At 39.2% G+C, this 128,405-nt stretch overlaps 11 protein-coding genes and 1 long non-coding RNA gene across 20 annotated transcripts in view; 7 read left to right on the forward strand and 5 right to left on the reverse strand.

The window, feature by feature from the left end:
* The window catches only part of LOC111587877 (trypsin-like), a 7,280-nt gene extending 4,346 nt beyond the window's left edge, over positions 1–2,934 (reverse strand). The window contains exons 1-2 of one of the 2 annotated variants that reach the window (XM_035942801.2): positions 2,583–2,934; positions 721–880 (exon numbers count right to left, since the gene is read on the reverse strand). In XM_035942801.2, coding sequence (XP_035798694.2) covers positions 721–880; positions 2,583–2,640 — 218 coding nt within the window. In that variant the 5' untranslated portion in view covers positions 2,641–2,934. The remainder of the gene's footprint in view (positions 1–720; positions 881–2,582) is intronic. The other variant, XM_023297998.3, reaches the window with a different exon arrangement.
* A 2,308-nt stretch (positions 2,935–5,242) lies between these two features.
* LOC111587887 (trypsin-like) lies at positions 5,243–13,025 on the forward strand. 2 transcript variants are annotated; one of them, XM_023298014.3, is made up of 6 exons: positions 5,243–5,346; positions 7,938–8,006; positions 8,166–8,316; positions 8,505–8,646; positions 10,710–10,967; positions 12,596–13,025. In XM_023298014.3, exons 2-6 carry the CDS (start codon positions 7,946–7,948, stop codon positions 12,743–12,745), a joined length of 762 nt encoding a protein of 253 aa, XP_023153782.1. In that variant the 5' UTR covers positions 5,243–5,346; positions 7,938–7,945; the 3' UTR covers positions 12,746–13,025. The 2 variants fall into 2 exon arrangements, with proteins under 2 accessions (XP_023153782.1, XP_035798695.1); XM_035942802.2 differs by having other exon boundaries at positions 5,268–5,346; positions 7,935–8,006.
* A 386-nt stretch (positions 13,026–13,411) lies between these two features.
* On the forward strand, positions 13,412–15,654 carry cdab (cytidine deaminase b). Its single transcript, XM_023298012.3, has 4 exons — positions 13,412–13,664; positions 14,448–14,559; positions 14,940–14,997; positions 15,301–15,654. Exons 1-4 carry the CDS (start codon positions 13,478–13,480, stop codon positions 15,439–15,441), a joined length of 498 nt encoding a protein of 165 aa, XP_023153780.2. The 5' UTR covers positions 13,412–13,477; the 3' UTR covers positions 15,442–15,654.
* A 119-nt stretch (positions 15,655–15,773) lies between these two features.
* On the reverse strand, positions 15,774–26,057 carry LOC111587885 (dnaJ homolog subfamily C member 16-like). Its single transcript, XM_023298011.3, has 15 exons — positions 25,617–26,057; positions 25,371–25,437; positions 25,045–25,190; positions 24,406–24,581; positions 22,695–22,879; positions 22,364–22,468; positions 21,855–22,013; positions 21,585–21,715; positions 21,080–21,257; positions 20,722–20,904; positions 20,507–20,583; positions 20,161–20,241; positions 19,115–19,204; positions 17,887–18,057; positions 15,774–17,675 (listed from the first exon to the last, which is right to left on the reverse strand). The coding sequence occupies exons 1-15, from the start codon at positions 25,802–25,804 to the stop codon at positions 17,189–17,191; spliced, it is 2,424 nt and encodes an 807-aa protein (XP_023153779.2). The 5' UTR covers positions 25,805–26,057; the 3' UTR covers positions 15,774–17,188.
* A 12,859-nt stretch (positions 26,058–38,916) lies between these two features.
* b3galt6 (UDP-Gal:betaGal beta 1,3-galactosyltransferase polypeptide 6) lies at positions 38,917–42,535 on the forward strand. Of its 2 annotated transcripts, none has more exons than XM_035942798.2 (2): positions 38,917–39,119; positions 39,779–42,535. In XM_035942798.2, exon 2 carries the CDS (start codon positions 39,789–39,791, stop codon positions 40,806–40,808), a length of 1,020 nt encoding a protein of 339 aa, XP_035798691.1. In that variant the 5' UTR covers positions 38,917–39,119; positions 39,779–39,788; the 3' UTR covers positions 40,809–42,535. The 2 variants fall into 2 exon arrangements, with proteins under 2 accessions (XP_035798691.1, XP_023153774.1); XM_023298006.3 differs by having other exon boundaries at positions 38,918–39,240.
* Positions 42,536–43,731: 1,196 nt separating this feature from the next.
* Positions 43,732–46,272, reverse strand: si:ch211-160o17.6 (protein FAM107B). Its single transcript, XM_023298016.2, has 5 exons — positions 46,085–46,272; positions 45,163–45,196; positions 44,806–44,962; positions 43,961–44,105; positions 43,732–43,873 (listed from the first exon to the last, which is right to left on the reverse strand). Exons 1-5 carry the CDS (start codon positions 46,106–46,108, stop codon positions 43,775–43,777), a joined length of 459 nt encoding a protein of 152 aa, XP_023153784.1. The 5' UTR covers positions 46,109–46,272; the 3' UTR covers positions 43,732–43,774.
* A 770-nt stretch (positions 46,273–47,042) lies between these two features.
* On the forward strand, positions 47,043–50,609 carry tmem167b (transmembrane protein 167B). Its single transcript, XM_023298015.3, has 3 exons — positions 47,043–47,194; positions 48,163–48,294; positions 49,485–50,609. The coding sequence occupies exons 1-3, from the start codon at positions 47,185–47,187 to the stop codon at positions 49,565–49,567; spliced, it is 225 nt and encodes a 74-aa protein (XP_023153783.1). The 5' UTR covers positions 47,043–47,184; the 3' UTR covers positions 49,568–50,609.
* Positions 50,610–53,613: 3,004 nt separating this feature from the next.
* Positions 53,614–76,031, forward strand: mapk14b (mitogen-activated protein kinase 14b). Of its 2 annotated transcripts, none has more exons than XM_023297996.3 (12): positions 53,614–54,082; positions 62,110–62,239; positions 65,347–65,405; positions 66,476–66,587; positions 67,314–67,343; positions 67,656–67,703; positions 67,837–67,951; positions 68,993–69,064; positions 70,588–70,667; positions 71,762–71,840; positions 73,547–73,720; positions 73,832–76,031. In XM_023297996.3, exons 1-12 carry the CDS (start codon positions 53,964–53,966, stop codon positions 73,897–73,899), a joined length of 1,086 nt encoding a protein of 361 aa, XP_023153764.2. In that variant the 5' UTR covers positions 53,614–53,963; the 3' UTR covers positions 73,900–76,031. The 2 variants fall into 2 exon arrangements, with proteins under 2 accessions (XP_023153764.2, XP_023153763.1); XM_023297995.3 differs by lacking the exon at positions 70,588–70,667 and adding an exon at positions 71,178–71,257 and having other exon boundaries at positions 53,617–54,082.
* Positions 76,032–78,711: 2,680 nt separating this feature from the next.
* srpk1b (SRSF protein kinase 1b) lies at positions 78,712–103,037 on the forward strand. 3 transcript variants are annotated; one of them, XM_023298002.3, is made up of 16 exons: positions 78,712–78,796; positions 79,492–79,546; positions 92,919–93,046; positions 93,952–94,060; positions 95,380–95,467; positions 95,556–95,643; positions 96,609–96,715; positions 96,967–97,132; positions 97,758–97,783; positions 97,882–98,107; positions 98,336–98,761; positions 99,101–99,195; positions 99,311–99,418; positions 100,691–100,760; positions 101,085–101,177; positions 101,514–103,037. In XM_023298002.3, exons 1-16 carry the CDS (start codon positions 78,784–78,786, stop codon positions 101,696–101,698), a joined length of 1,983 nt encoding a protein of 660 aa, XP_023153770.2. In that variant the 5' UTR covers positions 78,712–78,783; the 3' UTR covers positions 101,699–103,037. The 3 variants fall into 3 exon arrangements, with proteins under 3 accessions (XP_023153770.2, XP_023153769.2, XP_023153771.2); XM_023298001.3 differs by lacking the exons at positions 78,712–78,796; positions 79,492–79,546 and adding an exon at positions 82,820–83,039; XM_023298003.3 differs by lacking the exons at positions 78,712–78,796; positions 79,492–79,546 and adding an exon at positions 87,850–88,247.
* lhfpl5a (LHFPL tetraspan subfamily member 5a) lies at positions 102,826–107,603 on the reverse strand. 2 transcript variants are annotated; one of them, XM_023283964.3, is made up of 3 exons: positions 107,201–107,603; positions 104,225–104,461; positions 102,826–103,810 (listed from the first exon to the last, which is right to left on the reverse strand). In XM_023283964.3, the coding sequence occupies exons 1-3, from the start codon at positions 107,601–107,603 to the stop codon at positions 103,800–103,802; spliced, it is 651 nt and encodes a 216-aa protein (XP_023139732.1). In that variant the 3' UTR covers positions 102,826–103,799. The 2 variants fall into 2 exon arrangements, with proteins under 2 accessions (XP_023139732.1, XP_035810416.2); XM_035954523.2 differs by lacking the exon at positions 102,826–103,810 and having other exon boundaries at positions 104,157–104,461.
* Positions 107,604–110,685: 3,082 nt separating this feature from the next.
* Positions 110,686–113,826, reverse strand: LOC118469475 (uncharacterized). 2 transcript variants are annotated; one of them, XM_035942513.2, is made up of 3 exons: positions 112,080–113,825; positions 111,248–111,290; positions 110,686–110,989 (listed from the first exon to the last, which is right to left on the reverse strand). In XM_035942513.2, exons 1-2 carry the CDS (start codon positions 113,706–113,708, stop codon positions 111,252–111,254), a joined length of 1,668 nt encoding a protein of 555 aa, XP_035798406.2. In that variant the 5' UTR covers positions 113,709–113,825; the 3' UTR covers positions 110,686–110,989; positions 111,248–111,251. The 2 variants fall into 2 exon arrangements, with proteins under 2 accessions (XP_035798406.2, XP_035798405.2); XM_035942512.2 differs by having other exon boundaries at positions 110,686–111,290; positions 112,080–113,826.
* LOC118469476 (uncharacterized) lies at positions 113,525–119,400 on the forward strand. The gene is made up of 2 exons (XR_008601682.1): positions 113,525–113,669; positions 115,432–119,400. It is a non-coding gene; the product is annotated as an uncharacterized LOC118469476 (long non-coding RNA).
* The last annotated feature ends 9,005 nt before the right edge of the window (positions 119,401–128,405 follow it).

Consider the following 128,405-nt stretch of genomic DNA (forward strand, 5'->3'; position numbering starts at 1 on the left):
CAAACTTGTTTTTAAGGGTTGAATCTAGAATGGTGCCCCACAGTTTCTGTAGCATTCACACCCACTTCACGCCATGACTGGAGGTGAGAAAATAAGCAGTACTTCTCTCTATAGCTCTCTTATTAAAAAAGTTACTTAACTATTTCTGTCACTTTCACCTTCCAGTGTTGTCGGACAATACATTGTACAAACCAGTTCTTTAGTAGCATAACCTAGGATATCGATTAACTGGTTTGCATGCTAACATTTACTAATTAGAGCAGAACAATCTAATATTAATGCCATCAGCTTTGCATGAATTCTGTCATCAACCAAATGCTGGACTAATAAAAATGTTGACATTGTCTGATAATTTCCCTAGGATTAGGTTTCACTACCTGCAGTACACAAAGGATTGAATGAGACTGTATTGCAATCCATGCAATAGATGTTGAAATAATTTCATTCAAAGCCAAAGGACTCAGCCTCATGGTGCCACTAAAGGAAAACACAAGTGGTCATAAAAAGCATTAGGATACACCTGGGCACCAAAAATGTCAATAATTCCAAAGACATTTCAGTCTGGACCAATGTGATGCACTGACTGACCAACCAAGACATGTGGATGTATCCTTATATAAAAGCTGAAATGTGAATAATGCATTTTAAAATGTTTCACCCAAAAACTGCAGCACAAAGGTCAAATCATCATTACTGTTGACAGCTGTTCAACACTCTTACCCGATGTTGCAGTGCGCTGCAGTCAGAACCCAGTACCTGTGAACTAGTGATCCACCACAGAAGTGTTGGCCGCTGGTGCTCTGCAGTGACACAATGTATTTGATGGAGTTTGGTGCAGCAGCGTGACCACCTACTATACGTCCCTGCATGAGCACATGGCCTGTATGGAAACACAAACACTGTTGTATGTGTGATATTTAATTTGTCTGTGAAGATTCGCAGGATATGAAGAAATTCTTTTTTCATCATCTCGTCAACTTCTTGAGCTCTGACTGACTAGTGAGAAGGAAATGACAGTTGTTTTAAGTCAGTGCTCATAAAGCTGGAGGACAGCAGACTTCAAAACTGTTTTCACCACAACAAACTTCTACTTTTGTAGAAAAAATATATCATGGTCATAAAAACGGAATTTCCATCATGCATTCGCCTGAACTGCTAATTACTCATCCTGCATGTATAGTAACAGCTCCCCAGATATGAATATCAGCCGCACTTATAAAACACTGAGAATCTTAACATAAAGACTGAGGCCCTCTAATCCTCCACTCCAACCTGATTCCCAAGCCATTGACCCAGCCTTGCAGTTAGTGGTTTTCTGTCACCTGGGAGGCCACTGCGTAATGAAGGTAATGCAATATAACCTGACCTTCAAGTGTCACCACCTCACTTTGGGCTCTGAAACATTAGAGTGGGGACTCTTCCTTCCTGCCTTATGCAACAACTCAGCTACTGTACACTGGCTTCGGGCTTCACAGTCGCAGATGTGGTGCAAATGGTGGGGACTAACACCTGCAAATACTTACCTGGAAATACATTTTAACTATGGATTAACACTGTTGAGAAGGAATCACAAACCCTAATGTTGAAGGTATAAATTGGAGGGCAACAATTTAAAGGAACAGTCCAACATTTTTTGTGGGGAACAACAGCAAACCAACATTGTAATGTTGCTTTGGTAAATATGAGGGCACAGAGAGCAGCTGGTTGGCTTAAACAGCACCTAGATGAGGAAACAAGGGAAGCAGGTAGAAACAATTCAGTTTATCTGGACTTATGATGATTTGCAAGACTGCCAGCAGAGACTCCAATTAGAAGCTTCTCTCCAATAAGGAATTATGAATTATGAGTGTCAGTAAAATGCAGAAATATTATTTTTTTGCTTTGTTTTTGCACAAATTAAAGATAATAAGATATAGCATGCTAAGTGACTTTCAGAGGTGTTGGAAATTAGGTGGGTTTTGTTACCTTTAAGCACAATCTGGCTAGCTGTTTCCCCATATTTTATTTTATTTTTTTATTTAGCCTTTATTTATACAGGTAATCTCATTGAGACACTGGGTCTCATTCTCAAGAGAGACCTGTCCTCAAATAACATAACAAGACAACATTGAGTCACTGACAAACAACACTAAGAGACCTGTACTAGACAATATAATAATACAATATAACATTGAGTTCCAGATAGACAGGTTCATGACAAAACACAACATAGACATCAAAATGGATGTGCAAAGCGCCAAGCAAAGAAGTTAAAACGTAACAACACTAAGAACAAGAAGAAGTCCTAAAAGATGATATTTCCATCGTGTTTAAAAGACAAAAGACAATAATTCCAGTCTTCACGCAAATCAGTCCTCTAATTAAAACATCAATAAATTCATTCAACAAAATGTCAAACTATACCTTTCAAAAATCTTCAAATTAAGAAATAGTGATGTTTAAATCAAAATATATGCTTGAGAAAAAGTTAACATCGAATGCTGAAAGTTGTTAACCAAAATCAAAGGACCAGAATCCAACAATTAAAAACTGGGTCAAGTGTCACATGTTTTGTTAGCAAAACTTAAAACAAATGTACTCACTGTGGACGGTCATGAGATCCAGGAGCACACAACATAAACACAAAAGCAGGTTCATCATAGCAGCCGTTATCTCACACCAGCAGCTGAACCACTGCAGCCAGAGCACCGGTTTCCTCTGCTCCTTACTGCCGGCCCAGCCTGGTCACTCATTCCTCTCTGGAAACAGTGGGAGTCGGTCACAGCAACATTTATCCTCAAGTTTCGTCTGGAAAAAAAGAAGTTCTTAATTTCATTGTTCATCGTGCAGCAGGGTCCAGCACTGTGGCATTGATTGAGAAGGAAAGAGAGCGGAGAGAGCGCAACAAAGTTCACATTGAGAAAGTATCTCCTGTTAGAACTCTTTCTTCCGACCCTGCTGACTTGTCGAAAGGCCTTACATTGTTGCCATGGCAACACGGGGTACTGTGCAGAGCAGGTTCATCTATACTGTATCAGCACGCTCCGTCTGTGTCATCATCCCAGCTTATCCCTGTTGAAATGTCTCAATGGCCTACTGTGTGTATGTTTGTGTGTGTTGCACAGCTTTGTTTTGCAGCTGTGGGGGGGGATTCACATCTGAGTCAAGGTAATACAGAAGTACTCTGTGCACAAGCGTTTCTCTGTATAAATATGAGTCATCAGTCATCACTGAATCCATGTCAGAAATGATAATAACACACTATTATCAGCCCTTTGAAGATGATTATGATAATCATCAGCAGCCTTCTGGCAAGTCAGCATCATCCACAGCATGACGGGAGAATCTCACCTGACCTCCTCTTGTCCCACATTTACAGAGTGCTGAATAATTGATGCTTCACCCAGCAGAATGGAAGAGTCGGCTTAGTGTGGCCTCCCGCTGTCAGGTGTTTCCTGGGCTGATACTAACCCTACATAGCCTACAGAAATGTCTTCTTCCATTTCAACAATATAGACAAGGAAAGGATGACTCAAACAGATATTTTGTTAATACTGCAAACATTTAACCAGATGATGGTCTTTACAATGGTAATATGAGGCCATTTTTAAAGAGTCAATTCAACTAAATGACAACAAACTCACTCACACACGTGGCATTTGGTCATGCAATGAAAGATGATGTTATTTGCACAGAATGTTTCTGCAGGATAAAATACAAATTCACTACATAGCATTGAAACATGACTTTAAAATCACAACTTTCTAGCCAATGCTGTTAGTCCCAATGGAAACTATAAATATCAAGGTGGATTATCCAAACTAATGGTAGCACATGTTGCTGGAAGCCTAAGATTCACATGATTACATTTGCATTTGAGTAGTTTTATTTACTTTATTTGGAACCTCTATTTTATTTATAACATCTGCATTGTGTGTCTGGTTCATGTCTTGCTTGTAGGTTAACTGGTATGTAAAATCATTAAAGAGATATAAAATGCAGTAAGCACATATTCACTTTCTTCAAGAGAGTTAGATGAGAAAACTGATACCACTCTCACATTCATCAGTTACCTCATGACTCCAGGGAGTCACTGTTCCCAAACGTTCTCCAGGAAGCCATAACTAGTCATTCTTATATTAACTTTTAATGAGATTTTGCTGACACGGTGCGAATATAGCTATTAAATCCATAGACAAATAGACATATTTGGGTTTTTTCTATCAACTCAATTGTCCTCATTGGGAAAACAAGTCTCTGTGTAGTGACACGTGCTGCTCTCAGACTCACCACTGAGATAACCGTGTTCTGTGCAAGACACCTGCCTCACTCTCTCTGTCCTACACACACACACACACACACACACACACACACACACACACACACACACACACACACACACACACACACACACACACACAAAGGCGTTCTGTTTGTCACATTAACTTTGCACCTGAGGGAGAGCGGAGCACGCTATCACCTTTCACCCTCACAGTTGGAATGACACCTTGGGGAGTGTGGACTTTATGGAGGCTATGACTTACAAACCAAACGCCCCCATGTGTGGGAACTCAGAAAGGAAAAAAACTGCTGGGAACCTAAATACAAATGACACCTGGGAAGATGAAAAAAGCTGGGAGGGGAGTGGAAGTGTACTGAAGACAGGAGTTAGACCACAGCGCATCCCTGCTGGATCAGACTTATCAACACAGAGCAGGCTTTGCACTAATTTAACACTGGTTTTCCCATTAAACACAACAGTTTTATGTTGACCATGAGTCTGCTTGAGGGAAAAACAGAAGTATAAGAGACACTCTGAGCCACTGTTGCTTTCTGCTCTCTGTTCTGACTCTGCTGGCTGCATCGTTTCTGACTGTACAAGTAAAAAAAATGAACGCTGTTATGTCCTGCAACATCTCAGGTTGGTGGTGTGCTAGAGGGCAAATATATATCAGACATCAAGCCTCAGACTCGTGCTTTTGTCCTGTCTCTGTAACATCACTGGATATACCAACAACATGTCTGTCAAGTATCGTTTCCACGGCTTGTTGGGTTTCATCTCCATCAGGATTCACTTTGTCTCCACTACTGGACAAAAGGCTGAAGTTGTGAGAACAAAGGCCCTAGAAAGAAAGGTGTAATAGAAGAGAAGGCTGGGTTTTTTTATGTACTAGGTCAGACTCTCCTTTCCATGTGAGAGAGACATTTAGACAAATGGGGGTTCATGGTAGGGAATAATAAGAGTGATAGGCATGGGTATGGTATAAAAGAGGCTTGACAGCCCCCAAGCTTGTCTTTGTATAGGAAGATTGTGCCAGAGTGGGAGTGTGTGGATGCTGGACTGATTCTTAACTGAGTATTGATAAGGTGAGGTGTCTTTGTATACTATGATATACATTTACATATTATAGCTCATTAGCTGTGGGAATGGAGAATAAGGGCAGACTGCCAGCTGTTAATGTAATAGAAAAATTTCTTTAGGATTCTTTTTCTTCATACTTGAATGTAGTCAGAAAACCCTTTTACATGACTGCAAAGAAGCAAGAGCTGCCAGATGTTAATACTTTTATTTCAAACTATGGACTGTAATTGTAATCCACACATCAAGCATGATCTTAGTTGTAGTAGCTCATATCTCAGTGCATAGCAAATGTTGAGATATTAAGCTTTGATATTACGATGTTAGGATGAGATGTGAAAGTTTTTGGGAGCAGCCACTATGCACTGGTTGTGAATCTTGGCTCTGTTTCTGTTCCATCCTTTTCTTGTTTTAAACCAGTATAATCAGCCAATAAAACCAAAAGTGGGTAATGCCAGAAGTTTTGTGTATCTTATATCTGAAGTCGTGTTTATAGTATAAAAACTAATTAGGGTCCGAGCACCGACGGTGCGAAGACCCTATTGGAATGCAAGGAATTATTTATTATTATTATTATTATTATTATTATTATTATTATTATTATTATTATTATTCTTTTCCGGACTTTTGAATTGCCTTTTTGGCGGCCTTATCATACCCCAAAACGCGTCAAACTTGGCATGCTCATCAGGACTGGCGAAAAATTTGATATTTTATGGGAGTTGCGCATGTGTGTAGGAAAATGGCTCCATAGCGCACCTTGGAAAATTGAAAATTTGGTCATTAGGCCAACTGGCAAAGTGTTTCACCTACAGCTACAAAATTTTGCATGCATATTCAGCACATCAGGAAACCCAAAAAAGTCAATCATGGCCACGCCCTAAACCCAACAGGAAGTCGGCCATCTTGAATTAGCTGTAAATTTTTTAAAATTAATAACTCATCGGGGATAAGTCCGAGAGATGTCAAATTTGGCCAATATATGCAAACACGCGACCTGATGAAAAGTTATCAAAATGTTCATCTCATTTCAAAGGGCGTGGCCATGGCGACTCCCAAAAAAATGGATCCTTCGCCATGAAACAGGAAGTGGTGCCTAACTCTGCTGTACATGCTCCAATCTGCCTGAAATTTTACATGTGTGATCAATGTCCAGCCCTAACAATATCCATGTGGTTATATACATTCACAGTCATAGCGCCACCTATTGGCAACAGGAAGTATTTGTCATTACATTTGCACCTACCATTGCCGGAAACTTTGTCATATCATCTTGAAAATTGGTCAGCTGAGTGGTTACGCCGAGACGATGCCACAGTGTGAAGATTTTGACGATTCATAAAACACTGTTGCCATGGCAACGCATCATTGCCGTAATAAACAAAGTACTTTTTGACAGGTTAAAAATGCTCAAATGCTCTCCAAAATTACCACACATATCTGGACCGGCAACCCATTTGATATTTTAGGGAAACTGCATATGTGTGTTGCAAAATGGCTCCATAGCGCCACCTGGAAAATTTCAAACAGTTACTACGGCCAGTACGTTTTAGCTAGAATCATGAAACTTGGTAGGCATATGTAACTCGTCAAGACACACAAAAATGTAATTGACACTCATGCCCAAAACCCAACAGGAATCCGGCCATTTTGAATTATATGTCATATGTTTTGACAATTTTGGGTCATTTTTAGACATTTTCAAAAGCTATAAACTCAAACAGGGTAACACCGAGAGAGCTGAAATTTGGCCAGGATGTATTCCAGGCATGGGTGATCAAAAGTTATCAAAATGCTCACCTTAAGTCTGAGGGTATGGCCATGGCGACCTCGTGAATTTTGATGCTTCGCCATGAAACATCAACTGCTGTGTAACTGCCCTAAACATGCTCCAATCTGCCTGAAATTTTACACGTGTGATCACAGTCCGGCCCTCACCACATCCAGAGGCCGACATGCATTCTCGGTCGCAGCGCCACCTGGTGGACGTGCGTGGATTCGACGACCAGCATGGATGCGAGGACCCGTCCAACGCTGCTTGCAGCTTTAATCTTATTATTAGAACATTCCTGGCTGCGCTAAAGAAGCTTTTTCAAGTTCTGATGTTTATTCCAGAAACCTCATATGTTCCAAGTAGCATTTTAGAGTTATAAGACATTTGGTGATAAGTGAGACTGAACTAACAGCACTGATTTGTCTAGAAGTCTCAAGAAAGCATTCAGTTACAGGGGTGAAGATAGTTTGCTATTAATTGATCTTCCATGTGAATTGATTCAGAATTTTGAAATCGTGGCTATTGCAGTTTATAACTCAGGATGTCTTTAAACCGACTGCTATTACCTTGTTAATGTTTCAATTCAATTTAATTTAATCTATTTCAGACATGCCACAGTCTCATAAAGTAAAAAATTTATTAATATTAATATTAATTCCTACCTGCTACATGTCTGCATATAATATATGCATATAAAAATAAGTACAATATAGTAGTAGAATGTGTGCATTTAATATGTCTTTCTTTCTACTATACTGGACCTTTTTACCATTCTATGACCTGCAATATTGACTATCTTGATTATTTTTTATTGTTTTTCAGCAGTTGCTAGAATGAATCTGGCTCCATCGTGTCACATCTCACTGCTCTTCCTGCTTGTTGTTATCCTGACAGGTGAGGTACAATGGCACTGACTACAGACAATACAATCACAATCTGTCTTTTGGACATTGACTTTGTAACAGAATAAAGAGCCATCTTTGTTTTTTTGAAAAGGATCATTGACCTGAGTCTTTCTATATCTGGCTGTATAACCTCCTAATCTGCCCTCAGGCGTGTGTGGGAAGAGAATCATTGGAGGTGGAGTGGTGCGACCTTACTCCATCAAGTATCAAGCCTCGCTCTGGTACAGCAACTCTCACTTCTGTGGTGGCACCCTCATCCACCCACAGTGGGTGGTGTCTGCTGCCCACTGCTGGAGGCCGTAAGTTCCTGCAGCTCTACGTCTGATCACCACATCTACTGAACACCTATTAAAGAAATGATGCATATTGCACACAAATCTCAAAGCAATATTTCAATTCTCTTAATTATTTGAACAGCAAGGCGTGATAGATTGTCTGATCAGTAGTGAATGAACACCTTAAAAATCTGGTCTCTGTGCTCTTGTAGGAGTCACATGATACAAGTGGTCCTTAGTGAGCACAATCTCGTCAAGAAGGAAGAAAATGAGCAGATATTCAACGTCTCTTTAGTCATCAAACACCACGATTACAGTTACTGGACGCTTGACAATGATATCATGCTGCTTAAGGTAAGGAAACACTGAGGAATGTGACACAGGGTTGCGTGTTGATGAAGATAATGATTTAACATACATCTCGTGATTTTGGGTGAGTGGATTTCAAGCACTAATTAGGTTCCAGACGCTGTTAAATCCTGCGATATAGTTCAGGCTCTGAAAAATGTGATGGGAAATAAGCAACAAACTGCACAAGCTGTGTACTACACTGGAAAAAATGCCCCTCTCAAAACAAGAAAAAAAAACTTACTTCAAGGAACTTTTAGTTTGAAATAAGTGAAAAAAAAATCTGCCAATAGAATAAGTGAAAAAATGGCTTGGTAAGATTTCTTGAAACAAGATACGATATTTAGAATATTGACATCTTAATATTAGCTGGGAAAACTTATGTTAAGGTATATTTTACCAGGATTGTCAAGCTTAGGTGTCTTAAAATAAGCCAGTTTAGCAGCAATTAGCAGTTTTTCTACTCAAGAATAGATTTTTGTTTTCATGTAACCTCCTAATTTGAAATGTATTAAACTTATTTTGAGTTTTCTTGTAAAATACAACTCAAAACAAGATAATTTCAAGATTGTTTGACTTAACAAGATATTTAAGATGCATTATCTTAAAACAAGTCTCTCCATCTTGCTGAAATGTCACCTGTTAAGTGAATTTATCTTAAATCGAGTGGGATGAGACATTCTGACTGAAAATAAGAGAAACAGACTTGGTAAGATTTTGAGTTTTTGCAGTGTATGGTGTGATAATATTCACAGTTGTCAATAAAGACGGGTCTGTCAAGTTTCACCTTTGACTGCTATAGTTTGAAAGTGGCACAAAAGCGAATGATCATTATGTATGTGCCTTTTATTTGGAGTCTTTCTACATAGTAATTGCACATTTCTTTCTAACTCTGTGCCCTGAGTTTCTGTTTTAAATGTGTAGTCTCAAATACCAAGCTGAAGTGACCCAGACTGACATCATCAGGGTTATTTTCTCTGCCCATCAATGGATGTTTCAGTATAAAACTACTGGAGTGTTCTTTAAACATTATTCATTTTATTAGTTGTTGTGTAGTTCTGATGTCAGTGAGCTCAGAGATTCACTGCTTTTAATGTTCAGAGAAATTTTTCCTGTGCACTGCAACAGTTTTGCCACTGAAACACAACTTCCTGGTTGGTTTACTGCCAAGTGAACTTCTGTTAGATGACATGAAATTTCTCTCATTCACTGAATAAGCTGCTATCTTGGTTTACTGATTCATCTTTGGCCTTGTGTTCTTGTTGTTGATTCACAGCTTTACATATAAACAGATGAGTAAATCATTTGGAAGAGTGATAACAATAATACTGCCAAAGATTTACTGCATAATGTGGACAGTAAACAACAAAATACTAACTGGCTCCTACTAAAATGCAGGTACAGTGGTAGAAAACAAGACTGTGAGCTGTTAGGGTAGATCAAAACTGCAGACAACTAGTGCTCAGTGGCTCCTCTGTGACTGTGTTGTTGTGCTCCATACATGACTGATGATGACTTCCTCATTATTCTGACATTTACAACCCCTTTTTTGAGTTTCCTACCCCAAAACTACACTGTTGCATCCCAGTATTAGAAAGAACTTTTTCACTAAACACTGTGAGTTTTGAGGGATTCTCCAAAAGCCTGTTCATTACCTTACTGTACCTCCATAGTTCCACATCACAATTCTGAAATGCTTTACATCATTATTACTTTAGAGGTTCTGCAGATTATCACTGTTAACATAAATGTCCCCAAAGTTCATTTTTGTTTCCCAGTAACAGAATAAAATTCTTCCTTTCGTCTAAATACTCAACTGATACTACCTCATTCCCCATAGTCTGGTTTTGATGCACTGTACCTGCATTACAAATACTTACCAGAAGGAACCAGTGAGTGTTTCATTGCTACCTGAACAATAGAACATTATTACACTGTGGACTACAGGAGGTATATTTAAGTTTTAATGAAACTTGTTTAATATTGTGAACAGAAAATGTACAATGCTACCTTCATCAGCATCAGCTTTTTATGAGGACTGACTTAAGGATATATTCTCTGTGGGACAGTTGGAGCGTCCAGCTATCATTAATGCCAACGTCGAGCCGATACCTCTGCCAGACCAGAGCTCACCCCCGCTGAAGGACTTCAGTCATTGTACAGTCAGTGGCTGGGGCGTGACCTGGGCCTATGGGCGAGTGCTGTCATCAGAGCTGAGATCTGTGGATGTGGAGCTGTACACCAGCTGCTGGAAATTCTACTACTTCAGGAGCACGAAAAACATGATTTGTGCCGGCTATCGTTACGGAGGGAAAGACTCCTGCCAGGTGAGATTTCTTTTGGCTTTCACAGATAATCAAACACTTCCAGATGATGCAATAAGATCAGAATTAAATAGAAATCTTGTACTAAAGTGGGAAGAGGCAATTCAGCTGAGTTATTCATTTATATATGTTACATTTGTTTATTTATTTTGGCCACATGGGAACAAGCTGGTTACGTATTATCAGCTTATGTAGTTGACAAATGTGAGCAAACAGAGTCAGCTGTATTTACTTGGAGTTATTTTTCTGGACACTTGACAAATAAAAGGCCAAAATTCATTCTCCCTCTAGCTCTGTTTTCAAATTCACCAAAATCCTGACAAAAAAAAATCTTTCTTTATCTATTAAGTGGTAAACTATGTTCACTAGCTTTGGCTAAATTATATAGGTATTAGGTAAACAGTATAGTAGATTTTTAGACCTTTTCTTTTTGGCTGAAAATGGCTGCCTGTTGTGGTTGAAGACTGTGTTGATAAGAGTAGATCAGAGAAGCATAAGAATGATCCAAAATGAATAATGCAGAAAGAAATGTTCCATGTAGATGTGAAAAGTAGCAGAGTTGGTAATAATTCTCTTGGTTTTCTTTTTTGCTTGAAATCACTCACCGTCTATTAATAATACAAAAATAGTGATTAGGGCTGCTTGTTTTTTTACACCAAAATTTTGGAAGTACACAAAATTCAAGTTTTGCATTATAACTTACAGATAGGTGACAAAAATAAAGGAAGGCTAGTCCAAAATCTCTTTTAAGTGATGGCCATAGCATATAATTCGCATAATGTTTTTACTCAGACGATTCAGTAGCACCAACACCCATCAGGACAGAAATGTTTCATCATGGGATGAAGGTGATCACTCAGAATAATTTTGTATTGATTTATAGCGACTCTTGCCTCTAAGGGGACAAATGAACCCAAAAAAAGTCAGCAAATTCCCCTAGAGAATAATTGATCTCCTTTCTAAGGTCAAGGAGTCCATCCTGTGACGTTCTGTTGGTGATTCATCTGACTTTATCATTTCCTGCATCTCTATAGACCTGTGTCTACATTTATTACTCCACTGAGCTGTCACATGTGTTCATCTTTTTAATGGTTAGCTTGTGCAGTGCAACCCTACCATGTGATCCTTTTCTACTGTGGAACTGCTCTTGCTCATAGTCTCATCACATCCTGCCATCACTTCCTTAGTCAACTGAGGAAGGGTAACTCTTCTTTTGTTCCTGACATATCACATGTCTTAAATGTTTGCTGTCGATGCTGCAGATGTCATTTTAGTTAATGTTCCTACCAAAACACTGGCCAGCAGTCTTAGTGACTGAAGCTCCTGCCATCTGTTCCCCAACAATGAACGGTCCTTCCAATTCATTGAGATTTTGTCCTCTTGCCCTGAAATTAAAATCAGATGGGCCTGATTTGCATTTTAAGATGTCACAGAGTATGACTAGATGCTATCTTCTTAGTTATGCTATACGGTGCACCTATGTGGTGGCATCTGCATTCATTGTGCTTCTCTCAATTATTCTGTTTTTTCCTTTATTCTATCACCCATCTATATCTTACATCTGTATATTTTACATTAAAATGTGTCCGAACAAACCCTCTGAAATTGTTTGCTTGCTTTTCACTCTTCAGGGGGATTCAGGAGGACCTCTTGTTTGTGATGGAAAATTTGAAGGCATCGTATCTTGGGGCATCAGCTGTGCGGTTTCTTACTACCCCGGCGTCTACACCAAAGTCAGAAGCTACCTTTCTTGGATCAACTGGGTTATACAGTACAGCTAATGAGACTCTTTGTGACTGGTTTATAGAAGACTCTACTATGATGAATATTTGAGTGGATCCTAATGTACCCAACAGCTTTTATGTTTTGCTCTGTCTTTTATATAGAACTTTTATCTAAACATAAATGCATTTACTAAAATTAAATTACTTGGATTTTACACCCGAGTGTAAACTTACAATCTGTGAACTTAGACCTTGTGCTCAAAATCTGATTGAATATCATTAGAAGACTCAGATTATTATAAAAAAAAATAAAGTTTGTCATATTTGTTCAACTACATTCCCTTTGTATCTTCTAGTTATTATACAGTGTTTTTTTAAAAGTGAAGTTAAATTGTCATAGATTCTGGATTACAATAACTTCTGGCTTCATTTTGTTCTTTGAAATCCTTAATTTTGCCACTGGTCAGAAAAAGCTGAACTTAAAAGCAGAGATACAGCTTTTCTCAGACTGACTCCTCTGTTTATGGACCTTAATACGCAATAGACAAGGATCAAAACCAATAAAGAAAATTATTTTTGTGTTTGTTAATGTTTAATGTCACATCCATGGACAGTGACGACAACAAAACCTCCTCCCCTTCCTTCATGACACCATGTCATCATCCTAGCAAGTGATTGGCTGTGGCAGCACCCTCTCCCCTTTCCCTCTGTCCCATTCACATTTAAAGCTGAGCCACGATAGACTCATTCACCAACTCAAAAGCAACCTTACAAAACCCAAAAGCAAGAATGGACAGAGTCAAGTCTAGCAGGGAGGTAATGCATATTAAGGACCTTGGCTCCAGCCACTTGTCCCAAGAAACAGTCCAAGAACTGATTCTTCAGTCTCAGGAGGCAAAGAAACAAGCCTACTGTCCTTATAGCAAATTCAGAGTGGGAGCTGCTCTCCTGACCCACGACAACTGTGTGTTTACAGGTGAGTTACTTGTGAAACTTTGTGTCTTGATGATTGAAAAGAGCTTCAGGAAAGCATAATCAGACTTCTTGAGAATATGTCAGTCCTTAAAAAGGATAGTTCAAATGTACTACATTGAAAGCAGAGTAGACACGAGAGCTACAGTATTATGTAACTTGCATTTGAGTCAAGTCTATTCTTGCTCCATTGCCGTTTGAAAAAAATGAGACATGTTAGAGAATTGCATTAGTATGATGAAAATTTCAAATTACAGGAAAATGTTTTCATTTTGGTACATTATGTTAATGATTACCTGACAGTTCGAATAATCAGACTCAGACTAAAGGTTTATATTTAACATGTCGCTTTACAGCTGATCATAATTAAATCATCACCACAACTTGTTATCAGTAATGCTGACTGAATCAAATCGCATCTCTCTGGATGTTAACTTGATCTTAAATTTCCCATGAGCTGAAGTGACCTTTTGTCATTGCATCAGTTGCGTCAACAACACTGTACACACTGTCAGGGATGTCAAGTCACTGTCAACAGAAAAGTAAAGACACAACTGTCCTGTCAGTGTGCTGTACAAAGCAGAGCAAGTCACGTGTCCCTCAGTAGAAATGTCTGGGGGACAAATAGCTAGCAAACAGCTGAGTGCAAAGACCTATTGAGTAACTATTTGTTTAGGCCAGAGGAAGTAAATAGGTTGCCCTTTAAAAGACCACTTTTTAAAAAATTTTTTTAGCACATATACAATTCTATGCATTTATTCCATGTCTGTACTTGTGTCTCCGGCAGGCTGCAATGTGGAGAACGCATGCAACAATCTCGGCGTGTGTGCTGAAAGGAATGCCATCTCAAAGGCAGTGTCAGAAGGCTACAGAAGTTTCAAGGCTATTGCAATTGCCAGGTAATGTGAACTTCTGACAACACACGCTGCAATCTGTAAAGTTTTCTGTATTTCTTAAGACACCAACATCCATCTTGACCTTGCACAATCAACACTTAGCAAACCATGACTCACTTCCCATTGCGTTTCTTTTTGCACGTAAACCAAAGTGATTTAGGGCAGTGTTTCTGTAAAGCAGGAATCAACACACTGCACCTGAATAAGCTTGTGATTGTATTTGTATTATCTGTGAAAACTTAGTAGAAAAGATCGCAGAGGCTAAAAGGCATTTGTTTTTAACTTAAATACATTTCCCAAGATGTAGACATGAGCACGTAACTGTTTGCCTCTACAGGTCTTTTGTTTTCTCTGCTACATTCTTCCTCATGTGTTCTTTGCAGTGACCTGATTGACCGGTTCATTTCCCCATGTGGTGGCTGCAGGCAGTTCATGAGAGAGGTATTATCTCTGCTTGTCTTGCTTTAGTGCAGTTTTTAAAGGGATTTATTACTTTCCAGTGCACACAGTCTCCAGCTCTCTGTTTAGGAGAGTGTAAGTTTATTTTAGCTGGACTTAGTCATTCTAAGAAACAGGTGCTCAGCAATATTTATACCGTTTTGTACTTGCCTGGGTAACACATTAGCAGGTGCTAGTTTCCTATTAACGAGAAGCTCCGAGTCTGACACTTCAATATCCTGTATGCTCTCAGTGTGAGAGTTTAGTTACTATAATTAATGTCTTTCTTTAACCCTCGTTTCACAGTTCGGGTCAAATTGGGATGTGTACCTGACAAAGCCTGATGGTCTGTACAAGAAGATGACTGTGGATGAGCTGCTGCCCATCTCCTTCGGCCCTGAAGACATGTCCATGAAGAAAGTGTTTGACATTCCTAATGAGTACTAAGTCTGTATACTAGTACAAAAACGCATACAAGTAGTGGTTGCTGGAGCCACCACGACATCTACTGTGTTTAATGTACATGCTGAACACGTGTTCATGATGTTTTTATTTATGGTAAACACTTGTTCTTGTATTATTTGCTAATTGTTAACAATGTCATATTTAAATTACCCCATCCACATTGAAATATAAATAAATGCAAAGTTTGAAAATTAATCTTGAAAATTCATCAGTGAGCTATGTGCTTTATTATACCCAACAATGTTCAGTTGTAGATAAAATGTATGTACTAGTTTAAAGAACCATGAGAGAAAATTACAAAACATTAACAAAGGTCAAACTTATCCACACATTTTAATAAATAAACAGCTTTAAAAAGGAGTTTCTTTTAATAGATACATTTCATTTCTTACAGTTAGATTTGGACATAAAGGAAGTTCAAAGGACACACAAGAAAAAAAAATAGTATTTTCAGTTGCAGTACACTGCAACCATTATTTGTGAAGCAGCAAATTATTAAATTACAGGGAAAAGGGATATACAAGAGAGGAGGTGAAACATAAAAAATGCCAGTGTAAATTCACTCTTCATTTATTAGTGATTTCTGGTCTACTAACTCCATGCATTAACATTTGCTGTGGTTTATGGGCACAGACTTAAAAATGGTAAGTATAATGTAATTGGATTTATTGTTTTTCCCTGATTCGGAAAACTGACAAGAAGTTAAAAGTCAAAATCTGCCCCAAATGAGAAGTTATAAACAAGGCAAAAAAGCAGATTTCAATTTCTAAGTACCACTAAGTACCCAAAATGATATTCAATGTCGTCTGATTTTGCTCGCAGCATATTTAAATCCCTAATCAGAACATAAGCAACATATGGCAACTTCAACTGAGCAGAAAAACACAAGAAAGAAAAAAAAATCAAGTAAGCGGCATTAGGTTGATTTCTGCTGTTTACTATGCCGTGCAAATTCTCTTTATCTTTATGCTTGGAAGTGTACAGAAAGAAAACATTTGTCTATAAATTCAGTGCAGCAGACTCAGTCTGCAAGCCATTATTAATCTGCTTTTAAAGAAAACTCATGTGGAGATCTGACCACGTGAAGCTGAATTCGCCATCAGTGACATATAATCCTGAACTGTATAGAGAGCTGTCAGTTGTAAAGATGTATTCAGGCTTGACACTAGATGTTTTATGTGGCTGAATGTGGTGACTGGAGCAAATAAATACAACAAGAAAGGTTTTCCTATGCTGTATGATGTCCCCTAATGAATGCATAGACAGCAGTTAAAGGAGAGGATAATCACATAGACCCAGTGTTAATCTGAAGCCCTCACACATGCATGGCACACAGAGCTAACAACAGCCAACGTCTTTGCCATGATGTATACCAACTGTATGTGGATGTTAATGTGGACAAATAAAGCAATATGAAAATTTACATTATGCAATCGCAACACTCCTTTGGAAGGTGTTGTTGCTTGCTAAGAACACCCACCAGCTGTACGTGTGCGAGGCTTGACTGTGTGTATGTGTTGACTTCTTTAAATAATCAATACCCATCTGCGCAACACTAACGGATAAAATAAGACATTCTGTAAACAGGCTGCAACAGTTCAGTGGCAACCTTAACTGCGAAAGAAAACCTAAGTAGTTATTTGAAAACTGCAATATTGCTCTGCAGTGTCGTTCTAAAGTAATTAATCAGGAGGAAAGACCACAAAGTGTACCTTTTCTTACTTTGACCTCAGCTCTCTGTGAAGGAGTTGTTGGTATCATCAAGCATTGGCCATGCTGGGACCTGTAATCTGGGCAGGGTACCCTCCATCAGCCTCTCCATCCACAGTCCCAGCCTGTCAAGCTTGTGATGGACTTCTATGTGAGTGGCCCTGCTGGAGCCTCTCTTGGATCCAGCCCTGTCCTCCCTGGAATGGGATCGGGATCGAGAGTGGGAGCTAGACCTGGACCTGGAGCGAGACTTTCTCCTGTCAGAGGAGGACGAGGTCTCAGATGACGAGTCGTTGGGATCGTCCCCTGTGAAGACAGGTCTAAAGATGCAAAAATATTTCTTATAGCCATTGAGGGCCAGGACATGGCCGGAGTAGTCTGAAGACTCCTCATCGTCATCGCAGTGGCTCTCACTCCATGCAGCTTCACTGGCTGAGCGAAGGAGTGACGGCATCCAGTGACGGTGCTTATCAGCATTTAGGAAGGAGAAGTGGAGGGTCTGAGTCCTGCAGGCAGGAGGCCAAGGGGTTTAGGATTAATATGTGGAAGTAAGTGCCATCAGGGGATCGTAGTAGACCATATAAATACTAAAGCACATAATCTTAATATTACTCCATGACTTAACTCAATGGCTATTTTACATGCAAAGAGGCCTTCTTTTAAGATATATACAAATAAACAAACAAAACGTCCAAAACACTGAATGTTAAGACTTACCCAGAGAAAGAAAAAACTTCCTTGGCAAATTTCCTGAGCAAAGCATTCTTGGAAACATTAGTGAGCACCAGTACAACGTTGATGTGGCCGGGCCTCAGCTTCACCAGGTTACTTGTGTATGTGATGTCTGTTAACTCTGTCACTTCAACAAAGTCTTTCCTCGGAGGACGGCTGCATGAACCCATTAGAAAGACAGAGAGAGACAAAGTTAACAGGGTAGCAAAGAAAGGTGTGAATTCTGTTTCTGTGGATTATGAATTTAGTCCATAACAGCTAGAGATAATATCCTATGTGAACCCAAAAAACTGTTCTGAAAACACACAGGACTCTGTGAGGTGTATCCACACAGTTTCCTTTTTTTCTTTCAAATGTCCATCTCAGGATGTGAAAAGTGCAAAAATAAAAGACCCACAAAGTTCAGCTGCTTACGAAACTACATCATGTTTTATATAAATAAGCTTATATAATATGATCTGGCTACAGTTAGATCTGTTGTACGTCAGCGGGGTTTCTAACCTGTATACCTCTGGATTGCCACTAACATAAAGAAACTGCCAAAACTTACTGTGTGTATAAACTCAGGTTAATAGCAAGAATGATATGCTTTATCTGCAGCAGATAAAGTTCATTTACTTCAGTAATTCTGGATAAAACCAGCTACATGTCCAAAAATATTGACGTACGAACTTGACTAATTTGTTAATCTGCAGGTTGGCTCAGATGTGTACTGAAAGGCAACTGAGACTTCATGAATCTGAAATATTACATAACAGAGAGACCAAATTAAAGCAAAGATGTGGTATAAAAGTCAAAATCTGTGTATCATAGCAAAGCACTGTGCAACAGCCAGTTGTATCATATCATGGTCTGTTTGATGCAAGCCTTTAATACATTTCTGTACTTTCTCTTTCTGGAAGCTTGGACTTTACTGGACTGAGAGAGGAATATTTTAAAAACACTACACTAATGGGTCCTTAGTAATTGTCACACAAATCACAATCCCCACATTGTCCTGTCAGTTCAATAAAAAGCCAGTGAACTGCTAAATGCGTTTTAAAAAACCATCATTCAGACAGCTGTTTCCAGTATCTCAAAAACAAAAAAAATGATTAGTGTCTCCCATGGAAGACAGAGTAAAATGTCCATGTGATCTGGTTGCTGATCTGTAAAAAACTTTGGTCAAAGTATTCTGTTTCCCCCTTGTGCTTGTATAATGGTACTACATTACCTTGAGGTACTGGCTCTGCTTGATGCATCATCCTCAGTCTGTGGTTGCTCCTTTGGCTTCGGTTTTCGGGGTTTACTGTCACCTGGCTCACTGAAAATACACCACAGAAAGGAAATCATCAGTGTGGCCACCAAAAGCTCTGACTCCACTTTTAGTCAATGCTATTCAGACAGTGTTTGATGTAAGTACAGTCAAAATCAAGAAAAATCAGGTAAAATTTCAAGAGACAGAAAAATGCAAAGTAACACATTTCAGTTGTAGATCTTGATGATATCAATAAGTTTAAGAAGATTTAATTAACCCTACGACTCCCAAAACCCACCAGTAGGTTTAAAGGACATATCTTTTTTTTTAATCGTCAAAACTACACAATCATAACTACAAACTGTAAAAAAAAAAAAAAAAAAAAAAAAAAAAAGAATCATTGGTTTTTCTACTCTCTGGCAGTCTCTGACTACTTATCTAAATGTGAGCAAACCTCAGCTTAAAATCACTATCTTTCATTAAAGTTACTTTATTATACATCTCTCATTTTAGAATTTTCCAAAAATAAACCATTTCATGTAACCAAATACTGCAAAAGTATAAAAACTGAAAAACAAATTAAAATAAAACTTCTGTGCTCCTCAGCACAACCATGAAGTCATTAGCGACTTAGCAGACTGACAGTCTAATGACAAAAATTCTGGGACTTTTCAGCTGAACTGAAGCAATAAAATATCTACACAACGTAAAAACACAGTCTTCCTCAGTATTGTTAACACTTTTGGACGCTTGAAAACTGTTGTAAATGTTGATTGCAACTGTGTTGTACTTCACAGAAGACATTTCTGAGTTCTCTACTTCTAGCCAAGGTTGTGCTGTTTCCATAGAGGTGCAGGTCTTCATAGTGCAGCAAAAAAATAGCCCACAGTAAGTTAAAATATGACAGTAGCAAAGAACACCCAGAAACTGCTTGAGGTTCAGAGGGTTTAAGACAGTTTAGGTCAAATGTTTAGGCATTTGATGAAAATGCCTGGGCTGGAAAGCTGTCCTGCGTCTCTCACCTGAATGCCTGAATGATGACGGTGCCAAAAAGAATGAAGAGAGCTGAGAAGATCAAGGACAGGATGGGCATCATCTCTCGCCTTGAAGAAAAAAATAACGCTCATTATTGAAAGATGCACAAGAAAATATAAAGCACAGCTTGCAGTCTTCATTTTGCCATCACACCTGTGATGGGACACATTAGTTAAGTACGTATACAGCCTCCACAAAGTACACTTTGATCTTAATGCAGAGGCATGATTCAGCTTTTGATCTGATTTTGAAAAATAACAGCAAAAAGCATTGCATGATGCTCTCTCTCTATGCATAAAATTCTGCAGGCATCCTTGGTGAATATTGTCTTACCAGTTTGAGTAGAGAAGGTCATCATAGATTTGAATGATGTAATCATAAGCAGCATTCATCCACTGAATAATAAAAATCTGGTGAGGGGGTCGAAAAAGAAAAGAAAAAACAATGTCATCAGGTCAAAAAACGTTCCAGTTAAAACAAGTTCACCCTCAGATAGATGTGTCCATATCTGTGCAGAACCAGCCTGGTATGTGTCTGCAGTGACTTACGGGAGCCATCTCGTTGTTGAGTTCTGGCAAGGTGGCATCTGAGCTCAGATAGGTGGGATCTTTCTGAAGGAGCTCCAGCTGCTCATGGAGGAGATACTTGTCTTCTTCACTGCCGTTCCAGCCTCCACTCACAGAGCGATACAGGACCTTACCAGCCTGACTCCGCCTCTCGAGAATCACCACCTGTCAGTGTTATTAAAGAGCCTTTTTACTGTAAACCGAGGCACTGCAGAATTTTAGTGCACATATCCGCAATCTGACACGGACAAAATCTGATACAACCTTCATTTCTGTGTGTTGTGGTTTAAAAATAACAATATAAATAGTCTGCTTCACTGTGTTTCACTTGGCCCCTGACCTGAGGTGAGACTACAGCCTGGTTGTAGAGCAGCGCCTGACAAAGAGGCTGCTGATGACGCTGGTAGATGTATGCAAAGCGCAGCACATCTTTTTTGTTAGTTGTTGCAAAGTCCAAGAAGGCCTTATTTCCTGGAAGGAAAGCTTGGTCCTCCCTGGTGATTAGCAGCACACAGTACCTGCAAACCATACACAGTCAGTTCACCTGCTGCAGCATTTTTGCATAAATACACAACATTTCAATTCACTGTGACAACCACTATGATGCCTGTCCAACTATTCTGTTTGGATTTCAGCTTCTTACAGTTTTCATATGTTGGTAAAAATGTAATTTAACATCTCTTAAACTGGGTTTACCATATTTTTCTTTTACATCACTTAAGCAGAAGAGAGAGCGGCAAGGAAGATGCCTCTTTTGATCAAGTCTAATTATGCAAGAGGTCAATTAAAGCAAAAATATTAAGTGCAGGAACATTGGCTACTACTCTGCTCGCAAAATGTCTCACTTTCTCCGTCGATGGAACTGCTTTACAGGACACAGCTCATCGAAAAGCTGCTGGCTGACCAATCGTGGCACCTGCAGGAACTTGTTATTGGAGACAAACTCATCCATGATCTGTCGTTTCATTCCTCTGGCCTAAGAGAGAGAGAGAGAAGGTTAAAAGGGTGTGAATCTGTTAAATCTTTTCAATATGCTCAGCTGCAACAGGAGAGAATGTTTAATTACTATCACGATAAGGCTAGAAGATTTAGGCTGCAGGCTTTGCAGGGTGTACCTGGATGATGTCAACAGGCTTCTCTGTATCCTCCTTAAACAGCAGCATGGTGGGAGCATATGTGTTTATGTTGAACATCCGCAGGAGGCGAGCGTTGTGTGTTTCACCCTGGTCCACAAAACCGAAGCGCACATAGTTTCTGAAGGCGAATGCTGTTAACTGGAGAGTAAAGCGGGAAGATGAGGGCTCTCCAAAAGTAAATACATTAAAGAGTTCAAAGCAAAAATGATAGCCGGTTTAATTATATGACTGTATATGTTGAATAGTTATAATTACCTAAGGTGCACAACAAACTGGTTGAAACTGTGCAATTAAATGCAATACAGGAGGACAAATACTAATATATTAGTAAACCAAAAAATTGTTTCTAGCCCTGTAGTTGCAGTTGGAGTCTTGTTTATTTGGTCTCATGGTTTAGGGGAAAACAAGTCCTCATCTCCATATCTCTGAATATTAACCAGATAAAAAAAGCCTGCTTAAATTCATGTGTACATCAGTACATCTCTTACCTTATAGAGTAGAGGGACGATGGGGACTTGGTCAAACAAGAGAAGGCTGGGCTTATTTTCCACATGCCAGCTATCAAGAAAAGTCTTGTAGTTGTTGTCTGTAATCTGGAAAAATGATACATGTTAGTTATATTCCTGCTAAATTAAACTATAGTCTACTATCTGAAGAGCAATTTTATTAACCACCACAAACCAGTTTGTAAATCGTCCATCATAATCAGTACATACAATATACTGTTTGGAAGCAATTACCAATTCATGACTTTTATGGAAAACATCTGCCTTGAAATCAACTAATGATAGCAAACATGAAGAGTAATATATTTGTCACCTTCTCCACCAGTTTCTGGGGCAGCAGATCTTCAACAAACTGCCGCAGGTGCTCCCGAACCACAGCCTGATGGAAGAAGGTCACTCTTCCGTTCACAAGCCCGATGATGGACGGAGCACGGTGAGCTCCCAGCTGGTTGGCAAGGCGACGCTCATAGCCCAAGTCCACAATGCCAATGCCCACACCTGGTTAAACAATAACAGAAGTCTGCTATTCGACCTAGCACATCTCTAGCAAAAAGTAAAAATATAACCTAAAACAGAATTGGTAGAACCGTGCAATTGCAGTAATTTTGGATGATGACAGTTCCAATAAACATAGAGAGCTGTATTCCAGAGATGGCAATCAGAACATGAATGTGGAAGAAAATGTGGCTAAAGCTCTCAATGCTGCTATCAGAATCAGCTTTAATGGCTCAGAGTCAACTATTTACATTAAGAACGAATTCAAGTGATAATTCTGTTTTAGGGATGGATTCTCTCTTGTACTAAATAGATACTCTTGAAGTCTGTAAGAGGAACCACACCACACTGTGGGATTTTTATTCTTTGAAATCAGTGAACGACTGCCTGATGACAGCGTTCATAAAAGATGCATAAATCTCTTTTTTGTGTCTCAAAGAATCCTGTGTATCCTCGCCACTGTAAAAACCACAGCAACAGAGAAAATAGACCAAAGCCTGGATTTGAAAATTACTAGAGAAAATGGCACTAAAACAAGTTTTGTTATTTTGATTTTGAACACTTTGCATTTGAGATGTGCACAACATACCACTAAAAGCTAAACTTATCAATATTGTATTTGAGCAATGGTTCAAATTACATTTTGAAATATGAAGGTGTTGCTTTGAATAACACACCCAGAGAAACCACCACATGACTCTGTCCTAAGCAGCTTTTCAGCATCTTTGAGTTGCTTGTTTTGTTTTTAAAGTCTGTAACTGTGGTGTATTTCCTGTCACAGCAGGCAGCTGTTTTCTATGCAAAATGCTCTAAAGCTCTAAAAATCCTGTCAGCTACTACCAAGCACTTAACTGTAGGCAAACTTCACAAATAATCAACATTGTGTACAAATTCCTTTCACAAATGAAGTGTATATATCTTTGGTGATCTGATGAAATGAAAGCTAGAATGAATGTGAATATTGGATTCAAGTTTGTCAAGTCACCAGTTCAAATTGACCATTACATAAGCCAACTCTGTAAGGCCTTAATATGTGAGAGTGCAGTTATGCCTGTTGAGGAGTTTTGCTAGAAAATTACCTAACAAGTAAATAATGTTGCTTCAGACTAAAGACATATATTCAACCATATAGTAAAGGCATAGTAAAGTGCAATAAGTTTTATAAATATGCGGGAAGTTCTACCAGCACAGGCCACTTAATTATTACAGACTAACAGTGATTTTAATTAGCAGAATTACCTTTCAACTAGTCATCTCTGGTGCCAGATAAGTATTATAGAGGGTTAAATTCCTTCCTTGGCTTTACACTTTGTTCCAAGAAACCAAGAAGAACAAATAAACCCTAATGAATAATTCAAGAAATGGCAGGCTCTCTGTAAAGCATCTCCACACTTAGAATTAGATCTGTCCTAATGACCTGCAACTGTGCAAACATCAACCTAATGTTGTGATGCTTTTAGGAAAACTACCCATACCCTGAGGGTGTGTGGTGGGTTAAACTGATGGGAATCTTGTGAAAACAGTCTTACCCAGAGGCTCCAGTTCCTGCACCGTCTCCTTCCACACAGGCTCAATATGGATGCATGCAAAGCACCACTCAGAGGTCACTTTGATTAGGTACGGTCTCTTGTGGCTGTCTGGAAGGACGTCGCTGTTAAACTGTGCATGGTGAAGCATGTACTTGCTGTCTGCAAAGTCCCTGGACCTGGAGGAGGATTGAGAACAAGATATCGAGGGTATTTTAGACCTAGTTTGCAGGCTGCAGCCAAAAAATTGTCTGAGTGAAAACTGCCAAAACTCAAATCTGTTCACTACTTTTGTTGAGGCAGAGATCCTTCTCAAATGCATCATAAAAAAAAACCCTAAGCCTAACAAGAAAATCTCCGTTTCAAAGGGGATAATGTGTTTTTATTATTTAAATATGTCAAAGAAACTAATATTTCAATGGAATGTGTTTACTTGTCTTCATGACAGTCCCACACAAAACTACAATATATGTTTTGATTTTACTGCCATTATTATCAGTGTTCAAAGGCAAACACAAGTAGGAGCCCAAATTACACCACGTTTTATGACCTACAAACAGCAAAATTCTGAGAAAAACATACTTATGACCAATCAATTTGTCAGATTAATCAGAACAAGAGGCCTGTTTGAACATAAACTACCTTGGAAAATGGAAAAATGACTCATCGAAGTAGAAGCTGTTGTGGAAGCTCCGGAAACCATGATGCTGTGACTGTCCGAAGGGTTGGTTTTCATCCATCTGTCCATAGCGGTCAAAGTTGGACCTTCGCTCCTCATTGGACAGAATCTGTGTGCAAAAGAGAATAAAAAGCATAAGGAAGAGAACTTTGACATTAATGTTAGAATGTGAGAAAGAGACTATATAGAGAAAGTGCAACTGATCATAGGGAATGGAGGATTGTTTGACATGACTGCTGTGTTTACATAAAATATAGCAAATGATCTGTTATGATGTATTTACACTGACCTCGTATGACTTGGAAATCTTGATGAACATGTCCTCAGCTTTAGGGTCCTTGTTCTTATCCGGGTGCCTAAAAAAACGCCCATGGGTGACATCATTCATTATTACTAGGTTCAGGGAGGGTTCGGGCCAGATCATCGGTGCAACATTTTGAATTAGACCAGCTTGTGATTGGCTAAGCGATAAACTATCAGCAGTTCAGGGGTCAGCTGTGTCCTGCTAACTGTTTGGTGCTGCTCAGTAACTCACCATTCCCTGGCAAGGCTCTTGTATGCCCTTTTGATCTCTGCTTGACTGGCACTCCTGCTGACACCCAGGATTTTATAGGGGTCATATTCAGAGGCTGATTTCGCCAAGTGCACACTCAAAATGAGCAGAAAGATGGCGAGTAAAGCCGGACATGTCCGAGCATCTCGGCTGCGGCTCCGAACCGTCATCGTCTGCTGCTGTCCTCGTCCAACGTTAACGTCAGTTAGCCAGCTACCGTACTGTCCGGTAAACTAATACTACACAGTTACCCGGAAACAGACGAATATACCAAGTTACGAGCTTACATGGTCGGGTCTGTCAGCTGCTACAGTACCAAGTTGGAGTACAGACGACATACTAGTATTTTAATACGACGAGGCTATTATTTTTCTAGCAAATGATGGACATTAGCAAAACGTTGGTATCATGCTAGCAATGAAACACAAAGCTTCCGGTTACAGGCTTCAAAATAAAAGCCTGAGAACCCTTTCTCAATCTCTACTGCAATTGTAAAATCAGTATACCCTAACAGAAATGTGCAGTTAATTCGTACTGCAGTAATATTTCGACCTATTGAAGGTTACAAGAGCACCGCAGAAATATACAATATTTAAAGTGCGCCTATGACAGATTTTCCAACAAGCCTATTTGTGAACATATACACTGAAAAAATATGAATGTAGCATGCATATTCTAGCTAGAATAAGGTCAAATTCGGTCAGATGTGCACATTTCTGTCGAGCCAATCAACTGGTCACAAATTCTTAACCAGTGAGTAAATCCACAAACTAGTTTGGTGTTGCTTTAAAGGACAATGATAGTGTCACCAGTATACAGAAACACTCCATCTGCCACTGGTCAGAGGAGTGTCTGCGATCATTCTCTATTCAAGTCACACCTCATAATTAGTGATGGCTGATCGAGGCTTTGTTGAAGCTTCGACACTTCATTCAAAACATGGTTCATTACTCGAGGCCTCAATGACACACAGTGCTCGAGTAGGACATCTAGTGGTCAATAATATGAAGTGCAATCAAGACGTGGTCGTTGGTTCATGGATTGTTAGGGTCCGAGCACCGAATTGTGCGAAGACCCTATTGGAATGCAAGGAATTATTAGGGTCCGAGCACCACGAAGTGGTGCGAGGAACCTATTGAAATCCTAGGAATTATTAGGGTCCGAGCACCGAATGGTGCGAAGACCCTATTGAAACCCGTGGGTTTATTAGGGTCCGAGCACCGAATGGTGCGAAGACCCTATTGAAACCCGTGGGTTTATTAGGGTCCGAGCACCGAATGGTGCGAAGACCCTATTGAAACCCGTGGGTTTATTATTAGGGTGCGAGCACCGACGGTGCGGAGGACCCTATTGGAATGCAAGGAATTATTTATTATTATTATTATTATTATTATTATTATTATTATTATTATTATTCTTTGCCCGCAGGGAAATTGCCATTTTTGGCGGCCTCATCATACCCCAAAACGCGTCAAACTTGGCATGCACATCAGGACTGGTGAAAAATTTGATATTTTATGGGAGTTGCACATGTGTGTAGGAAAATGGCTCCATAGCGCCAAATGGAAAATTGAAAATTTGGTCATTAGGCCAACTTGCACGACGTTTCATCTACAGCTACAAAATTTTGTATGCATATTCAGCACATCAGGAAACCCAAAAAAGTCAATCATGACCACGCCCTAACCCCAACAGGAAGTCGGCCATCTTGAATTAGCTGTAAATTTTTCAAAATTAATAACTCATCGGTGATAAGTCCGAGAGACGTCAAATTTGGCCAATATATGCAAACACGCGACCTGATGAAAAGTTATCAAAATGTTCATCTCATTTCAAAGGGCGGGGCCATGGCGACTCCCAAAAAAATGGATCCTTCGCCATGAAACAGGAAGTGGTGTCTAACTCTGCTGTACATGCTCCAATCTGCCTGAAATTTTACATGTGTGATCGGAGTCCGGCCCTGACAACATCCATGTGGTTATATGCATTGACAGTCATAGCGCCACCTTGTGGTATCAGGAAATTGACATTTTTTACATTTTGAGGTACTATTCTTAGCAGGTTGATCAGATTCACCTCAAATTTGGTGACATAAGCCAGAACACATTGATGATGATTCCCAGAGAAAATGGTGGCTCGTCATCAAAGGGCGTGTCTGTGGCGGCGCGGCGAATTTCGATTTCTCGCCATGAAAATTGAATTATTAATATCTCAGCTGGAAATCGTCCAATCTGGACCAAACTTGATATGGTGGACACCAGTCCGGGTCTGAACACATCCACACTCATAAATTTAGAAATACTCATAGCGCCACCTATTGGCAACAGGAAGTAATTGTCATTACATTTGCACCTACCACTGCCGGAAACTTTGTCATATCATCTTGAAAATTGGTCAGCTGACTGGCTACGCCTAGACGATGCCACAGTGTGAAGATTTTGATGATTCATAAAACACTGTTGCCGTGGCAACGCATCGTTGCCGTAATAAACAAAGTACTTTTTGACAGGTTAAAAATGCTCAAATGCTCGCCAAAATTACCACACATATCTGGACCGGCAACCCATTTGATATTTTAGGGAAACTGCACATGTGTGTGGCAAAATGGCTCCATAGCGCCACCTGGAAAATTTCAAACAGTTACTACGGCCAGTACGTGTTACCTAGAATCATGAAACTTGGTAGGCATATGTAACTCGTCAAGACACACAAAAATGTAATTGACACCCATGCCCAAAACCCAACAGGAAGTCGGCCATTTTGAATTATATGTCATATGTTTTGACGATTTTAGGTCATTTTTGTACATTTTCAAAAGCTATAAACTCAAACAGGGTAACACCGAGAGAGCTCAAATTTGGTCAGGATGGACACCAGTCATGGTTGATCAAAGGTTATCAAAATACTCTGCAACAGTCTGACGGTGTGGCCATGGTGACCAGCAGAATGCGGCCATTTTGGATGTCTCGCCATGAAACAGGAAGTGCTGTCTAACTAGCCTGGACATGCATCAATCTGCCTCAAACTGTACATGTGTGATCAGAGTCCAGCCCTAATCACATCCATAGGTCGATATAGACTCACTGTCATAGCACCACCTGGCGGCCATTTTGAATTTCTCGCCATGAAACAGGAAGTCATGTCTAACTAGCCTGTACATGCTCCAATTTGTCTGAAATTTTACATGTATGATCAGAGTCCGGCCCTAATCACATCTTTGTGGCACTTGGTGGCCATTTTGGATTCCTCGCCATTAAACAGGAAGTGCTGTCTTACTAGCCTGTACATGCTCCAATTTGTCTGAAATTTTACATGTATGATCAGAGTCCAGCCCTAATCACATCTTTGTGCCACTTGGCGGCCATTTTGGATTTCTCGCCATGAAACAGGAAGTGCTGTGTAACCAGCCTGTACATGCTCCAATCTGCCTGAAATTTTACATGTATGATCAGAGTCCGGCCCTAATCACATCTTTGCACCACTTGGCGGCCATTTTGGATTTCTCGCCATGAAACAGGAAGTGCTGTGTAAGTAGCCTGTACATGCTCCAATCTGCCTGAAACTTTACTCTCTCAGTTGCAGCGCCTCCTGGTGGATATGCGTGGGCCAGTCGGGCCGCTCGGATGCGAGGACCCGTCCAACGCTGCTTGCAGCTTTTATTGGTTTAGTGGTTGGAAGTCAATAAAACATTAGCGTCAGTCAAATTGAATGCGTCAGTGGATGGAAGTGGTGGTTGCCTTGTGCTGCTCTTCACTTCACTGCAGCTCCATGGCTCCATCTGCTGGACGGACAGAAGTGCAGCAGCTGATGGCAGCTTCTTTGACCTCACGCTGCTGTCAGACCCCAGATTAGGGTTTATTTCAGATATATATAATAGAAAATAGTAATTAAAAAATAAGCTGATGTTGTATTTTTGCAGCAGTGAGTTTTACAGGGTTAAGAGCAACCAGTCAAAGGTTATTACTGAGGATTTTAAACAAAAACATTCAGGCAAACAGTTAACATCATAGGGTGCCTGACATGTTTGTTTTTTTTCCGGGTCGATACAGATTTTTTTTGTAATCAAGGAGATCAATAACCAAGATTTGGAATCACTACACATTTGCAGAAAAAATAAAGTTTTTGAACAGCACTTAAAGTTAAGTTAAAATTAAAATAATCACGAGTTGCAGCCTTTGCTTATTTATGTTTTACATGCTGAAGTTGTCCTTCAGTGTTTCACTGATCAGATTGTGCTGTGGGCAGGAACAAGATCAGAGGGAGGCAGCTGCAGCAGACCCAAAGTAGTTTCACATTCATTTATCTGATCAGATTTCAGGGGGCTTTTTTTTTTTTTTTTTTTTTTTTTTAAGAAATGGGACCAATAATTGAAAACATGCTAAATATCAGATGGGATCATTGGTGTCACAGGACATCTGCAGACACAGGTCAAAGATTACAAGGAGTTTATTTAACGAATGAAACTAAAACCAACACAGAAAGGATAACTAAACCAAGGTGAAAACAAAAAGGGGAAACCAGACTAATTGTAGGAGAAAGGTTCTGGTTTCAAAGTCTCTGGTCTGGCAGAGAGCGGAAGAATGAAGAACCGGGCCTTCGTGGATTAAGGTGATTGAGAACAGGTGAATCAACCCCCACACCCGTGAGAGAGATGGATGGATGGATGGATGGATGGATGGATAGATAGGTAGGGAGGTAGATGGACCATAGATAGATGGATGGATAGGTAGATTCTGCAGTGGGGAAATTTTCAGTGTGGCAGTAGCAGATAGGAAAAAAAGTAAAAAGAAAAGCAGCACTCAGTGCACAGATATAAATAGATGCTTTCTCCTTAGAGAAGAAATAGAAATGCTTGTAAAAAAAAAAAAAACCTTGTGAAATTGCACATATTGACTTATTTACATTTTATTGCAGTTACTTCATGGGTGATCTGAACTACTGGGAGCAGGCTTGATTGAACACAGTCTGACTGCTGCAGGAAGGAAGGACCTCCTTCAAACATCGTGGGTGAAGCAGTCTGTCCCTGAAGGAGCTGCCGGTGATGGTCCTGTTTCCTGCAGGGGGTGGGAGATGTCCTCCATGATAGACAACAGCTTTGTCATCATCCTCCTGTCTACCACCAGCCCAGGACAGAGCTTGCTTTCTTAACCAGTTTCTTTAGTGTCTTTCTGTCTGCAGCTGTGATGCTGCTGCTCCAGCAGACCACTCCATACAGGATGGCTGATACCACCACACAACCATAAAAGGTCCTCAGAATTGCTCCCTGCACCCCGAAGGACCTCAGTTTCCTGAGCAGGTGAAGTCTGTTCTGACCTTTCTTACACCGTGCGTTGGTGTTCTATCTCTAGACATGTTTGAATGTCTTTATCAATAAACGGTCAAACACATGTTGAGTGTCGGCTCAGCTCTTTGTTCCACACATGTATATGTTCCTATGTGATTGGTGTCTTGCAGTCAGAGTGTAAAGAATTGAAGCTGTCAGAGGCTTTCTGTGGTGAAGAGGCTGCAGGACATCAGCTGCTCCAACAGGTGACGCCTTTGTTCTTTGGCTCCAACCAGAACCAGCAATAAATCAGCATGAGCTGCAGCTTATCCACCTCATAGGGTGTATAATAAAGAAATCAAGAGGTTTTAGTTGATAGCTGTCTCTAGTGAATGACCAGCAGTGTCTTGTTCAGGTTGTGATGAGAAGTAAAAAGCTTACAGCAGCTGGTATTTCCAGGTAGTCTCCCATCCAAATACTAACCAGGCCCAACCCTGCTTAGCTTTGTAGATCAGATGAGATTGGGTGTATTCAGTCTCAGAAACAAACCTACAATGTAAGTTCTGTATCTCACATGATTCAAATCTCCACTCACACCTTTTATTTGTCCTTTGATTGCTCCAGTACTGGTTGATGCCATCATTTAAGCCAATTTACAACGACACCTTGTAGGAAATGTGGTGCAGAGGTAAGTTCTGTGCCTCACATGTTGAAGGTCCATGGTTCAAATCTCCACTCACACTTTTTATGTGTCCTTTGGATGCTCCAATACTAATTGCTAGCATCATTTAAGCAAAGTTAGAGTAACATCTTGTAGGACAGGTGGTGTAGAGGTAAGTTTTTTGTCTGGCATGTTGAAGGTCCCCGGTTGAAATCCACCTTAGTATCTTTATTATCTTCACCTCCTTAATAGTTTTGTGTACCATCATTTACGAAAACTAACAGTTACACCCAGCAGGAAGGATAGTGCAGTGGTAAGTTATCTGCCTCTCATCCAGGAGGTTTTTGGTTCGAATCCAGCCCAGGGCTCTTTTGACACTTTTTAAGATAAGATAAGATAAAGATAAGATAAAGTTCTTTATTTCTCCCCACTCCAGGGGAAAGCTTTATTTAGAATATATACATACTTTGGCTGTATGACAACCTTTTTCAACCATCATTACAACAAAGTCCACGAAGGACCTTGTGTGAAAGATAGCTCACACGTAGGTTGTGTGTCTGTCATGTGGAGGGTCACGGTTCGAATCCCCACTGGGAACCTTGCGGAGGATGATATCAGAGTGGAAAGGTTGTGGTCTGTGGTGTGGAGTGTCAGTGGATTGGAGTTGAAGGGTGGTTCCAGCAAAACCCAGAAGTTGCCCGAAAAAGGTAAAGAGCGTAAAGAGCGTAAAGAGCGTAAAGAGCGTAAAGAGCGTAAAGAGCGTAAAGAGCGTAAAGAGCGTAAAGAGCGTAAAGAGCGTAAAGAGCGTAAAGAGCGTAAAGAGCGTAAAGAGCGTAAAGAGCGTAAAGAGCGTAAAGAGCGTAAAGAGCGTAAAGAGCGTAAAGAGCGTAAAGAGCGTAAAGAGCGTAAAGTTTTTATTCTTAATTCTTATTCTTAACTGTCTTTCAAGAAGATTTTTGGTGAATTTTGCCCAAATGTGAAAAAAAAGCTTGAGCAGAGTGGGGGATTGAACCTGCACTCTCCAGGTTCCAAACCACCATCACTACCTCTGGACTACCGGTCCTACATACCCAAATACAGGCTTTTCTTCTATTCGTCAAGGCGGTGACATCAACACTGAAAGAAAAAAAAAACAATCCACAAAATCAAAAAAAGAACATAATCTACCTACAACTTTTAAAGAACACGCTAAAAAACACAATACTAAAAAGTCACACTCTTCTCCTCATCACTCATTTTTACATTTTAACACAATTTCAAAGCCACACAAATCACATTCTTCATGTCAAATCACTTCTCTTCACTACAAATGGGAGAGAACAGCAAACAAATAAAATACAACTTATGGCTTAAATATCTTCAAAATCTCTTTGCTATTCCTCTACATTCAAATTCCTCAACACCACTCAACAATCACCTGCAGGATCTCTTACTTCTTTCTTAGCTCTGACAAAACATCTTCAAGACTCTGAGAAGACAACTCATTTTCAACACATTTGCTGCTTCGTCTAAGTGTCCACAAACATCTCCAGTCATCCACAGGCCTCACCACTGATCAGCTGCACAAACTTACATGTTAAACTTCTCCAAAGATAAAATACAGGCCCTTCTGTCTGATCACAACTTTTACTGGTGGCTCATATTTCAAGTTCATTTCCTTGCAAAGTCTTTATTTTGGATTAAAGTGGGATCTGTGACCAGGCAGATCACTTGTTTATTCTTAGCATTTGGATTTCACTGACATTCCTGTCATGTAGAAAAATAGAAATATCTTTGCATTGATTCAGCTAAACTAACTGCAGACACTGAGAGGCGTAAAGTTCAACAAATGCTGTTTTTATTTACTTCACTGGTGACATCAGTAGATGCTTGCAGTGAAACCACCACTGCAAATATTTATGCATTAAAGTATCACAACTGAAAACTCCCTACAAACGTCCACTTCTAACACCACAAACATTGTCCAGAGGAAATGATATTAGCTGAACATAAAAACATGTAAAACAGCTCTGATGCTTTCATCCTGAGCTCCACTCAAACATTTCACTGTGCAGCAGCTCAGCAGTTTGTTTAAGAAAAGCATTTAGGTTCAATCTGTGAAGCCCAAAACCCACCAGCTTTGAAAAATGACACCATTTACCAGAGTCACAAACTGTAAAAACAGAAGGAATTGTTGGATTTTCTATGTGAATGTGTCGCCTCTCTAGTTAACTCACCCGGTTACGTCTCCATCCTGACGCTGCTCTGCTGGACCGGAGCTTCTGGACCAGCCGGGTGGAGCTTCCTTCACAGATCTTCCCGGTGGGAGTTAAACATTAAATTACATTACATTACATTCTATTAAACAGACAAAATATGGAATGAGATAATTCAACAACATACAATACATGTCATTATGAAATTAAACAAAATTTTTAAAATACAAATATTAGAAATTACAGATAAAGTATTTTCCATCATTAAACATTTAAAAAATACAATTAAACAAGAAGAATGTTAAACATTTTTAAAAATGCAAAACATTTAATCAGATTATTAAACCCTTAAAAAGACAAAACATTGAATTAAAAAATTAAATGTTTAATTACAAAATTACATCATAAAGACAATAAAACTTCAAATAGGAATTAAACAGAAAATACAATGAAGCATTTAAAAAGAAAACTAAACATTAAAAAGTGATATATGTACATATAATTTAATTGTATTTAATGTTTAACTCTATTAAACAGACAAAATATTGAATTAGATAATTCAACAACATACATGTCATTATGAAATTAAACAAAATTTTTAAAATACAAATATTAAAAATTACAGATAAAATATTTTCCATAATTAAACATTTAAAAGAATGCAAAACATTTAATTAGATTATTAAACCTTTAAAAAGACAAAACATTTAATTAAAAAATTAAATGTTTAATTAGAAAATTACATCTTAAATTTCTTAAATCTTTTTAACAATAAAACTTTTTAAAAGTTTTATTATAATATTTTTTTTTGTTTGATTTAATTGCTTTTTCTTATGTAGTTTATTTCTTTAATCTTCTTTTTCTGTCAAGATTTTAACCCCAACCTTAAAAATGAAATAAACCCTTAAATCACAATGAAAATACTTCTGTTGTCACAATCATGAGTTAGTCAGTTATTCAGTTTATCAATTCAACTTTATTTGTTTAGCACCTTTTACACAGATGACAAAACTAAACAAGCAAAGTGAAAAAACTATGATTAAAACTCAAAAACATTTAAAAAAAAACATTTAACATGGTAATAAAATATGTTGTGTTCAGGGGATGGAGGGAGTTTATTGAAGTCTTCTTGGGCTCACATGGGAAATCATTTAAAATATAAACTTGATATTCAGTCTAAGGAAACTGCAGAGTGACAGAAGAACCAACAATATCTCCTGTTTTCTCCTTTAATGAGTCGACTCTTCTTGTGCTTTCAGACCAAAGAACTACAGACTCTTCACAACCTGCTCAAACTCTTGGTACAGGACCTCACCACACGGGTCAAGAAGGTTTCCGTCTCATTTCTACTCTGAAGCTCACCTTCTCCTGCTCAAAGTGCTGACAAATGTTTCTGCTGCTCTAAAGTCTGGTCTCCAGAACTTCCTAAAAACTCTCAAAGGCTCTTCTGCTGCAGGTTGCTTTGTAGAACTGTTGCAGAAAACCTCACTAAACCACATGGAGGGGCCTCAAGATAGTCGTCCAAATGAAACCGTACAAAAACCAAACTAGCACAACCCAAACACTCAAGTCTCCTGCAGCCTACCAGAGAACCTCTGAGAACAGAGAATCAGGACAGGAACTCTTACCTTCTGGACAATCAACATCGGTTCTCAAAAAAGAACACAGAATGTGTCTGACCAAAAACCTCTAAAGACTCACTACAGCCAAGATAAAGACACAACTCAGCTGTACCAAATCCACTAATCACTGCACACATTAACACCATGTGCTAACTGTGGCTAAAGAACCTCATTTACCAAGACAACTATCCAGTACAAAGCCCTAAAACACAGCAAGAAACACATTAAAGCCTATTTTACTGCTGGAAGCTGCAAGCCAACGCCTAAAGAACAAACTAAAGCAACAGAGCCAAACCCGGTTCTGTGGTGAAGAGAAGCAGAGGAAATGTTTGTCTGCAGCTAAATAAAGCAGGAAGACACTGAGCTGCTCAGGTGTTCCTGATAACACCAATCAGCCACCTGGACAGCCAATAGGAACACAGCTTACTGGGAGTCCAGAGGGCTGGATTAGTGAAGGAAATTTAATTTAAAGTTGAAGCAGAAAGTTAATAAAGAAAGTTGAAAACCACCTTCTGATCCCTGAAATCTCTGAGTTTTCACACAAAGAACACCTGAACATGTCAAACTGGTTCCATAGTAGAACTATCATTGTAAAAACGTAATAGTATGGTGTGTTGCTCAAAAAACATTAGGACCCGGCTGTCAGGGGACAAACATGTAAGAAACATGAGAACAGAGAGAACCCAACCAGTAGGTCACAGTTTATCATCCCCCAGTCATCTCCTGAAGTCCATATGGTGAGAGACATCAGTATCTGGTTGTTCATTTACCAGAGGATGCTTATAATCATGCTGATGTGGTCTGTACTCTACAGTATTTTAGTGACTCAATAAATGCCTAAGTTGTTTTTTTTTAATGCTTTTCAGTTTTTAATAAACATTTAACAGCCTATATGTAATCAATAAATGGCCTTTGCCTATCTTAAGAAAAATTCACTCAGAACTCTATGTTAACAGTACTAAATAAATCAATAAATACATGCATACACACAAAAATAAGTTAATACATTAACTGTGTTAAGATAAGATTTAGATTTTTTTTTTTAAAAAGTTGTTTATGTTTTTGCAGAATCCAGTATTACTCACTGGTTGGTCATTACATTTTGTTAGTTTGATTTCACTGTTTAAAATGATGCCACCTCTTTTCAGACAGAACCTGTGATAATAAAACAATACAAAATTTTTAGTTCTGTGTTAATAAAGCACTTAAAGCTGTAAGTATGGCTAAATGCTTTTTTCAGAATTAAATATATCACTCCTTAGGTGGTAGTGGCCCCAAGTTCAGTAAAGTTGGAAAGATATTCACAGATTCGGACTTCCAGCATCAATAACTCATTAGATATAGGTTGTCAAAACATAAACGGTGCCTCTTTCCCATTGTTGCAAGGCAGACAATGTGCTACAAGCCCAGTTTTATCAAAAGTAGCTGTCTTTCAAGCTACAGGAATAACATTGGTGTCTATGGAGTGAACAGGGTCCATCTGCAATTTGCAAAACCACTGCAACAGTAAAGAGAGACAAATATTCAATAACTTCACTCTTATAAATTGTAGTGTCACTAAAATCACTGCAGCCTTCAACTGGCTCCTGTTGACAAAGTGTTTTAACAGAAATGTAAATGCTGTAATTTGATTCTTTTAATGAACCATGTAACTTGAATGGATGTGATGCTGGTGTGACCACAGTGCACACGTCTGATGTTGCTCACAGTGGTCCAAGGGACGCTCAGGGAGTTTGTGTGTTTGCTCAGACTCATGAAAAATTACAGGGAACATTGTTTGGGACTCAAGCAGTTCCTTCTTTTACTCACTATCTCCCCAGCCTTAGAAAAAAAAAACCTGTTCACACGGCACAGATGAGGCTGAGGTACACAGGAAATGTTTGGCTCCATTGTACAAGTTTGGGTAAACGGTTTTGTGGGTTGCCCAGTAAGCCAGTGGGTCTGCCGTTCTTTCTACAATTGCATTCCCTGTGGCGCTTTGCATTTGCCAGGCTCTACTTGCGTCTTCGTCTAATAGGCTCCACAGTTGAACTGAAAAATATTTAAGATCATCATCATCATCACCAGAAATGTCAGTCATTCCCTATTCAGAAGAGAAAAAGAATACCTGTGGAAGGTGCTGCTGGTGGTGGAGGACGAGGCTGTGGTGGTGCTTGTGACGTAGATGACTGCTGCTTGGCATTCTTTATGTTAATTGTTGTGCATTCTGTTATTAAACGTTCTTTCACACTGGCTGCCACTCTGATTGGTGAATCCAAAAGTTTTGAACTGCAGAGCCACAAGTGTAGCAACAGTCAGTGAACTGTTCTTTTCTTTGGTTTGTAGTCTGTCAGCTAAGCACCTGACAAGGTTCTGTGCCAGGTGTTGTGGCATGGGGGTGGTGAGTTGGGAATATATATATATATATATATATATATATATATATATATATATATATATATATATATATATATATATATATATATATATATATATATATATATATATATATATATGTATATATATATATATATATATATATATATATATATATATATAATCTATCTATCTATCTATCTATCTATCTATCTATCTATCTATCTATCTATTCTCTACGAAATACGAAATCTGACATACTACTAACTCTCAAAGTAAAAACAACAGCAAAAAAAACAATCTATTCTGTGAAAAACAATTCAAATGAACAACACTAAATAGGGATCTCCTATCCCGGAACACTCGATCCCGCTGAGTGATTCACATAACAAACCGAACCAATCAGGTGATTCGAAGCAGTTGAGTGCTTCAAACGTCACTGAAGTGATTCAAACGTCACGAGTCACGTGACCAAACCACGCCTCGGCACAGTGGCTCGATACGTTTGCTTCATGAGCTACAGCGCATGTGTCGAAGCCTCGGGTATCAGAGGACCATCACTACTCATAATGTGTGGATTAACTCAGTGGTTGAGAATTTCTCACCAACTGAACAGTTATAACTTGTGCACAATTGGCTAAATTGAACCATTTTCTAACCATTACAATAAGGATGAAATGTGCAACTTTTCTTTTCAGTCAGAAAAGAAAGCCACTTGCATGTTGGATATATATTTTTGCTTCGTCAAAACATAACTTCTTTGACTTGTGATTTTTGTTCCCCAAGCTACTTCAATGCTTTTATTTTGAAGCAAACAATATTACAAGAGGTATTTCTCTTAGTTATTGACAGTCTCCAAAATACCTACTGCGCATGCTCCAACCAGCAGCCGTTCTATCCATTCGTTTCATTCTCCTGCTCCACAGACTGTATGTTGTTTCGCTATCACACATGTCAAATTTACACCAATATATCATGTAGTTCTCATAGCCCTGTTATTTGATATATGTATACAATGTTGTCATATCCGTTCTTGGCAAAATGTCCAAATTGTTATGCTATGTGTAAGTTTATTGTAAAAACAATTATTAAAATGAAATAAAAAAAAAAAAAACTGTCCCCGTGAATGTGTCTTTTTTGTTTCTTCTCTTGTGTCATTTTAACTCCCTTCTGTCGGGGACTTCGTTTCCGTTTCCTCTTCGTCACCCAGAACTGAATCGGTTTACACTCGGAGGCTAAAAATGAAAACACTGATACCAGCTGAGGATCCACCAGCGAACCATTTAACCTGCTTATTATAACCTGCCTCTCTGAACCCGATAAACCTGCAGGTTTCCGCCTCCTGTGTGGACCAATATGATCCAGCTGTGTGTGTCTGCATCCAGCGGAGTGAGTTTTCAAAGTGCGCAGATGGTCTTATGTCGGTAGCTAACGCTAGCTCTGCAAAGCTGCTATCTGTGGCCCCGCTGGCTCTTTATCTCACTGGACAGGTACTTTGCAATAAGCTAAGGTAAATAACAAATCCTCTTCCATGAATGCTTACAACATTATTGTGACACGTATACACGGTGTGCAGTTCAGCTCTAAGCTTTGCTAGCAGGCGGTGCTACAAAATCACGGGTATTCAATTGAGCCGAGGTTACTTTGCTATTTTGCTTGATAGCCACCGTTGTCCAAAGCAAAAATAGGAACCTTCGGACTAAAACTGGAAACTCTTGTGCAGCCATAATTTTAATGCCATTTTTACTCGTTTGTTAGAAAATCTTTCATGCTCATAAATGTTCTTGTGTTGTGATAAAGACAAACAACACACCGAAGTAACAAAAACGTAAAAAAGTAAATATATAGTTCTGTGCATTATCAACAGCACAGTCTTTCATTTATTTAGAAACTGAGATAAACACAGTGCTTACTTGATATGTGTAAGTCAAACCGTTTCCTTGTTCCCTTTCAGCTATCTGCTGCATGCTTTCTGTAGTGTTCAAAGTGTAATTTGGGAGGTTTCATGATAAAAACTGACAGATTGACTTTTGTGTTTTTCACCCCAGACTCAGCACCATGAATCTGTTCCGCCTGGTGTGCCGTCACAAGACAGCTTTGGTCATCGGCACTGTTAGCAGTTTTGCTGTTGTCCTCGTCTTTTTGGCCAAATGTACGTCAGAAACCCTGAAACAGGGTCACCCGGATCCTCCAGGCCTGGCCCCCCGACCCAATGCTTTGCAGTCCCATCCAGAGCAGCATAATCCCCCGTCCATGTCCAAAGACCTGTCTGCCTTCCTCGTGGTCCTCGTCACAACAGGGCCTAAGTACACAGAACGCAGGAGTATTATCCGCAGCACCTGGCTTGCCAAGCGGGACTCTGATGTTTTGGCTATGTTTGTTGTAGGAACTCAGGGTCTTTCCAGCGAGGACCTTCAGAATCTTAACACAGAACAGGGGCGGCACAAGGACTTGCTCTTACTGCCTGATTTGCGAGATTCCTATGAGAACTTAACACTCAAGCTGTTGCACATGTACTCCTGGCTGGACCAGAATGTAGAGTTCAAGTTTGTCCTGAAAGCAGATGACGACACATTTGCTCGCTTGGACCTCCTGAAAGAGGAGCTGAAAGCGAAAGAGCCCAGCCGGTTGTACTGGGGCTTCTTCTCAGGGAGAGGTCGAGTGAAAGCAGCTGGGAAGTGGCGCGAAAGCTCCTGGGAGCTCTGTGACTACTACCTGCCCTATGCACTGGGTGGCGGCTACATCCTCTCAGCGGACCTAGTACAGTACGTGCATCTTAATGCAGGCTACTTCAAGACGTGGCAGAGTGAGGATGTGTCACTGGGCGCTTGGCTGGCACCAGTAGACGTTCGGCGGACACATGACCCACGCTTTGACACAGAATATAAATCGCGTGGTTGCAACAACAAATACTTGGTGACACATAAGCAGAGTTTGGAGGACATGTTGGAGAAACATCAGACGCTGCAGCGCGACGGCAGGCTCTGCAAGGAGGAAGTCAAGCTGCGATTGTCCTATGTGTATGACTGGAGTGTGCCACCCTCACAGTGCTGCCAAAGAAAAGATGGGATTCCATAATTATTTTCTTTTTCAACAAGGCTGAAGGTTGCATTCATCTTATATATTCATGTTGTCCGAGTCAGGAATGTTGTAGGATCTATTTTTTCCCACCAAATCTCCATTGTTAAAGCATTTTAAGTTGTGTAACTGGTATTAGACATTATAGAAAAAGCTTTAATATTGTCAAAAATCACATTTACATTTTTTTAAAGCCATTGTTACATTTGTGTAGACAAAAAAGGGAGCAATTTCATGTTCTTCTCGGTTAAAGCAGCAGAAGTTGCCTTATGTGCAAATTCTTTCCACATACTTTAAAATTTTAGGAAGTCTTAAAAAGTGTCATGTTCATTTAGTTGGGGTTTTGCAAGTTATAGTAGCAAATTGTGAGCTAGATGTTGTCGCATTTGGTTTGCAGGGAGAAAAAGCCATGAAATTGCCTTTTTTTAGTTTGTAAATAGAAGCCCATTTTCACATATGTGAAACAGAATGTTTGAGGTCTAGACTAAGAAGTCCAAGTACATTTTTTCCTCTTATTCTAGACCTGGCTCAATTGGGTATAAAAACATTATGGAAGATATGGTTACAAACCCAGCTTTTATTATGATGTCAAGTACCAATTTTACAACTTGAAGTTGTATAACAGAGACATGACCAAGAAATATTACCCCTCAACTCTTGAATTGCAAGTCAGCTTCAGTCCTACTTCGTTTTTGACCCATGAGCTCCGTTCGCCTTGCTATCGCTGCTCTCCTCAGTCATTGGTTTACCACTTTGGTGGCCTACTTCTCTCCTCTATACTTAATCTGCTGTACCTCCTGCTAAATGTTTTCCAACACTATGCGATATGTTTTTAGCTTATTTCAGTGTTGTAGATAGTACAGGGGAACCGCAGATGGGAGACTCTAACCCTTGCCATGATGTCTACACTATTTTTGTGAAAGTATTTTTTTTTCTATTTTATTTATTGTTAATTTATTCTGCAGCAAACACAAGACACTGGTATTAAGTGTGTACAGTATAGTGGTTGCTGCTGGTGGGTACAGTTTGTATTTATATACATGTTGGATGAAATTTGTCTAATTCACAGAATTAATGGACAAGAAATGTTGACTTTTTAAATGCAACCCTTTTGTTTACATTTAGTGGTGTGCAAGGTTTCAAATGTTTGGAGGCGCAAAGAATGTGATGGAGAAAACGGTTGAATGTGTATTATTTAACAGGCCTTCTTATTCCTTTTACTGGAACCTATGCGACGAGGCTTTATGGTTCTCGTATTTCCAATACAACAGCCACACTTTAAATTTGAGGTCAGAACATTTACTTTACAGAGATATCAAGTTAATTGTGAATGTTGCAGCACGCAACATAATGAGAAACTTGATATACACTACCAGCTGGCACTTGGTCACTTTTTTCAAGCGAGAAAACTAATTTTGAATTCCCTCAATCATTATTCATTGATGATTTGTTTTCTTTGATGTTGAGGCTCTCCAACCCAAATTCATCCCCAGCCATGTCCCAAAACTTGTGAAATTTGTGCAACAGCATTGATTAAAGGGCACGATATGGTGGAGCGCTAAATAATCGAGGATTGCTACAAAAAGAGTTTTTTTGTGGATAATGACATGAATCTTATCTCACTGTTGTCTATATCAGATTCTGGTTCAATGCAACTTAAGTTTCTGTGATTGTTTTTACATACCTGGTCTGCCACCCTGGATGTTTTATTAAATATTTTAAATGTATTCTTGTCACCTGGTAATTATTTTAAAGGATATTTCATTGCAAAATGCACATATAATGTAAAGCTATCTACAAAAGGCAGAATTACTATTACAAAATGCTACTTTCTATAACCATTATATTTACCTGAAAGTCTTTATCCAGCCCAAATTTTGGATAAAATATTGTTTGAAATTTTTGTCACAATCTGTCTTAAAGATGCCACATTATGCACATTTTCAAGTTTTAGAATTTTGTTTTCAGAATCTACAATTATAGAATTACATGCTTGAATGTTAAAAAAAAACAAAACATTATTTTCAATCACATGGCTGAACTGCTTCTACCACTGTTTAAAATGCTCTATTTTAGCTCCTTTTTTAAGGATACCTTCCTGAAAAGCCCAGTCGGCTCTGATATGGCCAGAAGCGAGGTAACTTTAGTTAGGTATCGCAACCCCAGATATGGCCCAACCACACCCAAAGGACTAAGCACCAAGTCTTCATAGGCTTAATTGGCAGCATGCAATTTGAGTGTGTGCATTTATAAGGACATTAAATTGTATAAAAAGGAGGAATGGGACACTATTACAACCGCACATTGCTTAGAAACTGCTGTTAAAAACATTTCAATTTGGGCTTACAGGTGCATAATAGGATCGGAAATCTGCATCGGAGCCCTTCAAGCACTTGATGATTTGACAGCAGGACAGCTCTAAACCTGGTGGCTAGTTTGCCGGGGCCTGGCAAACTAGCCACCAGGCTGGTGTTATGCAAATGTGCTACCTGCTGACATAGATGCATAATAGAAGAAAAGCCTGGACTTTGTTTGAAGCAGGTAGGGAGCAGTGTTTTGTGTGATAGAGAATACCTCCCTTTGATATGGACCTAGGCTTTGTAAGTTCACAGACCTTTTTCATGCATAGAAAAAGGGGAAAACCGTAAAAGCATAAAGTTTGCTCTTAAGACACTACTGATGTGCCCATATGTACGTGAAAATAGGTTTTGGTTGCTGTAATAATTCCTACTGTCTGTGCTGGCTTTAAAGCTCTTTCCCAGAAACATGGAGTAAAAAATGCACTTGGCTCCGCAGTTGTAGATTGTAAAGGACTGTACAGCTCCAAATGTCATTATACTTAGACATTATTGTCAAGATAAGACTGCTGAATTTAGATTTTCCAATCTGACTATATACAGCTGCCAGTCAAAGATGATATTCCTTTAAAATGACATTTTTTATTTGTCCCGTTGCTGTGGTCGTCATTAGGAAGAGTTTGGGTTGTGCTTCAAGGTTTGTCTCACAAAAACAAACTCTGGCACATTCTTCAGACTTTCGCTCCTCTTCTGTTCCTCCAGCTCATACTGCAAGACAGGAAACACCCAATTTAACAAGTTAGGGAATATATTGAAGCTCATAGGCTGTGTGGTTTTCTTAGCTAACATTCTTACCACTTGTAGCCTCTGCAGCCTCGTACGTAGCTTCACCTCCAAGTCGGAGGGAGGGTGGATAGCCACCTCCCTTTGTTTGCGTTGTTCTCTCTGTTTGTGTTCCAGCACACACTGCAGCTCTGGCTTTCTTCTAGGCAGTACACCTCTGAGGATACAATACAATATGGATAGAAATTTGAATCTCTACCTTAAGATTATCAGTCAAAAGTACAATAAAACTTTTTAACTCGAGTGCCACGTAATTAATGCACCAAATTTATTGTAGATTATTTCAGCACAAGAATAGACAGTAGACTGTGTATTTTATAGCAAAGCAACTGGATATCTGATGCTATCATGCCATCTTATTTGTACTGAATGTTTTCTTCTTCATGCTAACAAATGATTGTAGATCTAAACATTATTTTTGCTTTCTCAGATAGGAGAGTGACAGTACTTGCCCCCTGTTGAGAGATCAGCAGTGATCTTTAATAAGGTGCTGCACTTTTGACTCAGTCACCGTTAAACACTAAGTATATTGGTGATCCACAGCCACCGACCTGGTCAGATGGACTGAGAAAGCCTAAGAGGATTCTCTGGTGGAGGAGGGGGGCTGCTAAAATGCTCACCTGGAGAACTACATCTACTGTCTGATTGCTCTAACCTGCATTTACCACACATTAACCAAGAAACTGTCCTCAAAAAACTCAAAGTTTTGCAGTCAAACAGACGACCAAAATAGGGCAACTTCGAGTATATTTTCTTTGCTGACTGATGTCAGCTTTGTGTGTTCATGGAACAGCGTGTACCTGCTGCATATGTGACTTGATCATAGGATAACAGGTACAGGCTCAGTGTTTTCTCACCGTCTGTGGCAGAATAACAGCTCTTGATGAAGAGCTCTGTGTTGGTGAGAAGCCAGGATGGGATTTGGAAGCTTTCTAGGTTTGATGAGGTCATCATCCTCCTGTTCTTGATTTTCAATCACCTGGTGCGGTGGCAGCATCCAGCACTGATGTCTGTCTGATACACATGAATACAAGCCAGAGAGTTCAGTCCAGTGTGTCACAGTAACAGAACCGCTGTTTGGAGCAAGATGTTCAGAAACTAAAATTTAATGTTAGAATGCTTTTTTTTTGTGTTGTGCTACAATTTCTCACAACATGTGAAAATCCTGCATTTGTCTCACAGAGGCAACATAACTCGTCTTGATTGTGTCTTACCGCTTTTGTTTCGAAGGATTGTTTTTTGTGATGCCTGAAAGAAGAGCAGGAGTCAGCGAGTCGTTTCTTTTGCATAATAGGCAAAAATAAAGGTTTAAGCATGCAAATCTACACAGACAATTCTGTCATCTATCAGAATATGTGAACATTCAAAGTAAACTTTCTAAATAAATATGGGGATTATCATACAAAATGCTCACATCCTAACAGAGTGCAAAGTAATTAGTACATTCTACAGACTGACACAGTAACGGGTTTTACTCCTTGAATTTGCTGTACATTATGTTAAACAATACATCTACTGATAAATACTATCAACTGTAAATGTATTACTCAAATACATATTCAGCATGTTCTGTAATTAAAGATAGGGTTAATTTCTCTTCATCTTATCCATCTCATGGAAACTAGCATTGCAAAATAAAAGGAATGTGTGACACTTTTCCTTAGCCCAGCATACAAAAGCTCACTTTACTTCTTGGTATCGAAAATAAATTAATAAAGTAAAATGAATATGAAACTCTTCATTGTCATCTATGTGGTCTGTGGTTTGAACCAGTGACAAAATACAGCAGATTAGTTTCTCACTGAGCATGTCACAGGCACATTCAGAGTTATTTCAGTTAAAAACAATTGCTTTGCTTTTTCAGGATTTTCTTATACAATAATAAAACAAATGAATACACGTTGAGGATTTTTGCAAAGTTAGTTAAGTTCAGTGTAAGTTAAACTCTTTTTTCCAATGTGCATCTTCCATTCTGAGTCCAAAGCAGACTTTAATTTATCTGTTGTTCAAACAGACGCACAGACAATTCAAATCTATTTTCCTCTTTCTTATTAATTAAAGAAATACTTATTTTCTGCATGCAGCATAAGCATTCACAAATGCCTAATAGTACAAAAGTATTAAAAACAATCTTACCTGAGTGCTCTGGTAGAGACGCATTGCTGAAAAAAGAGTTGCTGAAGATCAAGTGTTATAGTCTGTTTCTACAGACCCCAGTGTAGAAGGAGAAGAGGCTCGGTGTTGCTGTCCGGCTGCTCAGTGAGCTGCAGTGACAGTGAGGCTGATCAGAGCAGGTGTGCCTCACTTGTCCTGATCAAATCTCATTAACTGTCTTACGACCCTTTGTTCCACCCTTGTTCCCTCTGGGAGAGAAACTCCTATTGTCTCAGAGCAGCTGTAGCAGCATATGCACAGATTAGACTAATGTGATATAACGATTAGGATAATGCAACCTGATAACAAAACAAATTTTGTAGCTTTTGTGTCTCTGCTTGTTAGAGCCGTTTGTTATCACACACACTAAGGGAAGGAAGAGTATTCCTTATCCACATTTAAGTTTATTTCATTGCTAATAACTTATCAGTTTTCATATACAAGATTGTCCATCCGTTAATGATAATGTTCATGAACACTGTCAGTTTTGAGCTTTTCTTCGTTTTGTTGCTGTTGAATCATTTCACTATATAACACATCTGAAAGAAAGCGCCTTTTCAGTGGAGCAATAAGATGTGCATTACAAATTTACTCAACAAATTTTAATATTAAAATTGAGACCCCACAATATTGGTTTATTATGTAAATTTCCAGACTCAATAAAAATATTTAGGTTAAAGTCCTGTTGCAGTATTATTAATTATGCAAATCAGTCTGAAAGATTTAAATATTGATGTCAACACTTGAAAATATTATGTAGACATAAATAAACCTAAGTTAAAATTTAGGTTAAGACCCTATAATATTGTTGATTGTGCAAATTTACTTGAAATAATTCTTACACAATCTATGGTACAAACAGGGAGCGCTGTGTCTAAAGGTCCAGTAGGTGGCAGTGACGTCAGCTGGACGACAACAAACATAAACCGTAGAAGAAGAGTGTAAGCAGGGAAACGGAAATGTCAACCGAGTGATTGCGAATCGAAGCAGACTGCATCATATATCCACTTTAAAACATATGATGGATTTCTAATTCAGAGGAAAAACAGTCATATAACATCGTCAAAGAGCAAGCTGCGAATATGACAAATGGTAGGTTTACTGTATTAAACATCTAGCCGACGGCAGCAGAACGGAGAAGTTAGGCGACTTCTGGGAGGGAAAGCAAGTTGAAGCTAGGTTAGCTGTAGACGTGGCCCTGAATAGTACTGTCAGTCTGTTAGCACCTAAACAAACTCCGGATTCATTTTAACTGTATTGTTTCGCTTATGTGTTACAATTGCAGATTCGTTGCTAGGCTTGCCGTGTTTCGTGTGAAACGCCTTGTACGTCGTGTTATTGTCTGGCTACAAGGCACTTTGCTAACTAGCTTTAACTGGTATATCGGTGGCTAAAGCTAAAAAAAATGAGGATATCCAGTTGGACCACATTTCACTAAACAAAAAGCTTGATAGTACAAATTAGTCAAGTAATGTATGCATTTTTCTTCTGCTCTCGCTCTCTACTGTTCAGTTGTGTTGCTGCAACAGCATGAAACTCATTACTAGCCAGGGTCAACAACACAGCGCGACCATGCAGATAAAAGGGAAAGTCCACCACAGGACACAGTGTATATGGTGCTATTTCAATTACTTTAGATAATGCACAAAATGTCAGACTTAAAACAAAACTAGCATTCACATTTGTCGCTTAACTAGACGTTAGAACACTAATATTAATAAATAATTAGGTGACAGGTTGTTAAGATGGTTCATTGAAACTAAATCTACTCTCCAATTGCATGAATTTTGTTAGAGATATTACAGTAAAAATGAAGATGTGGGTACATGGCTTTATTAAAACCACCATTCGTGTTATGAAAGTGTCTTGACAGTCATTTTACATCTAATAGATATGAACCTGTGCCACACCATAGCAAGAATGGGTTAATGCTCTTTTCTGCTTTTGAATAATTCTGTATAACTAATGCAATTGCATTGCACTGTTTTAAAAAGCTTAATAAGCTGTACATAACTACCTCTCAACCCAGACTATGATATTGTCTTTCTCTTCTACCACAGTGTACTCTTTCGATGGCATCCTGGTGTTTGGGCTGCTGTTTATCTGCACTTGTGCATACCTCAAAAAGGTGCCTCGCCTCAACAGCTGGCTGCTGTCAGAGAAGAAAGGAGTGTGGGGTGTCTTCTACAAAGGTGAGTATGCACATAGTAATGTGATGGCACAGCACACACCTGTAATGTGTACATAACCTGTTCCTGTTGAGTGGACACTAGAGTAAGAGGGCAGAACAATTCGGGGAAAATTACAATTTTTTGACACTGTGATTGTGATTTGATTTAAGTTAAGTTTCAGTTTAATATTCACTGTGTAATATGTTTTAAGAATGTAATAATTTATTACTACATAAGACATCAGGAAAAGTCTGACTGTCACACAAGGAGAACAGCATGAATTTATAAACCCAGCTATCCCTGATAATTTTAGTCTGTTTAAATAAATTAAACTGAATTACAGCATTAGTGTCATTATTTAATAGTCACACCTCAAATATCCTGAATTGCACCCTTTTTGTATTACAGTTCAGATTTGAAATCGATGAACTGTTCAGCCACTGCACATTTTAAATGTCTAATGTTAGCAGCCTGAAGCCTCATGTTAACACATTATGTGTTGTTTGTGCTTCACTACAGCACAGCAGAAGTTAAACAAATCCATAACTGAGTAGAATTGGGCTTCACAAAATAAGTTGTGGACCAATGTCAAAAACCTTATCATCTGGTAATGACAATTTAGCTGTTTCTGATTGTAGTATCTCATTATAGACAATTTTGCCAAACAAAGAGAACTTCACTATTTTATTGGCAGGATCTTTCTTTCAATCAGCCTGATGAAGTACCTTGATTTTTCAGATACTGAAAGTATTGGATTTGCCGAAAATAGACAATTATACAATTGAATTTGTTAAAATGTACCTGACACAACATGCATAGATATTTTGAATAAAAATATTCATGTCTGTTGCCCAACTGCCCAAACTTGAGAATATCCTCCTTGGTTTCCTTGTCCATATACTTAGAGATATGTATTTCTTGCTACAAAAGGACAACAAGTTCAACACTCTTTACAGAATATAGATGTGAACTTTTCCTTTATTCATGTCTTTATTTCTAACCTAATAGTTTAGAGTACAGAACAACAGAAATGTGCAGATGAAACTGCACGATACTTTTTCTATCTTTTGAGAAGAGTTGTTATAGCACATCACACTAGCACCTAAATAACAGACATTTGTTTACAATGTTGTCGTGCTTCCCTTTTATATGCTTTCTGTGTTCATAGTTGACCTGCAACTTTCTTTGCTCGTCCTGTTTCTCATTCTCAGCTGCAGTAATCGGGACGAGGCTTCACATTGCCGTGGCACTTTCCTGCTTGGTCATGGCCTTCTACGTCGTCTTCTTGAAATGATAGTCGGACTGGACTGGAAAGAACTGAGCGGGTGCAGGCCGGGGATGGACTCATCTCTCGTGGTCATGTATCAATCCTTGTTGTGGAACACCTCTTGGATTATATGACAGATGAAACCCCACTGAGCCTGTGGACCCATATGAAAGTCAAGCCAGTGCTGCCCCCTTCTGATGACTGGGTACATAACTCCTCCCTTAATAATAGGTGTGCACTACAGCCATGAAGGGTATTGTGAATCTATTCCAGAGTTTTTACAGAGAGAGCCTGTTGATGCACATGGTATCTTTCTGTTATTGGGTAATACTGTTTGTTGTCTACATCCACACCACATCATTATTTATATTGAAGGATGCCGAAGATCGAAGGGCGGTGTGTGCATTATACCTTATATCTGTATACAACTTAAAATTAGCCTAGATGTATATATTTGGAAAAAATAATACCAATAGAGATTTGCTAGAAGTTATATGTGATCCAACTGAAAATGATCAATTCTGTTCGCTCCCAGCTATGCTGTTTTTTTTCTGTATCACTTCTTCTGTCAGTGGTGGAGGGCAAGATAAACAAAGCTAATATATAAAGATGTCCTCATGTACACTATATTTTGCTTTTTTGGATCTCTTTTCTTAACAGTGCTATCTGGCATCTTTTTAACTTTTTTTTAGGTTTGAAATACACATTTTGCACAGGTGTATGTTGTATATACTTTGTCATCTTATTGTGTCCTGGATTACATGTTTTAATGTCACAAATTGGACTGCAGTTCACTTAGGAGTCAAAGTTCTATCAAAATTGTAGTTTCACAGAGAGGAGTAATAACTACCAGAGGCGCGATATCAACAATTTGTGAGAATTGGATAGCTGTATCAAACGTGCCCGAAGATTTAAAAGCAAAGCCAAATAGGGATGGTGCCTCTCATGCCGTTTTAGTTATATGCTGTCATTCTGACTTTATTTCTGCCACCTTATTTGTATTGTTACAACAAGAAATTGTTTTTGGAGGGGATGCAATGCAATTTTGAGTAAAATGTTGATCATACAATTTCTGTGTTGGTTGTCTTTTCAAAACAAATGTCAACGTTTAAATTCGGTAGCTATATTTTATTAAATTGTAGCTATGAATCACAGTAGATGACCAGAAGAATATAATAAATACACTATCCAGCTAAATTTAAATACAAGCCTAGGAGGTTGTGTGTGAATGGGTATGGGTCAGCTTTGCACATCTGGAAAGTGCTGATTGAGCTTTGTTAAGACATTAGCAGGTATCAATGCCTGCAATAATAAGTGAATTGGGCCACTGATTTCGGCTGTTGCTGAGCAGGTACAAGCTTTATCTTCATGTTTTGGATTATTGCCTTGTGACAGCATCATTCATCTCTCATACCGTCTCAGTGTTCCCTCCAGAACTGAACTGATTTCCTTTTCACCCCTCAAGCCCTCCAAAGTCTGCTGCAGAAAACCCCCAGTGAAGTACCAAAAGCACCACTCTGCCCTCAGCATGCATCACGGGGTGGGTTTTGTAGCTTGTAGCGTAATTTAGTTTTGTCAGATCATGAAACTTTCTTTCACTTTCTTTTTTTCATTCTCCCACATGGTCTCTGATAACCACCTGAGATGTGAATCTATTTCTCTGACAAGCAGCAACTAGTCTACAGTCCAGTTTTCTTTCATCTCACCCAATAAACATTGAACAGTCTTTACATGTGCCATCAGCCTTTTGGTAGCTCCTGTCACAGACATTCTCAATTTTTGGAAAAAAAACTTCAGATTTAAAGCTGCACTTGATAAGGAATTATCTAAGTAAATGTGTAATATTAACTGTACTCCGAGGGACATTAAGTGCTTTGATTTGTATCTGCGCTCTCGTATGTTTCTGTGTCATTGTTTGATTTTTTTTTTTTTTTTTTAAACAGCTGACATGTTCACTTGTTGAACAGGAAAAGCACAGGTATTATGAGTAATGCTTATGCTGGATCAGTGTATTCAAGTAAGTTATGAGTGTCAGTGAGTCAGCATTCTTAGTACCAGTACCTTGAAGCAGAAGTAGCTAAATCAAATTTGCTATCATACATTTTATAACATATACACCAGCGCTTTTCCTGCTATGGCATGTAAATGTTTGTTCCACAAAAACAAAGATGTGTAATTTTTATTTCAGAATCAACTTTACTGTCCAAGTGTGCCTAGGCCTACACATACTGGGAAGTTGAATCTGTTGTCAAAGTACTAACACAAAGAACACACATACATTTAACTAGGTTAAAGACGGGCAAATCAACATTTAGCTACTGTATCAGGGTATCGATGTGTTTGAGAGTATGTTTAAGTGAACCAAGAGTTTAGTGCAAACTGTGCAAATTCTAATTATAGGAATGAATAGTCTCGGGCTGCACAGTGGATTGCTGGTTAGCACCATTGCCTTGCAGCTAGAAGATCCCTGGTTTGTGTAACGGCTTGGGCCCGCAATCTTTCTGCATGGAGTCTGCATGTTCTCCCTGTGCATGCGTGTGTTTTCTCCGGGTTCTCCAGCTTCCCTCCACAGTCTAAAAACATGCTGAGGTCAATTGGTAACTCTAAATTGTCTGTAGGTGACCTTCAGAGTGATTGTTTGTCTCTATGTGTAGCCCTGAGATAGACTGGTGACCTGTCCAGGGTGTCCGCTGTCTTCACTCCAAGGATAACCTTGAACAGTCTTCATTTCTGACAATTTGGTCAACATCCATGCAATACTTCTGTCACTGAAATAGGAAAGGCTCTTTTAAGATGCATTTTTACACAGATTTCTTGCACAAAGTTAATTTTGTAATGTTGAATTGAATCTTTGTTTTTAAATATTCCTTTCCTTTGGCACCAGTCATCTGAATGAGGTGTGTGCCGTAACAAATGGCTAAATACTGCATTAGTCCAATCAGTTAGAAATATTTAACTTAGATATTAAAGATCTTATGTGTTGATAAGCATGAAAAAGTTCATCACTGTGTTTTAGTAATCACAGGTAAATAATGTTAGTAGCAGATGATTAGATTCAATTTTATCATCATTGCACAGAGTACAAACACTAACACAATGAAATGCGGTTCTGCAGTGTAAAATGTCTAAATGGAATATCTTTAAGGGCAGTAAGAATGTGCTTTTATATATATATATATATATATATATATATATATATAGTAAATTAATGTAGTATGAGTATATACAGGATGATACAGTCTTAACAGACAGAACAGGTTAGTATGCACACAATAAGTATATAAACAAAAAAGACTAAGTAATACAAGTGTGCCAGCTAAATAAAAATGCTCAAATTGATACCTGGCAATACAAATGAATTAATATATTTACATATAATATTTTTAAAATATCTTCTCAGACAGAATCTGGGTTGCCAGTGAAATCACAGTATAAAAAATAACCATGAACAGTCTTTATTTTTGACAGTTTGGTCAGCATCCGTGCAATATTTCTGTCACTGAAATAGGAAATGCTCTTTTAAGATGCATTTTTACATAGATTTCTTGCACAGTTACTTTTGTAATGTTGAATAGAATCTTTTATGTATTTTTAAATACCCATTTTGATCTCCAATTTTTTCCCTTATGGTCACAGTATATTTTTTTAAAAACATTTTTATACAGGGTGCTTCTTTATATTGTGTACTTATTTTATTCTTTATGTATACTTTTTTCTACATATAACGCAGGGTTGAGAAAACGCACTAAGAATTCAAGTGTACCTGTAATGTACCCGTGTAAATGGCAATAAAACTCTATTGAAGTCTATAATTGACAGTATGGACATTTTTTGGTTTAGATATAAATGCATGCTGTTTTTTTCAGTCGTGACGAGATTACTGACATAGAATCGTTGCATCTGATATACATTTTACCAGGGGAAGTATGTTCGGCGGTCGACAGAGGGAGATTCCCACTCGTGTCCACGGTTGGGACGGGATATCCCCTGTTTTCCCAACAGCGACTGATTTCTCGCGAGAAACTGCTTAATTCCAGGAGCGCGCAGTAACGAAGCGACGTGCGCGTCCGTGTTTCCGCGCGCCCAGCAAAGCTAGAACAGAAGAGGGCGAAAAATCCAGCGAGAGCCAGACTGAGCTTCCTGACCCCAGCGCCTTTTTCTGCGGGAAGTTGTCTCCGGGGCGCTCCGCCGTGCACGGAGAGGAGGACGTTTCTGTCTTTTCTTTCCCTGCACAACTGCAACGAATCTGCACGACTGGGCGGTTTAAGTTTTTGCTCGCTTCACGGCCCCGTCTTCGGTTTTTGAGTTTTATTGGAGAGGCAGCAGCAGCAGCAGCACACCACGTCGTGCCACACGGGGAGGAGAGAGGGCAGAAGTTTCCGCTGGCTTGTTTTGTCACTGCGGGGCTGGTGAATCCGCAGGAATGTCGCAGAAGGAGAGACCCACTTTCTACCGACAGGAGCTCAACAAAACCGTGTGGGAGGTTCCGGAGCGGTACCAGAGCTTAGCTCCCGTCGGCTCCGGCGCTTACGGATCCGTATGGTGAGTAGTTGTTGCAGAGTTCTTTCGAAAGCGCGATTGCACAACGGCCGAGCGGGTTCCCACCACCCACGGAGGCCCGTCAGAGCTGCCTCTCCCCGGGTTGCTTATCAGGCTGCACCACCCGTGGAGGAAATGTGCCTTTTGTTTATAGTGCGATGGCACACCGCGCACTCTCCAGTGTGGTTTAATTATTTAGGCGGGTGGGGATTGTTTTTGTGCACTTTTTTTTTTTTACTTTGCTAAACACCTGTGCGTGCGTCTAGTTTCCAGTAATCGGCGCGTCAAGGGTGAAGTTTAACTGGTGTTTAACGCTGCAGACGAGCTGGTTTCTGTTTATCTGATGAGGAAGGCTGGTCGGTGGCATGTCTCTGCTTGCATCATGTCAGTGGAGCTGTACCTCCTCATCAGATTCTAATTACACAGTGACGGTGTTTTACCAAACACCTCGTCAAACGAACACTCCCCTTCCACTGGAACAGTATTGTGTTCCTCCCTGGCACTTTTTTTTTACGCATCCGCATATTGCATACATTATGCATTTTCCAGTTGGGTGCAGCCTGCAGAGTACCAGAAGGTCACGTGGTTTTTCGGAAAGTAGGCCCCCCTCGTGCACAGTGAGAGCTTTCTACAGGAGCCCATCCGACCACGATGAGGATGATGATGACTCTAGAATGATGTCATCCTTTCTCCCGTTGTGGTGCACACATGACTCACGGTCCCGAGGTTAGGTAGTGGCCTCAGCTGGTGACGCCTTCAACGCAACGTACTGTAATTATAACGTCACAGTTCATTTTGACCCCACTTTCACATCTTCAGCTATTGGGCGTGTGTGTTTTGCAGTTAGTGATTGGTAAAGCATGACCTGATTTTAAGACACTATCTAGGCATGGAACCACCAATGCCAAATAAAAGGCACCAGAATATACAGTGCACTCATAGAAGAGCTGTATTTAATTTTAAATTCGCTTGAAAGTGGTTTCATCTTTCCCCAAGTCACCCTGGTGCTCCACAGTTTGGGCAACTGACTCTGCAAATTCTAAAATAAAGAAATGTAGTTTAGCTTCTAACAAGAAATACAAAAGACACAGCAAAAGTTCAGTGCAATGTAACTGTGTAAACAATGTAGGTCAGCATGCAAACTATATGAATATCAAAGGGTTAAAAAAATGTTCCTGTGAATGATGGGTGAAGCATGCCCTACATTTGACACAAGACATTAAATTGACCCACCAGTGCCAAATGAATGGCACTAATATATAGTGTCCTCCATAGAAGATGTGTATTTGATTTTAAATTTGCTTGAAAGTGGTTTCATCTTTCCCCAAGTCACTCTGGTGCTCCATAGTTTGCACAACCGAACCTCTGCAAATACTAAGATAAAGAAATGCAGTTTAGCATCTAACAAGGAATACAAAAGACACAGTAAAAGTTCAGTGTGATATAAAAAGTCTAAGTGGTAGAGCTTTAGCGGCAGTTTCAAAGTGCTAAGATGAGCAGAGTAAACAGTTGTCAGCTATTGAGATACATGAATGTTCAAGGTTTTATTTATTTGTATTTATTTTTGCAGGGAATGGTGGGCAAAGCATGACCTGAATTTGTCCTTAAGACACTGAATTAGATCCACTAGTGCCAAACTGAAAGGAACCAGAATATACAGTGTCCTCATAGAAGATCTGTATTTGATTTGAAATTTGCTTCAGTATGGTTTTCTCTTTCCCCAAGTCACTCTGGTGCTCCACAGTTTGCACAACTGCATCTCTTTCTGTCTTATCCTGCTGTCATCTGCAGCTACTTTGAAGTTTCCTTTGATAAATTCCTTTTTAGTTTTCTATGTATTTGACTATATATTCAGCCAGAGCAGGGAGATGTCAACTTCTCCTATAGCTTCCAATAAATTCTGGTCCAGTGTATATCTAAAACCCTTAAGAAGGTATCTGAAAAATATAAATAACCTCATAACACCTACTCCAGCATGTCATGGCTGTGGGTCAGGCAGACAGACACATGCTCTCAGTCACTCAGCTGGCAAAGTCTTTTTTGCTGCTGCAATGCTGTCACGGGTCTTTTAAAAAAGAAAAGCACACACTGTGTGGGGTTTTTAATCATTTTCCTCATCAACCTTTCACTCATACAAAATATTCCAAGAAAAAAACAAACAGTACAGTTTTCTCCTTATTTCTGACCTTTGCTCTATTTTCTTTTAAGAATGTCAGACTTGGAGTAGATCCAGGGTTAGTGTAGAAAGAAGGAGTTTACAGTGAAGGCTGCTGGCTGAGGTTACACTATGGACTGTGTCTCGTGTTATTCACTGTAGGGTTTTCAGCTCAGCAGCAACCAGCATGAAATCCATACAGGCCCAGAGGTGTTGATATTTTAAATGAATAACTACTTTCAGCTCAGTAAAGGATAATGGTACAAAACATGGCAAAAAATGTTCTCAGTGCTTGAGGTTTCGATGGAAATACAACATTAACTCTCCGGCCTTTAGGAAATTGCATGAAATTTTGCACAAGCCAGTGAAATTTTTACTGCCAAATATTAAATGTCTAAATATATTTTTTAAAATTATTGATGTGTCATTGTGATGCAAATTTGAGAGAAAACGATCACCATACGTCACAAAAAACATACTTTTCTTTGCAAGAGAAATCTTCAAAGTTGGTTCCTGTCAGAGAGTTTTGCATATCTGCAAATTTAACCTTGGTTTCCTGTTTCCACTAAACATTCCTGTAATTCCTAACATCTTGTTTGCATGTTCACATTTTACAAATATGCGGTAATTCACAACTTGAACTGTTTTTGCCAGGTTTTGAAAACAGTATTTTCTGAGCACAATCCCAGATGATGGTGGATGGTAAACAGCTGTCACGCTTCCACATAAGTGCAGATGAATGTGAAGGTATAATTTGACGTAATTGATTCTGCTCGTCTTTATTTCCTGGTTTCAGCCACCAGCATGCTATGCATTTTTTTTCACCTTGAAAGCCTTAGGCATTTTTCTGAAGAAGAAAGAGTTGCATGAGACTCTTTATATTGCATGATCTGGCCATTTCTAGCTTACGCACTTGGTTTTAACCTCAAAAAACGTGTGCTGACTTCTCAGCTTAAGCATGAAACCAGCAATTTTATGAGTTTAGCTCCAGCATCTGGTCATGTGAGGTCTATGACTGAATGCATCAGTGATGTCAGAAAAGTAAAACCATTCATTTTGGTATAAAGTTATGGATTAGGATTTGATCCCCTAAAACTTTTTGGCGTGCAGACATGACGAATGCTCAGGTAATTTAAAAAAAATAAAATGCAACTACTTGTAATTAAATTGTATAAGCCCTTTTATTTCAGTCTGTATAAAAGGAAGGAAATGTGTAAACTTCTGCCTGACCAATCAACACATCTTATTATGTATTAACTATATACTCTTGCATCCCTAAATGTTTTCAGTATGCTTACATGTCTAAGTTAAATCAAAACAAACGTGTAAGGTTGATAAGCTGGGAGTCACGTTCTTTCCTGTTATGTTCGAAACAAACTTTCACTGAAATATCTTTGAACTGCAACAGATAAAAAGAAACTGTATCATCTATTAAGCTTTCAGAAAATGAAAGCCTGTGTAGCTTTTCAGACTTCAAAAACTTCCCAGCAGACCTTAGTGGGCCACATAGAATTAGGAGCCAGTTTATCTGGATGAAGGAGGAGGCATGGTTGAGTGATTTACTTTCATTTGTGTCTCTGTTAGCAGAACAGATTGGAAAAAATTAGTGTGCCCTTATGCCTTGCAATAATTTAAGTACTTATCATTAGTCAGGGTATGGAAATAGTGAGATTATTGCTCCTACCACATAAATATCAGAACCAGGTTATCTTACACAAAGGTCCCAGTAGGCATGGTTGTTTCAACATGGTCAGATAAATACATAACCACAGACATCATATATAGCTTGCAGCATTGATTGAATGTTGAATGTTCATCGTATCAGATGTGTCACAGTGCTTTAGGTCATTCTTTGCATACCCAAACATTGACTGCATCATGATACGCCCAGTGACATACGATGATTTGTTCCAAGCTAGGGGGAAGCTAAACGATAACTGGACGTGGAAGTAATCACATTACTGCTGAACATCTAAAATATGCTCATCATAACTTCTTGTTCTTCTCACCAGTTGTTCTACTGGCCTTTGAGGCCACAGTGTCCTACTGACTCAGTCATCTTACTGTTTAGTTCCTGTCATAAAATCATAAAACTGATTAAAAAATGGTATTGATTGCTGTTGCCCTGTGTCCTCGCTGGGGTCATATTCACAATGACAGAAAACAATTTAGATGGACACGTTAGAGTTTCAAGTTGATTTTGTAATTCAGATCAGTCATACTAAGCCTTTTATGAGCACTGAAAGAGAAGCTAAATATCCTCTAAAGATTACTGTGTTTTGCTGTTCCCGTCAGAACATAAATGTCAGATGGGGTAGTGCAGAATTTGACTATTGTGTCAACTAATAGGGTTGGGCAGGGTGGGTTATTATTTCCATTCTTGTTTGACTTGTGTGTGAGTGGGTGGTGTTGTCTGTCAAAGGGTTTCAGACCTGTTGAGTAAATAATGTCAGTATGGTGCTGATTCTGAAATCTGATTTTTGCGACAAGTATTGATACCAATTACATAGCGGATAGAAAAAAATTACTATATTATTTTCTGAGTTTTATGAAAGCCAGTATGCTGTTTATTTGTCTGAAGATCAGTGATTTACATTAGATTTACAGTCTGCTGTAGTGTTGAAAAGGCATATCCTGAGATTTGGCGGTATATGTCGTTCATCAATGTAAATGTACCCTGTCAGACTCTAATAAATGTCTAATTTATGTATTTGCATGAAGGACTTGGTAGTGAATAACATAATTAAAGCACCTGTCAGTCTTACTAAAAGCACAAATTATACACTGACTCTGGTGTAGAAGAGCTTCCCCAAGAATATGTCACTGAAATACACTGAATTGATGACAAGCCTCTTACTGCAGACATTGCAACAAATCATTTACAATACACTTTTGCCCGTTTGCTCACTCGGTCTTGTCTGTTAGTCAGCATACTGACTCCTTACTTTCTTGTAAAGCCGGCCTCACAGCACAGCTCGCTTTGCAGCCTACAGTTTATGGCCATTTGTTATTGCAGTTCCATTTATTACAGACTAAATGGGTGGTGTATGCTAAAGACTCATCTTGTTTGTCCTACAGATTAGCAGCAGTGTGAAAGACCATGTGTCTTTGTTTTGTCATTTAGCAATTCTCTCTCTACTGATATGGGTTTTCCCAGTTGTGACACACATAAAAGTTGTTCTGCAAGCCCCAGCCATAGAGCACATTGGGTGTGGGAGATTATCTCAGACTTACTGGAAAAAACACACCTCTTATCTTAATGTTCTTATTATGGATGTGTGGCACTCATGGCCATAGCTCTTTTAGTCATACAAAATTATTTATTGTGGCTACCAATAGTGGCTTTATACACTAAAATACAGGAATGTTGAGTTCTCAGGCAGTAAAGACCAACAGTTCAATGTGTTTGTGAAACATGTCCAGAGGAAATGAGTCTCATCCCCTCCAGTAAAAACTTAATATTGACTTGATCTAAACTCTAGACCTTTAACTGAAAGGCCACAGTGCAGCTGAGGACTGGCTCAGTGGTTCAGATTGTTTACTTGTCTTGAATGGATGATTATTGATCCCTTCCTTTGGTGTGTGGTGCAGTTTGTACAAGGAGTTTGATAAAATGCAAAGAGAGACCCCTCTTTCAAAATGTTGACCCGCATCGGTAGACTACAGTGAAAAACAAAAAAAAAAATGTGTCAGCACAAAACCTAGCCTGGATTTTTTTTCAAAACTGATTTTGCAATCATCCATTTGTGATGCAGCTTAAGTGATTGACCTGGAAGGAATGTGGTTTATTGTAAGTGGTTTGTGTTTCCTCACAGATGCAGGAAATGCAGCTACGTTATGCTTCTTGAGGAGGCAAAGACCATCTGCCTCTTTCATTCTCTCTGCCTCTCTCGCAGTGCGTGTACAGCAGTGGTGGAAATCAACTAGTGCATTTACCCAAATTCTGTACTTGAGTACAATTTCAAGTTACTGTACATATCTTGAGTTCATTTTCTGCTGCTTTGTAGTCCACTACAATTCAGAGGCATGTAATGCACTTTTTACTCCACTACATTTATTTGATAACTTTACTTCCTTTAAGAGTTTTCCAAATATACAGTCAATAGTTTAGTATAAAACGGAATCGATCTATGATAACATATGATGTATCGGTAATAATATTTCAACAATAGGCATTATTCTATATGTATATTCTGTTCTACATGAAGCTTTATTCATATTTCTGTGTTGAAACTGCACTGTAGCTTGTGGCGCACCTACACAGAAATATAGGAGACCACAACTGTGATTGGCCCTCTCAGAAGTAATTTGTTGTGTTTGCACTGCATATTGAGTTGTGCCCAGATAATCCATCTGAATCAAGATGTTAGATGTCGTAGGGTGTAACTGTCTCTGGTTTGATCATAGTGCAAACACAATAGCCAATATTCTGCCACTACAGCCATATGCTGTTCATGGTGCTACCAATCCCAGTAAGAACCCAGTTGGTCCTCAGGTTTTGTCTCTTTTCTGCATTGCAGTAATTTTATTAAAAGTTACTGTTGTTCAATATTTATTAGCTTCAACTCCAACACAGTCCGATTGAAGTACATTAACAAACTCAACACGGTGTCAAAGAAGCACTACTGCTAGCTAATGGTTTGGTCGTATTAATGCACAAGAATAAATGCTCACAAGAAGTGTACATGAGCCTTCATGAATACTTTTTGGCATTTTTGTAATTTTCCTTGTAGAAAAATATAAATGCATGAAGCTTATGTGAAACAGTTTCTACAGTGTGGAATTGTTACTTCTACTTAATTGAAAGATGTACAATATCTACTTCATCCACTCGTGGTGTCCTCAGAGTATATTCTACAGTTTATAATAGCATGCTTTTTTCTGCCTATTTTGCATAAGTGGAGAGCGTTTTTCTCTGTCCATGTTTGCTACACTTTCTTTGTCTGTGTTCTTTTTGCTGCACCTTTTTTTTTTCTCTTGCATTGCTGTGCGGTGACAATGATGTATTCTGTTACGCCACTGCAATGAAATGAGAAACATGATGAATGGAAAGATGAACGAGAACCAAAGCAAACTCATGCACACTTACTTGGGCAGCCATGGAACAGATGCCGGACAGCTGCTAACTTCAATATGCAGCACATTAAAACATTATGCAAAGAGAAAATGAGGCCACACATTCAATCATCAGATATTTTTTATGTGTCATTTTTGTGTGTGTTTGTTCCTGTGTGATGCATGATTTTAAAAAACAATTAACTACAATAATGTAGTAAAGTCATAGTGGTGTCTTGATGCATTGGCTCTACCGATAGCCAGCCAGCAAGAATTTCTTGAATGAATGAAAACTGAAAAATTTCCAAACAGAGCTGCAGTTACAGACTTGCATTGACTAATGTCAAGGGTTTGTGGACATTATGTGCTTAGCTAGACACTTAAGGTCAGGTTACGCTTATGTGAGCAACCCCCTGGAACATGTAAACAGCATTAATATAAAGGAAGAATATTTTGCTGTGTGTGTGCTGACAAACATGTTGCGCTGCTAAATCCTTTTCCAGTAAATAGCTCAAGGATTTTCATGCTCTGTGTTGCTGTCCCCAGTGCAGCTGATACTCAACAACAGGTTCAGTCATGTTCCCAATGCAACCTTAGGATGAAGAGTATAATAAGAACTGAAACCAAGAGCTCGATGTTATGCAAGTATTTGCTTTGTTTACTGGAATGTGGCCGCCTACACAGTCTAGTGTTGGATCTCATTGTCAGTTAAATGAAGGGAAATGTTTGGCTTTTGATATGACAGTTGTTAGTTGCCCGCTGGTATGCGTTTCCTTTTAACAATTAACATTTCACCTGTTTCACATATTGTTTCTTCCAGTTCAGCGTATGATGTGAAGAGTTGCCTGAAGGTAGCAGTGAAGAAGTTGTCCAGACCCTTCCAGTCCATCATCCATGCAAAGAGAACATACAGAGAGCTGCGGCTGCTCAAACACATGAAGCACGAGAACGTGAGTCTCCTGAGTCGCCCCCACCTCCACCTCCACCCCTCAGCCTTAAATCTCTCCCAATGGCCTGCCACCTCTATACACTGTTTACATTCTACTGTAGTTTAGCTATTTGGAAAAGACTACGTTTGTGTGGACATGAAGTTGCACATAAGGTTTGCAGAGTGGGTGCTCCCTTGCAGAAGCAGTCTTAACTCTGCTTACCTCACTAAGCTTTTTGTATGTTTGTTCACTTACAGCTCATAATGATTGCTGCTTCTCAGATCTGCTCTCAGGAATTTGCTGGAAGACCCACATGAAGTGAGGCGATCACGCACAGCTCATGCTGGAAATTTAAACCAGAAAATATGTAAACATATTGATAAGAATAGGCAGAAGCTCAAGATGTTTTGTGATTTCTGCAAGAGTGTCCAAATTCTGAGGCTCAAATTGGACCAAAAGGTACCAGTTATTGCTCACATGGACTCCTTTTGTGATGAACACAATCGACTGGTGAAATAGGCGGATGTGTGACTTACCACGTCAGTCTCCCTCTGTGTACCGACTCCCTCCATCTGACTGTAAAATCCCTCCTGCCTGTGCCACCAAAATATTAGTAATGGAATAGCAACAACACGTTAAACAGTCCGTGCTTCTGTTAATTCACGTAAGACATCATAAACATGCACATGCTCACCTCAGGCTCCAGCTGTGGTTGGTTTCATGCCCTGTTGAAGGAGGTTTTCCCCTGCCAAGCGATCAAATCATTTTGTTACTTGGTGAGGAATGAGTCACCAAAAAGGTTTAGAACTGCAGTCCCATCATCATCTATGGAGATTCTTCTTTCATTGTTATTTTATTGCTGCACTATTTATGATTGATGCCGTTTTTTCTTCAATTGTCCTGACAGTGGTTTTAGTTGCTCTCCTACAATCACTGCTTTGGTTTTGGATTTTGTCTGTGTGTGTAGCTGCCTCACATGCAGACACTTGCCCACATACAAAACTCGAACGCTTCGTAGTGCCTGTGTGCTATTGCTTCCTGCAGCTAACACTTTGACCAAACAGAAATGATATTTTTGTGTTTTGTAATGCCAGTGGCTATGATTTGTCACACTTAAGTGCAAATAATGGGGTTCTGTGCCTGTGTGGAACCGAGTCACCTGGTGAGTCTTGCATATGAGTGTGAGTAAGACTGGAAGTGTCTGTTGATGCTGGGGGTCTTTATACGTGGAAAAGAGATGAAGTGTGCATTGTAAAGAGTTTGCTGTTAGCTATTGCAGCTGGTAGATATAAGTATGTAGTAATAATAGACATAAGAGAAGTTACTGCTGAGTGACTGGATTCTCCGGGGTCATTAACTGGCAGCTGCCGTGAAGTGAAGTTTTAGATGACGTGCTCACCAGGGTAGGAAGCAGCTTTAGCTTGTAGAAGTATGGAAAGTCTCAAATGGGAAAACCCACCAGCAGCAATTAAAGAACAATGTTAGAGCAGATATCACTGTGAAATAAAAGCCCATCTCTGGAAAGTTGATTTAATTTAGTATGAACAATATTGTACATGCCTTAATTCCCTTGAAGAACTCATTACGCACACTTGTGGAATTCATGCATTAATCATTCAGCACCTCTAGACACCATCACGACACACAGGTCGTCAGTCCAATAAAGAACTGCGAGGAAGTTATTAATAAAATATCTGATTTGGGATTGTTGCTGCTCAGAGCATGCAAACGTGACTGTGAAAACATGACATCATTTTAAAGCCACTTCTGTTTTCTCTGATTAGAAACTGATTAGTGCAGGAGTTGGTCAAGTATTATCTAAATGTGTCAACAACAACAACAAAACACAGCTTTTGCTTGCTACATCTGTTTAGATCAAAGGCTAACAGGAAGGAATGTGCAAAAGAACTTAGCATGGTGGTTGCCAAACCATACCGAAAAAAATCCAGGCCTCTGTATGTTGTGCAAAAGTTCCATATGATAGCAGCTCATGCCAAAACATAATTTAAACTTGCTGTATTTAAGTCCGTGCACACTGAACCAAACACTTACACAGCTTTACTTTTTCTAGAGCCCCCGTTTCCTGTTGATTTCACTGATGGAACAGCTTGAACATTTTTAAGCAGTTTTGGAATTAGTGTTGCACAGTGGACTGGCACTGCTGCTAAAATACCTCAGTGTATTCATTTGAAAAACAGGTTTTATATAGCACCAGGATTATGTAGGATTATACAGAATCAGTGCCTATATCACAGTGCTGAATAAAAGATGTTAGTGCCGCATTGAAATGCCAGTCTGATAAAGATTCATCCCGCGTTGCAGTCTTCCCAATAGGAAAAGCACAAATCTGTGCTTTTTTAATGCATAAATCCTCAGTGTTTTAATACCTGCTATGGTTTAGATAGAGAGGGATTCTGTGTTTTGCTCATGCTGTTGCCAGGAGACTCCCCAGGTTTGGATTTCGGAAAGCCTGAGTGGACCAATCAGCCGTTTGTTGTGGCTCCAGCCCACCAATCAGCTGCGGTTTTGAGTCCTGTGTGGGTGGGCTGCTCCAGTGTTTTCACACATTACCTATCCACCTCAGGCTCTCCCTGGGCGGGGAGGGGGCGGGGGCAGGCTTGGCACTCAGAGTTTGCTCTCTGCCAGAGTGTCGACATGTATGCAGACATGCACAAATAGGATTGTTCTCTGAGATGTGTTTTGTCTTTGTCCTGGCTTTCTTTGAGAAAATGTCATCAGTGTATATTTTCTTAATATTTCAGCAGCAAACACTTACCGTGTTTGCTGCTGAAATATTATCCATTATGTTTTTTGTCACTTTCTTTTATGTGAACGAAGAAATCAGTAGCTAAAAAAAAGAGCACTTGGATGACCCAGTGTACATCATCTTATCTAATTTAGATAGCTAGTATGAGAATAAAGAGATGTCTTGTTTTGCTATATAAGATTAAACTTTAACATTTCAAAAATGGATGATATGATCTTGTACTTTAATTCTGTAGAAATGCCTTAACCACCTTGTGGATTATCAGTTTGTTGTCGTTATCGACACACAACTAGACAGCTTGTATGTTAATATTTAAAAAATAATCATGTCTAACTTTCTGACCTTTTCTTTTTCTCTTCAGGTGATTGGTCTATTAGATGTTTTCACACCAGCCACAAGCTTACAGGAATTCAATGATGTGTAAGTCGCTCTTTGTCTCCTCCTCATTCATGTCCTAGTTTTTTCTCTCTCTCTGCTTTCTCCTCATTCATTCTTTCAGTCTGTTTCTCTGCCTCTCTTCTGTCTCAGCCTCTGCAGCTTTACTTCTAACACAGTAGAACCATTCATGTCAGCAGATGATTAACACCGTAGCAAAATTAGCAATACTGCAGCTCATAACTTCATGCGAGGCCAGAGCGTGGTGAGTTACACCAAGGTGAATGGAGGGTGAACACGTGCACTTTGGTACATCACAGCTAGTCTCCATGGTAACAGCCATCTGGCAGTCTCTGGGGGTACTGTGTGTGTGTCTGCGCGTGCAGAATACTCAATCAGCGTCCTTGAATTCTCTGCATGGTCTAGCGTCATCAGCATGTTGCACATTTGTGGAAATGTGAGACGAACCTACAAATGCACACAGACACACACACATGCACATACTGAAGTTGCACAATAGCTAAAGATGTGAAACTTGGCTTTCATGTGACCAGCAAACAACACATAATCATACTGAAAACAGACCTTATAGTGCAGGAAGAAAGGATGCTTTCCCATGAGTCAGTGGCTAGCCAGTAAGTAGTCTCTTGTTATGGAATGAATTGTGATCCAGCAGATATACCATAGAGAGACTTCACACTGTACACAGCTTTGCACTGTATTCTTGTAAAGCATTTGCTCTATAAACATTTTACTATCAACAAGATGAGAGAAATAATCTAATTTTTTTTCCTGCTCTCTCTTTTTGATTATAGTTTCTTCTCCATTTTGATTTCATTAAAATGCACAAGTTAGGCATGAGCCATTAGTTACACATAATTGTAATGTAGACAACTTGTAAATGTTTAATATTATTAGTATTGCTGACACTGATAAGTGTTTTTAATTAAAAAAAAAAAAACAGCAAACTCAAAAGTGCTCCACAAATTATACCACAATAATAAGCAAAAGTGAGAGAATCTATAAAAGTGTCAAACTTTAATTAAGCAAAGCTGCAGATAATAAGGAAGACAGACTCGCCAGCAGTAAAGGCTGATTGGTTGTGTGATTTGCAGGTACTTGGTGACGCACCTAATGGGTGCAGACCTCAACAACATCGTAAAGTGTCAGAAGCTAACTGATGACCACGTCCAGTTCCTCATCTACCAGATCCTCAGAGGCTTAAAGGTCGGTGAACTTCTAACTGTATCACGATTTTTACACAATACTAAGGCAGCTTTATTAGACTTACAGAAGTTAGAAAATTAAATCTTCCTTTGCAGGGATACTGAAATACAAAATATTCTTTTGTTGTGAAGATTAGGGCTGGACCTGAATATTCGGTCGTGACGGTGGTAACTGAATATTTATAGGGTCAGGGTTATTCGGGGCCTTAAATATGATTAGGTGTGTTGAAAGTAATCGCTTGAAGTTATGGTGCTTGGCCATAAGCTCTATATTGACACCTTTGACATAGTGACCTCAATAAGGATCAATTTCTAGGTGTCTTACTGTAAATCATTTGATAGGATGCAGTACGTGATATTTCTCACCATGATTGTATCGTTTGCTGAGCCCCTTTTTGTAATACATTAGCTGTTCTTTCTGTTTCTCATTGATCATTTCAGTTTATAAAACAGTTTTTCATTGTTGTACTTAATAGTTGTAAAAAGAAAACATTGACACGTAGTGCTACCTTTTGTGGAGAATATTCATAGTGTAGTTATTTTTTATGTTTTCTATCTACATATCCTGTTTCTGTAACACATGGGTTACACACACAAACACTGAATAAACTGCAGACTACTGAAATTAATGGCAAATATCCTTTCAGTTGCATTGTTTCCAAAGGAAAAGTTTAAGTATCTTTAATTGTGGTTGTTTTTTTTTTTTTTTTTTTTTTACCCTCCACAGTACATCCACTCTGCAGATATCATCCACAGAGTAAGTGATGGCGCTGCTGAATGTGTAAATAAACTCAAGTTCTGAAGATTAAACCAGTTTCTTTTGAGCGAATAATACAGGACATGTGCTGGTTAAACATATTGTAGTGGTATCAGTGTCAAGGCCTCTTTAATCATGTCACTTCTTATCGGACCACCAAAACAATAAATGGCTCATCCTTTACTTAAATAGTGTTTTATTAAGACATGAAAAATATCTGCTAGTGATTTGCAGATTGATGTCAGCTGGATACCTATTTGTTGCTTCTGTTTTCTTATCTTTACTTCTGCCTTTTTCTTTTATTTCCTTCAGGATTTGAAGCCTAGTAATCTGGCGGTGAATGAAGACTGTGAGCTCAAGGTGAGAAACCACTGATTCAGATACAAGGTTCACTGAATGTCAAGCACCTTATCAGAAGATGGAAGTTGTTCAGTCAAATATACAGTCTTGTCATCTTTACTTCCCCAACATGTTAAATTATTTGCTCCGTCAGATTCTGGACTTTGGGTTGGCGCGGCACACAGACGATGAGATGACAGGATACGTAGCCACCCGATGGTACAGAGCCCCAGAGATCATGCTCAACTGGATGCACTACAACATGACCGGTACGTACACAGACATGCAGTCAAACCAGCTTGAGACCACAACTAAATGTAACATTACATCATGTGCAATTTCCCATAATTGAAGTTGTGTTGAAATAGCTTGCTGACATCTGTGTGTTCAAGGTTACTGTAAGTCAAGAAATTCAGTGCGCAATTTAACAAAAAGGTTGAACCCTAATGCGAAAACTAACCATTTTTTGTTGTTATTTGCAGTATACAGTGCTGAAATTAAAACTAAACAGAATTTCACCAGATATATTTAGCTTTTTCCACTGTGGAAAATTATTAGGGCAGTTTTAGAGAAACCAGGGCAGCTTTTCAATTTCCTGGTGGAGTCAACGTAACATTTAAGGCCTTTTTCATGCTGTGTATCAGGAGCCAAAGAATCCAAAATGCCATTTGTTTCTCCTTCACACTGGCTTTACATAGCTTTTGGGTGTTGAAATGGCCCAATAAGTTTGTGTGGGCTTATATTGTGCAAGCAGTTTTAAGACCCTGATAAATGGTAGGTGAAGGCTAGTGCTCCCCCTCATTGTATTTAGACTTTTTTTTACCACCAAATGACAGGCATAGTTTTTTTTTCTTGACAGTTTCTTATATCTTTCCAACTGAATTAAATGTTTTTTTCATTATTCCCAGAGAAATTAATTTTCCATTCAACATTCAGTGTCATAGAAGATGAACACTTTCAAATGAAACAAAGGCTCTCTGTTCTATGATGTTTTCTCTGCAGGTACAAAACAGAAAACTGCTGCAGCTTTTCATATTTGCAAATTAACAAGATAATGTCACAAAACTATAATATCAGCTCATCAGCAAGCAATGCAAGTTTAAATTTGGAAAAAGCAAACGGAGCATGTTTGAATTCACCACAAGCACTGAACATTACAGCATGAGACGATTGATTGTTCGATTCCCATATGAATCTCACAGGCAGCCACAGTGGTCTATGTTGTACTGTTGAAAAGCTTCAGCTTTCTACTGAACTTTGGAAATATTCATCATGCTGAATGCTTCACTTCCTCTGTTTCCATTGAATAGTGGATATCTGGTCGGTGGGCTGCATCATGGCTGAACTGCTTACGGGACGGACGCTCTTTCCTGGCACAGACCGTATCCTTCCACCCTACCGTGCATAAATAGCATTGCCTCTTATAGTCAACCCATAGGTCTCTGCTAGACATAGAAGAAGCAATACATGAATGCAGTCTGCTTGTTTTTGTGCAGAAGTATAATTGCAAGAATATTGTTTTCAACTGCACTGCCAGGCTATCAGAGAGGCTGTTGCAACTGTGCTGCACACACACTCATGTGTGGAGTTGGAGTCTCCTGTGATCTGTGACTCAGCGCTGCCCACTTTTGTCTCTACTGCTTTTCCACGATACAGTACACCTTCCTGTTTCCCTCCTACAAAGCTGCCCGTACGCAGCAGTAGCGCATTCAGATGATTTGATACAAAAACACAGCAAACTACTGTAATTAGGACATGCAGTTTTAAATATAGAACTTGGCATACCTTGGTAAAGTCATGTTAAAAATCCAAAGCTTTGTTGAGATTGCTGGACAATGTATTTGTGATTTCTGCTCTGAATAATCAGTCAGCCCATCCACTCCTTCCCTGCATGCCCTTTGTGTGTGTGTGTGTCTGTGTTTGAATGTATGTTCTTTGACCAAATCTAAATTACTCTGAATAGTGGTGGAGCTACCCACCTACAAAGCATAGATGAATATACTGTAGTCTTTCTGGTTAAGCTCCTTTTAACCATTTGAGTGAAAGCTGATCTTCACGTGTGCAGTGGGTGGAAGTAAAAGTGAGATCTTGTATCTTTTTATACTTTTGCATGCTACAATTACAGGTATTGTACATTTGCACAAGTATTTCTGTGAAGATAATCAGGATTAAAAACACTCCTATATCATTGTTATTGAGATTTCAAAATGTAAACAAAAGATTTGCTGCATGTATATGTGGTAATGTCATGTGGAGTTGGATCAGTTTTCTTTAGAAGTAGTAGTTCACCTATAGGCATTTATTAATGAAATCGTGAACTCTGGAGGCAAGACTTCAGAGACAAAAGTTGATGCTCTAGTAGAGAATGTGAAAGCTTTGCTGAATGAAACATGGAGGAAACTTTCACAACAGTTTGAAACTGAGTCAGTGCACAAATGTACTCAAACAGTTCTGCATGCTATATACTAAAATATTATAACCTGTGGTCTGTGATGAAGCCACTACTGAGTGTTCAAATACTTTAAATCCCCAAATTTGAGACTTTTTGTGTAATTTTATGCTTGTGCTGCATTTTCCCCCAACTGCTTTAATGTTTTGTTAGACCCTGCAATAACTCTGAGATGTTGTAAACGTGCCTTCAGGACCCAAATGCTTGTTGTGGTCACGTTAAGTCATGTGGTAGTTATGAACTTGTGAGTACTGGATTATTTCTTTCATCTTTTTTTAATGTATTTTATCACTATCATGTATATTCCATAGTGTAACACAGGACACATTTAAGTTGGTAATAACATGATTTGCTTTTTTTTTTTTTTTTTAAATGACAGCTTTGTCTGTTGCACCTCTCACCCTTCTTATCCAAAGCCCTCCATCCCTTCTGTTTTCCTTCATGTGAGTGTGGTAGACATTGATCAGTTGAAGCGTATAATGGTGCTCGTCGGAAAACCAGGGGACGAGTTCATGATGAAAATCTCTTCGGAGTCTGTGAGTGTCAAGTACCATCCCACCCAGTTTTGCTGCACTGCCCCTTCTGCTCGTTTTTCTGTTGGCTCTGTGTTGCCCACTCAAAAGTTAGATGGTTTACTACTTTATGTTGATGCTACTACTTCTTAGTTGCACCTGTTTTTGCTCTGAGACGGGTGTTTTCTTAATGGCTTTATTCGCACTCGAGCACAAAGCTTTGATTTCCACTTCTTTCTAGCATGTACCTCTAGAGTCCTACTGATCTCTTTATGACAGTGGCAGGACCTTGTGGGTTACAGGATCCATAAATCTCTTATTATAAGCTACAGCCGGTCAACGATTGCTTTATATTGAAGCTCAGAAACTGTCTTTTCCTTTCTTACATCATCCTCATCCTCACCCTGTGTGTGTTGTCCACCCTTTTAATCTGCCCCTACCTACCCTCCACCCATACATAAACTCTCCTAACCCCCCATGCTCTTTGACGTGCTGACCTCCATGTTATGATGCCCCTTGACTCGGATGCTATAGATATAAACCAGCTGCAGCAGATAATGCGCCTGACGGGAACACCCCCAGCCTCCCTCATAAGCAGGATGCCCAGCCATGAGGTGAGCCACGTTCCCTTCGCCTTCCCACGTGCCCCGTCTCTCCCCACCCCCCAAATGGAATCAGGGCCGAGCCGAAGCCGCCCACCAGCCAATACCCACACAAATGTTTACCTTTGGACTTGATTGTTGAAATGTTTCCCACCAGTTCTTTTCTGCATACTAGCCTCTGCTCGCACTTCATGTATTCCCTGTTTCCTCTCTGACTCACTGTGCTTGTCACAGTGAGGCTTTGCCAGTGTATTCTGATGAGCTATCCCTTTCATTGGTAACGTGTCTTGACTCTGAAAAGTAGGGCACAATGTTTGTGTAATTAGTGTGAATTGGCTGTTAATTAAAGGACTTGAAATGGAAGGTGTATTGTATGTTTTGCACCAGGCAAATTTAGGAAATCACTAAAGTTTGAAAATGTTTTGAATTCTCAGTTGTAGCTTTTTAAAGACTGCGTTATTTTTTTTTTTTAAAGATCTTTTACAGTTTAGCTTTTCTGTTTATTCACTCCCACAGGCGAGGAACTACATCAACTCACTTCCCCACATGCCCAAGAGGAACTTTGCTGATGTGTTTATTGGTGCCAACCCTCTTGGTAAGTTCTGTTTAAAGCATAATACTATAGCTGTATTACTCCTGCTTCACTGAGGCCATCTAGTGGTATCAGGAAGGCATTGTATTTTTATGTCTGTTTTTTTGATGAGATTATATGTTAAATCTTCCATTATGTAAAAAATACTGGATATAGCTGTGCAATAACACAGCTCTAGCATCTATTCAATCTTGCTGGCCGGCTTTCTCACATCCATAGTTCATTTGCTGTGACCTAATGAGGTCATGCCGACTGATGGTAAGTCATTGATTAGACAGTTAAGACGGCCGTCATCCTGTATCATCAGCACCACATCCGGAAGCATTTGGGGAAATGACAGCAGGTTATGTAACAATTAAATGCTACATAACCTGCAATCTAACGCAAATTTGCATACTTATGTTTCTAATGTCTTAAAAGTGCTAAAAGTATCACTAGTATTATGACACTGTAGATTAGCTGCATGTTACAAGACAAGATAAGAATTAGGTGTTGAGTACAGCAATATTATGGGGGGTGTTGTTATGCGATTGCTCTGTCAGTTACTTTGTAATGGATTTAATGAACTGTCATGGATATAATGCAAACACAGCACCTTGCAGGTTTCGACTGCCTGATTTTAGCCAAGTCAGTCCTGCACACTTCATGCAACTTTGATTTACATATATGTATACAAGGCTTTTTCTTGATCACCTATATGACTATTGCATGATCTAAAGGCTAAAGGATTTATTTCAAGTTTAGTTTTGTTAAAATCTCATACCTTCCATTAGGCCTGGGCCATAAAGTGATAGTCTGTCGTACCTCTGATTGACACTTCATCATAAACAATAAAAATTGTTTAATTGAATGTTTGATGGCTTCACTTAAATGCATTAGATGCAAAGTGCCATGAGACAAACACAAAGTTCAGTTCTTTGAGTAAACTCCACCAGTGCTTCCTCCCTGAAGCATAATTATTCTGTCTTATCTTAATAATGGAGCCGTTTTGCATTCCAGCATTACTTGCTTTTCCTATTTTGTATGTATGAAGGTAGCATTGTTCCTTTATTTGATATTATTATTACTTATTATTTTTGGTTGCACTTTTTTAATGTGTGTGATCTTCATTGTTGTGTTAACGTTAGAATTATTACCTGAACACCTTGATAAATAGGCTGAAGTGCTTGCATTCAAAGTAAGGTGATTCAATTAAAAATAAAGCTTTTTCTCCTGTTTTTATTAAAAGTAGGCTATTTAAAAATTATCAGTAATAATTGATTTTATCCACTGAAATAAAACATTTTTCGATGCTTGATGTTTCAGAATTCTTACCTATCCCTAGCTGCTGTCAAATTCCGTTAAGCCATTTTCTTTCACACGACAAATGAACTCCACCAGAGTCTGCTTGGAGGTGAATCAACACTTTTTCAAAAGGTCTCTGTCTTGTTGTTTGACTGACAGTTTTAACACCACCCTAAGCAAGCCACACGAAGTAGGCGAACACACCTGGGTGTTTTTTTTTAGCTGAACCAAACACATAAGGTGTGAAAGCGCCGTCAGAAAAGGGCTAATATTTAGACAGGTATTTCTGGCTGAATAAGTGACACGTTGTCCTTATCAACTCTTTCTACCAGTAGCTTTCCAGGAAAACGAACTGCTTTCTTTTGTTCTGTGTTGCACCTTCTCTCATTCTCACCCTGGTCTCCTTTGTTGCTGTTGTGATGTAGCGGTGGACTTGCTGGAAAAAATGTTGGTGCTGGACACAGACAAGCGGATCACAGCGTCTGAAGCTCTGGCCCACTCTTACTTTGCTCAGTACCACGATCCAGACGACGAGCCTGAAGCTGAGCCGTATGACCAGAGCTTTGAAAGCCGTGAGCTGGAAATTGAGGAGTGGAAGAGTAAGTTTGCACTTCGTGGGTCCCTGGGCCGGAACAGTTTGGTGGAAACTAGGTTTATTTAAGTTGTGTTTTCAGTATGATGATAACTAATTGTCATGCTGTTTTTCTCAGAATTAACCTACGAAGAGGTACTCAGCTTTGAGCCGCCATCGTTTGATGGAGACGAGATGGAATCTTGAGGAGGAATCGCCTTTTCTTCCATATTTTTGTTTTTCAAGAAACACTCTTCAAGAACTATCAGTCTCATGCGACTATCCACCACTTTCCTCACACACGCACAACCATGACATTCAAGTGCCTGCCATCATTCATATCTGGGGGACATTGCGATATCAGGGAAAAAAAAAAACTTGACATCCTGTTCATACCGTCCCCTGCTTTGCTGTTTTTTGTTACTTTGCATCCCAGTGTGCTGAGGCAAACTTTATTTCTTCTTATTTTTAGTAAATATTTACCTCAAACATTAAATGTTTAGATGGTGCCCTCTCTTTGACTCCCAAACTAAAAAATGACTCGTCAGCATCTTCAGGCAAATTGGACAAATCCAACTGCTGATATGTGTTTTTATAAAGTTTTACTACTTGACAGTAATTAATACAGGACAAAAAGTACAATTCAAAAAAGTTTTAAACCACAATGTTTCTAAAGTCTCTTTCCTCCATGTATTAAATTGAATGTTTCTACATCTAGTGCATAGAACTGTGTAGAAATTACAGCAACCAGTATTTGTACATAAATATTTCAGGCAAAACAGTTACCATATGTGTAAAATAGTTATCATTTGCTGAGACACACTTCAGCTGATCCCTCTGACAGTATGAATTTTATTATTAGAGTTTATTGTAAAATGGCATATAAAGATACTGTATGTAAGTTATTGCAGGCGTGTATATGATAAAATATGTAAAATATTCACCTCAAGATGGACAATTCGAGGCTTCATATTTCTTATTGTTGGATTTGTAGGTTTACAGTATCCTCTATTTTAAAACAGAAATATCAGTTCAGAGAATGTTATGTATCCATTTCACCAGACATTTTGTTAAGTTCCCAGTGCTCCTCTCCTGGTCTTTTCTTAGCACTTCTGTTTTTCAGATGAATGTTTTAGCAAACAGCCACCAACCTCCAGCATCACCACAGCATGATGAAGCCAGGTTTGGCTTATTAGTTTATTTAAAATTTGATGTTTTCCATCACAACATCAACTGACAATGTAATCATATTGCATTTATATAAACCACAGTACTATTAATGTTTATTGAATGTTTGGGGCACCGATTTGCCCTGTATTTATGATCTTTTCTTATATTGTTTGTATATCAATGTAAAAGAGAATATTATTTGTCAGAATTTAATGTTGTTTTATTATTTATGGAGAGCTTATTGTATCTGAATCCAAATGTATCGTCAAAAATCTCATGCGTCACTTGAGCCACGGTGACTGCAGTTACAGCTTGTGTATCAGAGCTAAGAATGTTTTTTAGACGTGGAAAACCATATAATTTCAAACCAGTTTGACAAGCTCTGCTTGTTTTGCAGTTGTTCTGAGTTTTGAATTTTTCAACAGTTGCTGAAATTGTATTTATCTCAGTGCGTTCCCTGATGTACTGCCCTCCAAATGAGCCTGTTTACAAAAACATCGGTCGTAAACATATCCAGAAATTCAAGCAAAGTCTGCATCATGAGCAAGCAACCATATACGTCAACCAACAAACCACTGAAACTGTAGAATCCTATTCATAAAACATGAAAACAGTTTTGGATTTTTTTTTTTTTCCCTTTTTAGTGTGAACAGTTTTGGAAATCAAACACATACAAGCTGTATCCACAGTTGCTCTGGCTGCGTCAACCAAACAATATCAGATGTCAATTTCATTTTGCAACTGCTTTGTTTAATGTAGTGCTCTTTTGTTTCATTTTTTACTCTTTGTGTGTTAAATCAAGATTTAATGTTATTCTGTGATTCTGTAATATTGATTGTTTTATGAGCAGCACTAGAACCGTATTGTTCATCTGAAAAAAGTTAGCAGGGCACATGTTTGCGGGAAAGAGTGTACGTTTACCCACTGGATGCTAAAGGGCAAAGCCGAAGCCTCACAGTTTGTCATTTTTAGAACAATTGCATCAATTATATAGGATATTTATCTCGTCCATATCCCAATGTCGATAGTTAATTTGGTTATGCTTGCTTTGCCTGAGATGTGTTCATATTTTTTTCACTATGTTCTTGACCACATGTACCAAGACAGCAGGCCACCTGTAAATACCACCATTAGAAAATAAAGGCTACTATTTTTCAAAGCTAAAACAATTTACGTTGTATCGTGATGACTTTTAGCTGTCACCACTGGAGGGCAACATAGCACAAGTGAAGCAAACCCTTTACATCATATCTACTGTACTATATAGTGCACTATAAATTGGATCCCCTGTTCTTTTTATTTGAGTGTCTCAATTCTGAGACCGTAAATGATCTACTGTATCGTCCACTCAAAATGAACGCCGTTAAATAAGGAAGTAGTGTTCAGCTTTACATCAAATCCTGCTTTGTGCGGTTAGTTGCAGAAGGCAATGCACATTAAATTGTATTGATTTAAAATAGCTGCTGGCAACTCAAAATAATAAGTAATATGCATGTCTGAAAAGCCCAATTTACTTAAGTACTGCATTTTATATATGGAGTGGTGGAGTGATGGAACAGGGATGTGATTACAGGCTAGGGACTTGGGGTAAAGCAAAGTACAACTAAGATCAAAAATATATGTGTAAATATAACATCAGCTTATAACCAATAAACACCCAGGCTAATTGGTGCTTTCTGGCACACACATGCACAGTTGTCGATGTTAATATGTTAATGCACAACAACAACAGAATCAAAAGTGTCAGGTAGAAGTTGTTTGCCCAGCAAGAAAAGGGTTGAATAAACAAGTATATTGAAAAATGAATAGAAAAGTTTCAGTTTTTAATATGCTTCACCAGCTTTACATTTTAGGTAATTACACAGGGACTCCTGCTGGCTCAGTGCTCCTCAGTTTGATGGCTGCTTTGATGCTTCTCTCTGGTGCACTCAGCACCCTAGTGGGCGACTTCCTCTAATTAGGTATGGATTTTATTTATAGAAAACTATTTATACAAGATGAAAGGGGAAAAATAAAAAAATGCAGGGATTATTAAAATACAAATAAAAAAATCATCATACAATGGAAATTTTTAACTTAGTGGGGCAAAATCTTGGTGCAAAATTTCTAACTTAAAGCAAGACTATGTGACTTATGTGACATTTATAGGCCCCTGTTCAGTAAACACACAGAAAATTTGCAGCCTCACTTTAGTGACATGACTTGCATCTTGCCATCACTGGCTTTTTTTAAGCTAATGCAAATTACATGTTGCCCTAAAAATTACATGACTGTTTGACTCTTATGCTATGCTTGCAGTATGCTTTAGCATTTAACATTACTTGGTGTCTGGCAATGATTACACCGAATGGTTTGGATTCAACTTACTGTGTCGCCATTGTGATTGATCAGATATGATACACAACAGAAGTGAGTACATCCCTTTGCAATATCGCTTAAGTGTGGAATGATTCAAATTATATCGCCTTACAATAGTTGCATTACTTCTGAGTTGAACAGCAGCGTACTTGCTCTTATGTCAAATTAAAAAACCAGCAGTTTAGATTTACTGTTATACATTTCCAGGCCTCACAGTAAAAGCTCAACACAACCAAAGTCTTTGCTGAGATTAAACCTTTTTTGCAATACTTCATTTGTCCACCTTTATTTTTGATGGACTCAATCCTCCTCAGCATGGAGGATACCAGATTTCTGGAGAGATGTTCTGCTCTTCTTCTGAAATAATTTTTTCCCCTGCTCTTTGCTGAAGAGGTTGTGGTGCCCTGCCTTTTTCTTTCAACTACTCCAAAGATGCTACATTAGATTCAAGTCAGATGACATAATTGACCAGGTCATATTTTTCACTGTTTTATTCTGTAGAAAATGCTGTGTGATTTCTCTTCTGACAAACTTCTAAAGACATGTCAGCAATCAGTTTGAAACTATATACTATACAGGAATATTCTTGGTGCCATCCATAAATGTCATCTTCCCAAAACCCAATGCACTCATGCAGCCACTTATCATCACACTTCCACTTCTGTGTTTCACTGTCGGGACTATGCATTCATAGTAATCGTCCTGACCAGGTTCACGCCAAACATGCTGAACCTCATCTGAACCAAACAAATTTAACATTGCAGAGCAATAATTCTGCAACAGCCATGACTGTATATAACAGACATAATATATGTAATTTACGTACATAAGTATACTACATCTGAAAATGTAGGAAGTCTGAGGCTTATTTCTTATTTGTGATGTGGCTTTAGCTTAACACGTGTACAAAAAATATTATAGTTTTATTGGTGTACTTTGCAACAAAATAAACATCATTATTATATAAATAGTCACTCATCAGAATACATTTTTACTATAATTATCAGGTATTTGTATCTGTACTCCTGTTTCTTTACTTGGCTGTTTCTGTGGTAGCTACAGAGATATGGACACAGTTGAGACTTACTGGGATTTTTGCCTGAAATCTCTCAAAAGCCAAAGAGCAATAAAAGTGAATAATGCAAACAGTGATTTGTGGGGGTTTTTAATTATTATTTTTACACTGAATTTGTGACTCTTGCAAATTTTCTCAACTAAAACTAAGCCCTTCTTTTCATTTAACATTTATTCAGCAATTGTCTGGTAATCAATGTATATCTGATGGTAAATTCAGGAAAATGGTGCATAAGATTGAAATCAAAGACCGATCATGCAGTAAACAAAATTAATTCGTAGAATTCATGCTATATTTTTGAATCATTTTTTACTTTTTTAAGAAAGATATTGTGAACATAAACTTGAAGTTGCTTCCAGCTGTTGTTTCATAATACACACTGCCCCCTACAGCTCATACTACTTTGGGAGGCTCAATTTCGCGCACTTTAGAATTTCGGCATTTCCAACAGTCCCTGAACGCAGCTTATCCCTTGACTGGCTATCAGCATGGAAAGAAAAGGTAACGTCGCTAACTAAATCTAAATGCTTTTTACTCGGATAACTCGGAACACACACGCTTTTCTTGAGGGGATTTACGAGACCAATTAGTCGATATAAAGACAGCAACAACTAACGTTATAAAAGACACGTAACAATTGATGAAAAGTAAAAGTGGACCATGCGCTCCGCTGTGTATATGTGTTGACTGTATGCTAGCCGTAGCCATCAGATAGCATCAGACTGGGGACAATATCTGCGCCAAAACTTTAATTCAGAGGAGAATAGAAATGAACGACAGAGTCTCTACGGCTGTTGGCAAACTTACCAGGGCTCCGCTTTATAATGGACAAACGCGTACAATTGTCAGTGAGAAGCAGCAAGTTGCTGTTAGGAGCTAACTTAAAATGCCTCCTCTTTCATGGGGCAACACATCGCCGAGGCCGGTTGAGTTGCTGCTGGAGAGAGTTCAGCTAAGCAACCTGCTAGCCTCCAGTTGCTAATGAAAGCTGTAACTACGTTTTTACACCTGCAGTCCGAGACACACCTGGTACCCTCTGTCTAAAATATTAAACTAACAGAAAGAGCGTCGAGTAACAACACAGTATCCTGCTAAAAAACAAAACAAAACAAAAAAAAAACACACAAACACACAACTGCGAAGTTTGTGGGGTTTTTTTTTGCGTTTTATCCAACTGTTTTCTTTCTACTTTTCAGTACTCGCGATGCAAGCAAGGAAGAAGAGGACAAAGCCCAGGAAACCAGGCAAAAAGTACGTCGAAAAACGCTTCTTTTACCTTGGTCTACAAACAGGAGCTTTATTCAGTTGCTTTTTGTCACTTATCGCTCATTTGCCAACATGATTTTCTTAAATAACTACAGAAATATACAGAAAAAGCTTTGACATTTAAGTAATGAACTAGTTTATTATAGATTCTGAGAGAGCAATTTTAAACGTACTGGTGCTTTCAGTCAGTCTGAGTTCTTGGTTTGCTGTAAATTGTGACCATTTTGGCACACTATGCAAAGTGAACTGAGTTGGCATTTATAGCATAAAAGACTGGAAATTGTATTTAGAATGGTTCTCTATATAGGTATCCATGATGCACAGTGAAAAGCAGATGTCCAAATGTCCGGATTGTAAGGGTTATTCCTACTCAATTGTGTCAGTTGGTAGTTACCTTAAGGTGTCAGAAAAATGATAATTTCTGAACTGACATACTGAATTTGCTACCACAGTTTGAAATGGGGCTGGACAGTTTGAGTACAATATTAAATTGCGATTTTTCTGACAGATATTGGAATTGCAGTTTGTGATGTTTTTTCGAGTCCTGTATTCATTTTTTATTAGTTTTAAAACGTGAGCTTTTGTGCATCTGAGTTTTTGTTACTCAGGTGTGCTTCTGTGCTGCACATTGCAATGTTATTCCATTATTCTTTTCAACTCCAGCCACAAATTCCTGGATTGAGATCTGGCCTCTGACTTTGTCTCTCCAGAACAGTCACCTTGTTGTCTTTAAACCATTTCTGTGTAGCCTTAGGTGACTGTCTTGATGAAAATAAAATCTTCTCTGAAGTTGCAGTTCTCTTGCAGACTGCATCAGGATGTCCTCCAGGATTTCCTTATACTTTGCTGCATTCATTTTACTCTTTACCTTTACAAGCCTTCCAGGGCCTGCTGCTGAGAAGCATCCCCACATTATGATGCTACCACCACCATTCTTCGAGGTGGGGATGGTTCCTTTGTGATAATGTTCACTGTGTATCTAGTCTGTGTCTAGTCCGATGGCCAAACAACTAAATTTTCATCTCATCTGACCAAAGAATCTTCTTCCAGTTGACTTCATAGTCTCCCAAATGCCTAGTGAACTGTAGTGTAGGTTTGATATGATCATTGACTTTTTCTTTCTCTGCTTTGTCTGATGATGAACAGACAGTAGTTGTTATATGAACAATCTCTTTAATCTCAGCCACTGAAGATTGTAACTCCTTCAGAGGAATCATAGGTGTCTTGCTGGCCTCCCTCATCAGTCTCTTTCTTTCTTCAGTCTCAGTTTTTGAGGACAGCCTGATCTAGGCAGATTTATGCATGTGCCATATTGTTTAAATTTCTTGGATCATGCATGAAGCTGCGCTCCAAGGGATATTTAGTGACTTGAAAATTGTCTTGCATCCCTCCCCTGACTCATGCTTTTCAATAACCCTTTTGTAGGAGTGTTCTTTTGTCCTCATTGTGCAGTTTTACCCAGAGGTTCTGGTTCATGAGTGATTTGACCTTCCAGATACAGGTGTCTTCATAGTAGACATATACTTTAGACATAAAGAAGTTATTTTATATATAAAATTTTATTCTTGTTGAAAAAGGCCACATTAAATTGACCATGATTCAGTGTTTAAAAGCAATAACAGGAGAAAACTTCCAAGGGAGCAAATATTTTTTTTATAGGCAATGTATGAAATATATGGAGTAGCACTGTCAGTTCAATGTGAAGTGTGATAAATCACCTGTTTCTGAACCCAACAAAATGCCACTAATAGACATGCTGCATGTTGTAGATTTTGTGTATCTTTTGATGTTTCAGTGATGTATACAAAGCAACTCGAGCCAGTTTTGAGAAATTGCATGGAACATCAAAAATGGCCCTTTAATTCCTCACATGGAATACTTTCTTTGAATTTTTGTGGATTTTCCTGTTAATGTGTTTAACTGTTCCATTCATGATGTTGGAGCACACAAAATATGATACAAAGGGTTATTTCACTGTTGAGTCATATAAATTTGACCTGGTTCTTTTTTCCTAAAGTAAATGATGACTATTACCTAGCGCATTGTGCAGGGGCTTAAGAGAATACTCAGGCTGGCCAAAGCAAAGGTTTATTTAATTTATTTATTTATTTTTCTTTAAGCTGAATGACAAACACAGTAGCCACATCATGTCCCACATTGATATTCAAAGCTGTAAGCGTGATCTTTGCAGCTGTTACTAGGCTACAGTTTCTTCTTCTCGCTGTGGTAATTTAAAATTTATTCCAGGGCTGACTTGATTTTTGGCACCATGCAATAAGATGAATAACTTATCAGCAGTTACTTTTTGTAATGGACCTAAAGTTGTACGCACAGGTGTCACTGGATCACTATGATGCTGAAAACTGTAAGCGGTCATGATTCACAGGCATGTTCTGGCATAAGAAGGAGCATCTTTGTTCTCTGATGTCCAAGTGGATTTAAAGACATTGAAAGATAGTCATATTTTTTGTGTGTCTTTATGTTTAAGGGTGCTAAATAATGTCTAAGAAGAAAAGTGACTTATTGTGCAAATTGAAGACTTTAATTTCATTTGCCTTGACAATGCAGTCTTAACCCATCTTATTAACCCAAACTGTAAACGAGCAATTTTCTGTAACTTGTGCCATTTGGGATTTTTTTTACACTCAACAATAACACTGCATTGATTGATCAGTTGTTGTCAACTGTTATTTTAAACTGCAACTTGTTTGATAGTAGATTAATCGGTTAGAGCAAGTTTTAATTAAAAAAAATGCGCAAATTCTCCAGATTACAGTTTCTTAAACTTGAATGTTTCCCTTTTTTTGCTAACTCCTATAACAGCAAACTGAATATCTTTGAGTTGTCTCCAAACAAGACATTTGATGACGTCATCTTGGGATTTTTAGCCATTTTTCTGACCTTTTACAGACCAAACGACTAATCGCTTCATTGAGAAATTGACTGACAGATTAATCAAACATGAAAACAATCAGCCCTACTCTACAAATGCTCCTTTGTGAGATTGTCATTGCCATTTTTCACAGCACTACAGAATTGTCCACATCCAACAGTGATGTGAAGTTTGTGAAGTGCCTCATTTTTATCAATACCCATCAAGTAAATGGCAAGAATCCAAACATCCAAATGTATCCCCTCCTCTGTCTGTCCCACTCTCTCTCTCTCTCTCTCTCACCCATCAGGCTCCTTCCCTCCTCTCTCTTGTGTCAGTCGCTCTTTTGTGGCTGCTGTGCTGAGAGGACACAGCAGCCACCGTACAGTTGAAGAGCCAGGGGAGAGAATAGCGCGGATCTGGTCCCAGGTCACAGCTCCCTTGGTCTGCCTTTTAAAAAACACCTCTGCGTTCATACATTTTAGTCTATTCTAAGGTGGTGTAACAAAGCTTCAGGTTAGTGTCTTTTTTTGTCATGTGGCTCTTGGACTGGATCTTCTCCATCAATACAGCTGTGGTGAAGCTTGCCAGTGGTCTAACATGCAAGTGAGTAGTGCTGAATGTGCACGTGTGTGCTTGAGAGAGACATCAATGCGAGAAGTGTGAAAAGTCAGAGGTGGCTCCTGAATGCTGTGCTTGTTGAATCTCAGGATGATGGGCAGGGTGGTAGTATTGTTGTGCCAGATGCCAGTTTGCACAGACTTGTTGGTGGGCTGGTGTGTTTTTCATTAAGGAGGACTTGTGAACTGTTGTTGCTTGACTAAATACCTGACTACCTGTGTTTTGACTTGTGTGTGTGCGCAAGTGGCTGAGAACAGGCCTAATGGTGTCCCTGGTGGATTTGAAAGAGCTCACATCCACTCAGTTTCAACATTCCATTTCTGACCTGCGCTATCATTTTTTTTCTGTTTATTTTGCGTCACTTCAGACATGAAGCCAAGTTGTTTCTGCAACTTTCTCTGCCTTAAATGTAATTTTAGGACTGCTTGCACACTCAGGAGACTGAGCAGGAATAGCCCGTATTGCAGAGTATTTACCAGCTCCATTGCACTGTGTTGTACTTTGCTTTCATCTCTCTCTCTCTCTTCTCTTCCAGCCATAGCTGCAGTTCATTACATAACCCATCAAATCTTTTATCATCTGCAGCCCAGTACAGCTCTGTACCCTCTATTTTGTCTGTTATGCTCTTTGTCCTCATACTGCAGGTTAGCCACTGCCCTTATTCCCCATTCTTTCATGAATATGTGTGCGTTCATTGTAATGGGGAGGCGGGACGCTTCAGGCCGTGAAAATGTTGGATTTTCAGCTGTTGTGTGCAGAGAGATGAACTTAGAAAACCTAAAGTGGTTTAACTGATGCTGTAGTGTACAGTTCAGCTTGAAAGCCTATTTTATACACGAAACAGTGCTTCTATCATAAAAGACTGTTTGGACTCGATGGCATTTTCTCAAGTTTATTTGAATGTGTTACAGTAGCTAAAATTAAAGTGAAACACAATGTTATGGGAATTTACCAAAGCTGAAGTGTTGTCTCTTTCAGGGCTCTTGTATGCCCTCAGTAGGTGTTTGAGTGCTCTGGTGAAAATGCTGCACCACACTGGTTTACACTTTGTGTGCATTGCACCCTCACGCCCTCAGTACAGCTACCTAGTGCTGCTGTTTCATTCTGCTGCCCAGGCACTTTGAATTGATTTTATTTGGAAGGATGGAAGCAGGGATGGTAAACTTTCTGGCCAAACTCCACCTCCAAGAGCTCCTTCCTCCTCTTTGCCCTTGTTTATCTTATTCTACAGATCTGATTGGGCTGGATGGGTGGAAACAATACAGCCAGGAGAAAGCAGGAGATGCTGACACACTCTGTCATGTCAGATATGTGCTCAGGAGCGATGGAGATGTCAAGTGGTTGTGGTTCCCTATTAGATTTCAGGCCTCTAAAGCACAATCACTCTTCTTCGATAGGGAAATGTGTCTCAGGCCACTGTTTAACAGACCATTCATAAGGTGCTTTGTGTGCAAAAGAATTTTAGTGTTAGCAAATAAAAAGGCATACAGCCTGGACAGTTTTGTTAAAATATGCAGTTACTGTCAAATTTAGGCAGTGCATTTGTTGCTGCTGATTTGCTGAGTACCAATAGTCTGATGAAGAATATCTTGAGTTTAGTTTGTGATCCTGTGAAACAAATATTTAATTTCAATCTTTGTTTCACTATTTGATTTGTTTTTTGAAAATAATTCAAACATTTACTTGCCACTGACGGTGAGGAAACTTTTTTGACTTGCCATAGAAGCCAAAGCACAGATGTGCCTACTAACATAACCGTAGCTCTGTGGTATCCAGTGCCCCAGTAAACTGTGACAGTGAGTCAGCATGAACAATACAGTGATTCTGAAACTGAAGCAGATATATGGAATTCAATCATAATACATTTTTATTATGTACTTGCTATGCTTTTCCCTGCGGTGACATATCCAATTCTGTTCTGTGGCCCAAATTTACCAAATACTATGTCTCTCAAAGTGCACCAGATGATGCCTGCACCTGATCGTTTGGTGCACAGGTGTTGTTTTTCTGCAAAAATAAAGGTCATTCAGAACACCCCATATTGGATGTCATGCAGGCAAACCTTGTGAATGTTTCTTTTTTTTAAAATTCCAAATAAAATTCCATTAACACAAATCCCAAATATAGTGATCAGCTACAACGTTAGAGCCACCGACAGGTGAGGGGAATAGCATTGATCATGTCATTACAATGCCATTTTCTGCTTGGAAACCTTGGTCCTGGTATTCATGCGGATGTTACTTTGATGGCCATCTGAACATTTTTGCCTCGTAGCCAAGCAGCTCCAGAAATAAAACCGCACTTCCCAATTGCAGATTCCTCCTCTAGCAAGATGATGTAGCCCCCCCAATTTTGAAAAAAACTGCTCAGGAATGGTGCAAGGAACAACAGGTCAGAACCTAAAGCCAGAGTTGTCAGTGTTACAAAACAAAAACTATAGATTAGCGTTCTAGTTCACCATGGTAGCTTATGCTATAGAGTAGGTTATGTGCAGAGTTTTGGATTTAATTCACCTGTAAGAAGCATTGCACTTTTGCTACCTGACAACCCTGTGCAGATTCTCTGGTGCAGATTCTCAGCTGAGGGAATACGTTACATTTGCAAGCCTGTTGAGTCCTGTGTTACTCATACGACCAAATGAAGTGGTGAGGTTACATTATCTCACACTGTATGAGTTGCATTGCCAAGGGGAATCTACAGGCATTCAGCTGGTGATGCAGAAAATATGTTTTTATACTTGGTCCTGAGAGCACAGATTAGTAAATTGGTTATTCCATTGGCATTATTTGCAGGGAATACTTAGTCAATAACATTAATTTTACTTTGATATGCCCCAAAGCTAAAGGAATATCCTGCATTAAGAGATGGTGTCAGATTTGAATGCGCTTCAGTACAATATCATGTTTAAATATGTGAAGTTGAACAGCTTTAATATGCAGCTATAAGTTAGAAATAAATGTCGGCACTGATGGGTTAAATCTATATATAATTATATGTGAGTAACAGTGTTCTACCAGTATTCCTTTCTTGCATTGTTTGCAATAGCAGCACTTTTTACTGTCAGAAATGTTCATATTCCTCATACCTCTATTAAAACAACTTATTGACTAATGTAGATGACACACCATTAGTCCATTTTGTGTACAGGAAGAGTCACATGACATATTGAACACCCTCCTTTTATGTGATAGGGCCACAGCGTCTGAAGCAAAAAACCTGAATTAACAAAGAAAATTGATAACCACCATGGTGATACCAGTACTTCAGGGTTTTAGATTCTGTGGAGGCAGTTTACACAAAGAAAGCCTGGCCATGTCAAACTTGCTTCATAGTACACCCCTCTGGCCTCAAAATTACTCAGATCCCAAACTGATCAAGCATCTGTGAGCAAGTCTAGTACCCTGAGCCTCCACCCAACAGCACAAATAACCCAAAGGATCTGCTGCTAACGTCCTGGTGACTGATGCCACAGGACACCCCCAGAGGTCCGTGGGTCAGAGTTGTTTTGATGACCCAACGTGGACCTACACAGTATTCGGCAGGGGGTTTAATTGCTGTGGTTCATTGGTATAGAACGTGATTAGAGTTGAACTGACAGTATTTTATCAGTTTTTATTTCTGATTCTATAAATGTAAGTATTTTTCTGCCTTGTTTCTCTTTGATAAGACTGAAATAGTTAGATTTTTTTTAATGGGCCAACAACCATCCCCACCACATTTTGCATCACAAAAAAAAACCAGAGTGAACTAAAAATATTCATTGACATCTTACTGACAAAAGCATGGATGACTAATTAGCACTCAGATGAGCACACGATCCATGGGACAGTGACTGTGAATTTGGACCTGAGAAACATTTTGCAAGTTTGGCTCTTCATTTATCAAATCAGAAATTGCATAGTCAGTAGAAAAGGAATTTTTGAAAGAGATAAATTACTAAATCACCGATTTGATCAATTATCACTAGGGAAATATATAAGGCTCAAATCCAAAGCCACATTCAGTCATCACAAACAAAAGTGTGGATGCCAGATCAAAACAAATTCATTGTGAAAAAATGTATTTAATGAATCACAGTATGCATAAAGCTTTGAGTGGCATGACAGTAAAGAGGGCAGTCAAACATTTGGGCACATGCCTCTGGTGGCTGGGGTTTGTTGCCTGAAGCCTCTGCAGTGTGCTGTTTAATTTGGTAGTTCAGGATTGTGTACCGATTGGAAAAACAAAGAACATCTGGCACTTTATTTTTTTCTCACAAAAATTACTGGAGACACGTTTTTCAGAGTTTCAGTACTATTTGATTCATGTTTGACTGTATTAACGAGTCATGTTTGAGCCACTAGTGAGCTTGTGAAACATAATAACACCAAAGAACTATTTTTGATGGCTAAAAGTAAAGGTTGCGATCGTTAGGATTGTGAAGCAGAACCACACAGCCTGGTTCACCACACAGTGTGAAGAGTTGACCCCACAAAGGCCAGAGCGTGATGAGTGCACAATTAATTGTTAACTGCTGTTTCAATACAAAAAATAATAATATAAGGGAAACATTGTGGGAGATGGAGGTGATGATGATGGAGTGACAGAGAGAGGAAAGGGGAATGGTGTTGTTTTGGTCAGACGAGATGGCGCTGCAGGGGGTTTGATGTCGTCCCTCACCTGCAATGCAGTGCTGGGCTGTATCACCCAATCATCTCCCAGCTGTCGGAGAGAGGGGCTGGGCCAGAGGCTGACGACAGCCAAGGAGAGTTCTCGGTCAGACAGAGCGAGAGAGAGACACAGTGAATGTGTGAGAGGGAAAGTGAGCGAGAGTTGGCGGGTGTGCAGTGGTGTCCTGCGCTCCAGGATTCAGCCTCAGTTCTCAGCCTGCAGCAGAGCCTCCACATCTCTCCTCTCTGTGCTCATCTTCCCCCCACTCTGACTCTGTTCCTTCCTCTTCTTTCCCTTCCTCTCATTTCATTTGCCAGCCCACCTCCTCTATAATCTCTGCTTTTCAGTCATCAGCACTGATCGCTTTCTCCTGCTCCTCTACTCTACTTTTCACTCTCTCCATCCCTCTCCCTCTTCTGAACCTCTAATCCCGCTTATTTTCCGCGTGGTGGATGGAGTGAGAGGCTCTTTCAACACCTGCACACTCTCCTCTCCGGTCCTCCTCCCTGCATCACATCCCATGGGCATCCGTGCATCTTGCAGGTAAGAGTGGGATGTGAATGTGTTGACAGTTGCAGACAGTTGCAGGATATCTTAAGACAGGTTCAGGTCTGTCCAGTGTTCCTGAAGTCCTTGAAGTATTTAGATTTTTGTCTGGTGACCAGAGGGCATTGAACTGTCTCTGTCCAACTGTCGATGTACCGCAGTGAGAGGGGAAAAAAAACTTGCATGCACGAACTTGAAAGACACGATCATCTGTTGTCTTTTGACATCAAATGTCTGAGTGCTGCTGATGGGTTAAAAATGTTCACAGTCATACATACCTGCTACATTTTTCTGCCTTTCTCGTTTTGCATGTAGACTTCGTCCTGTAACCTCCACGTTTCTTCCCCCCACCGTCTATTCTAATGTTGGCAGCTATTTTTAGTTCAAGACCTTGTCCTGTGATTGAAGGTCCATGTGTCTGATTTTTTTTATTAATTCTTCATATTTTGGAATTAATTATATCTGACACAAACTGTACATTTTAGATTTTGTAATCAAAAACCATGAACAGAGCAAGCATGGCACCCTTTATTCATAGATATATCTTTCTTATTAGTCATTGTAGTTACTGATATTCCAAAGCTTGTGACCTAGAGTGCTGGATGCACAGCAAGGAGGAATGAGAATTTAGAATTTAACTTGCGAAGCACGAGATTGACCTAGGCAGTGTTTTGCTAAATATGTGTGGTTTCTGTACATGCCAGTTATGGACAAATATAGTTCTGTTTTACCTTTGACAGATTGTGTTTGGGCTGACATTTTTACTTTAATGCAAAAATTGCTTAAAACTTAATTGCTCTTAAGCCTGGAGAAGGATTGATGGCAGGAAATGGAAGGAAAGTGATTGTAGGAGTTAATGAGAATTTACTACTAAATTTTCGAGCCAGAAATCACAAACAGTTTTGATGAATAATCATTTAAATACTGCTGTCAAATTTAGGGAGGTCCAGACTCGTTTTTTTTTTTTTCTTGTTTGGTTGAGTCTAAGAAAATGAAAAATGTGAGTATGCCAACTTCAGTGACACTTTCAAAAGAGGAAATCTCGCCACAGATGGGAATGTGTACTGTAGAAAGAGAATGAACAGAATAATGATCAAAATCTCTCAGCTTTTTCTTCTGCGAGGATGCCTCACCTCCTACACACATGAGCCAGACTGATATATCAGCAGCCCAGTAGTGTTATTGTGATATTTGGATTATCACAGATCTGCCAACACTGGCTTGTATGTAGGCAGATATGCAAATAGAAGGTGCAATGCATAAATGTGTCATTACCTGCATTTTTTTTTTTTTAAAACATTTTTTCCCTCTCTGATGTTGATGTTAATGTCTGCTTCATAAACACAGAACTGGATTTCAAACAAAAAAATCTTTAATGAATTTGACTCAACTGAACTCTGAACCTATTTTTGTCACAATAGTACAGGGCCTACTTTATAAATGAATATCTGTACCTCTGACTTAAGCTCAACATTGTTATTGCTTTTCCCCCCAAGGAACCGTAACAAACAGCTGAGTTCATCAGGCAGCAAAACATGACACAGCTTTAAAAGCACGTTTTTGCAGAGATGCACCCAGAGTGGTCGTCCTGCTTAGACTTAAGCCAATGAAGTGATTAGCCATGCATGCTAATCCTAATGACTTTGAAATTGTTTGCAAGCAGATCACAACAAAGTACCCTCAACCATGGCAACCAAACAGATTTTCTTGTGTTTTGCTTCCACCGTCAAATTTTAATTAATTTTAAGACACCGTGACAGCTCCCAGAAAACACATGGTAAAGTCAGCTGCGTAGACCCTGTCAAAGCTTAGGACATAATATGTGTCTTGCTTTAATTAACTCTAAATCCTTCTCAGCACAATCTTGTGTTTTCAGTCACTTGAGTTGAAACGCCACGTCCAAATGTGGAGCACACCAGACTAATGTGCTTTGTAAGTGGCTTGGAAAAATGAATCTGCTTAGACAAAATCAGATGAGAGGTTTTGTATGTAAGATTTTATGCACAATTTGGGTTTTTACTTGAGGCTTGAAATGGTATGAAGAAAATAATGTTTCTTGTGAGGGGAAACATCTGTTTACATGCAGAGAATGGGATGTCTTGCTGGAAGCTGTTATCTGACTTACCTCCACATGAACACTCAATTGTGGTAATACAGTTAGCCACCATAAGACTGATTTTCTTTGGATTTAGTCATGTTCCTTTCAGTTTGTGCAGAAACTGTAGCTCCGATTTTTACCTACTCAATGTTCCCACATTTGTTTTTGTATTGATGCTTTATTTAGTGTTTATAACCACCAAGTCGGCAAAACATCGACCCAAACGGATATTTGGCTTTGCTTAAGCAGGTTTAGATTTGAATAGATTACCTAAAGGCATATCTATGGTTATTTAGTGAGTGGAAGGACTATATGATGACTGGTCCAGTCAGTCTGAATGTTAACAGAACTCTTAGAAATCGGCCCTGTGACTGCATCATTGTGGCGTTTTAAAAACTGTACTCATCGGCCTGGACTGATAATATTATTTGGTGATGCTACTCAGTTTTGTAGATCTGTTGGGGGATGGTGACAGTTCTGTCTTGTCTTTCAGCACCTTGGACAGCACCAAGAGGACAGTTGCTATAACAAGCTGACTGCTATGTAGTTTATCCAAGAACAAGTCATTAGCTTTATACATCATAAAAACAAGACAATGATGTGTCACAATGATTTGACTCAGTTTGCGCAGGTCTTTCATAGCATTCTTTACCGACTGATTGACTGTGTAGCATTTCCAGTTGATCTGGTATCAGCTGGATGACCTCCTCAGGAATACTGGTAGTAGTTAAAAGCTGCTATTCACTATCTGCAGAGACCTATTGAGTTACATGTTTGATTTCCAACCTAAACCCTATGTGTGAGGTCTTTTCATCAAAGCAAACATGGTCTCTGTTACTCTCCAGTGAACTTGCTCCTATATAAGCAACTGGACTATTGAATTTAATAATTTATTCCACCATGTTCAGATGCACACAACACAGTCTGCTCATTTAAGCATTGTGGAATCAACATTAGTTATTCAACAATACATTTAATGTTTAATGATATTAGCTCTTGGTTGAAGGAGCCTTATTGTTTAATACTGTTTGGTTTTGTGGCGATGCTGCAGCCTGAGTCGCTGGGATTCAGAAAAGATTTATCACTCATTTCTTCCCTTCTTCTACTTCCTGACTGGCCATTGGTACTTACCATGTAGCCTCAAAAGTTACTTCAGTATCTTTTACTGACACCATCTAACTCATTCTCGCTGTTTCAAATTCCACTCTAGAAATGGGCTGTAATAGAGATGAGTGTTGCAGATGAAAGCAAGTAATTGCTTCAAAAAAAAACCTTCAAAGCTGAAGGACTACAAGCTGAGTTAATGCTATCCTGTAGAAGAAGAGATATTATTATGTGGTGTGTCATAAAACAAGGTGACAGAAAAATATGAAAGGGAGAAAAAATGAATTTTTAGCTGACCTCACTGAGGTTGTTTTGCCGTTTTAATGTATTTTTTTAAACAGCTAAAAAATCCAGACTTCATTTTCAAGTTTGCAGAGAAGTAGAGGTGAGACAGGATTTATGAACTGAAAATATTCTTCCAAAAATCTTCTAGCCAGGCCACTTAGCTGCTCCACAGTTTTACTATGCAGTGTTTCTGTACCCTTCATAGGTGGCTGATGTCTCTGTAAAAGGCTCAATCAATTTTCATGTGTGCACCTGCAATGCATAATTCCATTGTTTTTAACATAAAACTATCAATACCATTAGAGAGAGAGAAAATGTAAATTGCTTTGAAAATACATTAAAGATTTATTTTCATCAGTTTGCTACCAGATACTGATTACTTTCAAAAGTGACTATAAAATAGGGATGCTTTTGTCAGACTTGTCAGCAACAGTCACCAAATGGTTCTGGCATTTCAACATGATTATAGAAAGCCACCACTTTGAATGTGGTGCTACCAGTATTACTTTTGGAATGAGACAGACTTCTATAAATGGTATCAAAAATTTCTTCTTTGAAACTGACATTCAAAGGAGATTTAAGTTACTTAAATACTATCTGTTTGTGTACATTCATAGCTGCTGAACATTACATCACAACATCAATAACTGACTTGTAATTTGATTTTCTGGAAATACATGTGGTTAGCTTTAAACTTTGTCATGTCAAATATTCTTCAGCACTAATATCCAGGTCTAACTGCCCTGAAATCTGATATTGGTATTAGTATTAATAAATACATTAAATAGTGACTCACCATAGTCTTAAAAGCATTTTTTTAATCTCAAATCTTCACCCTGATATTTAAACTGCAGCGGCTTAAAAACACATTATTCCTCACTGCTTTCTTCTCCGTCCCTTTGTGCTGACTTGCCTGTCCTGTCATCTCAGAAATATTAAACTTGTTTCTGATCTTTGCTTACCTATGCTTTTGTTGAAATCAGAATTTGTCTTTGTCTATGATATCGCTCATGACGTTCTTTGGATAAAAGCATACTATAAGCTTTTTGTTCACCGTCTTTGTGCAGCATCTTTCACCTGTTTGCCACTTTCAATTTTCCTTCCTGTCACTTACGTTCCTGTATTTCCAATTTCCTCTCTTTCTTACCATCCCCGTGTCTCTGTTTCTCTTCTTCATTCAGACCAGAGCCTCATGGTCGTGGAGGCGGCTCTCAGCAGGGTCAGGCAGACTCTCCCCTCCCAGAGCAGGATGAGGAGATCCTGGGCTCTGATGATGACGAGCAGGAGGACCCCAACGACTACTGCAGGGGTAGGACCTCTCTCACTTTGGCTCTCTGTTATCAGATACCAGAATATGAGGTTGATGTGCTTAGTCCATTGAAACAATGGTAATAGTGCAGTGGCATAAATAGTTTTTTGTTAGTACTGGCATGTATTTCAGCTAAAACACCGATAAAAGTGGATGTATTTTGGGTAAAAGGTGACATTTAAAAAAATTGTGGCTGGTTGCCTGAACCACTCGGTCTTCAAAGCTGCCTGTGCAGCTGGATTTTGGGATTTTTTGGGTAGTACAAATTGGTAAAAATACTTAAGAGACCTTCACGCTGAGAACTGGTTCAACCCTAGGCCTTCTTAGTCCTGAGCCAGGCCTCATTAGTGACGATAATGACTCCACTTGCAAAGAGGAAGTGAAACAAGCTGAGTATTTGACAAAACAAAGGAGATCAGTCTTGACCTCAGGACGAAACACAGATCACACCCTGCTTTAACCAGATTGTCAGAGTCCTGGGTTAGCAAATGATGGACAACATGATTGATACTGTAAGCACAACCTTCCACCAAAAGATCAAATCAGCGCTTTCACTTTCTGTAATGGATGAGGAGAGAAAACCATTTCCCCTACTGCTGTCCTCACCTCAGACCACGAAGATTGTAGCTCTGAACTGCAAATTTTTCAGTCTGTTGCCATGACAAACTGCTTGTAATATGTAGCTGATACCCTGTATATCTTCATTTAAGATGTGATTTAAATATCATAGTTTGATATCATAGTTAAACCAATATGCACAGTAGTATGTTTTTGCAAAACATCTGCCAGTGGTTTTTAACTCACATCCTGCTACAGTTGAGCTTCATCCAAATTACAGAAACACACTGATTGTACCATATTTCAGCATTGTTTAAAAATGTCTGCATGCATGTGTCTTTGGTCAGGTGGATATCACCATGTGAAGATTGGAGATCTGTTCAACGGGAGGTACCATGTGATCCGTAAGCTGGGCTGGGGGCACTTCTCCACTGTGTGGCTGGCCTGGGACATCCAGTAAGTTGGCTCCTCGACTTGACTATGTGAAACTGAGACACAGAGATGTGCAAGTACAGATTTGCTGAGGTCATGACTGGATTTTTACCAAGACCCAGCTGCTGCTACATCCCAGGGAAGATGCTTTTTTAATGCTGTAATACTTCCAAAAAAGAAGGGTTTAAAATAGTGTCTGCAGTTCTACTAGCTGTCTGCTGAGTGCTTTTGTAAGTTAATAATACTTCATGAGAGTTGCTGCTAACATACACAATATTTGTTGTTTTTTATGTCTACGAATTCCAAAAAAAAAAGAGCAGCACATACCTGTAATACTACCACCACACTTAAAATGTATGAATTTTATTGCATCAGTTAAAAAAATGCCAAAGTAAATGGTAATAGGATGCAGTACACAGTTTAAAAGTGAGACAAAACAGTTATTTGGTCACACAGTAACTGCTTTGCTAAAGTGCAAGTTACAATAACAGTATATTAGGATTTAGGTTGCTAATTTGCAGAACTACTTGACAACATCTAGGAATGACATAAGCCAGTTTCTTTAACAGCTGTGGTCAAACCTTCCTCAATGTTCAGTTTCAGCTTTAACTTCAGCCACACCAGCATTGGCGAGCTGACATTTTCTTTCTCTGTCACATTGTGTGGTTGCTATGTGGGATTTAGGTCAATGTCAATGAAAGACCTACTCTACAGGCAGGTGGAATGCTTTGGATCCTTATGAGGATTTTTTTTTTTTAAATGTTAATTTGCACCTTTCCTCAGTAGATATGTGTTACATCTGTGCTAAAAGTCATGAATCTAGAGGAGTTATGCCGTTGTACAGCCTGGTCTGCTGCCAGCAGCTAGTTATACAGGTGGAGTTCACCACTTTAGCACTTGAGCTGTTCCACTAAGTTTGGCAATCAGAAGTTATCCAAATATTTTATTGTTGCTATTTACAAGGGTTTGTTAATGATTTCTTAGCTCACAACCTGATTTATTTATTCTAACAAAGAATGTCTACTTAGATATGTAATAGGTGTGTGTTTCTATAGATTAAATAGCAGTTTATCCTGCATTTTATGAACCTCATTAAACTTTGCTCATATTTTAGCTGTATATTTTTGGGACCACTTGACTAGTTTTATGAACCCAATTGAAGTGAAATTGTAGTTTTCAGTCCTGTACCTTTTTAGGTAAGGGTTAGTTATGGTGTCTGTGGACATGCATATGCATTGCATTGTTTGATGTTAGTACAATTAATATTATTTAGTAAATATTTAAAACAAACGCATGTAGTTGTAGTGTGTGCAGTTAGCTGATTTTGTCCCTTTAATTTCCAGGGAGAAGCGCTTTGTGGCCATGAAGGTTGTAAAAAGTGCTGAACATTACACCGAGACAGCTTTGGATGAGATCAAGCTGCTCAAATCCGTAAGATACATAAATATTTTCGCACTGATTCATACTCCAGTTATTCCAGTTTATACATGACCTGCTACTTTTTGTGTGTCTTTTCCAGGTCAGAAACACAGATCCCAGTGATCCTAGCAGAGAGAAAGTGGTGCAGCTGCTTGATGACTTCAAAATTTCTGGCATGAATGGAACTCGTATCCTCCATTGAGAAAAAAACTTCTTGTTAAGAAGTGGCATTTATGCATTTTTTATCAGGTTGCAGGTCTTGCAGAACAATATCTGATTAATACACCAAACAAAAATAAACTTTAACAGTTACTTTATGGTATGCTAAAGTTAGTGTCTTTTAAATTGGTACATTCTGACCAGTTTTCTGACTGTGCCAACTGACAGAACTGTAAAAGGTTTTGTGGTTCTGTCATTCTCTGAGCAAAGATAGTCACAGATAGACACAAGCAGTTTAATTGCTTAGCATCCTTCCATTTTCTCTGGCCTGCTGTTTCTGTCTCAGCTTGATGGCTTGGACATAATGATTACACTCATTCCACCCTAAATAGCTGCGTTACTGCTGAACATCCAAGGATAGAACTGCACCACCTCAGGCTGAACATTATTTTAGCCTATCATTGTTAAGCTTGAAGGATACATTTGTCTTTTAAAGATAAGCACGTCACAGCTAGACTTCGGCTTAAATTACTGAGTTTGAATACAAACAGCAGCGACAGGATGCAGTCTGAGTGCCAGTCATCTGACACATGTAGGAATACAGCCATATTATTACACCTCCAGATTTACACTGCTCAGCTATTCATGGTTCACAGATGCTTATCTGACATTCAGCTAGATGTGTCTGTGCTTAAAGTGTCACAGTACTCGATGTGGTGACACTCGCTCCATCCCTTTTGCTCCAACACCGTCTCCTCTACAACTGTGTGTTCAGGCAGCCTGTCCAGCCATCCTCTGAAAACTGAAAGGAACTTTTAATACACAAATAAGCACAAAAATACTGCATCAAAAGCAATTTTAGAATTATTTCTGATTTTAAAAAAAGGGGAAAAAAAGATGGAGTTGTTTGTATGCTTTCTGTATGTTTCACTCTAGGTAGAGTAAGCTCAGGTTAAAGGTGATGTCAGAACTGCCCTTGACTGTGTTTCTACAGATGTGTGTATGGTATTTGAGGTACTGGGCTACCACCTTCTGAAGTGGATTATCAAGTCAAACTATCAAGGTCTGCCCCTACCTTGTGTTAAAAGCATCATAAAACAGGTACAGTACTGCAAAACAGAAACAAGTAAGATGTTTTCACGCTGGTCAGTTTAACTCAGGATAAACACTGGCAAGAAGTGTCTTTTACAGACAGATGTGCCTGTTTATTACAAATTAGTAGAACATCAGAAGTAAAAGCTCACAGAACCTATTATGGGTCAAGAATGATGCATTTTGTTTTTTAACTGTGGGGAAACTTTTACCTAAAAGAGTTTAAGCTGTGTTAATGCTGTGACTTTTCTGCACGACAGGTTCTGCAAGGTTTAGACTACCTCCATACCAAGTGTAAGATCATCCACACAGACATCAAGCCAGAGAACATTCTGCTGACTGTCAATGAGCCCTACATCAAGAAGATGGCAGCCGAAGCTACGCAGTGGCAGAAGACCGGCGCCGTGCCTCCCTCGGGTTCTGCAGGTCACAACCTCTCTCACTCACTTCTCACATAAACAAGTTTTGTGGTTTCATTGACATGTTGCTGACAAACAAGAGGTTTGCTGTTTAGACTTACCAGCAGGTCTTGTACCTTGTGGTGTTTGATTGACATTATTTAATGGTTGGTTTTCTACAAATGTGAACTATATTCAGCTATTGCCAATGGACAACTAACTGTTGATACTAAAATGGGCGATTTGATCTGTTAACATTTTTAATTTTAAAATTACGTTGTCAAGAGGCACAAACCAGACATAAGTTCAGTATGAAAGTTAATTTCCAGCTCTGCGATTTAATCCTGTGTGTCTGATGTAAGTGCTCAAAAACTTGAGCGTTTTGATTATAAAGCATGTGCATGTTTCTAATAAAAGCGCAGAGCTTAGCTGTGTGTCACTATGACTCACGACTAGATTGGTTATGGAAATTACCAGCTTGCTTAGAGGAGTGTGTGACTCCTGCTGAGCCGGGTGCCGCTGCAGAGACAGTCTATTAGTACAGCTTGGTGTGAATCAACTCAGCCCCCGAACAGAATACTAATTATAGAGGCTATGGATGTGCCACATGTCATTCAACAATATAATCGTTGGATGTTTCCTGTTTCCCACAGTGAGCACAGCCCCAGCTCCCAAATCAGTAAGTTACATTTTTTTTAACCAGATCCTGTGACATTAGGACAAATACAATTTGTTTTAAGTCAGAATATAAACTCTTTTCTTGTTCTCTGTGCCCAGATGGCCAAAATGTCAAAGAACAAAAAGAAGAAAATGAAGAAGAAGCAAAAGAAGCAAGCAGAGCTGCTGGAGAAGAGAATCCAGGAGATGGAGGGAGGAACAGTGCCTGATGGTGGAGAAGAAGAGGAGGATGAGGAGACAACAGAGACCACGGAGGATGCATCTTCCTCAGCCACCCTCTCTATGTCTGCCACACTGCAGGACATCACAAGCCATACTAACACAGGTTAGAAGACTGACCAGATCCTCGTCCACTAGTCAGATGGACAGCAAATGGCGTATTTTTCATGATTGAATTGGTGTTTTGTAAAAATGTGACTGGATAGTAGCTAATGGCATGCTACTTCTATATGAGTTTATACTAATAACAGGCCGGCTTTAAAGAGCAGCAAGTTTATCTTTCAAAATAAATTAATAAAACTGAGTTCAATATTCTACTCACTTCTTGCTCTAGACTCGACTCCTGACGAGCAGCCCCAGCAAATACCAGACGTAAACGAGCGCAAAGAGGACGCTCCTGAGGATAACAAAATGGAAGTCAATTGCAATGGTCACGCCTCCACACCGGAGGACGAGACCCATCTAGAGGCACAAGGGACTACGGAGCAGTCTACAGAGGAACAGGAGGACCAACAGAACGCAAACCAACCAGAAAACAACACAGGGACCTGCGACACATTATGTAACAAAGAAGAGAATGAGACATGTAACGGATCAGAAGGGAACCCCGACACCAGCCTGCAGCAAACCTCAGCCACCCTCAGTCCAGACTCTGTCACTGTGGAGCTGAAGGAGGGAAACAAAGAGGAGAAGAAGGAGGAGGAGATGGACACTCAGGGGGAGAATAAAAGAGAGAACGAAGAAGAAGAAAGCCAGAATGGTTAGTTAAAAAATTACATCTGATGAAAATATTTTCATTGACTTATGCATAATTTTAAACACATTTAGAATAATAAAATAAATAATAACCATATTTTACCTATCTGACAAATCTCTGGCAATCAGTCTCATATACATATTTGCTAACCCTGAATTCCCAGAAACACTGTAGTACTGTAACCCTAGTTGCTGGAATGATGCAGTTCAGATGTAAGCAGTATTCCAGCTTAGATCATCTTGGTTCTCTTTTATATGCAAAAATCCCATCTTTCCTAGTCCTGATGTTTAATTTCTCAACTTCATTTGTCCGTGTCTCCCTTCCTTCTCCCCACTTTACCAGGAGCATCAGGCAGTATGTTAGTCAACCCCCTGGAGCCTCTCAATGCAGACAAGCTGCAGGTTAAAATCGCTGACCTAGGCAATGCCTGCTGGGTGGTGAGTAAAAATATATATGTTAGTACTTTATTTTTCCACTGTGTTTCTCTGCACTGTACATCTGATTATTTTTGTGTGTTTCCCAGCATTCACAATTTCTCACTTCTTTTTACAGCATAAACATTTCACAGATGACATCCAGACTCGACAGTACCGTTCTCTTGAGGTGCTGATGGGAGCCGGCTACAGCACGCCAGCAGACATCTGGAGCACAGCCTGCATGGTAAAGCAAATATATGCACATAGGAACTGTTGTCATAAACTCCTACTGGAGAGTAAAATGTTATTTATGCTTTTTAAGATGCCCTATGGAGTAGCTTTGAGGGTGATTAGTTTTATATCTATAAATATGTATCTGTTATATACCTGTTGGTGGGCTTTTTGTGTGGTTTTGATGTTTATGTCCTTTTAGCTAGTCTTCTTGTACTCATTAACTTAATACAAATGAATACAATGTTATGTTGTACTGACTAATGTTAATCTATTCTGTGAAGTTAAGTCACAAAAGCATCTTTGGTTAAACTAATCTATGCCAGCTTTTGGCTAGTCTTAAGGCAAAACATCACTCGTTGAATACGTGTAGCACAGTTTACAGTGCAATAAATGGGACATGAAGCATTAGAGCACAGTTTTAGACCACTAGATTAGTTAACTCGGTCATCCTTGAGTCATGGTAGCAGTAGTGTGCATGTCCTGTTTGAACACTGTCGGCAGGAAGTTGCCCCAATTATTTCAACACAAAGTGTTGCAGTGCTTCTGAGAAAGAACAAGTTATTCACAATCCTAAACTGCTTGTACTTGTCAGTGATCATAGTAAATGCAGACGTGTGTGCACGATGACTGTATTTCCATCCAGAAACATGTGACAGTGTTTGATTTAGAACTCTCTCAGGCAGCCTTGAGGTTTATTGAATAGATTCCATTGTTGGACACTGAGGACATTATTAAACTACCAGTGTATATATAGACTTCAAATCCCCAACAATGCAGTTGCTACCATTTGTAGTTGGAAAAATGAATTTAATTCCCTACTTAACATTTGTCTTACTATTACCGATCTGAATAAATTATACTTAGAATTTACCACCTATTTAAGCATATACTAGCACAGACTTTGTTAGATCGTTATATTGCGCAGTCACATTTTTTATTCTAACTTCAGGCAGCTTTCTCTTTTCACCATACATGTGTTTGCATCCCTGTAAAGCATCACATTACATTTACATTCACACAAAGCACAGCAACTGTGACCTTGCTGTCTACTCAGGAGTTTTTGAGATATCAGACTGGGGGTAGATCAGGAAATGGAAAATCTTTCCCTTAAGGGCAGCCTACAGTGACTCAAACTCTTGAGGAAAATACAGATGAGGGTTAAATTAAGTTGTGACTAAATGGACAATTCACTTACTTTCTCATTAACCACACATATGGATGTTTGTGTAATTAAACTCACCCATCTATTTGTTGTTGAGTTCATATGTTGTTGTTTCTTCAGGCCTTTGAGCTTGCAACTGGAGATTATCTGTTTGAACCGCACTCTGGAGAAGACTACTCCAGAGATGAAGGTTAGTGCAAAACATCAGATTTAACTAGAGTTCTTTTAAAGAAGACAAGCTAAAATACGCATGAATGCAAAATTTATGTGCAGACTTGCATCAAATACTTGTGATAGTGGTGGCTGATTATATTAGTAGGAGAAACTACAGCGTAATTTAATTGTGCTAAATTGAATTTTAAGCCAAGTGTAGTTCTTTTTCTTGACACTTCATTGTGATTCATTCTGGTGTGTATCATTTACTGATGAATGTAGAAAAGATTTATTGTCTCAGTTATTTTTTTATAATTTTAGTTTTTTGCTCCATCATTTGTGTTTTTCTGCCTCCCTTCAGATCACATAGCACTGATCATCGAGCTGCTGGGTAAAATTCCACGGAAGCTGATCATTGCAGGCAAATACTCCAAGGAATTTTTCACCAAGAAAGGTAAACACATCCGTCTGCCTACAGCTGTCTGCTGCAGTTAAATCCACTTCATCCTTAAAACATTCTCAGGTATTTGGTGCAGAAGTTACTATTTCGAGCCGAACACCTGATGGCTCAAGGGAGCAGCCATCTGCTCAGCTTGAGGACAGGACTTGCAAATTAAATTCATTGCAGCTATTTCAAGTTCATGGAGGTGATGCAGTGGATTTATCCTAAGCAAAAATGGTCTTAAACACTGTTAGCATAGCACCATAATATTACATTGATATTTATGTTATATAACAGCCTGAGATTAAGCTCTGCAATTAGGTATATTGACTCAGTTTTTTCTCCCAGGGGACCTGCGTCACATCACCAGGCTGAAGCCCTGGGGTCTGTTTGACGTCTTGGTAGAAAAGTACGAGTGGTCCAAGGAGGAGGCCCATTCTTTCAGCAGCTTCCTGTTGCCCATGCTGGACCTGGTCCCTGAAAGGAGGGCCACTGCAGCCCAGTGCCTGTCCCATCCATGGCTCACATCCTAGAGGCCACCCATGCGCACCACTCCCCTTATACTGTGAAAGGATAAGTTAGGTTTGAGGGCCCTGGGCTTGAAAACAAAAAATAAACAAACACACTCACATCTGCAAGAACCTGTGACCGCATCGTGCCTGCAGCCTCTTGTCTCGGCTCTCACAGGCCAACCTACACACACCTGCAAGCATCCAAACAATAGAGAGAGACTGCTGCTGAGTCTTTGTCCTGTTATGGATTACACTGGTTATAGAAGGAGCTCGAGGTCTTATGCCTGTATTTATGGCTCTTTTTTTTTTTTTTTAAAAACTGGCTGCATAGAACTTATTGATCTTGCTTTCTCTATGTTTTTTCCTGACTCCAGCTCTTTTTCTGCTGTACATTATTCTCTGTATTTTAGCTGTAGATAATGGATGGTCAGATTTAAAAGGAAATTGAACTTTTCTACAAATGCACAAGGCAGGATGCTAACAAAACCATAAAGACAGCTTTTGTCATATAGATCACTGATGAGCCAAATCTGTCATCATGTTAGTTGTGCCAGCTTTTACGCCATTGGCTTTAAACAGTGTGCAAAGTGCTCAAATTTAACAACTGCATATTGTTAAGTGGAAAAAAGAGTGACTATTAACCCTCTAAGCACTGTTAAGTTAGCTTTAACCTACAAAAATAAAAAAACTTTTGTATATTTGTATACAGCATTAGAAGGCATACATTTCATACATTGTGCACCAAGAAGACATTCATCCAAAATCACAATCTGAGAACCAAGCTTTTCAGGTTTACTAGTTGAAGGTATCGTTTTTAGTTTGACCATTTTTTCATGTCCTGAACAAAGCACTTGATACAATGTAATGTGAACAGAAATCAGATCCCTACCCTTCTTCGTGCATGTGGTGGCAGATGACATCTTTGCCGAATGCTGCGTCATTGCTGCGTCATACCTGCATCACGTCCTGCCTGCTAAGAAAGGCTCTTTGTGGCATTTCCAACAAGTCCAGTGTACCAAAGAGTTAGCCTGTAGTTTCTCCCTCTGCAGCTAAAGCGGTGCACAGTTTCTGAACAGTCGACGGTGTTGAAGACACAATCTGGAAGGTTTGGGCGACACGTTTTTTATTTCCAAACGAATGAAAAATAAATCTTTGCTTCAAGTGTACGGGAGCTTCTTTGTCACATGGAGGTTGGATTTAAAAATAATAGATTGTACGAAATACAAATATTGTAAGAATGCTTTGAATCCCATCAAAACCATTTCCTTGTTTTTCTACAAAGTCTCTTCTGTCCGTGTCTCCCCTCTTCATTTGATATTTTTTTCTGTAGGTAATAAGAATAAACATTTTCCAAAATCTACCTGGACTGTTTGTTTTGTTGCGCTACAACTGTTGTTAAAAATTACAGCATTAATTCACTGACTTAATATCCGAACACACGAGAATGAAGCAAGATTTGTACAAAACTGCGGTATCCATTTGGGCAACACAAACAACACAAAATTATATTTTCAGTACCAGGAAATTAACCTGGATACTGGGGAGAAGGACACAATTAAAATTTATGATTGATGCCACCTCAGTTTATGATAGCTAGTCAAAAAAAAAAAAAATTCAGGTGAACATTGTCAGAAATTACAATGAAAATTTCTTTCAGCGTTTCAAATTGCTTAATATTGCCACTCAGAACAGTCCCCACTTGTGAGAACTGATTCTAAAATTTTGAGCAGCTTTACAAATAAGATTAAAGGCTTCAATGTATTGGTGCATTGAAAAATGCACCAATATATTGTTTATAAAAGTATATTATAAACAATGTATTGTTTATAATACATTATAATACAATATAGGGTTAGGGTTAGTGTTTTAGTCTGTCCAAATGTTTATAAAAGTTGTAATATCAGGCAAACTAAGGCTGTGATACTGGAGGGCGGACAGTGACTCATCTCATGTTTTCAGAACTCTGTTGATAAGCTGCCATTATTTTGTAGACAGGATTGAGTCCAGTTATTTCTAAATGGTGACTGACTGAATCATTGGAAATCATTTGAATATTCAAGTCAGTACACAGGTTGTCCTTGTAGCGCCTCAACCATCACTTCACTCTTGACCACAGGAGGGTCTAAGCATTATCTGTAGCCGAGAGAAAAACGACATTAGACAAGGACATAAGACAATCAAACACTCACATTTAGCTAATGTTAATAGGAAACCCTCGACTGTAACCTCACAATACCAATTTCTTACATATAAAAAGATTTTTTGTACATTTCTATTGAAAAAAGGAGGAATAATGGCAAGGGTGTGGCACTTATCACATGGCATTGTGGCAAAGCAGTTCTCATTCTGTTTTTTTTTTTTTTTCAAGCTTTCAGGCAAAGCAGCTAACCCTTCCACCAAAACCATCTGAAACCTTCCAGTGACCTTCTTCTGACTCCATCTCCCCCCTTCTCTTTAATCTTTCCCCCTAATCTGAATCCTACTGTCTTCTGCTTTTCCTCACCCTCATTCCTCCTCTCCCATCCCAGTATTTCTCCACCTTCCCACCTTTTTCCTCCACCTGGAAGTCCTCTGGCAGCAGCTTGTCCTGTCGGCTTCCCAGGCTGAAGGCCAGGAAGGAGAGGATGAGCGAGTCCATGATGCTGATGATGGCCAGGATGTAGGCCCAGCGCACAGTGCAGTTGCCCAGGGTGTATTTGTCGGTCCGCTGGCCACACATGCGCTTCACCTCATCTGAGTCCCAGCCATCAGGATAGATCATGCAGCCAATCACCATGCAGGTACCTGGGAGACGGGGAGGCACAGGATGGTGAGAGTGTCGAATTTTGGTGCTTCGTATCTGAGTTTAACAAATCAAGCCACTGCTTTTTATGAAGCACATTTAAGACAAGAGCTGTTGCACCAAAAATACTCAAACCAGCAGCTTTTTGGAAACATTTCTTAGACGTTAATTTATGCAAAGATGGAACCTTTTAAAAAAATGTACAAATAACTTTTATATAATGACATGTTGACCAGTAATGCTGCTGGGCAACATTATAAAACATTGGAGAAGTAGCAAACAGCATGATGGAGAAACTACAAGAGAATAAAATACAGTCTGTTTGTTCAGGTACACACACACACACACACACACACACACACACGCACGCAGAGAGAGAGAGAGTTTAGTTGCCAGGCAACTCCGGAACATCTCAACTACAGAAAGACGAACTTGTTCATCCATTATTGACTCTGCAGACAGACAGCCGGCCTTGTGTCATCCCATCTTAGTATGATGAGGTGAAACACTGCACACACACACACACACACACACACACACACGTCTCACTTTCTGATACTCACTTATCTTTTCACCTTCACAGAGATCTTTTGCTCACTTTCTTAAGTGTGCTTATAATTTCAAGAATTTTTAAATTATAGCCTTTCAATTAATTGGAAAGATCCCCTTATCCAGGGTAATAAAGTTCTAAAATAATAATAATTTTATATATATTATTCAGTTCATAACTCAGGGTGCCCTGTAATTTATTTCTGCTGCCATCATCACTACTAACAACCTTTTTGAATTCTTACTCATCTACAAGGCCCTCAGAAGAGAAGTCTTATTTACTTAGTATCTTATCCTAAGCTGTAGTTTAAACAATGATTAATGATATATTACTGTATATCTATGCCCTCACTGCCACATACACCTTAAACATCATAACCAAAAGCTTCACCACAACTCTGCCCTCACGCTAACCTAAACCCGGTTTTAACCTCAACCTTAAAATCAGTTCTGATCCTCAAACACCCATTTAAAGGTCTGAGCCAAAGTGTTGTCACTTTGCACAAATGTCCTCACTCACGAGGGCTAACACTAAAACTAGGTCCTCACAAAGATGGATGTACACGAGCACATCCATGCACTAACTAGCAGGTGTGAGAGGTCTGAGGAGGCAGAGGAGAAAGTGTAACAGCACACCTCCAGGTTAATCTCATTACTTGTTTCATTACAGGCTTGTCCTTTCACTTGCAGCTACATCTGTTCACAAGCTGCATCACGTTTCAAACACAGAGTCACGTTTCACTTCTGCCCGAGTCTCCGTTTGTTCGTCTGTGAAAGGGCTCGACTGAAATGCTGCTAGATGCTTTATTGAAACTGACAGCTTTGGTTTTCATTTCAAAATTGGTCTTTTATACATTTTTCAGATGATCCTTAAATTTCACACACTGAGGCACTATTATCTTTTATGACCTCTGCACTGCCTTCATTTATTCTTCTGTATCTTTATTAGGAGTCTTTAGATTTATCAGGTTTTCCATTTTACAGGGTCTTAACATTAATATTTAAATTAGTCATGTAATTTAAATATGTAATATTGTATGTCCTTAGCCTTAATATTTTATAAATTCAGGTATAATCTTAATGTCAATCCTATTTCTCTACTGGAAAGCACTTTGGCTCAATGGCTGTTTTAAATGTGCTATATAAGTACCAGTGGCTTGAACTGACTATATGAAGCCAGTATGTATTCCCCTTTGCTTTCAGGTATAATCAGAGCAGCTGTAGTGAATCTCATGACACTGACTGCATTGATTTTTATTTCTGTGCTACATTCATCTTTCCACTTTGAAATTGCATTGCTTGTTTAATATTTGGATTGATCTGTTTTTTCCTCTTTGAGACTTAGTTAGGTCTGAATCATTAAATAAATGAATATATGGATGCTCACATATGAATTATCAGTGGTAAATTAAGGCTTCCCTGCATTGAATTTCGAGTGTAGTAAAATACAAAAGCACCATGTATACATAATGTAATTAAAGTATTAAAAGTAAAAGTACCTATTCAGACAATTGGTCCCCCTCCCCATGACTAATATAATATCATATATGACATTGTTATGTTCTTCATACACATTCAACAATTTCAAAGCAACATATTGCTATTTTAGCTGGTTGAGGTGACATTTTTAAAACTTCTTTATACACAGTGAGGTTGTTTAGTCCAGTGTTTCCCAAATTAAGCATCAGGTTGTTCAGGTTTGCAAGATAAAACTTATGATCCTTGAGATTACTATTGATACGCAAATGGTGCACAATCCTTAGTTTATTTTTTGTATGAATGATTAGATAATTTGGCCTCTTTGGACTAATCATTCGATGAGTTTGGAGGAAAAATGTCTCTGGTGAGAACTGCCAACAACCTATGGGTCCCAATGACGCACTGCTGGTTGATGGTTAATATTTAACAAAATACTCCATTCTACACGCTTATCATATTGTATGTTTGTGTGCAAATCTCTATCTACAGAGTAACTAAACACTGGAGCAGCCAGATAAATGAAGTATAATATTTCAGTTTGGAATGTAGTAAAGCAGAAAAAGTACAAGGTAGAACTGAAACACTAAGTTGTACTTAGTACGTGAGTAAAAATATGGCTTAGTTTTCAAAAATGCAAATTCTTATTGTAACTATAATTGATTGCAGTAGAGTTTTTGTGTGCAGGTATGGACAAACTCTGGTCAAACCCTCACTGGAGGCCAGCTGCATCCAGGCGCAGATCTTGTAGACGCTCCCCGCGTTGCAGAAGAAGAAGAGGCTGAAGCAGATGATGCTTCCCACCACCAGCAGCATGGAGATCCCCACGAAGAACATGGCCGTCTTGAAGGCACCGGACGGGATGGAGCCGAAGTCCAGCGCGCTCCCTTTGCAGGTGAGCTCCGAGGTCAGCGCGTTCCCGATGCAGTAGTGGAAGAGGCCGAAGTAACCAGCCTGCGGGGTGTTGACGCTGTCCCCGATCCAGTAGGGCTGGATGAACACCACCACGGTGATGACCGCGAAGGTGATGGTAAAAACCGTCCACAAGACTCCCACGGCGCGGGCGTTACGCACGTAGTTGGTGTGGTAGATTTTGGCCGCCTCCTGCGCAGGGAGCATGGCGAGTGCTGCAGGAGCTTCTCAGCTTCAGAGGTGGTGGAAAAGCTCAGATAAAGCTGCTAAAATAGCAAACAAGTGATAGGACTCACTTTTCTGTTTAAAACTATCCTTTTAATAAAGCGCTCATTCTCTAAATCCATCCTCAAGGTGGTTCAAAGGGAGCAGTTCAAAACCACGGACAGCTCCATGGGCTGGAAACTCACCTGGGTGAGAAATACTCCAACATTAACGTGGCCTGCAGATAACAACTGGAGGACACAGCAGCACTGAGGGTTTGTCTTCTGTGTTTAACGTGTGGTCGGTTCTTCCTCCTCTCTCTATGAGCGGACAGTGTTTCCTCTCGAGGGAGGCTGTGGTCTTCAGATAATGAATGATTAATGGTTAAAAGAGCCTCTGAATAGAGTAACACAGCACGAGCAACACAGATATCAAGCAAGGCTGTTCAACGTTTTAGAACAGAAGTGACTCATTCAGTTTCCTTTATATTATTTCTGATTTATTTATTTTCTTTGTAAAACAGATCACTGGCAGCGATGGATAATGCTGTAAGAAACTCGATTACAGGTCTAAAAAATATCACTGAAAATATGTAAGTATAATCAAGAAAATGTACCAAAAGTATTAAAACATATTTAGTATAGAAAAATGTACTGGGTGACTGATTATTATTCATGTCTAATTAGCATTCTAATGCTGGTACTGGATATGTGGATTTCATTTTTACTAAAAAAAAAAAAAAAAAAAAAAAACTGCAGATGATGATATTCTGAATGAATCCACCGATTTCTTGATTTACAAAAAAAAAACCATAAAACACTGTCACAATAACCCAAAGTGACATTTTCTCGATGCTTGTTTTTCCCATCCAACAGGCAAAATCTTAAAATGATTTAACATTAAACCTGTTAATACAGTTAAAAGACAAGCAGCAAGTTCTAAACTTTATCAAGCCTCTTAAACAATTATGAATTTAAAACAAACAAAAAACATTTTAATGAACTATAATTGGTAAAATAAAACTGAAACAAATGTAGTGGAAAAAAGAGTACAATAATGAAGTACCCTAATGCTCTACATATATATAGTATTTGCATAAATGTACTTGGTTATATTTCACTGCTGCATATTGTGTCCAAGTAAGACATACAGATGCCCATAAACTTTAACTTTCATATTTTAAATTTAACTTTCTATTCTCAAGAAATAGCCTTAACAAAAGTAAAGGCAGTTATGATAGGACACTTTTACATAGTATGATAAAATGTTTTGTTTATATCAAAATCGACACGCAATTATTTACTTTCTGGAGCGGCTTCCTTTAACTCTAAAATGTCTCTGCCATGAACAAGCACAACAAATGTTCTGCTGTCAGCTGTAAGAGTGAACACAATAATCCCCATGCACTCCCAGCATCTGAGGAGATGAAGATCCAAGGGTTGTTTTTATTTTCTCTGTTAGAAAGCCTTCATATTTTGATCATGATGTTTCATGGGTTGTGTTTCCTCCCTTTGTTCAGTTAATCGGCTGTTTCTGTTTTTTACATAATGTCCTTGAACGCACCTCGTGTGTGCCTTAGTTTCTACATAGCGGCACAGTTGTTCACTAGTTGTTACCTGTGCACGTTTGAAGTGGATGCATGTTGCGTTTTTTCTTCCTTAACCTGCTGTGTGTTAATGATGAAGGTAAGTGGTCGTGTGTTCCACCAGTAGAGCATGATTATGTACCGTTTAGTGTTACTTGTTGATCGTTTAGAGACACTTTACGTGACGGACGTTAGCTTAGCGATTAGCCCACCACGTTGTCTGTTACGTTGTCCGGGTTTGGTTACTGTTGCTACCGTCATGAGATTGAAATGCTGAGCTATGCGTAATATTTTGGACTTCGTTATTGTGTTCATGTGCATTTGTGTTACTCTTCCTTAGCATAAGAAAGTGTTACTGATTCAGTATTCCTGTTTGTGATGTTTCAGAACCACAGCTAGCAACAGTTATCTACAGTGCAGCACAGAGCTATCTGCCACAACAATGAACATCATTAACCTGGAAAGTCTGGCTGCCGATTTCTTTAACTGGGACACCTTCATACCTTGTGCCACTCTACCTGGAGACCCTCTCTCCTTTTTATTCTCATAGCAATGTCTCCACAAAAATTGGAAAGCCATGAAGTGATAGCATGCTGTACGCCTAATGTGGCTAATATTAGCACAAGCTTTGATGCCTACAGGTCAGAGTTCTGTGGAAACTGTGATGTTGAGTGACATTCAGGGATGGTGAGGTGGAAAAATTAAGAGTATTTTAAACCAAGTTCTGCATGGGTAACTGTGTTTTCATGTTCCCTGTTGCGCTGCAGCAACCGAAACTCAGCTGGTGCTGTTTCTTTAATGCTGTCTATGCTTACATATACTGCATTTTTATATGGTACAATGTTTTATTGACCCTTTGTGTGTTCAGATGTTAAAGTAAATGCTGTTACAGAAAATGTGTTTCTGATTTTTTTTATTTTTTCAGATCACACTGTTACATTAAGGCAGTCAGTGGTTCTACACGCTGCACAAAGTGCCCTTTTGTTTTTTCCACTGAGCACCTGCCCCCCAAAACATCTGTGCACGCCACTGCTTGTCACATCAGACCAATGAAATTACTAAACAGGTGATAGTGGACCAATGAAACTGTTCAAATTAAATCAAACGGCATGCACACTCCGTCATCATGGAAAACACACAAAGAAATGCATATGATGCAGCTTTTAAGTTTAACCCTCGTGTCGTCCTGTGGGTCAAATTTAACCCGTTTTCAAGTTTGAAAATGTGGGGGGGAAAAAATTATCACAGTGAAACTTCTGATGTCCGCATTTTCAAAATTTTGGGGAAATCTTTGAACATTTTTTGGTGGAAAAAATGAAATGTTAAAAATGTTTCTTAAGAACATTCACATAAAAAAAATCTATTTTTTGTGAACGTTCTTAAAGAAAATATTAGAAGTTTTACTGATATATATATATATATATATATATATATATATATATATATATATATATATATATATATATATATATATATATATATATGTATGTATGTAATCACTAGACATCTTTAGGATTTTTTTGGGAAGATTTTTAAAATTTTTTGAAAATACAAGAATTTTCTTGCCAAATTTGGGCCATTTTTAAAAAAAATAAAACTTTTAAGGGAAGCTTTAAAGGAATTATTGGAATTTTCTTCCTGAAAGTTTTGCAAATTTTCAAAAATTCTGTAAATGCTCATTTCAACTCTTATTCTTGCTCTTTTTGTCTCTGATCTTGCAGCTTAATCTTTGGATTTAGTCACCTTTCTCTGTGCAGGTTCTGTGTCCAGCACCACATCTCAGCCTCATCGCCGCCCTGGAAAACTGAGAATAATAGTGTTTAGCTGTTAAGTTTACAATAATTGTAACTCAGGGTTTTCATGAATCACCGTCAAACTGCTGTTGTTAGCTAATGTAGCTTAGCAGCTACTTATGCTAGTGGAAAAACAGCCGCCGAGCTCCACCAGCGACCTGACTCTCCTCTGTTCTACTGAAAAACACTTTAACAACGCATTCACAATAGCGTAGCTAAATAACGTCATAATCCAGAGTTATTTGATTTAATTGTGGCGTTAGCGTTACCTCATTAGCGTTCTTTGGCTCCTGAAGCTCCGTGTCTTCTTGCCTATGTCAGCGTGGAAAGAGAAAACGTATTAAAAACAGCAAAAACAGCATTATACTCTGAATAATACAGGAAATACAGAGCTGCTTAGTTCAGTACCAACACACACAAACCGTAGTTAGAGTTCAAGAATAAACTCCACAAATGTAACACTCATTCTTTTCTGTTTAACTAGCAGATTTTTGAGTCCACAGATGTGCTGTGCAGGAACTCCTCACATTCTCTCCACAGACTGAACTGCTGCCAGCAGGCAGGAAGAAGCAGCAGACTGATGAACAGCTTCATACACAGGCGGTCGGTCACATTATTAAACTGCTCATCTGGTCTTTGGATACTGGAGAGACGCTGCTTCATGTGATGTTGATGACAATAAAGACTCATTTCATTAGATTTCATTATGATTTATTTAGTATTATATTGGATTTAGTTTAGTTGATTTTAGTAGGAGGATTTACTTTATTATTAGTTTTTGTTCATTTTATTTTGAATTTTTTTTAGAATTTAAAAAAAAATACGAGTATTATCAAAACTAATATTAATAATATGAATAACCTTTCTATTGTTGTTCTTCTTACGATTACTACTGTTACTATAAATCACTATTCTAACAAAACCCCTGATTATTCCCTTATCTGTGTTTCAGACAGAAACAATGAACCAGTCTTCAGTGGTTCATTTGTTCCGTCTGAAAGGTCTGGTCAAGGCTTTGCCCAGAGAGCAGAAGAAGCGGCAGATAGCTGGACGCTTCCTCTGCAGGTTATTTTTTATGAACGAAGCCATGCAGACGGAGACCTGCGGATCCTGTCGCTCCAGGAGAACCAGGACCCTCTGCATTCCGCCAAACCACTTCAACAGATCCTTGGAGATGCTTTTGTGCAGCTCTTCAGATCTGTCCAGCATCATGTCGATGTATTTGTCCTGCATCCAGGACCAAACTTCTTCTGCTAGCCACTTGAAGCGGACCTTCAGCTCTACATAGGAGCAGGGCATCTTAGCTTTTGTGAACAGCCCGGCGACAATCCGATATACTGTCACAGCCACGTAGACTTTTCTGGGATCCTCCGGTGTTTCCACGACCGTTTCTTGTGTCAGAGGAGCCTCCGGCCACGGAGCAGACAGCTCCTCGTTGGTGAAACGAGGAGTCAGCGGAGACAAGCCGTCCGTCAGAGCCCGCAGCACCTGTCTGCTGTGCGGCTCCATCTGGGTGGTCATCCACCAGCGGACCAGAGTCAGAAACAGAACCACTCTGTACTGGATGTCCGCGTAACGACGGTCTCTGGTGCGCAGCTGCGCAGGGACCACCATCTCCGCGGATCTCTCATACAGGATGTCTGTGAGAGCCTGCGTGAAATGCAGCGTCTGATTTGCAGGAATGTTTAGGAAACAAACCTCTTCTTCCTCCTTTGTCTCTTCGTGGACCTCCAGCAGAGATTCCACGGCTTCCACGAGGACGTCCGTCGCCTCTTTACTGTAGCGCCTTATGTCTCTGTGCGCCCTCTTTTCGAATCGCCCCCACGTGCGGAACATCAGCGCCTTTGCAAACAGTTTAGCAAGGAAGGTTTTCACCTTCCCTGCGATTCCCTTCTGGGGGAGTTTCTCGGCGTCCTGTTCCACAGATGGGGACAGCTGGGCTTCCAGGACTGAGGAGATGTGTGAGGAGATCTTCTCCGTCTCCTCACTGATGTGCTTCTCCATCTCCTCATGGCTGCACGACATCAGGCTCCTCTGGGTGAGCGGCTCCGTCACTTCATCCACCGTCCTCTGGATGATGCTGTGGACCATCTTCTTGACGGTCGTATCCAGGCTGTCGGTGGATTTCAGAGAGCTGAGCTCCGACCTCAGACTCCTCAAAGCCTCTAAACCTGTTGGGCTTTGACCGCTTCCAGCGCTTTTCACCCTGTTCACGCTCTCTGTGGACCTGTAGGATATAGACTTCCTGCTGGTCCCACTCGTGGAGCTGTGGATCATCTTGATGGCTTCATTAACCATGCTGTTGACCCGCTGTGGAGGTGTCAGTCTGGGGCTAGAATCTTCGCTGGAGGATGAAGATCTGAGGTTCTCCACCACCTCTTCAACCAGCAGTTCCTTCAGGTTCTCTGACATGTCACTGCTGATGTGATCTTGTAAAACCTCCGCGAAGCTCCGAGGAAGAGCGTCAGCTACTGCAGCCGACACGTCTTCCTCCAGCATCTGGGTCTGTGTCCTCCTTAAATGTTCTAGAATTGACTGGACGCAGGTCTCAATCATGTCCAGCAGCAGTTCTGCTAGAAGGACTTTCGTCGGGAGGTCCGGGTTCCCTGCGACCAGCATCTCCATCTGCTGCGGTCTGATTCCTTCAAAGAAGGAGCAGATCCGTGGACGGAGGGTTTCCATGGGGATGATGTGAGTGTGTGATTCTGCTGAGTTTCTCTGTGAAGCCATTCTTCTCGATTCTCCTCGCTGTTGTTTCTCTGTCTCTGTCGAACAAAATGAAGTGGAGCTGGTTGTCTGACTCCTATTTATACCTGTTTACCCAACTGTGACGTCAAACGTGTCATACAGCACCGCTGTATGACGACACGTTTGAAGGAAGGAACTGCTGTGGCCTTTGTGACGTCACAACACGCCTAGTTGCTTTGCTCAAGCGCTCTGTGATTTTCATCAACAGTCAGCTGGAAACATCAACAGATGAAACAGAATAAATAAAAACTACAAACATGGATTCAAGAATCATACCACTAAATCTTTTTTTTTAAAGTATGATTTTAGTAGTTTTTATCTATAATGTAATCAAACATTGAAAATCTGTAAAATAACAATAATTTCATTGTGGAAATAAAGTTTTCAAAAGTGTAATTTAATGGCTAAACGTTGTAAAAGAACAAAGCATCATTTGAAAAAAATACAAATTTTTGAGGTGGGCGTCAAATACCTGTTTACGATAAATATATTTTATGATTTTGCACGTTTTTGTGTGTAATTTAACTGTGAAATTACACTTTATAGTCATCTACCATTTTCTAATCACTAATAAGAAATGTAATTAAACCACTGAAAATTTGAAAATCAACAATAAATTCAAGTATGTATAAAAAATTGAATCAAAAACTGTTTAAAAAGTATATTTTTCAGTGCAGCAAAGGTTATAAAGCATTATATAATTTGTGCAAACCATTTACATTAATTTCTGTTTATTAGTTCATAAAGATAGAATGTGCATGAACCAACTTCAAAATAAATGCAAATATATCTGAGCTAGCCACAATACTGTTTTTTATCATTAGTATCTTTTAGTGATGCTGAGATATTTAATATAATTAATAATAATCCAGTATAATAAGTCACATTTCACGTATGAGATGTCCTGGAAAACATCAAAAACAGGTTGTTCCTCTTCTCTTTTCTGTCAGTCTGTAAACTTTATATTTGCACCATTTTTCTGCATTTGTGTTTTTAGTTTGTTTTTTTTTTTGGTCTCTGCTTCTGTGACTCTTCAGATATTTGCAGTGAAATTTCCTCCCAGACTTGGTGTGCTGCAGCAGCAGCAGCAGCAGCAGCAGCAGCATGGTCTCCCTGCTCGGTGTGATTGTGCAGCAGAGAAGAAACAGTGATGGTTTTGGTTGCAGTTTCACCCAGCTGGATGATATTAACACGGATTGAGGATCTTGTTTACTCTCCGGGTGCAAACATTGGTGTGCAGCAGCGAGCGGAGAGAACAGAATCACTCTGGGACTTATGAAAGGCAGCAGAACATTTGTGTGTTTGTGTGGAGATGCCTGATTGCAGGCTGTTTCACTGGTCAGAACTTGGAGAGTTGCACAAATGAGGTCTTTGATTTGTGTTTGTGCAGAGTGATCTTACAAGTATATCGCTCAGTTGCTGTGTCAGTGGGCTTGCTACCCCCAAGGACAACTGTGGCTATTTATGTAGCATGCAAGTATGGAGCTCTCCTTTGAGAATAGTGTTATACAAATAAGATATCCTTCCGCATCATGGATGAATTTCTGGGGATCACAACCTCCAAGTTGAAAAGAATTCAAGATTACTAAAAGTTTTTTCTTAGAACAACAAAAAAATTAGACATTTTTATGACTTATTTATTGTGGAAGATCTGTTTAATATTATGCAGATGTATTTGACCATGTATTTGACCTTCTTTCATAAGGTTTCCCCACTTGCTGCCATATCATGGACCCCAGGAACATGACAAGCTGGGAGAGGAGTTTGTTGACTATCAAGTCATGCAGGTGTCTCTTCAAAGCCAAGAAGTCTTTGACATGGAGCACTTCTGTGCAGAATTGGCAAGCAGGAAACACAAGGTAACATGTTTATACACCAAAAACACAATGGAAATACGCTCTGATTTGCTTAAATTAATTGTATTGATTTTAGAATTTGACGGATTTGAAATGTTAAACATAAAAATCTGCAAGAGCTTATTCCTTCTGTGTTTCTGGTTTGTTGTTTACAGGTGACAGGACAATGACAGTTTTAAAGGCTTGCTAAAATGTAAAAAAGAAAACTACAGTCTGTTCAGCAGAGTTGGTATTCTGATTTGTTTGAACATGAAAATTAAAATAGCTATACTTGACATGAAAATACACATCAGACCAATCGTGTGTACCTCATTATGTCTAAATTTGTAATTGTGAATAAGCTGAAAATGTAATTTGTTGTTGGTACAACACAGTTGGAAAAACCCACAGGGTTTCCCAGAATACACAGCTGGGGCAAGTCCTCATGCTTTCTTTCCCTTGACCTACAGCTCAGCTACCATCCCCTGTAGCTTAGCAGGTTAAGTGGATGACTCATAAACAAGGGCTATACGTAGAAGTCATGGGTTTGAATCCAGCTCGTGGCCCTTTGCTGCAGGTTCTTCCACCATTCTTCTCCCCACTGTCTTGCCTCTCAACAAAACCAGAAAAAGGTCAAAAAAGTAACTGAAAAAAAAACTTGGGGTTGCTTAGCTTTTGGTAGTTCTGTGAATCACACTATTCAGGTAATAAACAAGTTTATATTGACCAAATGAAGAATTAATAGTAGTGACTATTCACAGAACAATGTAAATGTAACTGGTACAGCATATGTACAGTACATGTTGCATCCGGACATGCATGATGTGTCTTCAGTTTACTCTAAGAGTTGTGAACATTCTCAGATAGATGTTAATATGTTGAAGCATGCTGCAGTTTATTAATCTGACTTGGAGACTGTTCCAATATGAGGCAGTTAACAGTTGAGAGATGTTAAATATGAACTCTCCTCAGAGCAGTTGGATCCATTATTGTGGTGAAGAATTGGTTTCCAGCACTCGGCCTCCCACTGATGTCCTGATTGATTGAAGAACTTTGAAACGTCTTCATACAGCAGACATTCATCCAGGTGTCTCACCTGTGCTGCAGACAGTATCTATGTAGTGTGGAGACAGAGCTGCCAGTGTGAGACATGAGACTTTAAAGAAGCAGATGAAGACTGCTTGGATTCTCTGCCTTCTCATGTTGGCTTCATGGTGAATCCCTGCACAAGTGTTCAGCTGCATCTTTCCTGCTGAGCTGTTTAAAGGATCACTTTAACCTGATGGTGTGAATATGCAGGAAGGATGATGAAATAACCTCATATCAAAGAAAAGCACACAGAAATACTGATTTTATTATAAACATGCATCAAATACTTGTGTAATGACTCCACATATGTGCTGCCTTTTAGCTAAATGTTGTTCCAAGTGGCTAATTTCTGTTTCCTTTCAGTCAGTTTCATTAAGGAGCCTTGATCTGAACATAAATGCTTTTCTACCAGTTTCAACAGTGAAACAAATCCAGTAACAAACATGTCTTTGTAATGAATGTGCAGCAGGTTGACTGAGTAACTCATTTAAAATCCTGTTTCTGAAGCCAACTTCTTCACTTTATGTACAGTGTAGTTGTTGTGTTTGTCCAGCAGATGTCAGCATAACAGCAGTTATGAGGAGAGTTTGTTAAAGATGTGAGTATTACAGAGCAAACAGTGAGCTGAGCTTTGGACTGATACAGGGCTGCAGAGAACAACATCACAGATATTCATGCCAGCTACAGTAGAAAAGTAGATAAAAGCAGTAAAACTCCTCCCTATATGTTGAACTCTTGTTCCAGATGTCTGTACCTTTATGTATGTGTGAAGCTGAAGGATTAAACAAACCTGACAACCAGCAACAGTCCAGAATAATGTTGGTGTTTGTTCCTGAACTACATTCAACCGGTTCAGCTGATCAGACGTCTGATAGTCTGTTAGTGGATTCAATCCAAAGTGGCAGAAACTAGTAAATACGATATCATTTCCTGTTTCCTCGTTTCTGACTGTGACACGACGACACAAACTTAACTGCGTGTGGTCTTTGTTCGTTTCTATTTTGTTTCAATTTAAAACCAACTTTTTTCTGGTTTCAAGATTTAAAAAAATGACAAAGCAACTCCATCTAATGTCTGCTCTTGGATTGTGCAGATTTCTTGTTTGATTTCTCATTTGGTATCAGCAGTAGAACTGAGGACAGACAGGCAGCAGAAATGAAATGTAAAAATGTTCAAATCAAAGCTGAACGAATGGAACCACACTTTTATGACTTTCTGCAAACACAGGATCTGCAGCAGGACTCTGATCCAGAAAGCAGGTTTCTTGTGAAAACTCTGAGTTTGTTGCTCTGAGATGAAGGAAAGTCCAATTACCATGGTAACAGACTGTGTGAACATCACCTGGTCGCCAGCAGGTTTTTCCTTCAACAAACTCTGACTGTCTCTCTGACTCCTGCTGAGCCTGAAGGATCTGTCTTGACTCACCGTTTCTACCTATCAATGAAACATTTCTATCAGAAGTTCATACTGACAAGTTTCTAAATCCAGTCACATTCATTTCTCATTTCTGGCGTTTCTTCACACTCTCCACAGTTGTTGTGTTTCAGAGGCTTATGTGAACAGAAAGCAGTTTTTATAAAGGATGTAGATGTGGTTAGTGTGAACATGAAGAAGAATCACAGCAACATGTGAACATTAAAAGTCAGATCAGACTTTACTGTTCCTGTGGGAAGAAGTTGTCATGTTTCAGCTCTGCTCTGGCTGTTTCCTCCACAGGTGAAGGTAGAACGTCTCTGGAGCTGATGTGGATGTGAGCAGCTGCCACTGCAGCCTCTGACTGGATATAATGGACTTGGACTAAGAGAAACATGTCAGATGTTGAAGAGCTTTTCAGTTTTTAGATGGAGTGTGGAGGTGAAGCAGCTGTCCCAACGCTGGACAGGTTTCCTCCAATCAGAGCTGAGTGTGTTTGTCATGTGACTGAGAGGAAGGAAGAGAATGTGTGACTCTCCCAGCAGATTGTTGTGTTTGTCTGCTTTGCATCAGTGTGAGGACAGAGGAGGGAGTCCCTCCAGGCGACTGTTCCTTTCAGCGTAAAACACAACAGTCCTGTTTTTTTTTTTTTTTTTTTTTTTTTAAATAGAATAAAATAGAATAGAATAGAATCAGTGGCGTGCACAGATAGACACCAGGTGGTGCTAGAGTACCTGCCCCTTGCCCTCAGTATCAAGCAGGTGCCCTCTGCCTCTCAACTTTAAAAAAAAAAAAATGTAAACATTAAACACACACAGATCTCACAGTTACATTAAGGCACCCAGTGGTTCTACACGCTGCACAAAGTGCCCTTTTTTCCCACACTGAGCACCTGATCCCCAAAATGTCTGTGCACGCCCCTGATGTTAACCAGCTGTCAAATCAGTGCTGTTGCCAAACTGCAGCTCTGCACCTCTGAACTACTGATTTGACAGCTCTACTGTGTATTTGGCAATATTTTCATGACAAATAATCGCTCAGAAGACAAAGTTAAAAGTGATAGAAAGTCTCATGTCACCTTCTGTACAGTTAACTGTTTTCCCTGCTCTGTCAATCACAGACTCCGGCAGCTTGCTCTTCCTGGGGGAGGCCTGAACGGCTGCAGCTCATCGGTTTTCAGAGCAAAACAGCCAGTACAAAACACGGCTAAAACCAGGGGTTATACAGTCATGCAAAAAAAAAGACACTGTGGGGACATGTGAGACTTCAGTTTGCTGAAAAAGTGCTTAATATGGGACCTTGAAGGCGAGCTACTAATAAAGGCATGTGAAAAAATACTACGACTATCTGATAAACATTTTTGTATGCGTTCCAATCAAACACTAGATGAAGCTATAGAGCTGTATTCTAACTACACCACCAAGTCTCTGGTGCACAATATAGCCTGATTCTCATTTTGCCCTGAATTAGCCCTCAGATAAACTCCCAGGTTGTCTGATGTTTTTCTAACAAGTCTTGAGATGAAGTGAAAAGAGTGTGTGGGAATTGGCTTGTGGGTGTCAAGAAATGAAGAAGAAGAAGTTTTAAAACAACATAAACTTGAGTATCAAAAATGAAACTGCTCTTCATGCAGAATGACTGTTATATCTTTATATGTGTTAAGTTAATGCATTTTTATTACTGATGCAATAATGCATAAGCATCTGCAATGCTGTAGCTTGTCGAGGTGGAGCTGAATATTACTGCTTTGTGTACTGTTGGGTTGTTTAATATATTACAACAAATCTGATTTGACAAAACAATGATATATGTTGAGTTTTGAATCTTAATCTGCTGTGTGACTCTTTACCACAACTGTGAAATGAAATTGAAGTACACAATATTTCTCTCTTAAAGATCTATAAAACCTGCTGGCTACTGTAGGAAAATATCAAATATTCTTGCTTTTTCTTCTGGTGCTTTGAAATCGCCACGTAAATATGTCTTAAATCACAATCTTCATCGTCAATCATAAAAACAAACAAAAACCTCACATCTGCTCCATTTGTTTCAGCAACAATGAATCACTATGTCAGACGAAGCATCATGAAAATGCATGTTTTTGGTGCTTTGCTGCACTCATTTGTAAGTTGTACAGTAAATGTAGCCTCTTCTGCAATGTATTTCTAAAAAAAAAAAAAAAAAGAGAGAAAAGAAATGTGCAAGTTAAGTTGCTCACATCATCACATGGTGTTTTTCCATAAGTGTTCCATGACTTTGTTCTCAGTTTTGGCCCACACACTGCTGTGCTGTGACAATGCATGAATATACTGACTTAAACAAGCCTTTTCACACGCCTAATGCCAACATATTCAATCTTTTGTTAGTCTCCAAGTCCTAATCAGTCAATATTTAAATACCCAAGGCCCCTTGCTGGTTGAAAAATGGCCTCTTTGTGCTTGACCTAGAATCCTTGATTTTCTCAGAGTATTGTCTGCAGTTTTTGTTCACTTCCAGTTTATTTTTACATAATATTTGATACTGTCGATGTGATACGTGTAACTGTGTTTGCGGTGGTGTGCGCATACACGTGTCTTTGTGTGTGTTGGAGTGTGGGCACCAGCATGCCGTTGCACTTAAGCTTTATTAAGTGATTCAGCCCCGGTGTGAGAGGGAGGCCGTTTATAATCAAGTTATTCGGAGCAGCAATCCAATTTTCCGATACAGGATGGAGTGAGATTTCATGTGTGTGTTTGTGTCTTAGTGTGATGTGTGTAGACAATATGGTGTTTAGGATTACACACTTTCTTTATGTGTGTGTTGTTTTCATGTCGTGTTTGCATGGATATTTTCATGTGTGTGCATGCATAAACACATATTGTGATCATGTCAATGGCAGCTCTCTAATTGAACACACCGACTGTACCGATCAGAGAAAAGACAGCAAATCGGGAACAAGATCCCACTGACACTGATAACATAAAGTCCATTTAACCGCAGAAACACTCTCACAGAAGCTGCAACTGTTCATTTCTGTCTGTTATCAAAGTTATCTAGAGTTCTGCTTGCTTATCTCATCTCTTTTGCCTAAAGTGGAAGTTGTGTGTGTGATTAACTCTTTCTGCTATCTATAGGTCTACAGGCTCTGAGGGCCTCTGCGAGCACAAAGAGGCTTTTCTGCCATTTCAGCATCTCTTCCTGTCCCTTTCTGAGTGCCTGCTTTAGAGGCTGTTTCCATAGAAACGAGGTGCAGGATGCCCTTAGAGAGACAAGATGGAAGGTGATGGGGTAAGACGGCAGTAGAAGTTGAACACATGAAATATTTAGGCAATTAAACTAATTTAATGACTACCTTTTTCATTTCTCAGCTAATGTGCTCCAAACATTCATACAGACATTAGAGATAATATATTCCACCAGAATATACTACCAGAATATACCACTACATATATTATGTTTACAGAAGAGATGCCACACTTAATTGTTCCTATTTAAAGAAGTTCAGACAGTTCCTTCCTTCAGCTATAGGGGTTCTGTCTCCTGTCAGCTGACACAGATGGACTCTATTGGTCTTTTGTGAACTTATGAGTAAAGCAAAAAGCATGCAATGAGCTTGAGGCAGAGGACCAAGGAACAACCACCCCTTGTTGACCTACCTCCTCTCCTCACACACACACACACACACACACAAGCACACACACACATGCTCTGTGATGCAGCAGTAAATCAGTCAGTCAGTGTCACCACCACCTCTCTGTAACTCCCCCCCAGGCTGCAGTAGCCACTATGAGTAGCCACCTTCCAGCATCCTCCCCAGCCGCCGCCCGTTCACAGCCCAGCAGGAAGCATCAGAGCTGGGATAGGAACGCAGCAAAGTGTGGGTCAGTAATTGCCCCTGGGGATGAAAGCTGAAAAGTAGGTCTACTATAGTGGATCATGACCGTGACTCATTACTAATCACTCATCACCGTTATATCCCCCTTTGACTGATGATCGGTGCCTAAAACACATACATGATCTGCACTCTGGCTCTTCTGGCCTCAAGCACATGCATCCTTGAAGTAAACTTCATCACTTTTTTGAAAGATGTCACAGTTACAATTTTTTGAAATCACACAATAATAGCAGGAAATATGTCATCATACTAGGGACCTCATTATGACATTTTGTGTATCCTATTGTGATGCAATTTTCCTAAAAGGGCAGTACACTAATTTTCACTTTAATAATCTGTAAGTCTTAGGAAGACTATATGGTGGAGGGTTGTCTGCTCAGTCCTGCCTTCTTCTTCTCCTGTCCTTGGGCAAGACGCTGAAACCCAAGTTGCCCTTAATGGCAGACAAGCAGCTTGCATGGATGGCAACTCTGACATTGCTGTGTGTGTGTGTGTGTGTGTGAATGGATAGATAAAAGGTAAGAAAGACGCTATATATGTGGAATCCATTTTACCATATGTGAGGAGATGTGCATATTATAACCGCAACATCCACCATGCAGCTCCTGCCTGGGGGAACTGTGATGGATGTGATACCACTAGAGCTGAATAATATGCGAAACAAATCACAGTGCAATTATTTTGACAGATATTGCAATTCTGATGGAAATGGTCTTCTTGTAAAATGTCTTTTTCAAAAATATAGAGTGATTTTTGCTGCAAACTCTACCAAACTAGCATGGTTCCTTGCATAGGGAATATAACTTGTAGGCTGGGGGCATCTCTGTAGCACCTCAACACTTCATTTACATAATATATAATACATACTGACCTTTTGTAAGACATTTTACCGGGTCATACTGTAATTTCAGTAATATTATGATTAAAAGTTCATCCCTAAATATCACTCTCTCTCCCTATGCTTCCAATCTCTCTACCCAGTCTGGCTAATAATACACATAGGGTTTATATATTAGCATAGTACAGGGTGGGCCATAAGTTTCCATACATAGGAAAATGTATTTTTATTTTTATATATATATATATATATATATATATATATATATATATATATATATATATATATATATATATATATATATATATATATATATATATATATATATATATATATATATATATATATATATATATATATATATATATATATATACATATATATATTTTTTTTTAATGTTTCAAATACCTTAGAAGATGTGTTTGATGCTATCTTTGGGGGCACTTGAAGGCCATGGTGTATCAGGTGAAGATATGACACATAAATCATCTCAAGGAACGTATCACCAACACCATTACAAGCATAACTTCAACTGTGCTAATGCAAGTTCAGCAACAGTGGAAAACATGTATTAATATGTGTTTTTGAAACAGTGGTAATCATATAGAGCACATTATATAAATAAAAATGGTTGTCCAACATAAAATGTTTATTTTTCCTATGTATGGAAACTTATGGTCCACCCTGTATAAACAGTGATATGACCAAAAGTGGTAACCTCTCATCTGTCAGAAAGAAAACAAATGCTGGTATTTTCTAAACTGTCCAACTCTTCTTTTATTTACTGAATGCACACAAGCATCAATGTGCATGAACTACCATCCTACTGTCAACCTTTTGAATAAAATTGTGTATTTTTAATATCCTTCAGCTCGCAGTATTCTTTCATTACTTCCACTGTCAGAAGTGGAAGTTGAGCTGTGCAGAATGATGGGACAAAACGCTACAGGGGGTCCAGCACTGCCAAGAACTGGCAAAGGCCTGCTCTGCTGTTTCCGCTGCACCTGACACACATAAATCTATAACAAGTAAGCAGCTCCTCCGTCACACACATGCAAAACGCATAGACACCATCAAACATCCAAGAAAATGTACAAAACTCAGCTTTGAATTGTGAAGGATGAGGAGGGAAGCAAAAAAATATATAAATATTTGAAACAACTGTGTGGAATTCAGCGGCCTGACTTTCCATTTTGGCTGCGCACCTCTTTCTCTGCCAGCCAGTGAGTCGTCAAATGTGTGTTTGCGTAATCGCGGCCAATTCAAGCAGTTTTGTTATGGTAAAGAATGGAGGATTAGCTTATGGAGCTTCAAAGCCAAATATAGAAAACGCATGTGAGGGATTACAGACACATCAAAGCATAAGAATAAGGATGGAGAATACATTTGGATACAGCTTCATCTGCTATCTCTCCCTCTGTCTCTCTTGCTTTTAGTCTTTTTTTTTTTTCACCAAAGCAGGCAACGTGATGCTCAAGCTGGAGGTAAATTTGACGTTGGCCTTCATCGGCACTTCATGCATCTTAGTTTTGGCTTCATCCATTACACAAGGCCGATTAATCAGGTTCCAAAACCACACTGTACATATGGCATGATTGGAGATTACATTTTTGTGCCTTGTCAGTGCCTTTTACACTTTTTTCCACTAATGTGACAACAAATTAAGTCTAAATTGTAGATAAATCACTTGAAAATAGCTACAAAAACACTGCATCACATTAAACTTGTGAGTCATCTTCATCTTCTTTTTAGGGCAGGATATTATCATAAGCTCCAGAAATGGGAATAATGTGTGTGTGTGTGGATGTATGTGTGTGAAAGAAGCAAAGTGTCAGTTCCAAGCTAGAGAATAAATTGCTTGATTTCACCGTGACTGACAGAACCTGAAGGCGGATGGCAATGATTGTATTTTAATGCCTGTTATGCAATTAGAGTGCTGTTATTTTAACTGTATGTATCCCTAAATATAGGGATTGTGTTGCAGTTTGGCAATTGCAATATTAAAATATCTTCAGGGCTTTAAAAACCCACACAGTTATGAAATGTGCTTTTTTACACCATAAAGTGCCAAAGAGGTGGCATGCAGGGAGAAAATCATCCAGAGTGGATCTGAAAACTGTAAACATGCCTGAAGAGGCATGAAAGGGCTTTAATATATGCTTAGGAAAAGAGTGCAACCTAATTATGTAACAGTTCCTATGAGTTGGTCTTAAAAGTTCACCAGACAGAACTAAGCGAGTGTGTGTTTTGCGTGTGCCGCCCTTGTTTGTGTGTCCTGTTGTCCCAGTTGCGGTGGCTGGTGGCCGCTTCCCAGCAGATCTAGGAGGATTGTAGCTTTATCCTCATAACTGGATGTTAATCTTGTGTGGAATCCAGCACTGCTCCCTGGGAACGAAGCCTGCGCAGCACTAACATCGCCACCTGGCCCTCGGCAAACCAACACACACAGGGTTAGAGTCATAAGCTCCCCTTTGCGTACGCAGAATGGGTTCATGTAACTGTTTGTAGGGTGTTTTGTAACATAAAATTGTCATCTGTGACCCTGCAGCGACTTTTGTTCTGCATTTATTATGATCAGCAAACAGATAACAGTGGCAGCATAGTTGTAATAATAAAATATGAAGCCATCCAGATAGAGCTGTATGTGTCTGCTGTAAAGTGAAGTGTGTGTTTGTCTTGTGCTGGGGAGTAACTTGCTGCAGTGCAGACATGAATGTTAATGGTACATTCTGATCCAGTCAATTGGAAACAAGAGGAGGATGAGGATTTGGAAAGGAGCTTTCCCCACCAGTGTAGGTGCCAAAGAGAGTCAACAAAGCAGTCAAGAAGAAACGCTGCAGCATCAGAATAACAGAGATAAATATGAACTAAGGGTGGAAACAGATAACATGCGACTCAAAGACAACGTTACAAATCTCATTTCTGTTGTTTTGGATGGAAAAGGGTTAAATTCTGTACATTTGGTAAAGTTTTTGAGCTGTTTAACTTACGACAAATTCTTGACCATTGAGTTAATCTGGATTCAATGTTTCATTGCAAGCAGTTAACTGACTTTTCTCTGCACTTCTTGAGCTAACGCTCAATAATATGAAATACCACAAACAGAGCTCCATTACTATTTATTACACTGTATACTTACATTTTTATTTACTTGGAACAATGCACATTTTACACTTTATGCTTATACTTTTTCTACTTATGTCTATGTATTAGAACTTATTTTTCTACATATGTTTTGTAGTACCTATTTCTAAGACTTTGAATGGGGGCAAGTGGAACATAAGCAGTTTCAATAAAGTATTTCTGGTTCCGATTTCTGGTTCTGATAATCCACAGTCTGGTCTGGTGTGGCATTAAGGGACAACTGATCAGATAGTAGTATGACTAGTAGCTACACAGACATTCCTTTGATTAGTGACTATAACAGGGTGGCTTGAAATGCAACTTTATTCAAATGACACAATGACACAGACATAATATAAGAACAGACTGTTGGCCTGCTAGATGCTGATATGTCAGTTAGGGCCGCATAACTCCACCATTTGTCATCTGTAACATAATGTCAGACTACCACATGATGCTCTGAAAGTTCTGATCTGGTCTACAAAAATGTCCATCAACTTGGTCTTCCTTAAGCTTGGGACAACATTCATGAAGCCAGCATTGACAGAATCATTCACTCTATTAATCACAGATGAAAAAGGACAGTGACTTGTTATTTCTGGCCTATGACCCCACCCCATTGTCATTTCCAATATAGTGCAAACTTAGCTGTTTTCCATTCTGTTGCATACATGTTATACTATTGTGTCATGACAAAAAAAAACTTATTCCCCTACGATTAAAGGAATGGATAGAATTTAACAAAATATTATATGTCATGTTTACATATCCTCGGTGATTGGTACTGTCCCCTTGCAGCTAGAAGATTCCCGGTTTGCGTCCCGGCCTGGGCCTGGAATCTGTCTGCATGGAGTTTGCTTGTTCTCCCTGTGCATGTGTGGGTTTTCTCTAGGTACTCTGGTTTCCTCCCACAGTCCAAAAACATGCAGACATTAATTGATAATTCTAAATTCTTTGTAGATGTGAATGTGAGTGTGCTTGTGTGTCTCTATGTGTAGCCCTGTGATAGACTGGTGACCTGTCCTGGATGTCCTCTGCCTTCACCCTAAGTCAGCTGGGATAGACTCCAACCCCCCTCCATGACCCTAATGAGGATTAAGTGGTATATAGGTAGATGCTATTATATCTGCACCATATATATATATATATATATATATATATATATATATATATATATATATATATATATATATATATATATATATATATATATATATATATATATAAAAAAAAAAAATTAGAAATACAGTCTAGACATCGTTAATGTGGTAAATGACTATTCGAGCTGGAAAGGGCTGATTTTTAATGGAATATCTACATAGGGGTACAGAGGCCCATTTCTAGCAACTATCACTCCTGTCTTCTAATGTACATTGTGTTAGCTAATCATGTTGAAAGGCTAACTGATAATTAGAAAACCCTTGTGCAATTGTTAGCACACATGAATAAAAGTGTGAGTTTTCATGGAAAACATGAAATTACCTGTGTGACCCCAAACTTTTGAACAGTAGTGTGATCTGAAATATATATATATATATAGAGAGAGAGAGATAGATAGAGAGAGAGAGAGAGAGAGAGAGAGAGAGAGAGAGAGCATCATGTCTGTCTGACTCAACTAAGAGAAAGCATTTCAGTTTCCTCTTTTGCAGAAATGTGATTCAGCACAGCAGAGTGTAACTTCCCATCCAGCTCACTGCAAACCGACTCCACTGTTTATACAGAACATAATGACCTCTGAATGAGGTCCGACCTTTGACTTCTAGGTGTTCACACCGCCGGCTCCTCCTCTCCGTCATGGGAACAGACTCTCCCTGTTTATGGCACTTTAACGGACTTCAGATGTCGTCTGCAGCACTAACGTGTGCAGCGGACATGGACGTCTGAAGGTTTGTAATCTTTACAGCCTGCTGTGGGTGTGTCACTGGGCGGGGCCACGGAGACTGTTCAGATCTGTGACTGGTCCATAGTTTTCAGGAAAGGCGGGGCTAATTTAGCAGTTGGTCCAGCTGCATGTCAGTCAAATGCGATGATGCTGCGTTCAAACACATGTCGGATTATTTTGCTATCCTACAAAGTACAATTGCTCCCTCACCTGTATCCTGTGGCACAATGTGAAGCGTACATTTACTAAATTGCTATAATTAGATACAGTTTAAAAGAACTTGCAATTTACTTGTTTATTTCCATTTCATTTTACTCTGCTTTTACTAAAGTGAAACAAAATGCAAAAATATTAGCATCAAAACACATCCCAAGTAACAAAAGCAAATGTGCTCACTACTGCAGAATGCCATAATTTTAAAGAAAATATTGTATTATATAAAGGGCAATCCAGATCTATAATATTACACCATAGTTTGTTATAATTTGTGTTATTTAAACTGATTCTTTGCAAATATGCAGTGGAGTAAAAAGTATCTGAGTACAAATACAAATATTAAGACAATAAAATGCAGTTTAGCATCTTAGCAAAGTGCAAAAAGAAGCAGTAAAAGTGCAATGTGTGT

Source organism: Amphiprion ocellaris, chromosome 5, assembly GCF_022539595.1.
Source record: "Amphiprion ocellaris isolate individual 3 ecotype Okinawa chromosome 5, ASM2253959v1, whole genome shotgun sequence".
Lineage (NCBI taxonomy): Eukaryota > Metazoa > Chordata > Actinopteri > Pomacentridae > Amphiprion > Amphiprion ocellaris.

Excerpts from the sequence above, each read along its gene's own strand:
- srpk1b (XM_023298001.3), top strand. The coding sequence starts at position 82,969 with ATGTGGCTCTTGGACTGGATCTTCTCCATCAATACAGCTGTGGTGAAG. Across the intron at positions 94,061-95,379 it reads TGGCTGGCCTGGGACATCCA|GGAGAAGCGCTTTGTGGCCA; the intron begins GTAAGTTGGCTC and ends TTTAATTTCCAG. Across the intron at positions 95,644-96,608 it reads TTCTGGCATGAATGGAACTC|ATGTGTGTATGGTATTTGAG; the intron begins GTATCCTCCATT and ends GTGTTTCTACAG.
- LOC111587885 (XM_023298011.3), bottom strand. The coding sequence starts at position 25,804 with ATGACGGTTCGGAGCCGCAGCCGAGATGCTCGGACATGTCCGGCTTTA. Across the intron at positions 21,258-21,584 it reads CAGTTCCATCGACGGAGAAA|GTACTGTGTGCTGCTAATCA; the intron begins GTGAGACATTTT and ends TATGGTTTGCAG. Across the intron at positions 20,584-20,721 it reads TCAACAACGAGATGGCTCCC|ATTTTTATTATTCAGTGGAT; the intron begins GTAAGTCACTGC and ends CCCCCTCACCAG.
- LOC118469475 (XM_035942512.2), bottom strand. The coding sequence starts at position 113,708 with ATGGCTTCACAGAGAAACTCAGCAGAATCACACACTCACATCATCCCC. Across the intron at positions 111,291-112,079 it reads TGGAGCGACAGGATCCGCAG|GCAAGAAGACACGGAGCTTC; the intron begins GTCTCCGTCTGC and ends ACGCTGACATAG.
- cdab (XM_023298012.3), top strand. The coding sequence starts at position 13,478 with ATGGACAGAGTCAAGTCTAGCAGGGAGGTAATGCATATTAAGGACCTT. Across the intron at positions 14,560-14,939 it reads AAGGCTATTGCAATTGCCAG|TGACCTGATTGACCGGTTCA; the intron begins GTAATGTGAACT and ends TGTTCTTTGCAG. Across the intron at positions 14,998-15,300 it reads GCAGGCAGTTCATGAGAGAG|TTCGGGTCAAATTGGGATGT; the intron begins GTATTATCTCTG and ends CTCGTTTCACAG.
- tmem167b (XM_023298015.3), top strand. Across the intron at positions 48,295-49,484 it reads GTGGGGTGTCTTCTACAAAG|CTGCAGTAATCGGGACGAGG; the intron begins GTGAGTATGCAC and ends TCTCATTCTCAG.
- lhfpl5a (XM_035954523.2), bottom strand. The coding sequence starts at position 107,603 with ATGCTCCCTGCGCAGGAGGCGGCCAAAATCTACCACACCAACTACGTG. Across the intron at positions 104,462-107,200 it reads CTGGATGCAGCTGGCCTCCA|GTACCTGCATGGTGATTGGC; the intron begins GTGAGGGTTTGA and ends CCCGTCTCCCAG.
- si:ch211-160o17.6 (XM_023298016.2), bottom strand. The coding sequence starts at position 46,108 with ATGCGTCTCTACCAGAGCACTCAG. Across the intron at positions 45,197-46,084 it reads GTCTCTACCAGAGCACTCAG|GCATCACAAAAAACAATCCT; the intron begins GTAAGATTGTTT and ends CTCTTCTTTCAG. Across the intron at positions 44,963-45,162 it reads AATCCTTCGAAACAAAAGCG|ACAGACATCAGTGCTGGATG; the intron begins GTAAGACACAAT and ends CATGTGTATCAG.
- b3galt6 (XM_023298006.3), top strand. The coding sequence starts at position 39,149 with ATGTCGGTAGCTAACGCTAGCTCTGCAAAGCTGCTATCTGTGGCCCCG. Across the intron at positions 39,241-39,778 it reads GTACTTTGCAATAAGCTAAG|ACTCAGCACCATGAATCTGT; the intron begins GTAAATAACAAA and ends TTTTCACCCCAG.
- mapk14b (XM_023297996.3), top strand. The coding sequence starts at position 53,964 with ATGTCGCAGAAGGAGAGACCCACTTTCTACCGACAGGAGCTCAACAAA. Across the intron at positions 67,344-67,655 it reads CTGCAGATATCATCCACAGA|GATTTGAAGCCTAGTAATCT; the intron begins GTAAGTGATGGC and ends TATTTCCTTCAG. Across the intron at positions 67,704-67,836 it reads ATGAAGACTGTGAGCTCAAG|ATTCTGGACTTTGGGTTGGC; the intron begins GTGAGAAACCAC and ends TTGCTCCGTCAG.
- LOC111587887 (XM_023298014.3), top strand. The coding sequence starts at position 7,946 with ATGAATCTGGCTCCATCGTGTCACATCTCACTGCTCTTCCTGCTTGTT. Across the intron at positions 8,317-8,504 it reads GCTGCCCACTGCTGGAGGCC|GAGTCACATGATACAAGTGG; the intron begins GTAAGTTCCTGC and ends GTGCTCTTGTAG. Across the intron at positions 8,647-10,709 it reads ATGATATCATGCTGCTTAAG|TTGGAGCGTCCAGCTATCAT; the intron begins GTAAGGAAACAC and ends TCTGTGGGACAG.